The sequence below is a fragment of the Brienomyrus brachyistius genome, unplaced genomic scaffold (genome assembly GCF_023856365.1).
Source record: "Brienomyrus brachyistius isolate T26 unplaced genomic scaffold, BBRACH_0.4 scaffold56, whole genome shotgun sequence".
Lineage (NCBI taxonomy): Eukaryota > Metazoa > Chordata > Actinopteri > Osteoglossiformes > Mormyridae > Brienomyrus > Brienomyrus brachyistius.
Genome location: NW_026042331.1, coordinates 298160 through 442338, shown reverse-complemented (window position 1 = coordinate 442338; position 144179 = coordinate 298160). Strand labels below are relative to the sequence as shown.

At 43.2% G+C, this 144179-nt stretch overlaps 4 protein-coding genes across 9 annotated transcripts; 3 read left to right on the top strand and 1 right to left on the bottom strand.

The window, feature by feature from the left end:
• Window positions 1-7309: 7309 nt before the first annotated feature.
• On the bottom strand, window positions 7310-35060 carry LOC125724455 (regulation of nuclear pre-mRNA domain-containing protein 2-like). Of its 2 annotated transcripts, none has more exons than XM_049001152.1 (14): window positions 34803-35060; window positions 34350-34645; window positions 22819-22948; window positions 22541-22662; window positions 21352-21404; window positions 21114-21240; window positions 20799-20974; window positions 20333-20648; window positions 17726-17917; window positions 16829-16993; window positions 9553-16726; window positions 8538-8641; window positions 8234-8311; window positions 7310-7867 (listed from the first exon to the last, which is right to left on the bottom strand). In XM_049001152.1, exons 2-11 carry the CDS (start codon window positions 34537-34539, stop codon window positions 15639-15641), a joined length of 2559 nt encoding a protein of 852 aa, XP_048857109.1. In that variant the 5' UTR covers window positions 34540-34645; window positions 34803-35060; the 3' UTR covers window positions 7310-7867; window positions 8234-8311; window positions 8538-8641; window positions 9553-15638. The 2 variants fall into 2 exon arrangements, with proteins under 2 accessions (XP_048857109.1, XP_048857110.1); XM_049001153.1 differs by having other exon boundaries at window positions 16076-16726.
• Window positions 35061-35970: 910 nt separating this feature from the next.
• LOC125724478 (secretory carrier-associated membrane protein 3-like) lies at window positions 35971-43648 on the top strand. 2 transcript variants are annotated; one of them, XM_049001201.1, is made up of 9 exons: window positions 35971-36618; window positions 37022-37102; window positions 37265-37378; window positions 40921-41041; window positions 41277-41405; window positions 41645-41804; window positions 42196-42297; window positions 42633-42750; window positions 42871-43648. In XM_049001201.1, the coding sequence occupies exons 1-9, from the start codon at window positions 36565-36567 to the stop codon at window positions 43018-43020; spliced, it is 1029 nt and encodes a 342-aa protein (XP_048857158.1). In that variant the 5' UTR covers window positions 35971-36564; the 3' UTR covers window positions 43021-43648. The 2 variants fall into 2 exon arrangements, with proteins under 2 accessions (XP_048857158.1, XP_048857157.1); XM_049001200.1 differs by having other exon boundaries at window positions 35972-36618; window positions 37262-37378.
• Window positions 43649-65036: 21388 nt separating this feature from the next.
• On the top strand, window positions 65037-129510 carry LOC125724447 (histone-lysine N-methyltransferase ASH1L-like). 3 transcript variants are annotated; one of them, XM_049001133.1, is made up of 26 exons: window positions 65037-66188; window positions 72481-73215; window positions 81016-85243; window positions 92896-93721; window positions 94184-94357; window positions 96302-96396; window positions 96921-96994; window positions 97109-97154; window positions 97236-97344; window positions 98853-99059; window positions 99165-99311; window positions 99830-99938; window positions 104012-104152; window positions 105101-105171; window positions 107292-107458; window positions 112520-112672; window positions 113878-113932; window positions 114069-114201; window positions 114669-114950; window positions 115166-115252; window positions 118810-118900; window positions 119143-119281; window positions 119487-119659; window positions 121760-121926; window positions 124668-125040; window positions 127685-129510. In XM_049001133.1, the coding sequence occupies exons 2-26, from the start codon at window positions 72655-72657 to the stop codon at window positions 127774-127776; spliced, it is 8700 nt and encodes a 2899-aa protein (XP_048857090.1). In that variant the 5' UTR covers window positions 65037-66188; window positions 72481-72654; the 3' UTR covers window positions 127777-129510. The 3 variants fall into 3 exon arrangements, with proteins under 3 accessions (XP_048857090.1, XP_048857089.1, XP_048857091.1); XM_049001132.1 differs by having other exon boundaries at window positions 65037-66228; XM_049001134.1 differs by lacking the exons at window positions 65037-66188; window positions 72481-73215 and having other exon boundaries at window positions 83045-83185; window positions 83271-85243.
• A 198-nt stretch (window positions 129511-129708) lies between these two features.
• On the top strand, window positions 129709-142724 carry LOC125724467 (leucine-rich repeat-containing protein 71-like). 2 transcript variants are annotated; one of them, XM_049001179.1, is made up of 18 exons: window positions 129709-129835; window positions 130165-130253; window positions 130480-130518; window positions 130848-130979; window positions 133137-133253; window positions 134198-134273; window positions 134542-134616; window positions 134792-134860; window positions 135082-135241; window positions 135346-135429; window positions 135558-135632; window positions 136059-136172; window positions 136448-136535; window positions 138626-138738; window positions 139032-139049; window positions 139483-139594; window positions 139828-139919; window positions 141531-142724. In XM_049001179.1, the coding sequence occupies exons 2-18, from the start codon at window positions 130172-130174 to the stop codon at window positions 141645-141647; spliced, it is 1563 nt and encodes a 520-aa protein (XP_048857136.1). In that variant the 5' UTR covers window positions 129709-129835; window positions 130165-130171; the 3' UTR covers window positions 141648-142724. The 2 variants fall into 2 exon arrangements, with proteins under 2 accessions (XP_048857136.1, XP_048857137.1); XM_049001180.1 differs by lacking the exon at window positions 129709-129835 and adding an exon at window positions 129857-129966.
• The last annotated feature ends 1455 nt before the right edge of the window (window positions 142725-144179 follow it).

The following is a 144179-nucleotide window of genomic DNA, read 5'->3' as shown; positions in this document are numbered from 1 at the left end:
GGCTGGTTCATTTGTGCCCATTTGTGCCGCAAAAATCACTTGTCTGCTTTTATTTAACAGATATTACTATATTAATATCCAGCTCATTCTCATATATTTTGTACCTGACGGCAACACCTTTACTCTCTTGAAAACCCACATACACTGATATTTCTTTTTGAACTAGATAGCTTCATTGATTATATAAGTCCAAGCACCAGGGCATAAGATCTCATAAAGGTGGCCTTCGATATGCTGTCCTTACAGCTGTAAGTCACGGGTTCTGGGACAATTTGTTGCCACTCAACAGGCAAAATAAGAACGTCAAATTTTTCGGTGTCCTGTTTCTCACTGCTGTGGGCCGAGCTAGAGTTGGTCTGTGTTTCATGCAAGACTTTCTGATCAGGTTCCTGTTTTATGCATACACTTTCCAAACCAAAGTGCTGTCACAAATTATGTCCATTTCTTTTCACTAATATGTAAAGAGCCTTAGAGGACATAACACCATTCAGGTTTTGGCTAAGCTCTCTCCACACCGAGTATGATGGCATAGCAATTTTATCATCCTTCACAATTTGAGACCTTTTGTCTAAAATTATTTTAACAGCCTCTTCTTTTGGAACCTTTGGTACTCTAGGCATCTGTAAAACAATATGTGTATGTTGTAAGCGATGATAAGACAAATGTAAATAAACCCTTACCAAAAAAAAGTATACTTAAAGTTAATTTTATTAAATATACTTCTTGGGGCTAAATTGGGCCACTTTTAGTTTATTAAATTATATATTTTAAGTGTATTTATTTAGTAATTTTAGTTATTTATATTTTTATACCTGAAATTGCTGCAAACAGTAGCCAAACAAACCTCCACAGAACAGCATGTAGATTACACTAATAAAAATTTTATTATTAAAAAATTACATACTTAGAGTGTTTTTTTCTCTTAGTCACTCAAAATGAACAAATATTGTTTTGAATGCCAAAATTAAAGATAAAATACATGTCAGTTTAAGCCAGGTATACTTAAGTCAGACTTCTTTAGTATATCTCTGTTAAGTACATAAGAAGTTTACTGAGAATATACTTACTATTTTTTAGTTTAGACAATATACTTTATATACTTATAGTACACTTAAATATACTTATATATTATATACCAGGTGTATATAAGATTCTAGCAGGTTTGGATGCTGTTCAACCAAATAGTTACTTCAGCATTAGTTCAAATACACGAACTCGTGGACATAGGTGGAAATTAGCGGGAGAACATTTCAAACTGGATTTAAGGAAGCACTTCTTTACACAGCGCGTAGTCAGAGTATGGAATAGTCTTCCTGATAACGTAGTGCAAGCCGAATCCTTGGGTTCCTTTAAATCAGAGCTCGATAAGATTTTAACAACTCTGAGCTATTAGTTAAGTTCTCCCCAAGCGAGCTTGATGGGCCGAATGGCCTCCTCTCGTTTGTATAGTTCTTATGTTCTTATAATATAATAATCCACAGTTGTATATAAAAGACAACATACAGTCAGGTCCATAAATATTGGAACATCGACACAATTCTAATCTTTTTGGCTCTATACACCACCTCAATGGATTTGAAATGAAATGAACAAGATGTGCTTTAACTGCAGACTTTCAGCTTTAATTTGAGGGTATTTACATACAAATCAGGTGAACGGTGTAGGAATTACAGCAGTTTGTATATCTGCCACTCACTTTTTAAGGGACCAAAAGTAATGGGACAATTGGCTGCTCAGCTGTTCCATGGCCAAGTGTGTGTCATTCCCTCATTATCTAATTTACAAGGAGCAGATAAAAGGTCTAGAATTCATTTCAAGTGTGCTATTTGCATTTGGAATCCGTTGCTGTCAACTCTCAATATGAGATGCAAAGACCTATCACTATCAGTGAAGCAAGCCGTCATTAGGCTGAAAAATAAAAACAAACCCATCAGAGAGATAGCAAATACTTTAGATGTAGCCAAATCAACTGTTTGGAACATTCTTAAAAAGAAAGATCGCACCGGTGAGCTCAGCAACACCAAAAGAGTTGCAAGACCACGGAAAACAACTGTGGTGGATGACCGAAGAAATCTTTCCCTGGTGAAGAAAAACCCCTTCAGAACAGTTGGCCAGATCAAGAACACTCTCCAGGAAGTAGGTGTATGTGTGTCAAGGTCAACAATCAAGAGAAGACTTCACCAGAGTGAATACAGAGGGTTCAACTAAAGATGTAAACCATTGGTGAGCCTCAAAAACAGGAAGGCCAGATTAGAGTTTGCCAAACAACATCTAAAAAAGCCTTTACAGTTCTGGAACAACATCCTATGGAGAGATGAGACAAAGATCAACTTGTACCAGAGTGATGGGAAGAGAAGAGTATGGAGAAGGAAAGGAACCGCTCACGATCCAAAACATACCACAATACCCATTAATATCACAGAAACTATAAAAGATAGAACAGTGATCTTTGCAGCTCAAACGCAGCACTAACAATCGAGCCTGGTGTCACGTCCGAATGCGGCCGTAAAGGCTGTGATGTCTTGTCTGGATATTAATATTGTAATATCTAGGAAATAAAAGCAGCACAAATGAGCACAAAAGCAGCACTAACAATGCGAGAAAGTGACGGTGACAGAGTGACATCGTCACTCCTTTTCCTCAATGCATAACACTGTAGGCTATACTATATTATATATTGTATTATGCACCCCATACTTCTATGCCACCCCATAAACTTCTTGTTCAGTGTTGTTCTATAGTGCAATATATGTGCATAGCAGATCAACCTCAAGAAGCTCTTTTAGCTTACTGTAGGCGATGCGGAAAATATATCAGAGTACCGTTTGTGTCACGATCGCGGACAAAGCGGGCGAACGTTGGGCTGGCGAGCGGGATACGGGGAAAACGGCTCTTTAATCGGGAAGGTTCGGGCAGGACGGGACATAGGCATCAACAACATCAATGACGGACAAGGGGAACAGGTCAGACCAGGACTTAAATACACAAAGACTAATCAAAGGAAGCGGACACAGCAGGAGACGATCAGGGAAGCACCGTGGGTAATCAGGGGGCGTGGCACACACGAGGAGCAGACGAGCCGGGCATGACAGTTTGCCAGGCAATTCGCAATTGTTTTTCCCGGACACCTGAGAGCAGGGGCGCCGCTAAGGGGGGGAAAGTTGGGACAATTCTAAGGGCCCACGCTCTTTAGGGGCCCCCAGAGATCTGAATGGGTGTGGTAGGGGGGCCCAACCTCATATTTTGTCATAGGGCCCAAAATTGCTAGCGGCGCCCCTGCCTGAGAGTGCAGACAATTAAAGAGGTGTTGCAGGTAATGCATGCGCAATAAAATTTCAGTTCTATAAAGAATTTAAAAATCACACTAATATTCTCATTAACCAGAACTCCCAAAGGTTTTGTCTGCCTTCTTATTAGCTTCAAAAGGAATGGTTTATAAATATGAAAGATTTCCTACATTTCATATACATAAAATTAACAAACACACACTTGTGCTTGTATTTGATTATGACAATTAGATAATATTGAAACATTGGAAACGTAATACTACATTCAAGTGATAAATACGATAACTAAAAACTACTTACACATTTAATTTGCCGGACATTTTTTGTCAGCCGTCTTTTCTGGTTTTTCTGGTACATATTAAATCTTTAAATTCATCATACCCCTCTAATAAAAGGTCCTGCTCGGATTGTGTGAACAACCGCGCCCTGTTCTTTGACGTTTTGTGGAAGCCAATGAGAGACTTGCCGATCAAGTTTTCTAGACTCCATATATATGGGCTTTTCAAGCAGCGCGGGCACGCGCAATCATCTCAGATGAATGGATCCAGCTAGACTAATGTACTACACAACTGCGTTTGAAAAACGACTTATCCCGGATGAGTTTCACCGGCATTAACTTAAGCGACGTACAAAAAATACCCCCATGTTCATTTTGACGGAGCTCGACATCAAACATACACATACCAACTTTTGTGAATAAATATTGTGAAAATATCAAGTAATTGTCTTCCTAATAAATAAAATGCTGTGTTTAGTTGTTATTTCTAGTAGAACTCCAGTCAATTTTGAATGTTTTTCTAACGTTTTATTTAGAAACTTATAATAAATAGGCCTAAATTATAAAATAAAATTTTTTTCCCAGACGGGTAGCGTGTGGATCATTGTGGAAACTATCTGCTTTGTTTTCTTTGTTTTGTATTCTAATGTGAATAATATCTACGTTTAATGGATTATTAGGAGTGCTTTTTCATGAAAAATATTTTAAAATATATACCTCATTTCACACAGGATTACTTTGGAGTCTGGAATATTTTAATGCACAAAATTGCAACTTGGATGACGGGATCAAGTAAGTTTTCTCAATTGCAAAGGCATGCAATTCATGTCTGTGAGTTATACCTATCCAAAGTTACGAGCCTGAGATGAATGAGTGCCTAAAACAACACATTTTGCATTTGTCAGGTTCTAAAGGTCAATAAAGAGATGAATATTGCCGTTGTTATAAATATTGAGGCATTTTAATAGTCTTGACTGGTTTTGAAATAAAACCTTGAGTCCACTACGTCTGAGACTGAGACAAGGCCAAGTCAAAATAAAGTAGATTCCAAGACAAGACTAAGACTGTAAAAAAAAGTGTCCCCGAGTTCACTGTCAAGACCAAGACTCGAGTCCTACAACACTAGTGTCAACAAGGCATCATGCTGCCATTTTTCAGTTTTCTCACATGCAGTTTTTGAAACATTTATAAGGTGGGATAATGATGCATGAGAGCAGAAGTGGACTAGTAGGTGGGGCACCTGCTCCAGGCCCCCTCAGCGACGTTGAGGGCCCCCCTCCAACTGCAAATCTCACAAGTATGCAAAGCATTCGTCATGCATATTATATGAAATTGTGACATGGTACTCTTCTCTCTCTCATTTTTATGTATACAGTCTCATTATGGGAATCATAACACAAAACATATTTGATCCAAAGAAATAATAATTTTGAAATGTAATACTTGTAGTAATGTAGTCAACCTCTGTTGTCGTTAGCAACTAATACATTTGGAACCATGCAGCTGAACTGTTGCTGACAGGAGCTTTTGTGCGCCAGTTTAGCAGTAAAATATGAATGTATTTAGTAAAATTTTTATATATATATATATATATATATATATATATATATATATATATATATATATATATATATATATATATATATATATATATATATATATATATATATATATATATATATATATAGGGGCGGCATGGTGGTGCAGTGGTTAGCACTGTCGCCTCACACCTCTGGGACCCGGGTTCGAGTCTCCGCCTGGGTCACATGTGTGCGGAGTTTGCATGTTCTCCCCGTGTCGTCGTGGGGTTTCCTCCGGGTACTCCGGTTTCCCCCCACAGTCCAAAAACATGCTGAGGCTAATTGGAGTTGCTGCATTGCCCATAGGTGTGCATGTGTGAGTGAATGGTGTGTGAGTGTGCCCTGCGATGGGCTGGCCCCCCATCCTGGGTTGTTCCCTGCCTCGTGCCCATTGATTCCGGGATAGGCTCCGGACCCCCCGCGACCCAATAGGATAAGCGGTTTGGAAAATGGATGGATGGATGGATATATATATATATATATATCTAAATATACACACACACACAAAACCCCTTAGAAAGCTTGTAATGATCAGGCCTGACAATTTATTCTTCTAATATTCATTTACTGTTTTGTATTATTCCAGTAATATAATGTAATTGCAAGTTTTATTCATCAATCAACATTTAAGCCACTGCATGTTATAGACTGTAAAATGGCTATTACGGTCTCTTCTTTTTATTAAAATTCACTGACTTTCCAAACTGATGGGGGGGGGGGTAGTGCCAATGACATTCCAGACTGATGAACCATTGACAGTATGCAAACTATTACAGGTGTATTGGCGCCTCATCTTATAAACCAAATGAAATTTCTGAATGCTTCAATTACCTACATGTCGCCAACACCTATGTTTACAAGCTCCAGAGCTCAAAAGTCTTGACCAGAAATGAATGAATTTTTTACAATACCTCAGCACCTCTGAAAATAAGATTTAGAAAAGTATATGTTTAGTCGATGTTCTGTGTTAGCTTCCTGGTCCTATTTCTTATGTTATATGGGTCGGTGCTGACCCGTGTCTTAAATCAGCCATAAAATACACTCAAAACAATTATTTATCATTCATTTTGTTTCTTATCTCTTGGTTACCTTACCTTGTTAGGCTTCCTTATCTATGAAAAGATTGGTTTTAATATTTTTGGTGTGGCTTTCAGGACCTCTCTTTTGACAGCATACCTCTCGTTTTCAATAAAAAAACAATGGTAAAATAAACCTCAAGAGAATTATATAAATAAACTGAATTCATCTTATCTTGCCTTACATGTATGGACATGCCTTGCCTTGATTTTGTTTTAATTTATTTCGTTTCTGTGCTGGTGTTAACAGCAGCCTACGCCTGGGACAGTGAACCTGTTGTCCGGATGATGCCATTCAAGACACGGTGCAGGATGACATGGGGTGTTGTACAGAGTCCAATACCTGTCTCCAAATGGCAGGTGCCGATGTCATGGGGTTCTGTAATGCTTGGAGCACAATATCACGATCCTCCCTTTGTATGGCCTGTCTTGGGCGACCAGGACCTTCATGACGTGTGTAGGTGCCCTCATGTGCCCATTGGTTCCAATATCGAGTGACTGACATCTGCGTGGCCCACATGCCGGGCAACTGCACAATATGACCACCCAACCTTATGCAACTCTACAATGTGATCCCTATCAAACTCCATAAAATGCTGCTAATGCTGTCTAATGTGTCTACGAGGCATTATCTGTGTTTAATGACTAGACATGCCAGCTCCTTGCAAATCAAATCATTTACATACCCATCGCACGTGTACAAAATTCAAAATCAGACCATTATTTCTAGGTCCTTATTTTTTTTGTCACTGAGTGTATGTACTGAGCACTCATCAGCCACTTTTCCTTCACTCTCTGGTCAAACTCCTCCAAAACCATTTATACTGTGTTCGGGTCAGGTGGTCAGGTGATGTGACATGACGCTATCACTCACTCCTTTGTAGATGGCTTGGAATGTGCAAACTTTTGACTTGTACTGTATATGATAATTTGCAGAATCTTTCCCCACCAGTTAGATGGTTATTTGCAGTGTAAGTTTTAATGTCCATGTTTGAAAATGTCATTTATATATTCTTATTTGTTTAAAAACACATACACAATGAAATAAAGTTAACCAGCTAGTTATACTTATATGTCAGGACTAGGACATTCAGGTAAAAACACATTTATTGGTTTTCATATTTCCAGTTGATCCATCCAGTAATTCAAGAAAATTGTAGTTGAGGTTGGGGGTGTGGGAGAAGTAGTAAATGGGGGGAGGAGGCAATGCACAGTACACAAAAATGGAACGATCAAATGTTTTCATTAAAAGGTTTTTAAAAACTGCAACTGCTCAGGGCTGCTCCCTCCCTAGTATCATACAGGACAGTATGGCTTTTGAGTCTTTAAGTCTTGCAACATTGTGCACATAAAACCAAAATGTTAGTCCTGTCTATCCAGAAGGAGCAGGCCCAGGCTTGTGAGGTTCCACTCAGGTGCTGTGGTCCCTGAGTAAAGGACACGCTGGCCTCCTCTACCAGCTCTTTACCATACTGACTTCACACATGACCTCCTGGCTCTCATTTTGCAGTCAGGTGCTGATAAGGCTGAGAACACAACATAGTGTGGTTGCCTTCAGAGAGTGGAACATGAAGCCTGACGTCCATCTGCCTCGGCTCCAAGCGAAACATTGCAAGCAGCAGCTACCATGTGGCTTCAGGGAGAACCCTGCATGTTATAAACAATAGCTGCAGTCAGCCCGGTCAGGTTATGGCATGTGATACAGTTTGGTTAGATGGTGAACTGAAATCACCCTTTAATTAAACATACTTGTTTAGCAGACATTTTTAACACAAAGTGGCATACAATTCAGGAACAATGAGCAGGGTCAGATAGTGTCTCTGGAGCATCTGCAGCCTTTCTCAAGAGCCCAACAGTGAAATCATTCTGCCAGTGAAGAAGTTTGGACCAGTGACCCTGATCACTAATGCGAAGAACTACATATGTCCCTAATGTCTCTCTAATGTGCATGTAAAATTGCTAATAAACATCTTGTCATCTGCAGAAGCAATTGATATTTAAAGAAATACATACCTGTTTTCAAACTGGTTTCCCCTGGAGTTAATTGGTGCTTTTAAAACCAGTGTGTATCCAAACCCCAGCACGCACCTCCTAGTTAAAACAGGCCAGGGAGAAGTTTGTTTGTGATTGTCAAAATCCACACCATAATCCATCATTGGAGGAACTACATGTAAAACCAGAGTGTATTCTCGCACCTTTGAGCAAGAAGTTTAGCCCTAAATACCTTTTAGAATCAAATTTTGTGTATTCATTAAACAGGCTAGTAAACTATGCAGTCATAATAATACCAGTCAATCAAGCTTGGTAATGGTCTTACCAAGACGTATCCTGAAGTCCTTTCAGGTTCGGCAGTATGCCTGTCTGTAGAGGACACCATTGCTCCCACTTCCCAACCTTGTCATTGCCCTGGAACCTGCAGTCCTATCAACACACAAAGACAAGAAAATCAACAGTCAGTCTCCACAGTACACTGCACACAATGATTTAAACAAGTATTATTCAAATATTGACTCACTAACACCACCAAGGTTAATAAGGACCAAAAAAATACAACAGTAATGGAAAATCATAATATACCAACATAAGTCTGTTCTGACAGCCTCATTTACCCTTGGAATTTGTTTCACCTCTACAATATTTACAGTAATGATTAACATCAAAGAATGATTACACTTTCTGGCTATTTATTCAAACCAGTTAGTATTAGACTTTTATGACATTTAAAAAGTTAGTAATTGTCAATTTCTGACAAAATTCAACTTTACTACAAACAAGAAACCTCTCTTAATTATATATTTTAACACAGCTCTGTGGCACTTGGGTACAATACAGAGGTGTCACTGAACTAAAAGGGGGCCTGTTTGGAAAGGCTGCTGGCCTTCGAAAACACTCGTGACATCCCAGTCTGTGTCTGGATTTCTGTGTCTTTCACTTAAACACAGAGGAAGAATCACCTGATAGAAAATTGATACAAATGAGAAACTATTTAGAGTCAATTTATTCAGTAGAGAGATATTCAATTGTAAGCATGACCTCCATTGTGATAAACATCCATCCATCCATTTTCCAAACCGCTTATCCTACTGGGTCGCGGGGTCGTGATAAACAGATTTGCTTTAATGATTATAATGGAGAAACAATTAGATTTTTAAAAAAATTTTTTTTTTTAAATGGTAAAAAAACAATCCCATATAGGGCTTGGGGAGATTTTTCTTCTAAATATAGCAGGAGAATTACAATTCCATATCTAGGTGTCATAGAATTGCTACATTATTCCCGAAATCAAATGGCAATTCAAGTTTTAAGATTAATAGAGAAAAGCATATATTGACCTATAATTCTGAGAAGAGTCATTGCTTTTCAAGTCCTGTGGGTGGCAGAAGTGCCTTTATACCGTCGTCACTGAGCTTGCTTTTAGCGGATATTGTCAAAAAGAGAAACTGTAAAACAAAAAAAATAAATCTTACACTACCGTAACAAAGTCATTAACACACTGCCTCTACACTCACAATAAATGACAGTGATTAATGCAGTGCCTCTACTGTTACCATACCCGACACTGTCATTTACTCAGTACCATCTTCACTTTTGAGAACCATGTGAGACTATTTCAATGACACTTTAACAATAATAGGTGTTTCAGTCACATTAGCATTACTACATATTTCCAGCTGTGGTTACAGCTTTGTTTATAATTAATGCAATTAGGTCTCAGTAATAAAGCATTTTTGACTAGACGTATAAAGAAAGTAACGGATAGCACTTTGTGAGTTTGTTAGATATTAATGTATTAATTTATATAAAATATAAATACCAGCTTAGTATCATTACTTATTACCTGTGGGAATGGGGCGCACTTTCACACCTCTAAGAATAAGTTTAAATAAGGCTTTGTGGTGCAGCAGTGATGAATGCGCAGATACTGCAGTTGCCTGTAATTCAGTAGGGGCCAGAAGAGAAATGAGAAAAATGCTACAGAACAAGAGGTCTAAGTAAAGTGGAGAACAGGAAGAAGAGGAATTAAAGGACATGTAGGAATGCAGTGCCTACATGCAGTGCTGTTTCAATACAAATCAAATGACAGACCACAATTGTAAGGTGAAGAGCTTCCTATAAAGCCCAAGGACTTCTGCTAAGTTACTTGACCTAAACTTAGAACCATTTATTATGGAGAACAAGTAATTGGTGCGAGCAATATTCAGGGCATCACTATACTTGTGGATGTGCTCAGTACAGAGTTAATTGTAAAGCCAGTTTGAAACACTTGCCAGTGGTTTTCATTACGAGTACAGGGGTGAATCACAGACTAGACGAAGTGGCTGAGACTGACCTGTTCTTTAAAGAAGCTAAATCATTAAGTAATGTAGAGATCATTATATAGACAAACCATACTGTAGGGGAAGGAAAACTGTGGAAGTCAGAAAGGGGTGAGGGCTGTAGTTCATTCTAAGGTAAAAAGAATTTTTTTAAATGCCCTGTGTTTCACATATTCCGATTCAACCAGAAATCCACAGGTCAGGAGCTCCTAGTCAGAATCCTAATGAAATAAAACAATAGACTTCATGTCAAATATCCATCCATCTTCCACACTCCTCATGCAGTACAGAGCCTCGAGCTTATGAGAGGAAACACAGGACACACTACCTCACTCACACACTTTTGAACATTTAGAGATACCTAGCCATCTTTCTGGTCCATACACAGGAATGAAGTCCCAAACGCTCCAGGTGTGAGGAGACAGGGCTACTCACTGAGCCACTATCCAACATCATTTCATTTTGGGAGTATTTTTAAGAGACGTATTTTTAAAAATATTGCCGCTTTCGAAAATGTCTTCCTAACATATCTAAAGACAGAAATATTTGATTTAAACTGTAATGAGGTAGGAAATTAAGGACTGGTACAGTGTGACTATCAATTCACAGACAGAACAAAAAGTTGCATAAAGTTACCAAAGAACAGCAACGACCTCTATCGTTTGACTAAGCAAACAACACATTTTACATTTGTGACCCATCACCACGAAATGAGTCTTAAGTTGCACTGGTAGAATTACACCCATAAGACTCATTTCGTGGTGATGGGTCACATATATGTAAAATGCACACCTTATTAAAACCAGCTGTACAATGCTAGCTGAAAATGACAATCCTCTTCACTTTATTAGCACAGTTAAGGGAAACTTAACTGTGCTAATGATGTGGGTGCATTTTCCTTGGTTACAGTTTCAATAGGTTTACTGTAAATATTTGTAATAATAAACAGACTAAAAACTGTTCTACATATTTTAGGATCTCGCTTTCTATTACAGTGAACCAAGTTTGCTTCTTAGTGAAAAGTAAAGAGAGAATTCTGGATAAGAGTTACAATGAGGCATCTTCTAGGCACAGCTCATAGCTGGGCCTCAGCCCATCGTGTCCTATTTACACACCTTTGTGTCCTTTCACAGTCGTCTTGTTAAAGAATTTAGAATTAGAATTTGAGAATTTAGTGATCATTCTTGACAAACCACAGCACATAACAATAAAATGTGTCCTCTGCATTTAACCCATGTCACATTGTGACATAGCCAGGGGCAGCTAATTCAGCACCCGGGGAGCAGTGCTTGGGGGTGGTACCTTGCTGGTCGGGGTTTCGAACCTGCAACCTTTCAATTACAATCAATCAAGTGCGCTTCCCTAACCATCAAAACACCACTGCCCACAAACGATCTATGAAAAGAAAAAGCTCCGAATGACAGAATTATTCCCAGACACCACAGACATACAAGGAGGATGCTGAAAATGCTATTCATCCAGCCGTGGCCAAATCAGCTCAACATTTAAAGGAGGGCACAGATAAACCCCAATGGCTGTGATTCAAGGTAGGGTATGAAGGGCAGTAACGGAAAGAATTAGGATCACTGAATGGCTGAAGAAATGTAAATGAGCCAAACATTTATTACAACTTATTTAACATATATACTACATGAACAACAGTACTGAAATATACCTCCGAATAACTGGATTCAGGTGTATAAAATCAAGTACTTAGCCATGCAGGCAGGTTTACATACATCTGTAAAAGAATGGGTTGTTCTGAATAGTTCAAGAGAATTCAAGCCTAGTACTGTCACAGAATAGCATCGCAATAAAAGTTTGTGAAACGTCTTCCCTCCTAGATCTTCCACGGTCAAATGTTAAGTGGTATTATTGCAAAGTGGAAGTGTTGAAGAACAAAAAAAAAAAAAAAACTCAGACCATGTAAGGTAACAGTGTGGGGTCACATTGTGCGTAAAAGTCTCCAACGCTCTGCTGACTCAATAACTGTAGAGTTCTCAACTTTCTCCACAAAGCTGTGCGGCAGGAGCTTCATGGAATGTGCTTCCATGGCCAATCACATCACTAAGTGCAATGCCAAGCATTGGATGGAGTAGTGTAAAGCATGGCGCTACTAGACTCTGGAACAGGGGAAACATCTTCTGTGAAGTGAAGAATCAATGCTTCTCTGTCTGGTAGTCTGATGGACAAGATTGGATTTGGAGGATGCCTAGAGAATGTTATCTGCCCGACTGCATTGTGCCTACTTTAAAGTTTGCTGGGAGGGATAATGGTATGGGGTTGTTTTTCAGGTTCTGAACTAGGCCTTTTAGTTCCAGTTAAGGGAATTCAAAATGCTTCATCAAACCAAGACATTTTGGACAATTCTATGCTTCCAACTTTGTGGGAAGAGTTGGAGGAAGGCCCTATTCTTTTCCAGTATGATTGGGCCCCAGTGCACAAAGTAAGGGCAATAAAGACACATTTTGATGAGTTTGCTGTGGAAGAACCTGATCTCACATATGTTCTTCTGGATGAATGGGAAAACAATTCCCAGACACACTCCAAAATCTTGTGGAAAGCCTTCCTAGAAGAGTGGCAGCTGTTAACTGCAAAGGGGGTAACTCCATATTTATACCTATTATTACACATGCATGCGTAGGATAATGCCACAAGAACAAAATGCGGCATACTGTTGCAGCATGTGTGAAACATAGGGCACATGCAGCAACAGATCAGGCAGTGACAGTGTGAATTAAACGCTAATCTTTTTAATACTTCAAAAAGGAGGCATCTCCTCATTTCTCTACTGCTCAGCTTCCACACCGATAAGCCCTTATACGGTATCTCTGCTTCTGGAGTTTACCGTAGCCTACATGACTTACGTGTTTTTTTATTTATAGTTATATACCGTATACTGGGTAACGTCTAGAAGGTATGATGGTATGATGGTATAAAAAACAGACACTTCCCAAGCCTAGTTCTGGCACACCTTCACCTAAGAATATAAAAGGTCCTACTGCTCCTGCAGAACACATCCTCCACACCATGATGCTTCCCCCTCTGAAATTTACTGTCTTCTTCACACTTTCATTGAAATCTTTCCCCAGTTCGACACTTTCAATGCTGCCATGAATTTTGGAGCAGTACTTTTGTCTACCAAATGAACTCCCAGCAAAGGTTAGTCTAGTCTTTTAATTCTTCTTGCCGAGTGGCTTGGTCACTGTGAGCTTTCAGTCCAAATTCCCTCTGGCAATGAGACCCTGTCGAGACAAATTCTTGCCCTGTCCAGCTTTGAATCAGCAAGCAATTCCAGCTGTGGTGTTGAACAGACCCCTCACCAAGAATCTCCATATTATCCTGTACTCTCACAGGTCCATCTTACGTGGGCGACGTGCCTTTTTCAAGACTTGAATGACTTGATTTCTTTGTACAGCTTCAATATCGGAGAATGAGTAAGTTCTCTTCCGGTGGGCAAGAGGATCACCTATCAGCCTTCAGAATCTGATGTTGCAGGGTGTCAGTCACCTTGGAGAGGCCAGTCATCTTGTAAAATGCCTACTAATGTTGTCAATAGATTAGGATTGGCAGATAGTTCACATTACAACCAAAGTAGAAGCAAAGAAATTGTTTTCTAATTTTGATCATAAGCAGCCTTCAAATTTCTTGTTTAAACCATTTATGTTGTGATCTCAAATAGTGTTCACTGAAGTACAATTAAAATACATTTCCTCTATTCATGTTAAGATAACAGCAAATTTGCATAAGCAATCACTTTGTAAACTACAAGAATGTCATTCAATTTTGATCAGTGCTGTATATAAGTTGCGCAGACAAAAGCACACGGTGCTTAACACATGTGGCTGTAAGAACCCTCACACGGAAAAACTGTTGACCTCAAACAGTGACAGGTTCTGAGGGAGATGTAAACAGAACTGGCCGGGAGCGACACAAGCAGTGTGTGTATGTTTGTGACAAAGATGTGTGCAAACAATGAAGGGAACAAAAGGAAGACAGATGAAAAACATGAAAAGTGGACACATTTGATCCAGCACGTTTTTTACAGCTTCCAGATTTTTGTTAGTGTTTATATTAAAAAAAAAAGCCTAAAGAGTTTGAAGCCACAGGTTGTCAAGGGTCCTTTTTATTGTAGTACTGTAAATGTGCTCTGTGCAGGGAAAAAGCAACCACTCTGGAAAGCTACTCAGTATACAGCATGATGGTGTCAGATATTTACATTGTCTGGGGCTCATACTAGAATAGGGCCACTTTAATTGTACCGTGAACCAATCAGCGACTCTGCAAAATGCCTAAGTCAACTAACGCAGGGAGTAAGAGGCTTGTTTCAGCATTTCACTGTACTTTCCTACCAATTTGTCACTTTCAGTAATGACACCAGCTTAAAGGCATGCAGATGCCAGCTGGAGCATGAATGTGGATGGCAAGAAAAATACTTATGAAATTGCTGAAAAGGCACGACTGAGAATCAATAAATTTAAAATGCAATTATATATTGCAATAACAATTTTTAGAGAGACTATAAAAGTGAATGATTCTTTTCATAAAAATCAGAGAAACAGGTGTGCAAATTCACCATGTCTGACGTGAACACGCAAGTACTGCACATTCTGTCTCAGTTTCTTTCAAAGTCAGGAGATCGCCCTGACGGGAAGGGCATAGACAAAGGGGCCAAACTGGATAAGGCTGAATCACACATGTTTGGCTAGTAAGTGATGAACTTTATATTAGCCTGGTGCTGCCAACACATGCAGGTGTGGCAGCGCAACATCAGAGCACCTCAGAGCTGCAGACACACAAACAGCATTGGAAAAGATGCAATGAAGCCTCTGTTTGTGGGTGTGACTAAGCGAGTTTAAACACCCCCCCCCCCCCAATTGACCAAGATAAACATGTATCTAAAAAGTGCCAAGCTTTTCAACTCGAAATTTTTAATGGCACTGTGGGAGGACATTTCCATTGGCTGTCCAGCATAACAGGAACTAAATGTGTGCAGTACTCATTCTTAAGTGAGGCTTCCTGAGCTAAACCTGCAACTCTGCTCACTCCACCCAAATATATCTTTTTAATTATCCATTTACTCAGAGGTTTCACCGAAAGTATCAGTGCTGATGGGGTAAGAAAGGTCGCCTGGGGGTGTCAGGTGGCCCCCTTTTGGGGGGGGCACTAAAATAAGAGCGCATGGGTGGGAGTAAAGTAGGCCCAGAATGTGTTCCATAGGGAGGGTGAAGGGGCCCGGGGGACCGGGCAGGTAACTGGGAAGGGGGGACCCTAGGCCAGGAGAGGGCAGTGGGAGGGGGGGGGCACCCCTGACCACTTTCCATACCGCTGCCTATCCAGGGAGGAGGGCCTCCATGAACCACACTGCTTCTACCCCCCACATAGGCTCTCTGCTCTGTTCTAGGGGGAGTAGGTCTGCCGTACTTCTGGCCCTGGGCAGGACGGGAAAGGAATTGTAGGGGTGGTGGGGGCAGTGTGGGAATCGGAGGCAGTGGCTTGCTGAAAAAAGCAGATGGTGGATGCTGAGGTGGGGCTTCACCTGTGCATGCTGCAGACTGCCTTCCCTCACAGGGGGGCTTTGGGACAGGTAGGGGAGCACCCCGTCCCGTGTGCGCAGCCAGTGAGGACAGACCCTTCGCAGAGCAGCCGCTGCTCCAAATGCCCACCTGTCTGCATTCAGCTTCTGCCCCCACGCTAGGAGCAGAGGTAACCCACGTCTCAATGCTCTGGCTATGCTGCTGGGACTCTGCCCGCCAGGCAGGGGCGCCACTACCTCCTCGCCCGGCCAGCCCTGCGGCAGGCTGCTCCATCTCCTCGTCCTGCGTGGGCGTTCCTCCCTCTTCGTCACGCAGGGGGGTGCCTTCTGCGTTCTCAGCGATAGGCAATGGGCTCCCCCCACGCAAGGCTGACCCATTCAGAGCAAAGCCAGGGTTTCCTTGAAGGAACTTTTGTATTTTGGCTTCCAGATTTGAGGGAGGGGATGACCCATCGGGGCTGGGCTCCTGCTCCTTGCCTTGGTCACCCGGGGCTCCGGGTTCTAGGCCAAGTGGCCTGGCACAGTCCCGACCTGATGGGGAACACAAATCCTTAGGGGAAGTGTGGCTGCTGCTGACTGGGGGTGACACAGACCCAGAGCTTGGGGCCACAGGGGAGGAGCCCACAGCTGGAACCTGCTGAAGGGACGGCACATCTGAGGAGAGACAAGGTGGAAGACATGTTGCTCATCAACAAAGCCACAAAGCAAAGTGTGGAAAAGACCCCTCCTGAAAGGACAGGAGAGGCATGCACTCACCCTGCAGCTCGGCACCACGGCCCTGTGTCCTGGAGAGGGCGCTCAGGAGGCCCTGGGGGCTGGTGTCCACGCGGGACAGCAGGCTGGCCAGGGAGCCACCTGCTGCAGGGGCGGGGGCAGGGCCACGAGCAGAATGGGGGCTCTGGAGAGGGACAGAACCCATTCCTGAAAGAGAATGACAGCATATCTTTAAAGAAATTAATAGCAAGACACACATACACCCCTTCACATTCATAGACTTGACATTCACGGATTCACTTATTCGAGATTGTCTATGAACAATTAAACAGGAGTATTTTTGGAGCCTGCTGAAAGGTCACAGAAACAGGACCATGATACATAAATCAAAAACAATATTGAAAACAACTTAAGATCACACGAAATCATATAATATTCCCTAATTTGTTAGTGTAAATACATACTGTATATTTTAACATTAAAGGATTGGCTTGGCACTTCTTTGTCTCAGCAACCAGCCTTACTCATGTGTTAGCCATCTTTGTAACCGTGGAATATTGCATTTCTCGCAATAACTTAAACTTTTCAGTGCCACTAATTTTGCATTTTTAAAAATGGATCCAAAATGTCATGCTGCCAATGAGCACGGTAGTAACTTTGTACATACAGGGGCATAACTTTGATGATTTGTGTATTATATAATGAGGTCTAGATATAACAAAAAAAAAGTAAAATAATTTCTATTATATATATATATATATATATATATATATATATATATATATATATATATATATATATATATATATATATATATATATATATATATATATATATATATTCTAAAACATGCATGTTTAGAAATTGGTCATAAACAGAAGTTTATTCAGGCTAGCAGACTATGGAGGGGGGGGCACGAGGAAGAGAGCGAGATCTCACCAGCACCCTTCATGGCAGAGGTGAGGCTGCTGAGGATGGAGCTGATCTTGCCCAGGTCCACGTTGGCTAGGCTGAGGGGCGCTGTCAGTGCAGGGGCACTGGGAGGCAGAGCTTCATGTGTGCTTTTAGCCGCCCTGGCTGGCAGTAACATCTGAGCACTCATGGGGAGTGGCTTCTCCATATGCCGCTCAACTATGGACATATCAAAGCAGCTTCAATCTAAGGCTCACATTTTGGCCTTGTTCTATCACACTGTAGACGCAGCCCTGAACCACGGCAAGTTATGGATCGCGCCAGTGGAGCCTGTGTCAGGATATAAGGCACAGGGTAATCACCAGGGCCCTGGGGTCCTTTATACATACAATGAGAGTGAACTGACAGGGGCCGTTGACGCTGCCCTCCCCCCCCGCATACACATTGTGAACTGACCACCCGGGGCACCAAAACGTACTGTCCAAACTTGAAAGGAGGATACTTCAGCAGTTAAGTTGTGGGGGCTTTGGCCAATCGACATGCGCAGTGGTGTAGGATTCACATCATGGTCATTGGCCCCCACCCTCAATATGCTGATTGGCATTTTACAGTATACCTTCATAAGAATGTAAATTCAGAATAGAAAGGAACATTGAAGGACATTAATCTGCCTATATCCTGGCTACCATTACTCTACAACATGTGGTCATTCAAAAGCTTACATTAATTTCGTGTACTTGTATCCAAGACAAATTTTTAGTAAAATGACATCCCTCTGTCACTTACACACAGGCCAATTATACTAGCTAGTTCAAGACCTGACAAATGAAAACATAGCAAGCTAGCAAAAACACAACTAGTGATGATTTAAATCCCTTGGCACGAGTGTAACCATGACATGTAATGTTGGGCGCTTCTTTATTCACAGTTTATAAATTAAAGATTACAGTATGTTAGCATACATGTTAATGTATTGTTAGCAAGCAGTGGTGGCTGTGGTTATCATCCCAGCTAGACAGTTACTAGTGATAAACAAAAGACAAGCCACAACACAGCAAGCTAGCTAAAACGTAAAGCCTTAGTAATGGAACATAATCCAGACTCTTCATGCGATATGTGCATTGTACCTGCAGGTGCACACCCCGATAGGCAGGTGCACAGAGGCCTCACAGGACCATGATCCGACCGTGCCCTAGAGAAGGGAATCCGATTTGGAACCGGTTCTTATTGTTGCGAAGAACCGGAATCGCACGCCTCCGATTCTTCTAATGATTTATCCGGACTTTTCGCGTCACACGAAATGACGTCACATGCCTCGACTTGGAGTCCACATGACGGAGCGTGTGAAGCGGTCCAGGGCATGGCTACATTTTACAAAGAAGGACAACAATTGCGCAGTGTGCAACCAAGGCAAAGCTGTTGTCACTGCTAAGGGTGGTAACACTTGCTTATGCAATTAAGCTGTCAACATAACATTACATTTAAAAATTGTCATGTTTTCGCCACTCCGCCGATTGCAAGCTCCGTGGTCTCCGTGATCACGGGTAACTAACTACAGCGCCTTATCCTACAGGCACGTTTTCTGAAACATAAACGAATTATGTATACACGTGTTTCATCCATTTTAGAAGATGACATGCAGGGCGGCAACGATAACTCCTCTGAGGCAGCAATTGAGTCATGCACGGAAAAACAAAACCCGTTCACGCTAGCTTTCCAGGCAGCAAAATGTAATGAGAAGTGCCACCAGGCTGAGAGAGTTTGTGGTGAAAGGTTTGCATCCTTTCACCACAGCAGAGCAAAAAACTTTTCGGTAGGAACTGGTAGTCAAATGCTTTCATCAGTAAGTTTAAGTGCGTTTAACATGATAACCCCTTTATAAGGGTAGCCTTATCGTACCAAAATATTTTTATTTTAATTTATTGTTCATATCACACTACAGCTAACACAACAGCTGCTTATGGTGCTGAAAACTTTTTTTTTTATATGTAGCTAACCAGGTCTAATTACCTGCCCACAAAATTACAATCAGTGATAAATTAATATTTGATTATTTTACAGTGATTAGGAATTGATAAGGGAATTGATAAAGAACCAGATGGATAAGAAGAATCGATGACGGCACCGACATCAATTTAACGATTCCCATCCCCACCTTGCCGTGAACTCTATCTGTGCAGCTCCTGTAGGATGGCTCCACAGTATACAACCCCAAACCAGGAAAAGTTGTTTTGAGAATTTTGAAACAGAAAATGACAACCCCTTATTATTCAACACCTTAAGATGCATTTTCAGGAAGAATGGGACAAATTAACACCTGAAACGCTTCATTGCTTGGTATCCTCCGTGCCAAAGCATCTTTTAATTGCAACATTACAAAGTGGCAAATGCTTTACTGTCACAACTTTTTTTGGAATGTGTTGCAGGCCTGAAATGTAGAAATGTATGTACATTAACAAATGAAGTTACTGACAAAACCTTACGGTGCTACTGTCTGCAATGAAACAAAAGTCAGTTTCAGAATCTCTGCTTTTTATCTGCATTTTCCATATGGTCCCAACTTTTTCTGCTTGGGGGTGCATTTCTCCTTGTATACCTAAGCTGCCCTAGGAGCGGAGTGCTCCAGCCACTCACCTATGATAGATGTACCCTCTGGTTCCTCTCCCTCACACAGCTCCATGTCTTCCACATCCCTATTGTCCCACTGCCCATGTGCAAGGCCAACCGCTGACAGGGCGCCTCCCAGGACACAGCGGCTCCCACGATCCCTGGGCACTGGCTCTGGCACTGCCTCACCGTTGCCATGGGAAGGTGACTCAGAGTCAGCGGGGGATGGCGCATCTTCCAAGGGTGAGGGCACAGGCGAGCTGTCTAAATTCGGAAGTGTTGACTTGAGAGCATCCAGCTTCTGCTTCAGGTTTGAAACACGGCTGGCAAAGGAAGTGTAGGCCTGTTGGGAAGATTCAGCTTAGACAATGTGTGCAAAGTTGGCCATTCAGAACACCTCGCATTGCATTTACTACTTTTAGCTGGTCTCCAGCTAATGTTAAATGTCACTCATCTACTCAAATAAGCACTGGGGGGGGGGGGGGAAACTTACTTTTGCGATGATCTTGACCTCCCTGTACTGCATTTCATAGAATACATCTGCATTGTTCATCCACTCCAGCAGGTGGTGCCCTTCCTTCACTTGCTGTTCGAGGAAGCCCACAAACTCCTGTACTTTTCTATTATCATTCTCAAAGTCCCTGGAAAACTTCTTACCACCTTCCTTGTCTGAAGGACAACACATGGCAAAAAAGACAGCTTACTCAAACAGACTGAACTGTAAAGAAAGATCACAGCTTGCGGTGGCAATTTAATGTGCGATAAACATCTCTGCTGTCACATGAACGAAAGAGAGAAAAGGCCCCACCCTTTAGCCTCTTAAAGGCGTTGGTGCTGCAGATGTCCATTTTCAGGGCAGCCAGCTGCTTCTCCTTCAGCTCGGCCACCTGCTGTGAGCTCCTGTATGCTGAAAGCTGCTGCCTGAAGGCCTGTGGCTGCAACAGGTACATAAGGCACAATTACAGTGGGGGATAAACTGCAGGGGGCACAGGCACGATAAGGCAGGGCTAAGATATGCAACCTTCATTTAAAAGAAAGAACCTTACCACAAATTCTGCTACAATCTTGGCCTTTAGAGGGGCTTTGGGGTTGACTGGCACTGTAGGACAAGAAGCAGGAGGCAATACGCAGTATAGTTTAAGAAGAAGGAAAAAAAAAAAAAAAAAAAAAAAAAAAAATCGGTCTCAAGTTTACTGCCACTGCTTTTGCATGAGCACAGCACGCAATCTGCAAGACAACCTTATCATTTTTGTCCTTTCTGTTGGACTGATTCATAGACTGGGGGCGGCATGGTGGTGCAGTGGTTAGCACTGTTGCCTCACACCTCTGGGCCCCGGGTTCGAGTCTCTGCTGGGGTCACATGTATGTGGAGTTTGCATGTTCTCCCCATGTCGTCGTGGGGTTTCCTCCGGGTGCTCCGGTTTCCCCCCACAGTCCAAAAACATGCTGAGGCTAATTGGAGTTACTAAATTGCCCGTAGGTGTGCGTGTGAGAGTGAATGGTGTGTGATCCATTGAAAAATGGATGGATGGATGATTCATAGACTGTATGGAGTATTTGAGAGAAATTAAGCAAAAAATGAGGGAAGAAGAGATATCACGAAAAGCCATTCATATTCCGTTGTAATATTTTGTATTTTAAAATGAAAATGAGCCAAAGCAAGTGATTTGTTTGTGGCCACAACTCGCGGCAACACTAAGTTATTTGACAGACTGTTGGTAGATAAGTTAAAGGTAGATAAGTTCTACATTTGGCTAACTTGAATGTCTTCCATCCAACCATTTTCCAAACCGCTTAACCTACTGGGTCGCGGGGGGTCTGGAGCCTATCCCAGAAGCAATGGGCACAAGGCAGGGATGGGGGGCCAGCCAATCGCAGGGCACACTCACATACCAGTCACTCACATGGGGAGAACATGCAAACTCCACACACATGACCCTGGCAGAGACTCGAACCCAGGGCCCAGAGGTGTGAGGCAACAGTGCTAACCACTGCACCACCATGCCGCCCCAACTTGAATGTCTTCTAAGATGTATTTGCTTTGCAGTCGTGTTGTGGTGATATTCAAGTTCTGCTTTGCAGTACTGACAGACAACTGCAGTAATCGAGTTTAGTCAAGTAATTGTGACAGCTGTAGTTTGTAGTGATATTAGTCTTTTCAACAGTTAAGCTGATTTGTATAACTGAGCAGCCTAAATATAAACAGGACTTCTTTTTTGCTGTTGTCACACCAACCTGCAGGGGTCCCTTTGTTAGCCAGGCTGGCTCTAAGGTCCGAGATCAGCTCCTGGGGGTAGATGTTCCTCTCGGACCAGATAGTCAGGATCCTCTCCACAGACCTGCGCACCTTTGACTCCCTGCCATTAACAAGTCGACGTTGTACACAGTGAGCTACAGGACATTCCCAGTACACATGGTACTCCATGTTTCTATACATTTAATATGTCTTCGACTTTATGTTAGCCGGGGATGTGCAGCAAGGCAGCAGTGGAAGCAGCAAGTGAAGCACTTACCGCACCAGTAGAGCTGCCTGCGGAAGCACCTCAGCAAAGGATGTGCGGTACACAATGGCGTTTTTCCTCTTGCAGTTCTGGATCACATCGTTGGCAAGGTAGAACAGGTTTAACCTGTGGGCAGCCGCCGCTGAGAAGGGATTGTGGAGACTGTTAGACAACAATGGCACCGCGTGGCCGAGGGCGGGCTGGATCCTCACAAACATGACTGTGTGCTCAAATGTGAGCCATTAAGAAAGCAGCAAAATGTTGAGCAGTTTGGTCTGTTTTTTTTAATACGAGTAAAGACAATATGGAAAACATGACAGAACAGTGTTTTTCCAGCACAAATAGGGGTTAAAGGGGTTCAACGTAAATTTGAGGTTGCTGTAGTCAATTAGAAGCGGTACTGACTGCATCTGGAAGTTCAAGATGTGTCAACCTTAAGATCAAGCCAGAAACAGCAAACTCAGCTCAGTCATAGGTGCAAGTGAAGTAAGCACTGAATCCCCAAGGACAGCAAAGTCTGCAGCAGGAGCGTATCCATTTTTCCAGCATGCAGGAGGAGAGCAAGTAGCCACAGAAACAGCAGTGGCAGGAAAGATATGAGTAATATAGTTTACATTTATTCTGAGGCAGACAACCTAAATGCAGACATGCATCACCTACTGACCAGGTTCTGTTCCTACTACAGATGTCCATTTAGATTTTTTGTCACCGATAATTACTATGTGTTAATCGACTATTAACCATTAAAAAATAAGACAAAAAAGTGTACTACACTGAATGGAAGTGAGTCTGTCATCAAATTCCAAAATACCTAAACAAAAGTCTTTTAAAAATGAGAAGTGCTTTATTTTTAAGTACAAATACTTCGTGATTTATGTAAATAATCAAAAAAAAAAAATAATTAAGATTATCCAAACATTTAATCCTCCAGCACAAAGTGTAGGAAAATATTGTAAAACTCGAATGAACTGAAAGTAGCTAGAACTTTTTAACGTATAGCATGGAGAGTGCTGTAAAAAAAAAAAAAAAAAAATCAGCTTCATATTGGATATACTTAATCTAGCCTAATTAATGATCAAATCCAGCATTTTAACAAAAGGGAAAGTCATCATGTTCACATCATAATATAAAAAAAAGAAACAGCACAACATAGCAATACATATAATCTCGTTTTCCAATGCATTCACCACTGGCTTGTTTAATTTTTTTCCTCAAACTGCCTTCACACGCAACTTCAGAGATCATACAACCTGCTTGCACTTACAGCTCACAATATATTTTTCAATTCCATTCATCTGCTGTTCCACTTTCAATACCAGCACCCAAATGACAGAAGGGAATGTACCATGATTACTATTCTGTTCCCTGACTGCAACACCCTCTGTATATCGAAATACAGTATTTTAAAATGTCAATCTTTGATTTAAAGAGTTTAAAAAAAGTGTAATGACAAACAAGAAACATTATGGGATAAAATATTCCATTTATAGTTAGAAATAAACAGTATCGTTTGAAAATTATCGGTTACACCAAAAGAGCAAACATGAAGTGAAACTTATTGCTTCATTGAAGAAATCCTCTATATGTATAAGGGTGACAAGGATTGCTTACTACCTCTACAGTGCTACCTTTATAAGTAACCAAATTAGTTGTGTGTTGAAAACTAATATGGTGACAAAGGGAAACTTGATAAGCATCAGCAACCATGCAAGAGAATGTGTATTCCAAATCCAAATAAATTAATTTTCAGCTCTTGTAATCTTAAGTAGGGTTATCACTATCGATTATATCAATAATCGAGTAATCTAGCAATTAATCAAGAAGTGTCTGAGTGTAGATCTCATCTGTGAGGCTAATTATCCAGTGACACCTGGCTGAGGAGAAAGGGAAGAGGTGGCACTATGTCCATTATTCTACTGTTCTGCGGTGGTATTGCAAAAAAAAAACACGTACATCACAAAATTGACACTGCAATGTCCAGGGTGATCAATTATTTTCTCTTGTCTTTATATAAATCACCATCCTTCCACTGAAGACACTGGAGGGTTTCAACAGACATGATACAGAAAGAGTTTCTGTGAACCACGTGACCACTGAATAACTGAAATCTGAATGTTAATAAAGACAATAACAATAAAAATCCATTATTTTTATTTATTTCATCTTCCGCTGTTTGGCAATATCTTGTATTCCAAACACGATACCGAGTAAAAATAAATGATTTGTTGGCACAACTCACGGCAAGACCAACTTAGACAGAATCTTTTGGTAGATAACTATATAGCCAAATAGAATTTAATTTTCAATTCCTAAACATTGCAAAAACAGATATCGCACTGTGAATCTTTTTAGCTCTGATACAAAATACATAAACAAAAAAATAAAGAATTATTAGTTAATATGGTACATAATCACCATATGTAACTCCATAAAAGATGATGTTGCTAAATCATGGGACTAACCTTTGGTTTAACAGCAATTACTTTGCCATACAGAAATCATGGAAAGGAAATTCAGCAAAATAATTTAAGTGAACGTGATGACACAGACAGGGTAGGCTACTCCAAGAGGCTGAATGGCACATATCTATGGCTAACCTTGCATTACTGGGTGAGTCTATCATACCCAAGTGTCTCCTTTGAAGAGGTATTTGCATTGCCGTCATCCTGTGATTATATTTAAGTTATGCTTTGCAATACTGACAGTCAAATGCATTTACCTTAACTTTTAATGAGAAGTACTTCCACGCAACTGAGGTTTTTGCTCTTTATTTCGACCCTCATCCATTAAGCACTGTCTTCCTTCTGCCATATTGCTATGCTAGCAAGAAGGTAAATTTTAACTGATGTATTTTAATAATTGAGTAATCTCATTTAAATCGATTAATCATGACAGCTCTACTTGTAAGCCACCTAGGTAAACAGAGAAATCATACGGCTATGCATCAAATAATCAGTTAAGCTGCAGCAGAGATATTTAGGAAATCTTATGATATAGAGCAATTTACAGACCACTAGGGGTACCAAATGGGATTACTGGCTTAGTGAGGTTCCTTGAAGTTATATTTTAAATTGATGCGTTGTTTGTTTTTTATTATTTTAATGAAATTACCATTATGGATTTCTGAAACGCTACAAGAAATGTTTTCCTTTAATATCACTACGTAATTATGGAAGTAGTTCAAATTATCACAAAACAGAAAGGTGGTTTTACACCATGCGAAGTTTCTATGGCATACCACAGCGCCAGCTAAAGTTAAAGACGAAATTCACAGGTGCTATTCTGGATGATGGACTGCCAGAAAAGGCAAAGCCATAAATTTGTCTGTCTGATACCTTAGAACCTCCTTTGAAAAAGTGTTTGAGAAAATGTTTTGACTAGAATGGGCTTAATAGGTGATTAAAAATGTTAATTAAAAATCGATTAGATTAATTGACCAATTGATAAGATAGCTGATAGATAAAATCATAGAAAAACAATTGTTAGTGGCAACCCTATTAATTGCAGATCACTTTTAAATTGGATATATTGTCATGGTAATTTACGCTGCACAGCTAACCTGCTCCAAGCAGGTCCACAGGGTTTTGGATTAAAACGGGTCTATTCCCCATCATTTCACCAATAATGTAATAATGTAAATCTCCCTTTCAATAAAACTGAAGCCTTTAAGAGCCGCCCTTTGACTAAAAAGTATGGACTGGTCATAACACAGATTTTTTTTTTTTCCAATTTCAATCCAATTCAGTTCTGACAATAAGTGCAGGTATTACCTACCTCCTGCCTACCAAAGTGTGGCTCTTACTTTGCATTCTTAATTTTCAATGCCAATACCCCCAGCCCACAGCCCTTCACAGCCTGCAGCTCCCCCGAGCGCACGCACAGACAAATGAGAAAATTTACCAAGCTGATAACCACTGAGGTAGTACGATTTAATGCTGATCAGGGCAATCAGGGTTAGATTAACTCACTAGAGCTGAGTTAAGTGCCTTATGCAAAATTCGATTTGTAGGCAGCCCGTGCCTCCATAAAATGCCACAGCAGAATAAGTAATGCTTAGCATGCCAAAAAAGGCCTATCACAACAAACGAACTTCAAGAGTAGCATCTTGCTAAATGTAGTTTATCTGCTAAAAGAGAGAAGGTATTTCACCACTGTATCAGTGTTTAATATGTGTCACTCGGTTACACTCAAGTTCCTGCATCACCATTTTTGATTTTGATCAAAAAAATCCCCCAATACAATGGTAGGGAAACACTGGAATCTACACTGCTTTTTCTCGTATTACCCTTTACGAGGGCTGCCACTAATGACTAACTTTTTTTCCATCAATGAATCTGTCAAGCATTTTATCAATTGGTCAATTAGATTAATGTTCCTCCAGGAAATCAAACTGAACATTTCTTTAAGCTAATTTTATTTTGACAACAGCATACTGTATGCGACTGTTGGACTTTAGATAATGGACACCAGCTTTAAGACACTATACAGTAGGGCTGTCACTTAACTGATATTTGAACATTCATTCAAACATGATGTGAAAAATTCATATTTGAACGAGCCCATTCAAATTTTAAAATGTCACTAGCTTATAACACTGCTTGCTGTAATTTTGTAGTTTTCCGTCTATGGAGCCACTAAAAGGTCAGGGTGGGAAAATATTTTTTGAAAGCTTTGCATTCTGCTGCAATACCTTTGCAATCCCACTACACTTGCCCACTTGCTATTTGCTGCGACATCACAGCAAGGATACACCTAAATAATATAGACATGTCCTTTAAAAAAAGAGTGTTTTAAGCATTAAACTATGTGGGACAATGCACACCATGTAACTTAAATATGTATAAAAACACATAAATAATATTAACTGCAATTGGCATGTGCATGCGCGCGCACACACACACCGAAACACAAAAAGTTAAGCACCCAGACAGAGTTGTGGAAATGAAATGAATCTGCATGTGGTGAAAGGTCATGTGACTATATCGCAATGAATATATCATCAGATCAACCAGACAACAGAGTTGGCAGTATGGGCACACTGCTGGTCCCATGTCAGTAGAGTGTGGCATCCTACCGGGCCTGGATACATGCGACGATACAGTGCAGAAGGGAGTCATACAGTCGTCGTATCCTGTTCTGTGGCAAGTCAGCCCACGGCTGTTGTAACTGGCTCTTGAGATCCTGCAGATTAGCACTGGATCTGAGTTGACGTCCGAGCTGATCACACACGTTTGATTGGGGAAAGATCGGGGGACCTGGCTGGCCACAGGAGGACCTCAAGATGACGCAGGCAGCCCATAGATACACGTGCCCTGTATGGACAGGCACTGTCTTGTTGAAAGACAGTACCAGGGTGCTGTCTCAGGAGGGGTAAGACATGCAGACGCAGGATGTCATTCACATAGCGCTGTGCTGTCAAGGTCTCCCGAATCACTACCAGAGATGGACCTGAAGTCATACCCTATGGCTCCTCCCACCATGATGCCAGGAGTAATTACATTACAGTTACATTAGCAGGATTGGTCCTCTCCCCTTGGCGCCGCCATACATGCACACGACGGTCATTCACTGTAATGCAGAACAGATTTATCACTGAACATGGTACAACGTCACTCATCATCAGTCCATGCCTTCCAGTTAGGGCACCACTCCAAATGCAGTCGTGTCTGTGCTGATGTTAACGGAGAACTCATTGTCTGGCTGATGCCAGTCATCGAGACACGGTGTGGGATGACACAGGGGGTTGCACAGAGTTCAATATCTTAGTCCAGATAGCAGGCACAGATGTCATGGACTTCTGTAATGCTTGGCACAAAATACCACGATCACATCTGTATGCCCCACATGCTGGGCAATTGAACGATACAACTACTCGGCCTCATGTAAACCCACAATGCGACCCCTATAAAACTGCATCAGTTGCTGGTAATACTGTCTAACGCGTCTATGAGGCATCCTCTGTGTCTGGTGACTTGCCAGCTCCTTGCAAATACAATCATTTACAAACCCATTGCTGGTCTGCGCAGGTCCGAAATGACATCCAAACTGAAACATTACTTTGGGGTGCTTAACCTTTTTTTCCACTGAGTGTATATTACAAACATTGAGTGGTATTAGAGCAGGAAAACTGCATTCAGAGCTTCAAAATCAAACCCACTTTCCTAAATATTTTAGTGTAGATATGCATATTCCCACATACATCAACAAGCAAGAATACCTGAGAAGTATACCAGAAAGTGATTTCGGGTTTAAACCTTAACTATAACAACAAGGTTAACGTCACATTCAGTTTTCTAGCCGTAATATCCTTCAACATAAGCAAGCAACAAACCTTGGTTTTCCAGATTTCTTTATGGGCAAATTTTAACTAATATTCCAATGTTTGTATGTGCACCTCACGTTCAATGACAACATAAAAAATTTATAAACAAGAGGAGGCCATTCAGCCCATCAAACTTGTCTGGGGAGAACTCCGTTAATAACTCAGAGTTGTTAAAATTTTATCTAGCTCAGATTTAAAGGAACCCAGGGTTTTAGCTTGCACACCGACAGGAAGTATATCCCATACTCTAACTACATGCTGCATAAAGAAGTGCTTTCTCAAAGCCAGTTCCAAATGTTCTCCCACTAATTTCCATCAATGGCCACGAATTTCTGTATTTAAACTAATATTGAAGTAACTATTTGGTTGAACAGCATCCAGACCTATACCTGGATCATGTTGAACAGGTTGAACAGATTCAGCTCAGCTAACCTCTGCTCATGAAACATTCCTCTAAGTCCTGGAATCATTCTTGTAGCCCTACATTGAACCGTTTCTAAGGCAGCAATGTCTTTTTTAAGGCAAGGTCACCAAAACTGCACATAAAATTCTAGGTGGGGTCTTACCAAGGAATTATATAATCTTAGCATCACATTCCTTGACTTAAACTCCAGCCCAGCTGTCTTGTTCACAGTCATTGGTGGTGAATGGACACAGTGCAATTATCAATAAATACACATACAAAGCAAAAACACACATAAAATATACATGGGGGGGAGACAGGTATTCAAATACAGACACTCCTCTACTTACGAAAGAGATCGGCTGTTCGTAACTTTAAATGTCCGCAAGTCGTTATTCAACATCATTTTATGGCTATTCAAATCTACATGCATAAGTTTGGGTCATGCCCTGCTCGTGTGAATCCTCCTGTGTGCCACACCCCCCTCACTATCTCATGTGGAATCCCTGTGTAATCAGCTTTTTCTAGTTGTGTTAATTAGTCTTGTGTATTTAAGTCAGTGTGAGAGTATGTTTCCCGAGTCCGATCAGTCTATCACGCATTTGGCATGGGGAAGCAGCACAGGAGCCAGCGAAATCAAGTTAACACAGGGTTTATTTCAGGGAAACACTGAGGAACATGAAGATGACGTCAAGACGTTAATGACTGGACTGGGGAAACATACTCTAACGCAGACTTAAATACACAGCAACAATAAACATGACTTGAAACAATTAACTACACAGGGATTCCAGACAAGGTAAATGAGGGGGCATGGCACACGGGAGGATCGGATGACCAGGGCATGACAGTATGATATAGAGTTAATACATGTTTTCTTATCCTAAATCACATTACTAATGATACATAAAACAAAAATGGATAATGGACAGACAGAATACTTCACAATAAAAATGAAGTAAACTTCTCGGTAAACATCTTACCGATACACAAGTACAAAAAACTGGAATGCCTGAAGTATGCTCACTACGTTGCTGCGCGGCGGGAGTAGCGGCCAGTATTTGTGCTAGGAGGAATTGGTGTGCAGAACAAACCTTGATGTTGCAGACAGGAAACAGGAGCCAAATGAACACAATTTGGACTTACAGTCCTCTTAGTTCATATGTCTGAAAGTTTGTAAGTTGAAGGTTCGTAAGTAGAGGAGCGTCTGTATATTCAAACAAATTATGAGACACCTGAAATCATTCAAACTCGATTTTCGATAAAGACAGCCCTACTATACAAACATTAACTTACGCCCACAACTTGATAAGCAGATTAGTACTACAAGTAAAATACTGAGAGACATATTGTGATGCTTAAAAGATAGCAGTATGTATAAATTTAGCATCTTCATGTTTATTAAATTGAGTTAGCTTTTTCGTGTATCATAAAAGCGATGAGCCTTGAAGTTGTGGTGAAGAGAGGGACAGCTCAGCAGCCAGAACATCTTTTAAGAGGGGAAATTGTCTATAAATAAGGTTTAAAGGTGTCAATGGTGTGGCGGTACTTTTTGGAGTTTAAAGTGCAACATGTTTTTTTTCATAAATATTAGTTTTCATTTCAGTTAATTTAATTATTTTCCATTTTTGTTTCAGTTTAAGATAAAAACACTGGTCCCAGCAAGCCGAATGTGCAAAAACATATACACACTGGCAGTCAATCAACAAAGAATAAGATCAGATTCTAGCCTAAACAGTTTCTCGACCTAAGGTCATTTATTTATGCCCAATATTTGGTAAACATAGTAGTAGTACAGCTAAAATATTAATGAAGCATTTTATGATGCCCAAAAGTTAGCAAATTCGGCATATCCGATAAAAAACGTGTCAGTCTTTAAACTGCAAAAAGTACCACCACACCAGCGATGTCTTTTTACCTTGAGATCCGTACGATCTCCTCTTTTAAAAGATATCACGACTGCACCACCATGCCGCCCCCAGATATATATAGATATATAGATAGGAAGCGACACAGACACACACACAGAATATATATAGATAGGAAGCGACAGACAGAGACAGACAGACACACGTGCAGTGGTTAGCACTGTTGCCTCACACCTCTGGGACCTGGGTTCGAGGCTCTCCCTGGGTTACGTGTGTGGAGTTTGCATATTCTCCCCATGTCGTCATGGAGTTTCCTCTGGTTTCCCCCCATGGTCCAAAGACATGCTGAGCCTAATTGGAGTTACTAAATAGGTGTGCATGTGTGAGTGAATGGTGTGTGAGTGTGCCCTGTGATGGGCAGGCCCTCCGTCCTGGGTTGTTCTCATACCTTCCAGGATACGCTCCAGACCCAACACAACCCAAAAGGATAAGCAGCTTGGAAAATGGATGGATGGATACATACACATATACACGCAAATGTATATAAAACCATAAATGCTATTTAGCCTAGTAAATCAGTAGCCTAGCCTATCTTTGTCATCACATTGACTTACATTATTTTATATCTATTTGCTTATTTTATATGATTCTTGCATGTCAAAATAAATAACTGCAAAAATGAAGATTAGCCCTGACACTTAGCCGCATCATCTTATAATATGGTAAATAATTTCAATGTAATATTCACCAGTGTACGTTGTCAATGGCCATCCTGGGTTTTGACTAATGAAAAGTTTCCAACTTATGAAAATGTTACCCTTAAAATATGAAAGCCCAAATTTTCCATTTCTAATTCATTCCCTGGCCTAGATATAACACGTTGTAGTATAAAAATGTGCCTAGCAAAACAATACCAAACCTTTAATGCACAGGATTAACCTGCTAGCTAGTTAGCTAGCAGTAAGCAAACGAATAAGATGGGTCATTCCATTACAAATCATCACACTTTTGGACCTCATCGTCATGGATTTGCTCACAAGTAACTCATGAAACTGAAATTGGCCGTGTCTGGAATCAATATTAAAATTTTAAATTATTCAAAATGAATAAAAAGACAATATTGCCAAAGTAACTGAAAAAAAGAGAATTATAGTAAAATCCCGTTATAAAATATAGATTATTTTGTTATTGAATTTTTAATACTTTAATTGGTTATTATATAGAAATTATTCATATGGGGATGGCATATTTGTTCAATTTATAGAGCTGGACAATAGCTTTAAAACAATATAAGAACCCACTATTGTGCATCTTGTAACTTGTAATATGCTGGTGTACTGCTACTGGAAACTAGAATTTCCCAGAGGAACCTTCCCGAGGGATTAATAAAGTTCTATCTATCTATCTTAAAATTAAGGGAAATATAGCCAAACTCGTACCCCACCCCCCCACAAAAAAAAAAACAATTGGTTAAAACTTTGTTCGCTTAAATCTCCTTCAATATTGGTCCCAGACACGGCCAATTTCATTTTCATGAGTTACTCATGTGACCAAATCAGCATGCCAAGTTTCGTCAAAATCCGTTACGGTGAGGTCTGAAAGTGTGATGATTTGACATGGAATCACCCAGATTTATTATTTAAATGTGACTGGGTCATCATTCAGCTATTTACTTTAGATATTTACAGAGTAATATTCAAATTTAAATACACAGACCAACATCATCATCAATGGTCTTTCTTTGCTGCTCATGACATTGTGCATTTGAGATATACCCAGGGTGTAGCCACGATAACAAATACTGACAAACATACACACTATTTATGTTGTGCCGGTTTCCTCAGGACATTCAAGTTTGCTCCCACATTATAAATACATGCAGTCAGGTGACTTGGTGTCTTTACATTGCCCAAAGTAAGTAGGAGCGTGTGTATGAATGCCCTGTGATGAGCTGGCATCCTCTCCAGGATGTTCACCTGTCTCATGCTCTATGCGACCTGGTACAGGATCCAGGCCCCCTCTAGGGACCCTGTATTGGATAAAGTTTGCAAGATGGATGGATGGATGAATAAATGACCTTAAACACATGCAAATGAAGGTCAGCTTGTTACTTGCGTGTTGTAAAATAGCATGAGGCATTGGCGACATATGAATGTCACAAATCTTAGGTCAATGTTTTTACACATAAAGTAAAGATACTTTGACTCCAGCTACAGACTGCCGTTGCGAGTATCATATATCATATATTCCCCCACAAAGGTGAACAGCCATACTGGGTAATCAGTCAAAGTTAACAGCACTGGCAACAACTTTGACAATCATGCCAACTAACTAAACACATTTTACACAGTTTGCACTAAACTGAATTATCCTGTACGTTGCCAGTCATACAACATACAACTACTGTATACCAGCAGCAACACTGCACTGAACATACATGCATCTCTAGAAAACAAACAAGACCCTCCTGAGACTTCAGTAATACCTTATCCGTACTGTATTTATCTACAGGATGAGTGAATGACGTCTCCCCCACAGGGCCGACTCGTCAAAAATGTAAAAGGGTTAAAGGGTTTTCAAAACAGTAGTACGAAAGCTATCCCAACCGCCAACTCGGAGAAGCCGGAGCTGAATACGACCGGCCCTCACTCGATCCCGGAGGCCGAAGCCCGATTTCCGCACCAGGGAATGCCGCGCTCCTTCTGTCTCAGGTTACCGCCGGTAAAGCCCGAGCGGTACCACCGGCGGATCATTCACCGAAACCACACACACCTGCTTAAGCTTAAAGCCTTTCATTCACAGGAAATACCACAAGAACTCAGAAATAAATGATACACCACACACGGCCATTTAAACTAATCATATGAAGTTTTTCGTATCTATTAACCAGTACAAACTACTGGTTACCTTAGCATTGCTAAATGGCTAGCGAGCGGTACGTGGAACTCACATTTCTTCAGCCACTTCATCCAGTGCCGCACGATTAGGCTGTAGTGCTTCTTGTTCTCTATACACCAAGCAGACAACCCCTGAATGGAGTCGGCGGTGTTTGACACTGCTTGGAAGCGGCGGTCCAGAGAGGATTTGAAGGTGGCGGACGAAGCGCTAGTACAGCTCTCCGCTGCACTCTCGGCCGCCATTTTGGCCGCGCAAGCCAGCCACGCTGCGACTGGATTCCGAGGTGCAGTGCGCCTCAGAGCACATCGCCACCGGATGTGCTCAACCGTTAACGTAATACCTCAGCACCTGCCAAATAATTATTATGAGGTTCACAGGTTATTAAAGCTTTTCTTAAACACATTTTCATCTATTTTACTTACGTAAACACATCAACAGGAAATAAAACATATTAGACTGTCGTACTTGTTTGAAGTCTAATATTACATGAGAAGGAAGCACTAACCATTAAAGCTGCATCCTCGAATTACTCATGTATTACTATCATCAGTTGTACGCCACATTAGACAAAAGTGTATGCCAAATAAATGAATGTTAATACTGTAATGACCAGATTAAAGAAAATAAGATCTCCGAGGGTTACTGCAGAACGTGGATTTATTAACAGTGAGCGGCTGCGGTTTTATTCATACACACTAGTTCAACGGTAAAAAAAAAAAAAATCAATAATCTCCACATCCAAACGAATTAGACTCCTCGTCTCCTGCTCCCCGAACCTCCGCAATTCCAGCACTCTCTCTCCCTCACGTCCTACGTCACACGCAATTCCATAACCACACCCTCATAAGCACAGAACCTAATTTAGCAGGATAACATGGAACACATAATACCTGAAGGTATTACAATACAATGTAAATCATGTTATAGGTCGCAGGGGGCAGAACATTGCATACAGCTGGGGTACACCCTGAGCCAGATGGTAGTCCATACACACATATTCACAATCATACACTGTATGTTGCTATTTTTATTCATTCCAACACTAGAATTGCAATAAAACAACAATCACGCAGGCCATATGCATAGTGGTTCATCAGGTATGACTATAGATTCACGTCTCTAGGATTGTATGGTTGATTCTTGGTCTCTGACTCTGTGTGCTTGAAGTTTGAACATTCTCCTCATGTACGTATTGGCTTCCTGCCACAATCCAAAAACATGCCATCGGCAGAACTGGTGTCTAAATGGCCCATGGTGTGAGGGTGTTTGTGTTTCCTGGGATAAGCACCAGGCTCACCGCAACACAGGAGAATATGAAAAATATATAAGTAAAATACAAGTATCTAAGTAGTTTATGTGTGTGGTGTGTTGCTTCACACTTTGATTTTCTCCAACAGTTCTTTATTTACATTATCATTCCATCCATCCATACACGAAAAAGATAAAGTTTTGTGGTAATCATGCAATTTCCCCTTTCAAGTTTCCGTACACGGGTGGGAAGTCAAGTCGGTTTGCATCGATTATACTAAATTTGGGGACTGCAGTAATAAAAACTGTTGACTCCAAATGGTACCGAAAATGCCGGCTCTGTTTTGTTTTGTATGTTGTGATATAAAGATGTAATGAGATAGCGGCAGCACGAGGACACACCCCTTCCATTCCCAGACGCCTCACGAGATTTTTTTCTGCTGTAGTCATATGACATTTCTTCCGGGATCCTGGGCTTCGTCTAAAAAGAAACGCGAGTTAGCAAAAGAAGCAAAAAAAGCTTGAAATTATCAAATATCATATATAAAATATTTAAACGGAGGAAAGGAAAATATTTGCTAACAGTCAAGATTTGGCTCGCTTTGGTAAAATACTGCGGCGCTAGATTTCTTTGTTAACTAGTTGCTGTATATTGTTTTTGATAACTAAAAAGTATGGATTGTATTTGAATTATAAATAACGTTTAGCCGATTAGTGCTAGAGAACCAAATACCGATTTGTCATAATCATTTGTATGCGCTACATTGAGTAGGCGACACAATCGTAAAAATACGAGCCTATACTGCGAAAATCTGCCATATTGCTGGTCAAAAGGGAAATGGCGAACCGCTAATCGTTGTTTACTTATATATACATTTATCGGTAGCTGTCTTGAGACTTTTCTTTTTAATTTTGCATTTGAGTAAAGACCGGGGTATTGTATATCTGCGTCAGACTGTCTCTGGGCTTAGAACCATTTTCATCATTCATTTGGCACTTATAATTCAGATGTGGGAATTATGTCGCAGTATACCAGTTTTCCAGAACCGATGGATGATCACAATCCTTTTCAGGTAAGTATATTATATATCCAGGAAGCTATATCTAAAAGCTGTTTTAGTTTGCAACATACATCATTTGATACAGGCATCTTATGTTTTGCTTTTATTTTTATGTTATGAAGATATCTGTTTTTGAGATCTGTTTTTAAGCTTTGTGCCAGGAAATTATTTTTGATCTGCATTATAAGAAGTCCCATGTTTTAGTCTTTCTATTTTATTTACTCAGTTCCTGTAGATTAACTGAAAATGAATCTTTTGCTGTTTCGTTTGTTATAATGCTGTACAATACACAGGAACTTAATTAGTCTTAACATTAGTTTGATTAGGTGCTAATGTTGAAATTTTTGAAATGTTTTTTCAAAGACTTAGCATGTTGGATAATGGGATGGTGTCATGTGTTGTCCATGCTTCCCAGGACCCTGCATTGACCCAGCATGGCAGCAACACAGAGTATGCGACGCTGGACCTCTACAATCCTTTTGAGGACAAGCCGATGGTGAGACGGTGCCTCAGTGCATCTTTGGCATGCATTGCCGTCTGAGAGACACTGCGAACACCACAGGGTTTATACAATTCTGCAGGTGTATTGCAGAGAGTATGAAAGCAACCCCTCTTTGCTTGTATAGTGACCCACTGCTCCTCATTGTCTCTGCAGCAGCCTCCACCTCCCTACTCTGCTACAGTCCCCACTGCTCCTCCTGTTCCAAGCCAGGCTCCGCCCACCCGGATCACGCCCACCGAGTCCCGCAACTATGGCTCATACACCACTCAGGTGCGCTCCCTGTAGAGCTGTCCGCTGCCATTGTTTGTTCAATCAACAAACATTGTTTGGACCAGTGTTTCTCAACTCGGGAGTCCCCAGACAGTCCACATTTTTGCTGCCTTCCAGCTTCTGGCAAAAACATGGACTGTCTGGGGGTCCCCAAGGACTGGTTTGAGAAGTACTGATTTACAGGGATCGTGTGGACAGGCTTTCGACCCCAGCCAGGGTGGATCCAGTTGTCATGGTGCATGTTGGCACCAATGACATAGGCAAGGGGAGGAGGGCTGTTCTGCAGGAAAAATTTATAGAAGTCGCAGATAAGCTTAAGAGCAGAACATCCACGGTGGTATTCTCTGGAATACGTCCTGTGCCACGTGCAAGCCAGGCTAAGTTAGCTGAGATAAGGAGATTAAATGTGGCTGAAAGGGTGGCATAGGAAAGAGGGGTTTAGGGTTATGGGGCACTGGAGGACCTTCTGGAACAGGTGGGACCTGTTCAAGCTGGACAGGTTGCATCTGAACCAGAAGGGACCCACTGTATTGGGGAGACGTATGTGTAGAGTAGTTGAGGAATGTTTAAACTAGGGACTGGGGGGCAGGGAGGTTAGTTAAGAATATAGGTGGGGGGAGACGGAAAGCCTTAAATAATAATGAAAGTGGGCACTGTAAAAGGCCTACCCTTTGCAGTCTATACTTAAACGCTTGGAGTATTAGAATCAGATTCTTACAACATTATAGGAATAACAGAAACATGGTTGAGTGACAATGATGGAGAAGAATACAATATGGATGGTTGCATGTTCCATAGGAACAGGATAGGTAAGAAGGAAGGTGGTGTTGCAGTATATGTAAAAGAAAACTTGTAGGCAAGGGAGCTCACTGATAAAAATAAAAGTACAGAAGCTATATGGGTAGAACTAGATGCTAAAAATGTAAATGGCCTAATTGTGTTTGTAAAAGAGCACCTAATGTAGCTGCAGAAGAAAGCAGAATGTTATATGACGATATCAGGATTATGAGTAACAAAAATGATCTGGTGGTTATGGGTGATTTTAATTTACTTGGGATACAGTGGGACACAGTCTCTGGCTCTTCTGTAAATGAACTTGAGATGGTGGAATTAGTACAGGATTGTTTGTTAATACCCCTACCAGGGGAGAAGCCCTTCTTGATATTGTTTTTCTCTATTAACCAGGATAATTAGAGGTTTTAGAACCACTTGACAGTAGTGATCATGACATGGTTAAATTTGAAGTTAATTTGAATGTCCGAAGAGCGAAGTCCAAAACAAAAATATACACTGTTAGGAATGCTAACTTTAATGATATGAGACTAGAAACTAGAAATTGTAAACTGGATGGAGTTAAATAGCAAAACTGTTGAAGAGGCATGTGAATTTTTTAAGAGCACATTGTTGCAAGTGCAAGAGGACTTCATACCTGTTTCCAACAAAACTAAATCTAGGAATCTGCAACCAATGTGTTTTACTAGTGAAATTAAGAATAAAATCAGGAGGAAAAGGGCTTTGTTCTACATATAGAAAGTAACTAGTGATGTCGGAATAAAGCAGGAGTTTCTAAGCCTACAGGTTGAGTTAAAAAAAATAACATTAGACTCGTTAAGAGGAATGTAGAAAGGAAGACTACATTGGAGGCTAAGGATGACATTAAAGGTTTCTTCCAATATTTAATCCCTAAAAGAGATCTAAAAGCTGAAATCACTAATCTGCAGGATAGTAAGGGCCTTATAATTGAAAATGAAATTGGTATAATGGTTGTTTTGCAGGAGTATTCACTATAGATGACACAAGCAACATATTGACTTTTATTACTAAACCAGCGTATTTTATTACTAAACCAGATATGTATGACTGAGGCTGATGTGCTACAAAGCTCAAAATAAATAAATCCCGGGACCATGATGTTATCTTGCCTGTAGTTCTAAAAGACATAAGAGATTTTATTTGCGGACCTTTAACTTTACTATTGCAGAAATCCTTATCTGCTGGTGTGGTACCTTCTGATTGGAAGCATGCTAATATAATGCCCATATTCAAAAAAGGGGATAGAAGTAATCTTGTAAACTATAGGCCGATCAGTTTAACTTGCACAAATGGAAAAGTAATGGAAGCTATAATCCAAGTGAAAATGGTAGATTACCTGGATGCAAATAACATTCTGAGGGATAGCCAACATGGATTTAGGAGAGGTAGATCCTATTTAACTAATCTACTTGAGTTCTTTGAGGCCTACAATGTGATTTACTTAGATTTCCAGAAGGCCTGATGCTGTCCCCCACAAAAAGGCTCCTGCTTAATTTCAAAGCAGCAGGGAGTTTAGGACCTGTAGCAGGTTGGATTGAAAATTGGTTAACAGACAGGAAGCAGTGGGTAGTGATTAGATGTCACAGTGGGCTTACGTTCATAGTGGGGTATCTCAGGGTTCAAATTTAGGGCCACTGTTATTCCTGATTCCTGATTAATGATATTGATAACAACATATACAGTAACCTGGTTAAAATTGCAGACGACACCAAGGTGGGTGGTGTAGCAGATACTAGCAGCACAGAGGCTACAACGGGATCTGGATTTAATTAGTGACTGGGCTGATACCTGGCAGATGAAATTTTGTATGGACAATTGTAAGGTAATCTATGCAGGGAACAGAGATAAAAAGTACAGATATTTTATGGGTTCCACTGAAATAAAGGTAGTTGATTATGAGAAAGACCTCGGTGTGTATGTTGATACTTCCACGTCCCACTCTTGCCAGTGTGGGGTAGCAATTAAAAAGGCCATTGGGATATTCGGTTACATCTCTAGGTGTGTGGAGTTCAAGGGAGGTTATGCTACGATTATATAATTCCTTGGTAATACCCCACCTAGAAAATTGTGTGCTGATTTGGTCACCATACCTTAAGAAGGGCATTGCTGCCATGGAAAGGGTTCAACGTAGGGTTACAAGAATGAATCCTGGTCTTAGAGGAATGTCTTATGATGAGAGGTTAGCTGGGCTGAATCTGTTCAGGCTCAAGCAAAGGAGACTAGGGGGGGACATGATCCAGGTGTATAAGATTCTAATAGGTCTGTATGCTGTTCAGCCAAATACTTCAATATTAGTTCAAATACAAGAACCCATGACCATAGGTGGAAGTTGATTTGAAACTGGATTTGAAAAAGCAGTTCTTTACGCAGAGTGTAGTTAGAGTATGGAATAGTCTTCCTGTTAGTGTAGTGTAAGCTCAAACCTTGTGTTCCTTTAAATCTGAGCTAGGTAAGTTTTTAACAATTCTGAGCTACTAATTGAGATCTCCCTAAATGAGTTTGATGGGCCAAATGGCCTCTTCTGATTTATAAATTTATGTTCTTATGTTCTGTTTGCGATTATGTCTTATATAAACATGATTGTTTTGGTTCATTCTCAGTATTGTTGCATGCATTCCATTTGGCTGTCATGGGTATAAGTTTTGCTATTATTGAGTTTGGCAGGATTTTTATTATTTTTTTTATCCCTTTCTTCCTTTCCTCCTGCTTCACACTCCTTTGGCCGGCAGCCGTCAGTAAATGCAACCACGGCTGAGCTGCTGAGAAGACAGGAGGAGCTGGAGAGGAAGGCCCGCGATCTGGAACGGAGGGAGCGGGAGCTGGGCTCCCATGCCCTTGGGCCTGGAGCAAGTGAGTGACACAGGCCATATAGATCTGGGTGTCTTGTGCCATCTAATGGAAAGGGATATGGAGACATAAGCCAGTTTTGGGATGTATTTTGGAGTTTTCTGCATAGGGTTACGATTGGTCCTCAAATAATTAATTTAGTTTCATCAGCCAATCACATTTTGAGTCAGTCAGCTCAGGCAATTGAACCTGATGTCCCTGGATGGGTCTTCACGCTTTCTTTTTTACGTGCCTTCAGCTCGGCAGAATAACTGGCCTCCCCTGCCCTCCTTTTGCCCCGTGGGGCCGTGTTTCTACCAGGACATCACAATTGAGATCAGCCAGCAGTTCCAGCGCACTGTCACCATCATGTACTACTACTGGATCTGTGAGTGCTGATCTGATCAAGGTTGGGCCAAGGCGAGCTCCAAATGTGCTTTGTCGAGTTCCAAATGTGTTTTGGAAACAAATTTTGTTGCTTATTTCAGACACTGGATAAGGACTGGGGATTAACTCAGAAGTATTCGATCTGAGTCCCGCACCTGTGCACGCCATAGTTTTTGCCTTGTCCTCACTCCTCAGTCTGCTGTAGCCTGTCATTCTTCCTTGTATCTCCATCTGTCACAGTCACGGCCTGTATCCTGCTCTTCAACCTCATCTGCTGCCTGGCCCAGTTCTGTGTTGACACGACGACTGGTGTGGGGCTAGGCCTGGCCATCCTCTGGGTGATCCTCTTCACTCCCTGCTCATTTGTCTGTTGGTACAGGCCTGTATACAAAGCCTTCAGGTATAGGGCCATTAAACCTGCACAAATCACAAATGGGGGGGGGGGGGGGTAGGTGTTATGCATGTAATAGCAAGGATGGGCACAATATAAAGAATTAAGTTTAATTTTATTGACCCCAGGGGAAAATACTGAATCCATGAGCATTGCATTGGTAGCACAGTGCTATAGCTGTTGAGATGCATGAGAGCTGAGACAATTTGCTGTGCTTCACCAATAAATGGGACGGATGGTGTAAAATCTATGAATTAATGAATCTGAATTGCATGTATAAATTTATCAGGTATATATAAAATAGTTCAATGTAATATTGAGCATTGCATGGTGCTTTAACATTACATTACTATAAAATACTATGATAATTCCTTACACTCATATTATCCTTCTTTTGTAGGAGTGACAGCTCCTTCAATTTCTTTGCGTTCTTCTTCGTCTTTTTTGCGCAAATTGTTCTGTATGTCTTGATGACTATTGGCATTCCAAATTGGGGATTCAGGTATGCATACACAGTTGCCCCTCTCATTCCCATTCTCACCCAGGTCCTCTCTCCCAGGCTTTGCGCACTCTGCCCTTTGCCATTCTGACCTGGTAACCCCCCCCCCTTTTCCTGTTCCCATTTTCATCTAGCTCCCTTCTACCTGGCTTTGTAAGCCTGCATTCCCTTTCTGACCCGGTTTCCCTTTCGATGGCTGTTCTTCCCTCCTTTTTTGCCATTCTGTTCATGTTCTGCTCATTCCTGATTTCCTTCTCCCTGATTTCCATTGTACCCCAAGTTCCTATCATCATTGTCACCCAGCTCACCTCTCCCTGTTTGTGCTCCCCTCCCCACAGTGGCTGGATCGTCAGCCTGGCTACCCTGAGGAAGAACGTGGCTGTGGGTGTGATCATGCTTTTGGGCGCTGCCAACTTCACTGCCCAGGCTGTCATTGGCGGCGTCCTGCTGAAGAAGGTAATAGTGCCAGAGTGCTGATCTGCCTTTGCATTCACATACCAGTGGGTGAAAGCTGTCCTTCCCTCCTTCTGACCTCCCTTTGCCCTGTATCCTTTCTGCTCTCTCTCTCTGCTACAGGTCCACTCTCTGTACCGGCAGACGGGTGCCAGTTTCCAGAAGGCACAGGCAGAGTTTGCTACAGGGGTGATGTCCAACCAGGCAGTACGACAGGCCACCGCCACTGCCGCTGCCTCTGCTGCCCAGGGGGCCTTTACGGGGGCGCGATAAGGAAAAGTGACATCAGAGGGGAGTGGCAGTTAGGGTACATTGGAGATGTTAATTACCCTGGTCACAGGAATTTGGGGTGTTCTGGGGTAATTACACAGAGGAACATCTGTGGCACGTATTTTTACAGAAATAATTTTGCATCACTCACAGTTACATATACTAAATTTAAAAAGTAAAAGTGAAAAAAAAAGTGAAAGAAAAAAAGTAAAGGAAAAAAAAAGTTAATAAATAATAATAAAGCACTGGGAACAGAAAGTGAGAGTAATAGCCTTAGGGTGATTGATTTCATTACAGTATTACAGAGAATAACCTACTACATGTTTCAGACTGATAAATAGAGGGTGATTAGATCGGAACAGAGAAACTGTTGTGTTTGGAGTGATTTCTCTGCATCATCTACAGATGTGGTATAGGAATTAACGGCACCGCTCCAAATCTACTTAACTGTACTCTAAATGTTGCTAGTGAATCAACTGTGTCATTTTGTAACCAACTGCAAATGTGAATTTAAAACTGTGCCAAATACCAAACTTTGTAACAGTGCCATTGCTAATCTGATTTCACATTTTTACTTTGGTGTTCAAAATTATTGGTGGTATTCTTATTAAATGCATTCATGTGCCTTGCACCATTTTAATTTATTTATTTCAGCTGTCATACATGCCTTTCAGATGCATAATAAAACTTTAGAAACTTTTGCCATTTCTCTATTGCCCTGGAAGTGAGGGTGAAAGAGCTCATCTTCATAATTCAAGAGCTAATATTCAGTCCTTTAATTTTCGCTTAGCCAAAATTTCAGTGGTTTTAAAATACGGTCCAAAATTCAACTTTCTACATCTGGGACCAGCAGGATAAGCAGTTGAGTGCTGATAGAGTTCTTGTCTAGATCCAGAGTCAACAGTGAGCACACAGTAGCTCAAGTTTTGTTGCACCGATTGACAGAACGGTAGACGAGTGTCCCAAAGTTTGCACTGACCTGTCTTTTCAATACAGCTAGTTACATAAAAAAACGGCAAAAATGACCTGGACAAAATTATTGGCGCCCTCAACTTAATACTTGGTAGCACACCCTTTAGAAGAAATAACTGATTTTAATTGATTTCTGTAACAACCAATGATTCTTTTATATCTCTCTACTGTAATTTTGGAACACACTTCCTTTGCCAGCTGCTCCAGGTCTCCGATTTGAACGGTTCCTCCCAACTGCTATTTTTAGATCTCTCCACAGGTGCTCTGTATGGGATTTAAACCTGGATTCATTACTGGCCACCTCAGAACTCTCCAGCGCTTTGTCTTAAACCATTTTTGGGTGCTTTTTGAAGTGTGCTTTAGGTCATTGTTCTGCTGTAGGGACCATGTTCTTTTCTTTGAAGGATCCTTTTTGTTTTTCCGGTAAACAGTGGAATGAAGTGCTTTACAGAAAAGCTCTATTTTTGACTCGTCTGTCCAGAGGACATTGTCCAAGAAGGATTGTGGCTTCCACAGGTAAGCTTTAGCAGACTCCAATCTGGCTTTTTTATGTTTCTGTGTCAGCAGTGAGGTCTTCCTGGGTCTCCTGCCATAGCGTCCCTTTTCATTCAGATAGTGACGGATAATGTGAGTTGACACTGTTGTTGACCTTGTGCCTCCAGCTTGAATTTGGAAGTTCTTTATCCACATTCAGACAATTCTTCATTGTAACATTTCATCAATCTTTCTCTTTCACGCACGTCCAGAAGGATTAGCTACAGTGCCATATGCTGTAAACTTCTTTACTACGTTGCGCACATTGGACCCAGGAACATTAACATCTCTGGAGATGGAATTTTAGCCTTGGGATTGTCTATGCTTTTCTATAATTTAAGTCTCAGACAATTCTTTGCTTTTTTTTGTTCATGCTCAATCACTCAAAAACAAGATTAACTCAATATTTCTTTATTTGAACTGGTTTCAAGTGGGAATTTCCATATTGCTAGCACCTGTTAATTGCTACAGGTTAGTTGAAAGGAAAATCACATGCTTGAAATACAATTATTTCTTACAATTCTGATAAGGTGCCAATAATTTTGTCCAGGCCATTTTTGACGTTTTGTGTGGAATGTCTCAAAATAGTTTTTTTTTCTCTGCTTATTTGTTTTCTTCCAGTGCCAACAAAAGAAATAAACATGACAATATGAAGGAGTGCCAATATTTTTGGCCAAGACTGTATTCCATGGGCATTATAATAGGAATTTCTTTCAACATATAGGAAGCTCCCCTTTTAGAAGTAGATAATGACCCACCGGTGCCACAGAATTTCATAACAATATTGTTCTCAGCTACTGTGCTTACAAGCTTTTTCACTATTGAATTATTTATATTTATTTATATTTATATAATCCACATTTATATAATTATTTATATTATACTTCATAAGAATTCTTTTAATAGAATCAAACATGAAAGATTGTGATAACTGACACATCTGATTCAGCTGATGCATGATTTCTTGGACAGTTGTCTCTAGGAAAAGATGTGCTACATTTTGCTCCAGATCACTGGCTAGATCTTCTAAATGCTTTGTAGAATCTTGGGTGTATTCTAGTTCAACAATTCAACTGAAGAGCATTTTGAATACATACTTGTTTGAAAACCACAATCTGCAAAAAATCTTGCATTGCAAAGGTCTGAAAAGTGACACAGCTGACAACTAAATGTCAGCTTAGTAGTACTGCTTTGTTCATTATGGGATGTGGAGTTTATTGAAATGCACCTGAAGTGCACTGATGGATTTAAATGTGCACACGTATGCTTCAAGGAAAGGGGACAGTTTTTGTGCTGACCCCATGTTTTAAACGGTAATGTCTCAGTAACTGTGCCCTTTTGTCAGTACTGAAGCAGCAGTACTTAAACTTCCAACACATGCTTTCTTGCAACCTGCAATATTAAATATTCAATTGTTTGGTTTATCAAAAGCACATCGTTACGTTTTCTAGTGAAAGGTGGACAAAAACTTTATACAACACAAATGAATACTAAATATGGACATGAAGTAGCCAAACGCCCGCATAACGTGAACGTTAGTTTTAGCACAATATTAAGTAAACAGCCACATATAAAATATTGAACATGACGCAAAACATAATCATTACAACTTTACTAAGGTTACTTCATTTTAACACCACAGCTAGGCACAGGTGAGTCTTATTCAGAATTTCAGCAAAGCAATCAGTGCTTATCAATGAAAACCTGTCTAAACTCAATATAGCTTTTGTGAAAGTGACAGCTTTACTTGGAAAAGTTGAGTTGCTAAGTCAGGCTAGAGTTAAAGTTTACATTACAAATCAAATCATCCATCACAGCTTCCTGATATCGAATTCATTACGTAATAATATCGTACACATTAATCGTATTTATTTTTAATGCAAAATAAATTTTAAAAATGTACGTACCATTTGAGTTTTTTTTTTGATTAAATAGTTTTTCTTCTTCATTTCAGCTTGACATGCTCACTCCTAGTGTGTGGGTTTCCTCTGGGTACCTTGGTGTCCTCCCACAGTCAAAAGATGTGCAATTAGGCAGATTTGCATCCCTAAACTGTGGCCCAGTGGCCTAACTAATGTGCAGGCCTCCTAAGTTAGGGATCCTGGCTTCAGGCCCTATTTGGGGTGCCACTTCTTCTTTTGGTTGGGCAGTGTGTGGGTTAGGACTCTGTGCCTGTCTTCACAAAGCTGCCATGTTGAGCCCTGTCTCATGTTGAGGCCACGTCTCTATTGGGCACTTTATCAAGTGCCTTAACCCTCAAAATGCTCTAGCACACCGGATAAATAGCTCACCTTGCTCTTGGACCTCAAGCTGTGCTGTCAATTTTATATAATGTGTATATCTCTCAGAAAGGAGAGCAAGAAGGTCAGGTCTGGTCAGGTTGGGGAGTATGCGCTGATGCAGCACGTTGCCGCACCCACCACATAGCGAAACTCCATGGGATCCCAGCCAGCGATCCCCTAGGCAAATACATGGTCCAGTCCCACCCTCTGGAAATGTTCATCTATCTGCCACAGCCAGGAGTCATGTGGGCGTCCCTTTGGCCTAGTCCATCCGCTTGGGGCCTGAACAATCTGGATCATGCAAACTGAATCACCCTCAGAGAAACACGCCACATGGTGCTCCCTCACAATGCAGGTAATGTGCCTCATTCAGGATTTCTCTAGCAACCACTCATTCGACACAAAGTCAAACCAGCAGTACCCAAGGATTCTCTGAACAGACACAGAACTGAAAGAGTCCAGTCTTCGTCTCAGCTCACTGGATAGACTCCATGCCTCACAGCCATACAGCAAGACAGGGAGCACCAGGACTCTAAAGACTTGGACCTTTGTCCTCTTGCAAAGATATTGGGAGCGTCACACACCCCTTTCCAGCGACCTCATGACCCCCCATGTTCTTCCAATCTGTCTGCTGACTTCATGGGAAGAATCACATGAATGTCACTGCCGAGGTAGGTAATCTCTCGACAAGGTCGATATTCTCCCCACAGACACACTACTGATGGCTGTGCCTAAGAAGTCATTAAATGCCTGGATCTTAGTCTTTATCCAGGACACCAGCGCAATCCCAGACACTCTGACCCCTTTCTCAGTCTCTTGAGAGCCCTGATCATCCTTATTGATTCCCCTAAAATCTGAATATCATCAGCAAGATCAGTAAAGCTTTCTTCACCAACAGACACCCCACAGCTGCTGGACCCCACGACCCTGCCCAACATCCAGTCCATACAAGCAAGAACACACCCTTGGTGAACCCCAGAATCAACAGGGAAGAACACAGAGGTTCTCCCTCCACTCTGTACAGCACTCACAGTACCAGTGTACAGGACATCCATGACGTCCAGAAAATTCAGTCTTATGATGTCCTACAGGGCATCTCGATAAACTGAGTCGAATGCTTTATGAAAATCGACAAAGAATGCAAAGAATGTCTGCAGATATTCGCACTTGTGCTCGATGAAAACCCTCAGTGCAAAGATATGGTCGATGATGGACTTCTTAGGCATAAAACCAGACTGCTTCGGTTGCTGACAGGCAAGAAAGTGATCACGGATCCTGTTAAGGATGACCCTAGCAAGGACCTTACTCGACACTGAAAGCAGTGTTATACCCCTGTAGTTGCCGCAATCCAGGCGATCACACTTCCCTTTCCAGATAGGAACTACAAATCAGTCAGCTGAGATGAAGCCTGAATCCCAAATGGAAGCAAAGATTGCCTGCAATGCCAGGATTACAGCCTTACCACCAGCCTGGAGAAGTACACTCCGGATAATATAGATCCCAGCGGCCTTCCCTAGCCCCAGCTGATTCACCACCTATGCAATCTCAGTGAGATTGGGTGGTTCACAGCTGATTAGAGGGTCAGCTTCAAGAACTATGGACCCAGAGATGTCCAACATCCTAGCTGAAGGGTCAGCTTTAAACAATGGCCCAGTGGGTCACAACTGCAGTGTCATCCATAAGGAGCATTCCATCACTTACTCTGACTGCAAGTCTCTGAGGAACAGATTCAGATATGCATAATGCTTCAATTTCTCTGTAAGCAAGACTTAGGTCACTAGACCACAGATGGTGTGTCACCTGCTCACAGATTTGTCTACCAAACGCCTCCTTATCTGCCCTCACAGCCGTCTTTGTCAGTTCTCGGTACAAACTGGAGTTGCCACCAAGTAGTGCCTTCCGACATCTCTTGGTAATATCTAGGGTGCCCTGCGAGGTGAAATACCACCTTCTGGGAACACTGGCAACACCAACACAACCCTCTGCAACCTTAAGGGTCTTATCACGGAAGGTCTCCCACATCACATTAGAGTCAGCAGTCGCACCCAAATCTGCAAGTTCCTCACAAAAATTGCGTGTAAACTCATCAGAAACAGCTTGATCTTGGAGTCTGACTAAGTCCAGCCTCATTCTCCTAGCAGGTGGTAGCCTACTAGATCTAAGCTGAATACTCAGAGTAGCAACAACAAGTCTGTGGTCAGAATTCACAAATTGGGCACTTCTGTAGACCCTGCAGTATTGCAGGAGCCTCCAGCCCACGAGGATATAATTGATCTCCTTTGCCGCACCACCAATATTGGAGTACCAAGTCCAGTGATGCGGCTCAGGGCATTGGAACCAGGACCTAGCCACCCACAGCCCCTGACCTTTCGCAAAGTCAAGGAACATGGAGCCATTTTCACCACGGTCTCCAGACCTATGGGGAGCAACACAATTGTCACAGCGAGCCCTGTCAGTGCCAGTGGTCACACTGAAGTCACCCATGACCAGAGGAGTGTCACCTCATGGGCACCCTTCAACCACCAAGTGAAATTGCGAGTAAAATGTCTCCCTCAATGAGACATCAGAGCCAACAGAGACATATACTGCATACACTGAGACAACAGACAAGATACCCATAATACACTTGTTGAAAGGAGTGACATCAGACACCATCAGAAGAAGCCGATCCGCAACAGCAACAGCTACTTCCTGAGTATCGCAACCATCAGACCAACAAGACCAAAAGTAGGTATACCCACCTACAGAGATCGGGCCACTCCCCCGTCTGCATACCTCAGAGAGTGTTGTCACCGAAATGTGGAGTTTACGAAGCTCCCCCAACAGCAGAGAAAGATGGTCATTTTGCTGGAGAGACAAGACGTTCCATGCGCCTATGCAGATGGATCACCTCAAACTTGGACCCAAGTGCCGCCATGCAGCAGGCGACGCCTCAGCACCACACCAGCCCTGATCGCCAACAGGCCTGACCCTATTAGCTCTCCGACAGTTTAGACTTTTCCAGGGATGGGGCTCCTGAAGGCTTTCCCCCATCCCCTTCATGGTGCGTGCAGCATACTGTATCTGTGGGCAGCTGCAGCAGAGCTATCGTGCTTGTTTAAATTGAGCAATTGTTAGTTGTTTTATGGTGACTGGACTACCAATCCCGATACCAACCGCCAAAAATTGCTTCCCTTCAAGATGGAGGACCGCTTGCAGGGCCCGATGCACTTTAATGTCATACCCATGATATTTGAAAATAATCGTAATGATACATTTTATTTATATAGTATTGTCAAAAACTGAAAGATGCTTGCAAAGGACATAACAAAGTAAACATATCTGACAAACAACAAAAAACATTCTATGGATAGGGAAGGTTATAGGCTTGAGCAAGCAAAAAATTTTAAGTGTGGTTTTGAAATTCGAGACTGTGTTCAACTGACAAATGACAGTAAGGCGGGAGTTCCAAAGCCGGGGAGCTAAATGGGAAAAGGCATGATCATCAAAGCTGTGGAGTTTGTATGGGAGGATGGGGAAGGAACCAGAGGAGGGGGATCTAAGGCGACAGGAAAGGTGGTAGGGGAGAAGGAAGTCAGAGAGATATGGTGTGGCTTGGTTGTTAAGAGTTTTGAATGTTAGAAGAAGTATTTTAAAGTGAATGTGTTCTTTTAAAGTGAAGGCTCTGAAGTATGGACATGATGTGCTGGCACAAACAAGTGTTATTCGGGGGGTAGGGGGATGGCAAAGTTCTGGACGGTCAGGGGCCTGTACTACGAAGCGAGGTTACTTGCTTATCGGGGTAACTTGTCGGAATTAAGGTATCTCAGTTTAAATAGACTTCATATTTGTTCACTTACATTTTACCCAGACTACCTTAAATCCGACAAGTTACCCTGAAAAGCCAGCAACCCCGCTTCTTAGTGCAGGCCACTGGTCTTTATAGAGAGATTCAACAGTAATACCAGGAAGTAGTAAGTTGCAGTAGTCAAGATGGCTAGAGATGAAGTTGTGAATGAAACACAAATGAAGTATTCCATCCATCCATCCATCCATCCATTTTCCAAACCGCTTATCCTTCTGGGTCGTGGGGTATCCGGAGTCTATCCCGGAATCTCCAGACACGAGGCGGGGAACAACACAGGATGGGGGGCCAGCCCAACACAGTGAAGTCTTCCATTGTACTTGTACTTGTGCAAATAACAGATAAAGCATTATTTCATTTAAAATTGCCAAAATTGTGCTGTCATGTGTGTGATTACATGTGCATGTATAGCCAGCAAATCCCTGCAGGATGTTTCCCAGTCATGTGTACTGTGCTGCCTGCGGCAGACCTCAGGTTCCCCATAACCTTGTCCTGGACAAACAGCTGGAAGATGGATGAATTATGTCTAACGTGGAAGAAAGCCCTTCATTATGAAGCAAGCGTCAATGAGTAAATGCATGATTTAGAGAGTTTAATTAACAAATGTAATCAATTCACTAACACAACTGCTTCAAAATATTCAGCATTTGGGGCAAAACATCAAGAATATCAATGATAAGTCACGAATCTGCTGGATGTTTCTGGAGTCCAGTGAAACGCTTTCAATATTTTGCATTCAAACAAATTAATAGACTCATCACCACATAAAGTTAAGCACATTTGTTGATTACTTGATAAATGGGTCAGCAACTTCAATTAAAAGAAATAGTTTGTGTTCTCTTCACTTCAATTAGAGAATTATGCTGACTCAGTGTTACAATTCACTTGGGTGTCTTTACAGACAGGATGAAATACTTCTAATTTAGAAGAGTGCCATCTGTGTTTGGTTTGTGGGAAGCTGTTTTTAACACCCTAGTGTTCTCATTATAAAAGGGCCGTTGTTTTTATTTTCAAATATTCTGTAATTTCCTGATGCAGGGTGACACGGCATTCATTGCAAGTATGTTTAGCAAATGCAGAGAATAACCTAGCAAAACAAAAACACAAAAGTTGCTTAAGGCAGAATCTACAGTGAGATGATGACAATAAGTAGGACCTACTGCATGCATTTTCATCCCATACCGGATCACAGGGCCTGGAGCCAATCCCAGTCATTAAAGGATGCACATATCCATTTACACTATGGGTAATTTAGAACCTCTAATTCACTTCACTATATGTCTTTAGATGGTGGAAGCTGCCCATCGTAGAGAAAACTGCACACACACACACACACTGACACCTTTCTATTCATATCTTCGTGGGGACTGTCCATTCATTTCTATGAGATAAAATCTAACCTTCATCATAAGTAAGCAAATGAAATACAAGACTTCTGAAAAATTTTGTTTTTTATTGCATTTAAAGATTTTTATAAAATTTCCTTCTGGGTATTCACAGAAATGTTCCCACATGGTGGGGAAGTCTGGTCCTCACAATGTAACAATCAAAAAAACACACAGACACAGGCATAGCTGGACTCAGGTTCTCATCCCTGAGGCGATTTGTTGTGTGGTGAGTGCAGCAACAGGCTGTAATCAGTGCATGCTGCTTACCTGAATATTAAATCTTCTGTTACCATAATCTCATCAGTGTTGACAAGAAAATCAGGGAGAAAGTCACTAAATTCACAGATAAAGCAGCATATGAGCTTGGAGGCCTGATAAAAGCAGCAAGCAGAAAAATGAAAGAGAGCAAAATGTTGTTACTGCCAGGGGTAATAAATGATTCAGTGGCAGACACCTGGAGCATCTGTTGCCCAGCCGTCTCTGTGAGTCTGGGGTTGGGATAATTTAGGATTTTGAGGCTATAATGAAATTTCTAGAAGACTGAGAAACACCATGTTGTGAAAGACAAGTAGATGAAGACAAGGCTTCTCCAAAATTTTGCCATTAGTTTGTAAACTTCACAGAATGACTAAAAGTCACATTCAACAGGGTCTCATTTTGATCTATGAGGATATAATGGCCAATGAACAAAATTTATAGTTGTCTACTGTATGGCAGGAGAACCTGTTAGAAACATTAACTTGGGACTGAGAATATATCATGTGCAGGCCCAGACTGACCATCGGGAGTACTGGGAGATCTCCTGGTGGCCTGGCCTGCCATCCATAGCAGGCCTTTTAATAATTACTGTAGATGGCGAAGCAAACCAGATATTTTTGTGCTAAATGCACATGCAGTATATTGCTAATGAACCAAATAGGTTTTAGATTTTGTTATTTTATTCACAAACATACACCTTCAGTTTTGAGAGCAATATCATCAACTGAGAAAATAAGAGTGGTGTTGGACATAGAGGAGTGAAACCTTATTTGAGTCATGCTTAAAAGAAATTACTTTCTTCGGCAGTGTAATTGAATTAAAATACAGTAGTACCTTGGTTTGTGAGCATAATTCGTTCCGGAAACATGCTCGTAATCCAAAGCATTCGTATATCAAAGCGAATTTAACCATAATAATGGAAACTCAGATGATTCGTTCCACAACCCAAAAATATTCATATAAAAATGATTAATACAAAATATGAAGTAAAAATACATAAAACAAATTAACCTGCACTTTACCTTTGAAATGAATCGTGGATGGTGTGCGGGAGATGAGAGAGGAGAAGAGGAGGGTTATTTTGTAGGATGACATTCACTATAACTAACGGAATCACTACTGTCTGTTGGTTCGATGGAATATTTTTCTTTTCGTGCGACTTTAACAAGGAACATATCCAATGACAGTTGCTTTTGCCTCCTTTTTCGATTTTGCGGGAATGTGGACATTGCATTGTCGCTCGCACTGCCACACCCTTATTCAGGTGGGCTTTTCTACAAAATTTTTAATATATGAGAGAGGCACGCCGACTGAGACCGAACATGGGAGATGATTACCCACAATCCCGCAGAGAGAGAGACAGAGAGAACCATCGGCTCAGTTGTAATCACGTAATGCTAGGTAGACAAAGCGTATATGTAATACTCATATTTCAAGACCTCACTCGTTTATAAAGTTAAAATTAATTTAAAAATTTTGCTCATCTTGCAAAACACTCGCAGACCAAGTTACTCGCTGTTATGCTCGACTCGTCCAATCCTCGTGTGTGCCACGCCCCCTGATTATCCATTTTTGAGTCCACGTCCTGCCTTGGTTTTTGTCCGTCATTGATGTTAGATGATGCTAGTCTATGGCCGATGTTTCCTGGTCCCCATACCTGCTATTAAATTCCCGTTTACCCCGACTTCGCCTGCTTCCCTGCCCATTCTTCTTACCCGCTTAACCAGCGAATCTTGACAGAATGACCTACGAAAGAAAGCATCTTCTGTGACCGAGGAGGATTACCTCGTCGTATCTCGTCGATCAGGTGCTATTTTGGATTGCCCAGCCCGGCATCCGGGAAGATCCCCCAGCATGGGATCTCGTAAGCCGGAGTTGGTATATCTCGAGGAGGACATTCGACAGCTGGCCGAGCTCAGGACGGAGCGGTGGGTAGCGCCGCACGTTGCAGAGACTATCCTCCCGCCGTCCGCCCTGTCGGACATAACGCAGCCTCCAGCGACCACCGTGATCCGAAGGCGAAGGAGGAGAAAGCAGGCGATCGTCCTGGGGGCGTGCGCGCTCGTCCCCGCTTCCTTCCCTGCCGGTGAGCGGGAGGACTCCCCGGCCGAGCCTGATGTCACCACCGCTGCTAAGCTGCTCGCCTTGGCTGGGGCTTGGGCGCCTACGGGTCCTGGGACTCCAGGTCGTCGGTCGCCTGTGGGTTCCCCCGCTGCAGTTCCTCCGTTGCCTGCGGGTCCCCCTACTCCGGCGCGTTGGTGGACGTCGCCTGGGCCAGCTATGGCTTCGCTGGCACCTGCTGCAGTTCCCCCTCCCAACTTCCCTTCCCAGGTGTCCCCTCCAGCTCCCGCTTCACCTTCCCTGGTGCCCCCTCCGAGTTCCTCCTCGTCCCCTCCTGCTCCGGCCTCCCGGTCGCCTGCGGCCCCTCTGGCTGCTTCCCGTCACCTGCTGCGGCTCCCTCTGACTCCCCTTTGTCCCCCATCCTTCGCTCCTTGGCCTCCTGTCTCTGCCCCTCCTTTGTTCCCTCCTCGTCCCTTTGTTCCTCCGATGTTCACTCCCGGCCCTTTTGTTCCACCTGTTCCCTCCGTGTCTCCCTTCCTCATCTTTCTGTCTGCGTTCCCTGTCCTATGTCTGCTCCTGTCCTTGTCCCTGTTCTGAGTTTCAGTTTTGTTCCCAATGCCCTGTTAATGGTTCTGTTCTTGTTTTCCAGGTCCCGTATTCCTCGTCCCGTCCGTCGCCTCCCCTGAGGCGCACCCGGAGAGCGTGCCTTTGGGGGGGGGGGTTGGTTCTGTCATGCCCGGCTCGTCCGATCCTCGTGTGTGCCATGCCCCCTGATTATCCACGTGTGCTTCCCTGATCTTGCCCAGCTGTCTCCGAATATATTCACCCAGTCTTGCCTATTTGAGTCCACGTCCTGCCTTGGTTTTTGTCCGTCATTGATGTTAGGTGATGTTAGTCTTTGTCCGATGTTTCCTGGTCCCCATACCTGCTATTAAATTCCCGTTTACCCCAACTTCGCCTGCTTCCTGCCCGTTTGTCTTATCCACTTAACCTGTGAATCCTCACACTCGCAATCCAATGTTTTACTGTAAATTTATATTAATATTAGCAATTGTTGCTGTCATTGCAGAATGCATACAAGAGAAACAATACCATAACCTGTGTGTGTGTGGGGTGGACAAACATGCTTGCCTGGACACAGGGGGGCCTTGGATAAAAGAAGGTTGACATCCAATTCACTAATAGGCATGATTTTGCTAATTGAGTGTTAGTTTACTTTCTCTATTGCTTTCCATACAATTTTTGACATAAATTGATCTTAACTCTGTAAGATATGGGATCGTCCTATATTTAAAAATAAACTTTTTTCTCTCAAGAAAGACTTCCTTTTGATGTCAACAGAGAAGATTTTAATGGGACATGACATTGAAGGTAACACTGACAACCTGACAGAGAATAACAAATTATTGTGCTGACAACTAACCTTCTAACGTAGGACAAAATGTAATGGACAAGCTATGTAATGATTTTGAAATTATTTTTGAGGTGTAAAATGAGTTAGTGTATGTGTGCACAATAAATTTGACATGTCTAGGCCTAGTTAGGTATGAGTCTGGTCTTGGGTGTGTCTGTTTCTACATTTCCCACAAACCAAGTCAATCTACATAGAACAGACGACAGTTGCTATCATATATGTGCACCCACCCAGTTCAATGCTACACCCCAGGCAGAGCAGTATGGTTGAAGAATAGGTTCAATAAAATGTGGCAGAGTAGCAGATGAGACAGACATCATTTGCCAAAGGCAATCCTTAATCATCTGTTCTTGATGTTTAGAAGTGGAATACGAAATGAGTCTGGAGACACATTTATTGTAATAAAAATGAAGCTGAATTTGTCTGGTTTGAGAAAATACATGAAAAATAATATCAATGGTTTGCTTGGATTAAGATGAGTTTTGTGTTGAAATAACTGTTTCACACTTCAGGATATAAGCATATGACAGCTGTGAGCAGTGAGCAGAAGCCACCTCTGAATTTGTTCACATATTTAAGGAACAGAAAACCCTCAATGATTTCCTAGCCTCATGCACCTCAGAAACAGTATTTTGTGGTCTTATTGAATGCATCTGTACTTTCACTGCCATCAGAACCCCACCTACCACCATCCTGACCTGCCCCCATTACCTTTCACTGGAGTTCCCAGTGAGAATCAAGCCATCAAACCGGTGCCTTGCAGACAGAGGTGGGACAGGGACAGGTGGTGATATGTGGTGCTATTTCATACACAAGGGGGAGTGAGGAAATGGAATACAGACTGGAAAGATGAGTGGGAATAATGTATTTTGTTGGCTGCAGTTTAGCTGTACAGTAGTTACTGTACTAAGTAAACTAAATAGAAACATTTTAGAAACGTTAAGATACAAGACCTGCCATTAAATGTGTTGTGCACTGAGTAGGAAGAAGAATATGAGAAAGCAGCGATGGCCACTGGCCACCCCCCCATGATGATAATGTCCATCAAAGCTGGATAAGTCCAGTTAATACTTAATTACATAAAGTCAATTATGATCTTTAAACTTGATTAGGTATATACCATGTTCCAATGGATATTAAACATGGGATTTTCAGCTTACATACCTTTATTAAACCCCCTTATTAGCTGAACAACTTTGTCTGATTGTGAATCCATTCCGAAATATAATAATAATAATAATAATAATAATCGATACTTTATTCATCCCCGTAGCAAAATTGTCTTTACGCCTCCCACAACTTGCTCTTTTTCATAGAGTAAGTTGTCTGCGAAGGGCTGCCACCTGTAGTGGCACCCAGGGAGCTGGGGGTTAAGGGCCTCGCTCAAGGATCTGCAGTCTGAGGCTGGGTTTGAACCTGCGACCTTCTGATTACAGGCACACAGGTTTAGCCCACAGAGCCACACGCTGCCCCAAAAATATGTCTTCTACACTAATAAAGAGATGAAATAAATGCTCCAAATAGTCATGTATAGAGAATGAGCTGGCCTTATGGAAATGGTGACTGCTTTCTCTGACAGCCGGCATCTCTCTGGCATGATGACTGGCATGTTCCCAGTACATGAGAGTAACTCGAATCAATGTCACTGGCACATGCTGATTCAGCAAAAACTCACAAGTTGTCTGCACTAAATTTAGTTAGCTGACACAGTAAAAAATCAAGCATAATAAGGTCAGGATGTGGCCCTGTAGAGTGGTGTACACTATTCAATATTTGGAATATAATAAGATCTAAATGAGGCCCCATAAAATGAACCACACCACTCACTGCATAACAAGGTCAGAATAGCCCTGTAGAGTGGTATACACTATTCACAGCATAACAAGGTCAGAATGAGGCCCTGTAGAATGACCCACACCAATCACAGCATACCAAGGTCAGAATGAGGCATGGTGGAGTGGTATACACTATTTACAGCATAACAAGGTCAGAATAGCCCTGTAGAGTGGTATACACTATTTACAGCATAACAAGGTCAGAATGAGGCCCTGTAGAATGACCCACACCAATCACAGCATACCAAGGTCAGAATGAGGCATGGTGGAGTGGTATGCACTATTCACAGCATAACAAGGTCAGAATGAGGCCCTGTAGAATGACCCACACCAATCACAGCATACCAAGGTCAGAATGAGGCATGGTGCGGTGGTATACACTATTCACAGCATAACAAGGTCAGAATGAGGCCCTGTAGAATGACCCACACCATTTGGAATAATACTTTTTTTACAATGTAAAGCAACTAGGGTAGAACATAATTTTGGTCAAGGTATAGTCTTAATTTCATTACTCGTGGTCTGAAATGCACCAAAAAATCAATACTTGGATAGTAGACTAATGCATGTTTACACAGCTTGTACTAGTTAATTACATTAATCTCATTTCACTGACAACGTACTGTACACTTCAACAAGTAGTAATATATGCCTTGACTGATCTTTTGCGTCTGAATGGCTTTTATAAAACCCCAACATGTGTCTGCATTACATATGATGTTACTGACATCTCTGATTCGGCGTGACATGGACAAGACCTCTGGTGACTTAAAAATATGTGACTCTTTAATGTGAAGGGATTCAGCATATGATACCACATTTTCCTTCTTCTTACTCTTCCTGTAACTCAATAATCCACTCTCAGCTAATGACACATTATATTGAGTACAAACATCCATGTGATGTTGGGATTAAAATTATGTGTTTAGGGATTTTATTCAGAGCTTAACTTTAACAGCAGGGAACACGACCAAATGCACTTCAAAAAATTGTTCTTCCAAAGAAGCAAAGGGAGTTGATTTTACACCTTTCACACATCTAAAATGACAGGAATGGGCAATTAATCGTTTTCAGTGATTTAACAAGTCAATCTGTGTACTGCACCTAAATGGAGCATCAGGAGGAGAGATTAAAGGTGCATTTCATGAACATGCACACCCCACCCCGCAATACAGAAACATGGAAGCCCAAAGTAGTCAGTGTGAGGCTACTCACAGAGCCATCCCATCATGTTGACATTCATCAATGTCCTTTGTTTTCCTAGTAATATTTTAATTCTGGATTAAATTTTCATAGTCTTGGTTCAGTGTTACAATACCTATATGCCATACCTTTCGACTACATGCCTATCCTGTCTATTTTTTAAGGGAATGAAGCTACTGTAATGTTTTATGTTTTCAGCCTTACAATCGCCCTTATGCACACTGGCACATTAATGTGAGAAAATCAGAAGGCTTACAACAATAATAAAAAAAAAGATCGTGATAATCTGTCCAAGAACCAAAGTATTCCGATTCATTTCAATGAAAATGTCTAAGATCCCTCATCCGTCCCCAGAGTATTCAAATGGGGAACACCAAATGGAAACACCCGTGGCCTGTACTACGAAGCGGGGTTACTGGCTTATCGGGGTAACTTGTCGGATGTAAGGTAGTCTGGGCAAAATGTTAGTGAACAAATATGAAGTCCATTTAAACTGTGGTACTGTCACGATCATAGCGGGCAGCAGTGCGATCGTGCGGGTAGGCGGGTCAGGAACAGGCAAGGCAAGCAGAAATCGGGGCAAACGACGGGTTTGAGGGCTAGGGAGCAGGAGACACTTAACCACACCATAACCACAATGACGGACCAGGGGAACAGGTAAGACCAGGACTTAAATAGGACGGGACTAATCAAAGTAAGTGGACACAGATGGAGACGATCAGGGAAGTACACGTGGGTAATCAGGGGGGTGTGGCACACACGAGGAGCGGACAAGCCGGGCATCACAGAACCCCCCCCTAAAGGCACGCTTCACCGGGCGCGCCTAGGAAGGGGCGATGGATGGGACGAGAGAAAACTGGACCTGGAAAAGAGGAACAGAATAATTAACGCAGGACAGGAAACAAGACCGAGGTACAAAACAGAGCTAGAGACAGGACGTAGGACAAGATCTGACAGAGGACAGGAAAGGCGGAAAGACAGATCAGGAAGGGAGAAAGAGCAGGGACATGCGGGACACAAGGAACAGGAGTGCCAGAAGGAAACATCGGGGAACAAGGAGCATGAAAGGGCAGAACAGAGGGGCGAAGAGCAAAAGAAGGCGGGACAAAGACAGGAGGAGGAGGAGGAGAGGAGAACGCCGGGACAAAGGCAGGAGCGTAGGGTGATAAGGAGGGGGAATAAAGGTTAGTCCGAGGGAGCCCCTGCGGGCGACGGAAGGCAGCTGGAGGGGCCACAGGCGGCTGGGAGGCCGGAGCCAGAGGGGACCTCGGAGCGGCCGAGGAGGCAGGGCGAGGGACTGACTCCGGGGACAAGGAGGGAGCCGAAGGGAAAACCAGGACAGGGGACGAGGGAGTACTAAGGGAACCAGGCGAGGGCAAGGAGAGGGGGGGAGCCGCAGCAGGCAGCGACGTCCTCCGCCGCGCTAGAGTGGGGGGAACCGCAGGCGACTGAGGAGTCGGGACTGGGAGACCCGCAGGCGATCGTCGCGGAGCCAGCAAGGCAGGCGGACGAGGTAGAGGAGGGGGACCCTCAGGCGATTGCCGACCCGGAGAACCAGGACCTGGAGGCGCTGACCGAGCCGAGGGAGGACGAGCCAGGGGGCAGGGTGGGAGGGACCCCAGTCCGTCGTCTGTGTCCCCTCCCTTTACGGGACACAGACACAAATTACCCCTGATCGGGGTCAAGTTCGCTGGGGTGATGGTGCGGGAGATCTCAGGCGAGTCACCAAGGGGTCCCACTCTAGTTCCCCCATCTCTGAAGAGGAAGGAGTTATGATGGGGTCCCTAGGGATCTCCCTGGGGACAAGGACAGACAGGGCTGACACAGGACCAGGAGTCTCTAAAAGCGTCTCGGGAGTGGGCGTGGGAACTGCAGGTAGCGAGAGTGCCTCAAGTGTGGGCGCTGGAACTGCAGACGGGAGGAGCGCCTCGGGCGTGGGCGCTGGAGCTGCAGACAGAAGGAGCGCCTTCGGCGTGGGCGCTGGTGCTGCAGGCAGGAGGAGCGCCTGGTCGGGAGCCGGGTCCTCAGGCAGGGGAAGCGCCTGCTCGGGAGCTGCAGGCGGAGGCGGCTGCGCGGGTGCTGGAGCCGTAAGCAGAGGCTGCACCGGCGCTTGAGCCGAGAACACTGGTGGCTGGACTGGTGCCGGAGCTGCAGGCAGAGGCGGCTGCACGAGCGCTGGAGTCGCGTGCAGTGTCGGCTGCACGTGCATGGAGACCGCAGGTACTGGCGGCGGCACGTGCTCGAAAGCCGCAGGCAGAGGAAGCTGCGCAGACTTGGCGGACAGCGAAGATGGCTGCTCCGGCTGCGCAGGTTGCAGAGGCGGTAGCTGCGCTGATAGCGCAGGCGGCAGTGATGGCGACTGCTCGGGAGCGGGGTCTGCCGGTGGAGGCGGTAGCTCTGGCGTGGGGTCCACCGGTAGAGGCGGTAGCTCCGGTGCAGGGTCCGAAGCCCTCCGGAGCTGGAGTAGCTTCTGCAGGTCCATGGCGAGGCTTTCGAAGGCCGCTCGACCAGACGAGGGAGCGAAGATCGCGAAGCCTCTCTTTAGCCGTGCAACCAGCTGCTCGGCTTCAGGTCCTTCTGGCGTCGCTGGTTCGTCCATCACCCTCACAAATAGCCCTTGGAGGGTGAAGAACTGGTTTGCCAAAGTGGCTATTTCCTTTGGCAGAGGCGATGCCATGGCCTCAGGGGTGACCAGACGAGGGAGCGAAGATCGCGAAGCCTCTCTTTAACCGTGCAACCAGCTGCTCGGCTTCAGGTCCTTCTGGCGTCGCTGGTTCGTCCATCACCCTCACAAATAGCCCTTGGAGGGTGAAGAACTGGTTTGCCAAAGTGGCTATTTCCTTTGGCAGAGGCGATGCCATGGCCTCAAGGGTGACTGCCGCTGGTGGCGGGACAGGCAAGTCCCGTGAGAGGGAGACGGGCGTGGTCCTCTTCGGGACTCGGGGCATTCGTGGGATCGGGTCCCTTACCGCCCTGATACCTCCCCAATTACTCAGTCTCTCTGGCCGGTAATCGCACCGGTCAAGGGGCGGTAGCTGCTCTGGAGAGATTGGCTCCTGGCCTGGGAACGCAAAGGGTTCCTCTTCCTCATCCTCACTGGGAGCCCAGAGCCTCGCCAGGGAGCAGGCTCCCAGACGGAGCGGTTCTGGGTCGCAGCCCAGGACGAGCTCCTCTCTCGCCCTCCACGAGAAGCCAGGGGTTGGCGAGGGAGCAGGCGTCCAGACTGATCGGCTCCTCCGGGAGCTTCCTCCTCCTCTGCTTCCTCTTCTTCTTCGTAGGGTCAGTCATTCTGTCACGATCACAGCGGGCAGCAGTGCGATCGTGCGGGTAGGCGGGTCAGGAACAGGCAAGGCAAGCGGAAATCGGGGCAAACGACGGGTTTATTGATGGCTAGGGAGCAGGAGACACTTAACCACACCATAACCACAATGACGGACCAGGGGAACAGGTAAGACCAGGACTTAAATAGGACGAGACTAATCAAAGTAAGTGGACACAGATGGAGACGATCAGGGAAGTACACGTGGGTAATCAGGGGGGCGTGGCACACACGACGAGCGGACGAGCCGGGCATCACAGATACCTTAAATCCGAAAAGTTACCCCGATAAGCCAGTAACCTCGCTTCGTAGTACAGGCCATCGGTAGCTGAAAATATCAGTCTTCGTAAAGAGAGAAAATAAAACACAGGTCGTTGTCGACTTAAAACTGCAATCTGATCTGTTCCGACTGACCGATCCGAAAGTCGATTATATGCAAGTCGGCTCTTTACCCTAATATTTTAAAATGTTATGCAAAAATGATCACATGTATAGTATACTGTGTAATAAAATTATATCGTCTTTAAGTCATATTTTCTGGTGTTTTTTTAAACGTTTTTATCACCATTTTCTTAGTTCGTTATTATTATAACATTATTATCACCAGTTAAGCTGCTAAAACACATACGGATACTCTGTACTGCACTGTGAGCGCTGCGAACAGCCTGAGCACGAGATGAATGAATGGGCGTCTCGCGGGGATGCTCGCTCCGCTGGTGTTATGACGAGTTGAGCTACCTATCGAGACTTACTATCGAGCCTTTTTGCGCATGTGCAGTTCTACCTATTGGGGGTTAGGGTTAGGGCTATAGATTAGCACTACGGTAGCCTAACTCGACAAAGTAGTTCAACTCGACAGAACACCGGCAGTAGGGGCGGAAACTCATATACTCACGCTGGGCGACACTCGTGACCACATACCTGTGGTCTCGGAACGGTAGTAAGTTGCATAGTTCGTAAGTTGACGACGAGCTGTAGTATTTTTCAACGGTGTAGCGTTTATCCACGTTACATCGATTTTTTTAAGTTACTGGAAAAGCTACAACGTTTTAAAAGTAGCTGCACTACTGATAAGCTACTGAAAAAAAGTAAAGTTAGTAGCCGAGCTAATTGTAATAAGATACTCCCCAACACTGCTCGCATTCAGTATGATTAAATCCAAAGCTGTGAATCATGACTTCCCAGTAAGAGCATACTTCAGAGCATACGTGTTCCACAAATTATAATATACATATAATAGTGAACAATAATGTTGAAAACCAAGGACAGATTTAGAAGGCAATAATTGCACATAATTCATCTGTCTACCTTAAGATCAGTTTCATACGAAAATCAATATTGTTTAAAGCCAATTATAGTTTTGAAAGGGACTTACGTGTCCCTCACATGCTCTTCGGGTAATTTAATGTGTCAGCTTATCTGGATGTGATAGCATGTTCTTGTCAGAGTGTGCGGTGCAAAGCCAGTGCGCCACCTGGAGGGGACTTTGGCTGACTTCATGATGAACTCCAGATCGCTGCAATTCTGATTAAAGAAGTAGGTGTGTTTTACGGGGACAGATGGAAACGGAGATCACTGTATGAAGCCAGAAGACTGTACAGTGCTGAATTACTGTACAGCTATAACCGCTGCTGGTCGCTCGTTATAGCAGATGGAGGCTATATGGGGGAAGGGGGGGGGGGGGGGGGGTGTCAGTGGAAATTGCAGTAAGGTTCTGCCAAGTGGATCAAGACTGAGATTCTAGTGCAGGAAGGAATCAGTAATGAGTTAAAGGGTTTCGCAGGGACTTATTATGGGATGTTATAAAATAGAGATTTGGTTTTTTAATTATTTGTATTTCCATTGCTCTTGAAAGACAGCTAATTTGTTTCTCACCTGAAGGAAAGTGGAGCGGGTTAATGAAATATGGAAAAACCTGAACATGCAAGCTGGCAAATGAAACCAGTGTGAACTTGGCTATATTTAAGCATTTAAATACTGTTAAGAAAGTAATACAACAGACTACAGAGGACATTGTGAAAACAACCACAGGACACAGGAAAAAAATAGCTGTAGAAAAAATTAGCATGGGGTCGGGCTAATTGTTCTTTAAATGATGTAGTAATAGATGGACTCTGGGATTTACATACTGCCTTTGATTAGTTAATCTATTCTCATGTTCTTAGGTGGCTATATTCCTCAAAGGTGGCATGAAGATTCTCAGTATGGAAAAGCCAAATGGTATAGCTGTTTGAAATAATCACCATATCTCAAGACATCTCCAGAGGTAATCATTTCTGAAAATCTGTACCTCAGTTTTTATGTGGGTAATCAGTCATGGAGAAATAAAGGTGTTTCTGCTTTTCTTATTAGTACCAAAGTGTTGATGATGGCTTGTGCATCATGGTGGCCAATTTAAAGATCAACAACAAAAGTTGTTCTGATTGTAATGAGTGTAATCATAATAAAACTAGCTAGATGGCTCTTTTTCTGAGTGACATATTTAGAAATAAATGTTAGGTTACCATTTATATATTTAGCTTTACTTCCTGAGAATATCTTATTGCTGAATTACATATTGATTGGAGAATTATTATTATTATTATTATTATAAAGGAGTGTTGGTCAGCAGGGGTAAGAAATACCTCATGGGCATGTACATTTACAGGCAAGATTATTATTATTAATAATTAATAATAGTAATGACAATAATAATTTCCACTGTAATAATAACTGTTATGTTTTTTTTCGGGAACACAAAGCAACACCGTTAAGATATTTAACATTTTCCGAGTAGAACAAAACCAATAAGTCTAATAATTAAATCAAGTAGAATGAAAGGAAGAAAGTGAAAAAGTCGTATGAGGCTTTTCCAGCCCTCCCCTCCTCCTTCGCCCGGCTGGCCTCCCTCCCTCCCTGTTCCTGGGAGAATGCCATAGGTTTGCTGACAGAATTTATACGGGCTCAGCAGAGAGGAGGCCAGGATTTGTGAAGGAGGCCCGCTCCGCTTCGACTCGGTTCGGCTAAGGTACAATGCGTGTCCCGAGAGAGATCGGTGACATGGGAGATTGGACGAGCGACAATCGATGTGAGAACGACAAGGCGTGAAAGAGAAGAAATTGACGAGATCCATTTCGGGGCACAGTTGATTTAACACAGCCGCCATTTTGTTGTCACTTCATGTTTTTTTTTTCCTTTTTCAAAATGTAAAATTTTCTTGCTCGAAAGCTAATTTATCAAGGAAATCGCCACCGGTTTGTGCTACTTTAATTGTATTTAATTGTTGACTTTCCCAAAGTGGACAGCTCTTGAACTTCCACCATCACAGCACAGTGCCTATATATATGATAGAAGGAAGGGTAGCTAGCTAGCTTGATTTATTAAAAAAAGATGTAACTACTTAAACGCCTGACAAGAGAGATGGCATAGATACAGCTTGCACTAGCACACCAAAGCTCACATGTTGCAGCATTGCCGATTAGACGTGAGATGCTGTCATTGTGTATTATACTGGCACTCGGATTAAGAAATAAACATTATCTCAGCGCTCTGAATGAACTGTTGGAACAGAGGACAGCTGCGAGGAAACCACTTACAGTATCGACCTACCTTTGGGGGGAGAAGAATCAACAATCATCTGGTTGATCGGACGAAATTTCTACGGATGATTGGTGCAAACATTTAGCGCGTATTATTTTCTAATTTCTGATCTGTGTGGTGGTGGTCAGGGGATATATTTCCCCTGTCACAATGTCTACTGGGACGTGAGAGCTGCATGGCCGAATCCCTAGTTGGTCACCTACAACTACCATTTTTTTCAATTTTTATCATTAAAAACCTTTTACCTCGATGACACACTGAGGTCTTTGCATTATGGCAAGGATGAGGACCCTTCGACAAAGCGTTATTCATACCTACCAGTTCTGATGGACACGTCAGTTTATTTTTGTCAGTCGCATCATTTAGGATGTTTGTCTAATCTCTTTGAAGAGACATTTTTGGCATTATTTGGACAAAACGGCAGTTGCAGAAAACACGACTACTATGTTGATGCACAGTAACGGGATTTCACTCAAAACGATGTGAGCATTGCATTTTATTTATTTTTTGGGACTCCTCAAGGTGAGCAAAACCCTACTTCGTCATTATGAATGTAACGGTTCAATTGTTTTTAAAGTCTCCGTGAATGCAGCTTTGCTTACAGAACTATAGTCAGCGTCTTTTTTGGAAAGCGAACTAATTTAACAAATATTACTAGGCAGGTCGATGGCTGGGTAATCTACCACCTTCCACAAATCAATCTGCGCAGTTAGCTGCACTGTATCCTGCTGGTTCTAGACCGTATCAAAATAAATGGTGTAATGACGATCATGCTCCGTTATTTAATTTTATGGTTATATAGATGTTGGGTTGGCTATTGAAACAGTGCATATGTGACATTTGGCATGCAGTTCATAGACTGCCTTGCATTTTCCCCGCTGTGGTTGACCCCAGGGGTGCGACAGCGCGCGCATTTGGGGCGCCCCGCAGCACTGCACGGGGACGCCGACGATGACGCTGCCGGTAAAAGCGCTGCGCGCATTCCTTACCTGCGAGTCGCAGAGGTGATCACGTGGCCGCGGGTGCGCGCGCTGCCGGCGGCGGATTACGGGGGAGCCTCAAGTCCTAGCATCCGTGTAACATCGCACCCATATCTCATGTGCATCATTCACAAATGGCTAACGGGGTTCGGATATTATCCAGTTATTGATGATGATTTCTCTTAGGAGTTATTAATTACATCAACAAGATTTACGCAGTCTTAATAATAATATTAATTATTATAAGCAGCAATAGTGGTGGTCTTAATATTTGTATTAATGATACATGAAAACATTTTTACTCAGTTCATACTTATTTAGACGATCATGTGAGTAGCGTGCTCTTTTTCCGCTGTCATCCTCATTTAACCTTTTTTCCAGTCTGGTTCATTGGATGCTTTTTCAGCACTTGTGTTGGAAGTGTTCTGTGGAACAAGGCTTTCAATTTAAATTGATTTTTAATTCATTTAGATTTTATCAAGGGGTTTTGGAGTATGACATATGTTTCTTTTATTTCTTTATCTTTATTAGTAAAGCTAACTGAGTAATTGACTAACTGGAAGTATTTAATTGATTAACACAGCACTTTTCAACCCAGTCCTTGGCAACCCCCCCCCCCCCCCCCCCCAGTCCACATTTGTCCTCTTCAAGCTCCCAGGACACCTGTTCCAGATATCAGTTGGTGCTGATGACTGGTTTGAGGACCACTGGATTAAGTTTATTATGATTGCATAATTGCCATTTAACATTTACTATTACACATTTTAGGAAAAAAATATGATTAATGATTCTGATCTCCATAAGGATTGAAAAAAATCATAGTAATGCCCGGACTTTGACAGTAGTACATTGTCATGGGGAGCCTGTTGCCATGAAGCCTAAGTTGAAGCCACTCCAGTTAACCCAGTTCACAACATGGCACACACTCACACATCTTAGTGCAATTCAGAGACACCAGTGAAACTATAGTCATGGAGTTTGATTAATTCTAAATCGCCCATTATATGTCTGTGTGCCCTGTAGTGGGCTGGCATCCTGGGTGCACTTCAGCCTTGTGCCCTTTGCTCCTGGGATCCATTAGAGACCCCAATTTTCCTGACCAGCATTAGTGGTTATAGGGTGATACAGCTATACTGTGTGTGCTCAGATTTAGAACTGGAATGTAAATGGCCACAAATGGGACTCGCTGGCTGCTTGTGTGAAGTGCTATTGTTCAAAGGTTTATGATTATATGAGTCTTTCAGCTTTCTCCCCATGTCATCGTGGGGTTTCCTCCGGGTACTCCAGTTTCCCCCCACAGTCCAAAAACATGCTGAGGCTAATTGGAGTTGCTAAATTGCCCGTAGGTGTGCATGTGAGAGCGCATGGTGTGTGTGTGTGTGTGTGCCCTACGATGGGCTGGCCCCCCATCCTGGGTTGTTCCCTGCCTCGTGCCCATTGCTTCCGGGATCCCCCGCGACCCAGTAGGATGAGGGGTTTGGAAAATGGATGGATGGAGTCTTTCAGCTGTAAGGTAGTTTGTCTGTCAGTCTGCCTGCTGACGCATGGTTTACAGTTAATACTCTCATCAGCGTTTGGTCCTTTAATGGCTTGTCCCAGCAGGAGAACAAGTCACCGTCTGTCACACTGCCAGTTCAGTCCCTACAGGATTTCGCTGCTTTTTTTTTGTTTTGTGATTGTTGCAGCCAAAAGTGCTTCATTTTGCAGCAACTTTTCTCAAAATTTGCAGCATAGCTTGTGGAGTTTCTGTGAATGCGAATAAAAAACAAAAAATTCCAAAAGTCTTGTATTTTGTTTGGTTACTTTATGATTAAGGTTAGGGCTGGGTAAGGGTAAGGTTGGGGCTAGAGTTATGCCCATCGAAGTTAATGGAGAGTACACATAAACATATAGATTCTTAATCTGTATGTGTGTGTGTGTGTTTGCCCTGTGATGGTCGGGCTTGTGCTGCAGTTTCCCCCTAATACTGTATTGGGTAAGCGAAAGATAAATGTATAATTTGTAGGATTTTAATGAGAAAAGAGCCTCATGTTTTCCTGGGGATGATTTCCCATAATGCGATACTTATCCTATTTGCGATTATTGTAAGAGATTTTAACACTTGAGGCAAATTTGGTTGCTTGGTGCTATTTTTTAATATGTAAAGCAACATCTTTCCTTTGACGTGCAGCGAAAGCAGTGGAGCTTTAGAAGGGCGTGCTTTGGTGAAAAGGAGGATAAAGGGAGCATTTCCATCTTGACAGCGATGTGCCTGGAGAGTGAGGGAAGAAATACTGAAATGCAATATTATGAAATGCAGCGACTCAACCACAATGTCTGCGTAACCTCACTGCAGCTTCACTGTAAGGCAGAGCCAACAAAAAGCTTGAATCTCTGAAGGTAGAAGAGGACTGTCCTCATCTTCTTTAAGCATTAAGCACTCCCTCCTGGCTTGTATATTTTTAGCCTCCACTTCAGTTTGACCTACCACAACAGCTAATATTTTTATCCAGCAGCAAATTGGAGTAAATGGTATAAATGTGCTCATAATAACACTAAGTGTGGTGGGAATTAAATGGATGGAATAAGTGAATGAGTTTGATGGAAGAATGGGATGGAAAGAGCATATGTGAAAGAGAGTGGGGTGGGGGGGCAAATATGCGTTCAGTTTTATGGAACACAGTTCCTCTAGTCTTACTGTTCTGCCTGGAGTCCAAAGAAGTGGGGAGGCAGGGAGCGGATGGGGAGAGGAGGGGCAGTGGAGGCGGAGCAAGTGAACGAATAGCAGGCAGTAGTACATGTGAGGGAGATGAGCGGTGAGGGCTGGGAGATAGCAGAGTGAGTCACATCCTGCCAATTAAGGTCTTGTGAGCGGCAAGGTGTCAGCCGCTGGGGGGCACATACGTCATGCTTCAGACAGACTCAGGGAAACTTCATCTGAGTCATGACAGGCCAAGGGGACATCGCTAAACAGGGGCACATGTGAAGCCATTTCAGGCGGAGAGCACAGGGGTGGACAGTATCCCCCTCAGTGCCGCCCAAAGGTATTTACTTACTGACTGACTGAGTCCTTTGCAAAACTCAACTAAAACTCATTATTAAGAAGGGGAATATGAATTTTTGATTCAAGTGCAATTAAAGGGGTCCTGATATGCTTTTCTGTTTTTTTCCTTTCTTTTAGTTTGTTATATAGCTTTATGTGCATGTAAATGGTCTGCAAATTCTTAAGGCCCAAAGTACAGGCCAAACGGAGTAACTCCCACCACAGAAACCCCTCTCCACTAATCTGCCTGATACACGTTGTTGGAATTCCAGCCCTTACTTCCATGGCATGGTGAGGTCACCATGTAACACAATCCTTATTGGCTGCCTACTTACAAGGATCTGTCTGCCGGCTGCAAGATAAAGGCAGAACGTGTAGGACAAGTTTACCAATCAGGGCACACTGGGCTCATCGGGGCTGGGGTTAAAGCTCTAAAAGAACGTTTCAGACAGAATGAATAGAAATGTCCAGTATGAGAAAATGAATGTGTTTTAGGAACAACGAAGCATGTAAACCTATTCTTTTAGGCCCCAAAATAGAATTGTGAACAGTGAAAATGAGCATAATAGGGCCCCTTTAATTACGTGAAAACTTGTTTTCCTTTTTGTATTTCATGAGTTTTGAAATGCCTTGTGCTGTACAAGTTACATTATGGGATGGCTATCAAATGTTTTTTTTTTTTTTTTTTTATGTAAAAGGTATTTTAGCACAGGTGGTGACCTAAAATGCAAAACTTAAACCTCAAATTGATACTGAAATGTAAATATTTTTTGTAAGTTTTGGTAACTACTTCAGCATAGCTTGTTTTCAGATACATACATTATATTCTAGTCTTGACTTTTGATTATGCCCTGTTGCAATTTTTTACTACGTAATTAAGTTTTTTTTTGTTTATTAAACATTTGTTTTGTGATCCTCTCAGCTTGTGACCAGTATGAAGGTCATCAGCGGTGGTAATCTCAGCTCACTTCCTTATTCATGATGCATACAGTTCTTGGATTAAGGGAGACTGCAGTCAGTGACCAGAACAGATGATGTCCTGTATTATCTTTTTAGATCAGGCCATTGCTATGTTGAGCCAGATAGTAAGAGAGGCTGTGAGGATGGTCTCAGGTACTGTGGTGTATGACAGAACTAGTATAGGTTTGGGAAGACTGAATTTCCCGTGCTGCTGCAGGAAGATCATTTTTTGCTGCCTTTTTATGATGATGTTTGAAAGATGTCCTTCCCATTTCATGGTTTTGTTAACAGACTGAATGACTTTTAATACAAGGTTTGAAACAGCTGATTTCTCACAACACCAAGAAATGGCTCTAAATGTATTATCTATACCTGACTGTCCAAAAATCACCATGGCCCGGCATCTTGACTGTTTTCGTGTGACTTCCCAAGGAAGGCCTCTGGCTTGGATGGTAATATGCCTCTGGCTTGGATGGTAATTTGCCTCTGGCTTGGATGGTAATATGCCTCTGGCTTGGATGGTATTAGGCCTCTGGCTCGGATGGTATTAGGCCCCTGACTCGGATGGTATTAGGCCTCTGGCTCAGATGGTATTAGGCCTCTGGCTTGGGCAGTTCCTCTTGAAATCATGCAGTGAAGAGATGGCAGAGGCCTGATGCTCCATCTACCAGAAATCTTTGGACACACATGCTGTTCTTTTCTCCTGGAAAAACGCCATTATTATTCTTGTTCTTAAAAAAGCACGCTGTAAGCAAAATAACTGCTATTGATGCTTTGACTTCAGTAGTTATGAAGTATTTTGAGAAAATTATTATGAACCTATTGAATAAAGAAATGAAATGTTCACTAGACCCCTTTTCAGATTGCTTACAGGTGTAATAACTGATGATTACGTCACAGCCATGGTACATTTTATAACTAAATATAATTTACATCTTGGGATATACAAGTTTTTCAGTGTCCAAAATCATCTGTATTTGTATAGCATGTTTAAATGACAGCAGGTGTCAACCAAAGTGCTGCGCAATTAACTAAGCTAAGACACATTTAAACAATCAAATGTGACACTTTACTTGACGGGGCATAAATACTTAATAATAAATCAGTTAGTACTGAACTACAACTTATGAACAAATCACGAACGAATATAGTTTCTACTTGAGATCAAAGATGCGTCACGACATCAGTATTTCACTTGTTATTTATTACTTGTTCTTTTCAGCAATTCCTTACTAGTGTCCTAAGTAGTTTACATTGATTTACAGAATTAAGAGATATAGTAACAAATATAGTGATTGCTTGGGATGAAAGATGCATCATTATTCATTAATGATGAATTAATGTGAGATCAGTATTTAACGTGCTATGCATGACTTGTTCCTTCAGCCACCCATTCAGTTGGCTGAGCAAATCGGGGTCTTTATTTTAGCTTGTTGAGTTTTTAATTTTATAATTTGGCTTGTTGTAGACCTCTCCACACAGAGATGTAATTGTTAGAAAAAACCTATTCTTGAAGTCTATTGTATATTGCCTTTTGGTATCTCTGCTCTGTGCTTTTCACCAATTTGTATAAATCCCAGCTATCACTTCTAAAGGCGTCCTCCTCATTAAGCAGGTGTCTGACGTTTGCTCAGGTGGATGTTGAGGTGACTCATGTTATGCAACTCACTCAAGGGTACAGCTGCACTTCTCGTGAATCCTGGTTCAAGATCCAGGCACTAAGTTTGTGGAGCTGAGTTTCCTTGTTGAAATTCACTAGGACTGTTTCTCTGTCACAAAGATGACTGATCAATACCTTTCATCTCTCTCCAGTTTGAATGACAGTGGAAGAAGACTGTTCCTTTGGAAGACATGTGTCTCCAGTGAAGGAGGATTGCTGCTTCATCACTGATCATCACCTCCAGCCTCCCAATCGTTTCTTTCACAGTTTTCCTTAGAACGCATAAACGTTCAAAACCCTTTAATAGTTTTCCCCTCAAATCATTCATGGATCATAGGACTCCGGGGGGGCCTGAAGCTGTGCCCCCCCTCCCACTTACAGCTCCTTCAGGAGTGGGAGCGGAAGGAGAACTGTGTGGGAAGATGGAGGTGGAGAAGCAAGAGGAAGAAAAAGGGACGGCCCTACCAGATGCCAGCAAATCGAGGAATGGCCCCAATGACCAGAAACCCCTACAGCCTCAGTTCTCTGTTAAGGAGACCACCCTTTCAGAAGGGGGGGTCCGGCTCAAAATTGGGCTCCAAGCCAAACGCACAAAGAAACCTCCCAAGATCTTGGAGAACTATGTATGCAGACCGGCCATCAGGACGTGTGTGAGGCCTAGTCCTGGGCGCGGAGGTGGGGGTGGGGTCAGTGGTGGTCGGGGTGGCAGCATCGGAATGGGCATCAAGCACGCATACAGCCCTCTGCAGAACCTCACCTACAGCCCAAGTACCAGCCAGCCTCCCCTTCCTTCCTCATCTCTGTCTGCTGCCACCCCTGCTCCTCCTCCTCTTGCTCCACCTGCTACCCCACCAACTCCAGTCCATGGGGAGGCTCCAGGAAAAAGGGTAAGTTGAAAGAAGCACCTTGATGCATTGTCACAGATTCTGCCTGACTGTCGTGTTTTTAGACGCAACCTAATATCCAGCCTTCTGGGGTCAGTCGGTGAAAAACAGATCACTTTTAATGTGTTGTATTCTTTAATTTAGTTATCTGGAATAATTTAGTTATCTGGAATAGATCCTGCCAGTTTATGTCTACATATTTTAAAACTACTAATTGCAATTTATTAAAGACCCCGATGAAAGATACCAAGAGAAACCATTGTATCTGGAATAGAGTCAGAATTATTCCTGAATCTGGTGAGGACCAGGTGACTGAGCCACCCAGGGAACGCCTCAGCCAGTGTAGTTGATAGAAAGGTATTCACTGTAGCTGGCCTTACCTTTGGGCTCTGGAACCAAAGGTCTTCATTGAGCCCCAGGATGTGGGTGTACAGAGTAGCCTTTGCTCATTGTGTGTGTAGTGGAGCTCTTCATGTTTTGCATGAGTTTGCCCTGGCTGCTCCATGTATTTCTCTGGTGCTTAGATTTGCTGTGGGTATGCTCTGGTTCTACCTGGGCTTTTTCCAGGCATTCACAGATACTTTCCAGTGCTTGCCAGTTTTCCCTGAGGTGATATCCATTTTCTCCTGGGTAGAGCTGAATAATTTGGGAAAATATTGAATTGCAATTCTTCTGACAGATATTGCGATTGCAGTTTGATTTATTTTTTTTAAGTCAGTAATCAGCGTGTAGTATATTTAGAACATATGACGCAGCATTGCCAATTGGTCTATATTTTAATGCTTCAACATGTGAATTGCTTCCAGAATGTTTTTCTACATGTTTTTAAGCCCTTATTTACATACCTTGAGTCTTAAATAATCCGATATATATATATTTAAAAAGTAACTTAAATTACCAGAGAACAGTCAAACATAAACATCTATCACATAAGCCCTGACTGTGTTAAGTTAAATAAAGTACAGTAATAATAATAAAAATAAAACAATTCCACTAAGAAAAAACTAAATTCTGTAATGAACCCTAATAATTATGGAGTGATTATTATGATAGAATTCTGTGGTTGTGTAAAACATATTTGCGTACTTGTAATTTAGTTTCGTACACCTGTGCAGAGATTTGTGCATTTGTAATTTAGTTTTGTGTATTCGTGCAGAAATATACATCCATCCATCCATCCATTTTCCAAACCGCTTATCCTATTGGGTCGCGGGGGAGTCCGGAGCCTATCCCGGAAGCAATGGGCATAAGGCAGGGAACAACCCAGGATGGGGGGCCAGCCCATCGCAGGGCCTGTCACGGGACGAGGTGAGCGATCGCGAGCAGAGCGGCGATCGTGCGGGAAAGGAGCAGGCAGGCAACAGTATACGGGAAAACGGGGGTTTATTCTGGCTTCGGGGAGCCGGGAACCCTGGACGCAGACTGACTTCAACTGACATTAATGACAGACAAAGCAAACTGGGGAGACCAGGACTTAAATACACAGAACAAGGCAGCAGGAAACAAGACACGACTGGGCAGGATCAGGAAATCACACGTGGGTAATTAGGGGGCGTGGCACACACGAGGAGCGGACGAGCCGGGCATGACAGAACCCCCCCCCAAAGGCGCGCTACACCGGGCGCGCCAAGGAAGGGGGCGACGGACGGGACGAGGCAGGACAGGACCTGGAAAACAAGAACAGAATCAACGCTGGACAGGGAACAGGACTGAGGTACAAAACACAGCGAGGGACAAGACGAAGGACAAAACCTGACAGAGGGTCGGGAAAGCGGAGAGACAGACCAGAAAGGGAGACACAGAGGGAACAGGCGGGACAAAAGGACCGGGAGTGAACGGAGGGAAGCCAGAGGGAGAAGGAGGAACACAAGGAGCAGAGACGGGAGGAACAAAGGAACGAGGAATGGAGAAAGGAGGAGCAAACAAAGGAGGGACCAGGGCAGGAGAGAAGGGAGAGAAGGCGGGGGAACAAAGGGGAGCCCGTGGGAGCCCCAGCGGGCGACGGGCGGCAGCCGGAGGGGCCGCAGGCGGCCGGGAGGCCGGAGCCGGAGGGGACCGAGAAGGGGCTGAGGAGCCAGGGCGAGGGACCCGCGGAGGGGCCAGGGAGGGAGCAGGAGGGAGCACCAGGGAAGGGGACGAGGGAGCTGGAAGGGGCCAGGGCGAAGGCACGGAGGAGGGGGGAGCCGCAGCAGGCGGCGATGTCCGGGGGAGGGCCGGAGGTAGGGGCCCCGCAGGCGACCGAGGAGCCGCCGTCGGGGAACCCCCAGGCGACCGACCAGGACCCGGAGAGGGGAGCGAGGCAGGGCGACGAGGCACCGGAGAGGGACCCGCAGGCGACAGCCGACCCGGAGGGCCAGGACCCGCAGGCGCCAACCGAGCCCCAGCGCAGGCGAGGCAGGGCGAGCCAGGGGGCAGGGCGGGCGGGACCTCAGCCCTGCGTCTGTGTCCCCTCCCTTTACGGGACACAGACATGACCCCAGGTTGGGGTCGAGTTCGCCGGGGCGAGGGAGAAACTGTCACTGGGGGCGCCTCGGGAGCTGCTGCAGCGCGGTCAGGAACTGGAGCGCTGACAGGAGCTGCAGGTGGCTGCAGTGGGGGCGCCTGCCCGGGAGCTGCAGCAGGTGGCTGCAGTGGGGGCGCCTGCCCGGGAGCTGCAGCAGGCGGCTGCAGTGGGGGCGCCTGCCCGGGAGCTGCAGCAGGCGGCTGCAGAGGGGGCGCCTGCCCGGGAGCTGCAGCAGGCGGCTGCAGAGGGGGCGCCTGCCCGGGAGCTGCAGCAGGCGGCTGCAGAGGGGGCGCCTCTGCAGGAACTGGAGCGCGGTCAGGAACAGGAGGTGGCTGCAGTGGGGGCGCCTGCCCGGGAGCTGCAGCAGGCGGCTGCAGAGGGGGCGCCTCTGCAGGAACTGGAGCGCGGTCAGGAACAGGAGCGCAGTCAGGAACAGGAGCTGGCTGCAGTGGGGGCGCCGGCCCGGGAGCTGCAGCAGGCGGCTGCAGAGGGGGCGCCGGCCCGGGAGCTGCAGCAGGCGGCTGCAGAGGGGGCGCCGGCCTGGGAGCTGCAGCAGGCGGAGGGAGCGCCGGGACAGGAACAGGAGCGCGGTCAGGAACAGGAGGTGGCTGCAGTGGGGGCGCCGGCCCGGGAGCTGCAGCAGGCGACTGCAGTGGGGGCGCCTGCCCGGGAGCTGCAGCACGGTCAGGAACTGGAGGTGGCTGCAGTGGGGGCGCCGGCCCGGGAGCTGCAGCAGGCGGCTGCAGAGGGGGCGCCTGCCCTGGAGCTGCAGGTGGCTGCAGTGGGGGCGCCTGCCCGGGAGCTGCAGGTGGCTGCAGTGGGGGCGCCTGCCCGGGAGCTGCAGCAGGCGGCTGCAGAGGGGGTGCCTCTGCAGGAACTGGAGCGCGGTCAGGAACTGGAGCGCGGTCAGGAACTGGAGCGCGGTCAGGAACTGGAGGTGGCTGCAGTGGGGGCGCCGGCCCGGGAGCTGCAGCAGGCGGCTGCAGAGGGGGCGCCTGCCCTGGAGCTGCAGGTGGCTGCAGTGGGGGCGCCTGCCCTGGAGCTGCAGCAGGTGGCTGCAGTGGGGGCGCCTGCCCGGGAGCTGCAGCAGGCGGCTGCAGAGGGGGTGCCTCTGCAGGAACTGGAGCGCGGTCAGGAACTGGAGGTGGCTGCAGTGGAGGCGCCGGCCCGGGAGCTGCAGCAGGCGACTGCAGTGGGGGCGCCTGCCCTGGAGCTGCAGCAGGCGGCTGCAGAGGGGGCGCCTGCCCGGGAACTGCAGCAGGCAGCGAAGGCGGCTGCGCAGGCGGCGGCTGCGCAGGCGGCGGCCGCACGGGAGCGGGGTCCGCCGGCAACGGCGGCCGCACGGGAGCGGGGTCCGCCGGAAACGGCGGCCGCACGGGAGCGGGGTCCGCCGGCAGCAACGGAGGGAGGTCCTCCGTACTGGCGATCGCCGTTCTCCTCCGTCTCCCTCGCTGGCGCCTGGCGGTTGCGGGAGGCGGCGCGATGTCCGTGAAAACGGACGGTGGAAGAATCGGCTCCGGCTCCGGGTAAGGGTAGAGGAAGGGCTCCTCGTCCTCATCCTCACTGGAGAGCCAGTACTTCCACACGGGATCGGGGTAGTGTGTGGTCAGCTTCCTGGCTGGAGGTAGAGCGGGTACTTCCCTCTCATTCTCCTCCGAAGCGATCCATAGCCGGGAGAGCGAACAGGCTCCCAGGCGGATCGTCTCCTCCGGTCCTCTCCTTCTCCGGGGGCCTTTCCTTTTGTGGTCTGTCATTCTGTCACGATATCCGTCGGCGGTAGCGGCGCACGGGTAAGGTGATGAGCGGAGAGGCAAGCAAGCAGGCAGACTTAGGGCAAACGGGGATTTATTGGGAGGACGAGGACTCGGGAACATGGCACGCCGACTAACATCATCTGTCACGGGACGAGGTGAGCGATCGCGAGCAGAGCGGCGATCGTGCGGGAAAGGAGCAGGCAGGCAACAGTATACGGGAAAACGGGGGTTTATTCTGGCTTCGGGGAGCCGGGAACCCTGGACGCAGACTGACTTCAACTGACATTAATGACAGACAAAGCAAACTGGGGAGACCAGGACTTAAATACACAGAACAAGGCAGCAGGAAACAAGACACGACTGGGCAGGATCAGGAAATCACACGTGGGTAATTAGGGGGCGTGGCACACACGAGGAGCGGACGAGCCGGGCATGACAGGGCCATTATGAAAATGCCCTGTATAAATAAAATGTAATATCCTGTACAGTACTGTACTGTATTATAGTGTATTTGTATTACGCACAGTACAATTTGTACAGTACTTCAAATTGAAAAGCATTTGAACAGCTATACTGTATTTTAAAATCATCAATAAAATTATGTAGTGACGCTGTTTGTTTTATTATTATATATTCATGGTATAAATATACAAATGTCAATTACATACTGTAGTAATTGTAGTCATAAAGAAGAAAAAAAATCAGTTATAATAATCATCTTAGTATAGCGATGAATTTCACTGATCACTATAAGCGGTTTTCCAGTATTTCAATTTTGTACACCTATACAGTTTGTGTTTACAAAAAAGTTTTTTATACTTGTGTTTTCAAAATCACGGGTTTGCTACTTCACATTTGCACATATTTTCAGAAACCACATTACAACTACGAATCGGGATTACACGTGCACAAACTAAATGTGATCAGAATGCTGGGATTTCTGGCAGCTTTGCCATGCACCCAAAGTTTTGTAAACCCGTAACTGCCAGACATGGAGCATGAAGTGGGTGGGATCTGTGCGCCTCAGACCATGACAGCCAGTCAAAAAGTGTTTGATTTTTTTGGGATATTATTGACTGGATTTGCCTGACTATCAATATGCTGCTCTATACACACAGGAATAAATCTAAATACAGGGTTTCCTTCCCTGTTTGTGAAATCCAAATTTGTAGTTGTAAAGTGGCTTCTGAAAAATTGTATTAATGTTTGCAAATCTGTAACTCTGAAAACATAAGTGTGGAAAACTTTTTTGTAAACACAAACTTTGCTGCATGGATGTACAAAACTAAATTGCAAGTGTGCAAATCTATTTTAAACAACCACAGAATTCTGTCATAATAATCACTACATAAATATTAGGGTCTTTCTGTAAACAGTGTCTGCCCATGAAATCAGTAGGTAATTCACTTTTAGATTAGAAGTGGAATCAATATTTTTCGTACTGCAAATATAATCTTTTCCTTGGATTTTACGTGCTTGTTGTTCGTGGAAGTACAGAAAGTCACCTTGGGTCACTTCTGTTTGGTGAGCATGACAAGCATGCTAGGAGCATGACATTTCTAATTGTTGAGAATGACTGTCACACAAGGAGAACTATATGAATTTGTGAAAATAGTTTTAAACCCTGGGTCCGACGTGCTGAAAAATGCATTACCTAAATTGCAATCTTTGTGATTTCCTTATCACGTTGTTTCAAATCGTGATTTTGATTTGAAATCGATATGTTGTTCAGCCCTACTTCTGGGTGTTTTCTGGTTTTCCCTGGATGCTCAGCTTTCCTCCAATAATCCAAAATCATTTTGTTGAAAGGAAGTTTAGTGGCTCTAGGTGACTGAGGGGTTAGTTATCTGCAAAGTGGGTCAGCATGCTATCACTGCATGTGAAGCTGGATGAGGGACAACTCAACACAGATGCAGTACTGAGAGTACATGTTGTGAATATATTTACTTCATTAGCTTAGCAATTTTAACATAAATATGGGTTACCAAAATGTACCATAATGTAAAGGTCCATTTAGACAAAAAAAATGCTGCAAAAAGATTTTAATAATCCAATTTTAATAATCTTTTTTAATAATCCAAAATCCATTTAACCTACTCCTATCATATCTTAGCTAATACGATGCAAACAAGATGCAGCTGCATAACATATTATTAATCAGTGTATGGTCCTATTTGATAATGCCTGGGCAATTTTTCTCTATAGAGGCCCAGATACGAGATTCACCGTGTCAGCAAGGCCATTTTTAAATGATTATTTTCACGTTCCCAGACAGCTACAACAGGAGCCATCTTTTGGTAGACACTCAATTTTATGTGCCAGTATGCAGTACTTAATGAGGTGCCAGAGTGCATGAACACCATGATGATGTCATACACAGAACTTAGTCTTTAACAATGATAATGCCCTATTAATTACTTAAGCATGTGACAATGCAACATTTTCTATTGAAACCTATGTACATCAAACTTTTTATATGCACTTTTCTTGCTCCTTTTTGTGGTCCTTCTCATTAGCATGAGCATCCATAAATAGTATTCCTCTCTGAGTTGTCCTCTGCTTGTTCTTCTGCCAGAGTTTCTGGTTCATTTCTGCTCTGCTTGGGTTCCCATTGGCTTTGCTGCTTTGCCAAAAAAAATTCAAAATACAGACGCTCCTCTACTTACGAATGAGATATGTTCCCAACGGCCGTTCATAACTTTGCAGGTCATTATTCAACATAATTTTAAGGGTATACGCAAGTACAAAGAACTAGAATGATGGTAGTACACATGCTACGCTGCGTGGCGGGAGTAGCGGCCAGAAGTCGTGCTAGGTGGAATTGGGATGCAGAAAAAAAATTGATGTCGCGGACAGGAAACGGGAGCCCAAGGAACACAGTTTGGACTTACAGTCCTCTTCATTCGTATGTGTGAAAGTTCGTAAGTAGAGGAGTGTCCATATTACTCTTTCTTTTCAGCATTTTCTTTTAATTATTTTGCTGTATCAACCTGGTGTGAAACATCAGCTATTTTGCGAATACATTTGTTTTTCTCGAATGTTTGTTACTGTTTGCTGTGGTTGCTGTGATTGCTTTATATGTTGTGGTTGCTGGTTAACTTATATGTTCTAGGGATATACAATTATTTTTCTTAATAAAGCTAAGATTTGGTATTTTAAAAACTTTTTTCTGAATATAGTTGCCAAGAAGTGTGTGTGCGTGTGTGTGGGGGGGTGTCGTCATGTGATTGGGGTTGTCTTATATTCCAGCTAATACAGTATATTGTGTGTATCATTTGAGGTGGTGGAGCGCAGACTGCTCTCAGCCAGAGGTCCTGGAGCTGAGCTCCAACAGAAATAAGCACTGCCGCCAGTATGGAATTTGCAGTTGTATTTGTGACTATTCATGGCAATTAAACATAAAACTTTACCCCTGTTTTCATTATAATAAAGAAATAGCTTTACTGGGCGAATATGGCCCAGGTCCATATTAGATGAATGAGATACATCTCAATGTATGATACTTGTTGCCATGACAGCAACTATAATGTTTACTTACCTCAACAGGGTCCCCTGAAGCTCACCCACAAATTTGAGATGAAGTCTGACGTCTGTACAGAGAGACCCATGAATCTCCACCGTCCTGCTGCTGATTCTGAGCCCCCCTTCCCTGGGAAGAAAAGCCCTATTCTCCAAATGACCCACCTGAGCTCTTCGATTCCAGCACCCTCCTCGTCCAGTTCGCAGATGCCTGACTCTAAAAGTGAAGTGACCCACATAAAACCCCAGTTGAGCCATGAGAATGACAGGGACAAGGGGAAAGCTGTGTTAAATGGAGGAACTCCCACTGTCACTGAAAAATTGGCCCAGCTCATTGCCACTTGCCCACCCTCCAAGTCCAGTAAGACTAAGGTTTGTAAAATCACTTCCTCCACTGCTCTCATTGCAAACACAGCTGTTAACAGTCTGCCATCTGGCACACAATGGTTAGATCCTTCTGCACTAATCAGAGCAGGAAAGTCTTCCCCTGTGAGTAACTCCCAACAACTCCACTTGCCACCTCCCGTCTTGCACTCTCCAGGCCGCCTATCCCGTCACAAGGACAGCATTTTGGAAAAGTTTTCAGGAACATCTCGGAAAATGGAAGCCAATGGGCTTGGAAGGGTGGGAAATGACGAAAGTAGTTCTACAGGTGTTAATGGTGACAGCACTGTTATGGCTGTAAAAACCAGCCAGAGTAGCAGTAGCAACAGCAATAAGTCACAGGGACACACCCCTGTCCCGTCATTGTTATCGTTCTCATTAGATCGGAGAGGAGAAGGTGCAGCAGAATATCGGCAAGGGAGTACTCCTATCTTCAGCACCATTTCCCGAGGTGGTCCCTTGCAGGCAACTGAAAATCATGCAAGAACAGATGAAGAGGACAGAGATGGATCCAGAGAGTATCAGCTACAACTCTTGAGCAAACGTTCCTCTTCTTTGGGAGCTCAGAAAAATGATTGTAGCACCATTGGGGAGATATTAGCTTCTGGACATGAAAACAGAAAGAATGCAGCTCCTGTCAAACCTAAAAGTCCAATCAGGGACAAAAACACTAGTGGAGCAACCATTTCTGAATCCACAAGACCCATGGCCTTTCCTGTGAACTCTTCTTCTACAAGCAGCCCATCCCTGTGTTCAGAGGATACCCTCAGTGTGTTTCCTGGCTCCCCCTCAGAGCAGGATTGCAAACCCCTGAAGAAGCGGAAGGGCAGGCGTCCACGCTGGACTCGGGTTGTGAATCGCACCCACAGGTTGGTGCAGACTAGTGTTGCTGATCAGGACCCACCAAGTTTGCATACGTCCACATCCCTTTCCTCACTGCCGCATAAACCCAGGCCAGTCGGTCGGCCCCCTAATTCAAACAGGACTTCACCTTCTATTTCCCAGCTCTTTACTGCTCCACCCAGAAAGAGAGGACGACCAAGGTCAAAAATGCCTAGACTGGATATTCCTCGCCCTGGTCACACACTTAAAATGCCCTCTTCCAAAGTATACTCTCTGTTAAAGTCCAAGGAGGAGCAGGATCCTCCCATTTTGCATCCAGAGGTGGACCTGAACCCTCCAAAAGTGATGCCCAGAAAACGTGGGCGGCCAAAGCGCTTGCCTCCAACCCTGCCACAAGAGCCTCAACCCCCAACTCTGGCTCCCGAGGAGAGAGGAGGAATGGGGCGGGGGATGGAAGCAGAGACTTCCCTATGCAGGAGGAGCAGTGGGCAGCATATAATGAGAACAATCATTGGCAAAATTAATAAGATGAGGTCCATGAAACGAAAGCGCCTCCTCAAACAGATTCTACTGGGTCCTGGGGCTGAATCGGAGGAGGAATCCTCTACGGTGACCCCTGGAGGGGTCACTGGATCTGTAACGGCAGCCACACACTCCTTATCATCCCTAGCAGCTTCTTTTGGAGGGAGATTAGGTTCCCAAATTAATGTTAGCAAGAAGGGGACAATATACATGGGAAAAAGGAGAGGACGCAAGCCAAAAGTATTAATTCACACTTCTGTTAGTGCCCCTTCTCTCCCTGCTGAACCTTTACTGCCTGCAACTTCTGCTTTGCCTTTGCAGCACCATCAGTTGAAGTCTCAACAACCTCAACAACAAATGTCATCCTCTGATATGTTTCCCTCACCATCTCTCTCACAATCCAGTGGAGGGCAAAGTCCCAGTAGTGACATCGGCTTTGCGGGCTCAGGTACTGTTCACCTCTCATCACACACATCTTGTAGCTATGTTCGCCATTCCCTCTCCCAATTACCCTCATCTTCAACCTCTTCCAGTCGGCTCCTATCAAGCTTGGGTTCCTCCAGCACCTCTCTAAAAAAGCCCATGTGTCGGAGCTATTACCATCATGATTACCGGCAGCAGCACCTTTATCACAAGCTCTCTCCCACCCCACCCCTTCTACCTGCGTCTCCAGCACACCTGAGTGAGCTAAAAGAAGCAACACCTTCACCTGTCAGTGAGTCTCACAGTGATGAGACTGTACCCAGCGATAGTGGCATAGGAACAGACAACAACAGCACTTCTGACCGGGGAGAGAAAGGGGGAGGAGTTGGTAGACTGGGAAGCATAAGCATATCCCAGGGAATGTCAGGAGGACTTGTCATGCCTGAAGCAATAGGGTCATTGGTTGGGATCGTGGCTGAAGGAAATCCCAGAGAAAGACGCAAACATTGTTCTTCAGTGTTGCTGGACCATCCATCAACTGCTTTCTCCTCCTTAAGCCATGGGGATTCTCCAGACATCTGTCGGACTCACTTGACCCCACCTTCCTCAGCATTGACCCTTGGTCATAAAGAGAAACACAGGCACAAGTGCAAGCGACGGGCCCATAGCTGCCAGGGGCATGACAAACTGAAAAGACAGAAACGCAAACGCAAGAAGAAATACCTGCAGCTTAGGTCTTGCAGACAAGATCCAGATTTCTTGGCTGAACTCGAGGACATAGTTGTGAGACTGAGTGAGATTCGGATAGTTCACCGCAGCACATCTGTAGGGTTAAAGAATGGTTCAGATATAGGAACAGGCATCGGAGGTCATGGAGGAGGAAGTGGCAGCAAAGGTCTTCCATCTCATCACTATGTACATAGAGATCTTCTCCCAACCATTTTTAGAATAAACTTCAGTGGATTCTATTCTCCACACCCTGCTTATCCATGTGACACTCTGCACTATGTCCGTAAGCCTGACCTCAAGAAGAAGCGAGGTCGTCCACCAAAACTGCGTCAAGCTATGGCTGAGGTACCATTTGTTCATGGGATGGGGTTCCCTCTCTCTGGGGCTGGGTTCTATCACCCCTCCTACAGTGTTCCCTATTCATCATCCTCTTTAGGATTGGGTTATTACAGGGGGTACTCTCCAGCAGCAGCTCTCTATCCACATCCACATGCTTCTCCACACCAAGCCCACCATTCTGCATCATTCCCTCCCCCGCCTCCATCTCCATATATACACCACCACCCATCACACCTCCTGCTGAACCAAACTAAATTTCACAAGAAGAAACATAAACTCCTGCGACAGGAGTTTTTGGGAGGGGGCCGGTCCCCCATGTTGTACTCTTCTGTGCCCCCAGAACTTTCCTGTGGCTGGCTTCATAAACATAAGCGAAGACATAAGCATCGGGATTGGCGCGGTGAAGATGCCATGGTAGACATAGGTGATGGAACCACCGGAAGCACGGGGAGGCATAGTACGAGTGCCAGGGAATTTGCACAGTCTCGCCAGTGCTACCAGTATGGCAAGGATTCCAATGCTTCTGCCAGCAATGATAGTTTAGCAACTACACCCTTAGTTAATTCCCCTTCCTCCTCCTCCTCATCATCATCAGCAGCAGAAAGATACAAGCATAAGGAAAGTCCTCTTTCCTGCCTGAGCTCCTCTTGTTTATCCACTGGAGGAAGAGGTAGGGGCCACTATCACCAGGAGCTATGGCAGAGGAATGGTGGCTCTGATGTTGATTGCACTAACTTGTCTAGGAGCTCCAGGTTCAACCAGGAATCTTTCCCCGGGGGACAGCCATTGAATCTCACCGGTGACTCCGACAGTGAGGAAGAGGAGCCCTTGCGTCGACCAAAATCTCTGCAGCCGTGCACTCCTGCACAGCATACAAACTTGTTCTCTGCCCTGAGTCGCACTGCTTTGAGTGGGGGAGATGGCAAGAGTGGAGCAGGGAGCACACTAACCTTTTCTGGACTGCACAGGGTGCTCAGGAAAGACCGACACTTATCGACTGAGAGGCGAGACGCAGGTAAAGATGTGGCTTATGTACATTTGATCTGTAGTATTAGGAATCTCTTTTATGTAGTACACATAGCAGTAATCTTACGGAAAATCTCTGTCACTTGATTTAGGGACACTTTTTATTTGTACAATGTGATGCCTGGATGCATGGAATTGGGCGCTACCCTGGCCATGAAAAATGCATTTTAGGGTTAGGATTTTGAACTTTTAATTGCTAAAACTAAATGTCCAGTAACTGGCATTTTTACCACTGAACAGTGAATAAGAAACACTTTGCAAAGTGTTCTTATGACCTTCTAGTAAAGCCTTTTACGTACAACCCACCAAAACAACAAACAAGGTCACAGCTAATCATTGATCACAGATTGTTCTTTCTGTTTGTTCTTTTGTTCTTATTGAAAATCAAATGCAAGTAAATGTTATAACTTAAGAACAGGCTTTATGTTTATGTAATTTCTCTCCAGTTCAGCTTCTCTGTACTTGTATAATGCTGTGTAATGTAAAGCTGCCCGTTGGTAGCCCAGTGTGAAGCTTGTGAATGTCTGCTGCTCACAGACGGTGGCATGTCGGGGGAAAGACAGCTAAGAGCTGGGTCATACTTCGTGTGGACGTGCACGGCTGTGGTGACATAATTTTTGTGATGAGCTGGCGTGGAGACCACATAGGGTGGCCACACTCTAGGGTGCTTGCCACTAGAAAATTGGAACAATGTGGATGGTCCATTCAATGATTCAGTGAGCCTAGATCATTCATTGGCTAGGGGGAAAATAGCAGATAGTCAGAAGATTTGACGAAAGATTGCATATAAACATCTTTTCTACCCTCTCTGCTAGCTAGCAGAATCAAAAAAAGCTTGGCTGAGGAAGTCTGGGAATGCCAGCGTTTATATGATTTCTTGCTACCAGAGTATAAAGACTCCCAGGTGCCTGCAGACTAAATTTAGTTTTATATATTATTTTCAAAACGACTTCTGGATGGTTTTGAGGAGATTCTGGTCCACCATCCAGCAGCTCAGGGTGGGAAAGCGGTGCAGCATCAACATTGTTTATGGTGGGGATGGGGTGCTGCTGACCTGAACTCGGGATGTCTTGGGTCGGTGGAGGGAGTACTTCGAAGACCTCCTCAATCCCACCGACATGCCTTCCAAATAGGAAGCAGAGTCTAGGGACTTAGGGGTGGACTCCCCTATCTCTGGGGCGGAGGTTGCTGAGGTGGTTTAAAAGCTCCTCAGTGGCCAGGTCCTGGGGGTGGATGAGATCCGCCCGGAGTTCCTTAAGGCTCTGGATGCTGTGGGGCTGTCCTGGTTGACGCGCATCTGCAGCATCACATGGACATCGGGGGCAGTACCTCTGGACTGGCAGACCGGGGTGGTGGTCCCCCTCTTTAAGAAGGAGGACCGAAGGGTGTGCTCCAACTATAGAGGGATCGCACTCCTCAGCCTCCCTAGTAAGGTCTATTTAGGGGTTCTACAGAGGAGAGTCTGTTGGATTCTCAAACCTCCGATTCAGGAGAAGCAGTGTGGTTTTCGCCTTGGAGCAGCTCTATACTCTCAGCAGGGTCTTGGAGGGTTCATGGGAATTTGCCCAACCAGTCTACATGTGTTTGGACTTGGAGAAGACATTCGACCATGTCCCTCAGGTAGTCCTGTGGGGAGTGCCCTGGAAGTATGGGGTGCCGGGCTTCCTAATAAGAGCTGTTCAGTCCCTGTATGACCGGTGCCAGAGCTTGGTCCGAATGGGTGGCAATAAGTTGGACTCGTTTCCGGTCATACAGGGACTGTATGAGTCTCTTTATGGTTTCTGAGGGTTGGACCTCGTCAGGGCTGCCCCTTGTCACCGATTCTGTTCACAGCTTTTATGGACAGAATTTCTAGGCGCAGCCAGGGTTTTGAGGGTGTCCGGTTTGGTGACCTCAGGATTAGGTCTCTGCTTTTTGCAGATGATATGGTTCTGTTAGCTTCATCGGACCATGACCTTCAGCTCTCACTGGGACACTTCACAGCCGAGTGTGAAGCGGCTGGAATGAGATTCAGCACCTCCAATTCCGAGACCATGGTTCTCAGCTGGAAAAGGGTGGAATGCTCTCTCCGGGTTGGGGTGGGGGTCCTCCCCCAAGTGGAGGAGTTTAAGTATCTCGTGGTCTTGTTCACGAGTGAAGGAAGGATTGAATGGGGGATCGACAGGCGTGATGCGGGCGATGCATCGGTTTGTCATGGTGAAGAAGGAACTGAGCCAAAAGGCAAAGCTCTGAATTTACCAGTCGATCTACGTTTCTACCCTCGCCTGTGATCATGAGCTATGGGTAGTGGCCAAAAGAACGAGATCGCGAGTGCAAGTGGCCGAAATGTGTTTCCTCCGCAGGGTGGCTGGGCTCTCCCTTAGAGATAGGGTGAGGAACTCGGTCATTCGGGAAGGACTCAAATTAGAGCCGCTGCTCCTCCGCATTGAGAAGAGCCAGATGAGGTGGCTCGGGCATCTGCTTAGGAAGCCTCCTGGACACCTCCCACGTGAGGTGTTCTGGGCACGTCCCACTGGGAGGAGGCCCCGGGTAAGACCCAGGACACGCTGGAGGGACTATGTCTCTCTGGCTGGCCTGGGAACGCCTTGGGATTCCCCCAGAGGAGCTGGATGAAGTGACAGGGAAGTCTGGGTTTCTCTGCTGAGACTGCTGCCTCTGCGACCTGACCTTGCATAAGCGGGAGATAATGGATGGATGGATTATTTTCAATTTTCATATGAAATCCAGTTTAGTTTATGTTTTCCTCAAACAACCAAAGGCAGCATTTAAACAATGCAAAACAACTTCAAATACAGCAGTATAAATTTTTATTTAAAATTAGAAGTTAACAAAAAGCTACATTTGCTGCTGTTATGGCATAAACTACACTAAGCTTTTATGCTTCTCCGCTACCTTGTCTCTATCAGGATACAATATGTGCGTATATGTTCATCGTATTACGAAAATACTTATCTTTTGCAGGACAAAGTTTGCATATAGCATGTCTCATGTCAAACTCCTCTTTACCTTTTAAGTTTTGAAATCGATTTTTTTCCCTCATCTACATCTCTGGGATCACGGTTCGAGTCTCCACCATGGCTCCATGTGTGTGGAGTTTACATATTCTTCCCATCTCAGGGTCCTCCGGTCCCTCCCACCCATTACAGTTCAAAAACACTGTGAAGTTAATTCGAGTTACCAAATTGTGCCCTGCAATGGGTTGGCACCCCACCCTAGGTTGTGCCCTGGGATGTGCCCTGCCTTGCACCCTTAGCCTTCAGGATAGGCTCTGACCCCCACATGACCGTGAATAGGACTAATGGTTGCAGAAAATGGATGAATGGATATGTATATCTATTTAGTTTTCTATATGATTTAGTTTCAGTTTAAGTTTTGGTAATTTTTTTTCCATGGATAGATGGTGTTAGGATTGCGCGGTTAAGCGGGTAAGTGGGCAGGAAGAAGCAGGCAGGCGAAATACGGGGTAAACTGGGGATTTATTAAAGGGAAAGCCAGGGAAACAGCGAGGAACATCGGACATCGACTAACATCAATGACGGACAAAAACCAAGGCAAGACATGGACTGAAATAGAGAAGACTGGGCGAAAATAATCGGCAACAGCTGGGCAAGATCAGAGAAGCACACGTGGATAATCAGGGGGTGTGGCACACACGAGGATTGGATGAGCCGGGCATGACGATTCAACTGCATTGCATGAAAGAGGCCCAAAGATAAACAATTTATTAGTTTAGTGAAATAGTATTTAAAAATAGTACTGGAAAGTTAAATTTGTTATTTTATTTCAGTTAGTTCTGAAAACAATATAGTTTCCATTTAGATTGTTTATTTATTTATTATATTTTTTATTTCAGTTTACAAAAAAATGTTTGTTAGCCATAATAACCCTGCTTTGCATACTAGAAGTACATAGTGTATGGTTAGTAGGACTGAAAGATTTGGGGAAAATATCTAATTGCGATTTTTCTGACAGACATTGTGATTACGATTTGATTTGTGATGTAATTTTTTATGTCAAGTTTCAGTTCAATATTCAATATGTAGTAAATTTTAAACATATGATGCAGCATTACCACATGAGATACCATCAAAATATTTACTGGTCCATATTCTAATGCAAGGATGAGAATTTAAAGATGTGGTGTGTTAAGTTAAAGTAATAATGAAAAAATTTGCAGAAAAAAGAGAAACAATAGTGATCTTGCAGGTAACGCTGATTACCCCCCTAATAACACTAGAACTCCCTTTCCCCACACCAGTGAACAAGCAAGATCTACTTCGGTGTCTGCAGCCACTTTGTTTGCGCTAATGTGTTATTAATGTTAGTAACAGCGCTGTAGTGTTCATAACAGAGTGACTGTTCAGTCCTAAACCATAAAGCTGGAAATTTTTAAATGTAGTATGCATTTTATAAAATGTCAAATAAAAGCATGAGAACATGAGAAATTTACAAATGAGAGGAGGGCATTTGGCCCATCAAGCTTGTTTGGGGAGAACTTAACTAATAGCTCAGAGTTGTTACAATCTTATCTAATAATAATAATTGATACTTTTATTGTCCCCGTAGGGAAATTGTCTTTATGCCTCCCTTGCTCTTTTTTCATACTTGCTCTTGCTCTTTTTTCATAGAGGATGTTGTCTGCGAAGGGCTGTCACCTGTAGCGGCGCCCAGGGAGCTGGGAGTTAAGGGCCTTGCTCAAGGACCCACAGTCTGAGGCGGGGTTTGAACCTGCGACCTTCTGATTACAGGAACACAGGCTTAGCCCACTGAGCCACACGCTGCTTCCCCCTAGCTGTGATTTAAAGGAACCCAGGGTTTTAGCTTGCGCTACACTAGCAGGAAGACTATTCCATACTACACGCTGTGTAAAGAAGTGCTTCCTCAAAACCATTTTAAAATGTTCTCCCGCTAATTTCTACTTATGGCCATTTGGCTGAACAGCATCCAGACCTGTTAGAATCTTATATACCTGGATCATGTCCCCCCTTAATCTCTTTTGCTCAAGGCTAAACAGATTCAGCTCAGCTAATCTCTCTTCATAAGACATTCCTCTAAGACCAGGAATTATTCTCATAGCCCTATGTTGCACCGTTTCCAAGGCAATGTCCTTCTTAAGGTATGGTGATCAAACCTGCACACAATATTCTAGCAGGGGTCTTACCTAAGAATTATATAATCGTAGCATCACTTCCCTTGTCTTAAACTACACACACCTAGAGATGTAACCCAACATTCTATTGACCTTTTTTATTGCTTCCCCACACTGGCGAGAGTGGGACATGGAAGCATCAACATACACACGAAGGTCTTTCTTGTAATCAGCTACCTTTATTTCAGTGGAACCCATAAAATATCTGTACTTTATATTTCTGCTCCCTGCATGAATTACCTTACATTTATCTATGTTGAATTTCATCTGCCCGGTATCAGCCCAGTCACTAATTAAATCCAGGTCCCGTTGTAGCCTCTCCGCTGCTAGATCAGTATCTGCTACCTCCCCCCCCCCCCCCCCCCCACCTTGCTGTCGTCTTCAAATTTAACCAGTTTACTGTATGTATTGGTGTCAATATTATTAATGTAAATTAGGAACAATAGTGGTCCTAAAATTGAACCTTGCAGTACCCCACTATGAACGCAGGCCCACTGTGACATTGTGTCTCTAATAACTACTCGCTGCTTCCTGTCAGTTAACCATAAATAAATAGAAGTAGTTTATAGGTGATGTCATGTTGGTCGAAGTTTCCGCTTTTTATGAACTGTTATATGGTTATTTTCTATACAAATCAATTCAGGTGAAACAGAAAAAATGTACGTGTTGCAGGGTTGTATTCCATTCTGAACTTAAAATTAGCTGCATGAAAAACATTAGGGCAGTTTGCAAACCCTACAGACTATTTACAAGGTAATAAAACTTATACATACATGTAAATGTGTGTGCAGAACAGAGAACAGAAAATCTCATTCCATGCAGCAACCCTGCATTTTATTTCAAATGAGAAGTAAAATGCAGTTTTCGATTGAAGCAGCTTATCATTCCTTTGCTTTAATTGTTACTCGGACAAATACAAAACAAATGAATAAACATTATATGTGTCTCTTTTTGTATCTTTTCTAAATAATATAACCGCGTGCCCATACCCAAATGTAATAGTGATTAAAGCAATCTATTCTTTTAATATTTTTGTTAAATCAAGGCTTTAATTTCACGAGGTTAGTCTTTGGAAATAGTTAAATTAATAAGCACAAAAACATATGACATAAACACGACTGTATTATGGGTTTTACAGCTTTTTTGGGGGTCACCTACTCCACTGTTGTGAGAATTACTGTCTGTCTCATTGGTGTTTTGAAGCGGTATGCAAATACCATTGCCCATTAACAAAAACAAAAGGTATGATATGCTGAGGTATGTCGCTGCTGGTGTTTAAAAGGAGGTCGCCGGTTCTATTGATGACAGGACTTTTCTGAAATAATCTCGGACCATGAAATAGGAAGATTATTCACTTATAGCTCAGTAGCCGAATCAGTATTTTTTCCACACCACAAATGCAACATTTTTCTTGGGTTTCACTTCTTTGCTGTTTGTGGGTCTATACGCAGTATTCTTGGGCCACATCTGATTGGTGAGCATGACTGGCACACGGGAAGCACAACGCTTGTGATTGGTGAAAGTGACTGTCACACAAGGAAGCACGGCATGAATTTGTAGAACTATTCTTGCAATAGTTTTAAACCCTGGGTCCAATGTGCTGTGTAATTTAAATCACAGCCTCTGCGATTTGATAATCGCGTTGTTTCAAATCAAAATTTCGATTTGAAATCGATAAATCGTCCAGCAGTAATGGGTAGTTTCAGTAAAATTCATATTTTTTAATATAACATTCATTCAACATTAATGTGACTTAAGATTTGCTCTGCAGCGTTACCCCAGGTCTGGCCTGGCATGTTGGCTTTAAGGTCTTGGTCTTAAGGTCTTGGTCTTGGTCTTAGTCTCGCCCCCATCAAAGTCTTGGTCTTGAATCAGACTACATTTTGCTGGTCTCATCCACATCACTAGTGATAACTATGAACATTCTGAACTGTGGGTGGTCCAGCACTACTTGTGTGCATCGTGGTTTAGCTGTGTTTGCCTTTGTATTTTACCTTTTGGTAAAATATTTTGCTGCCTTAGGTACCCTTAGACTTGTCTTTCAGTGTAATGTTATTTTGCTCATGCCTTCCCATTCACTGCTGACAGTCTCAGGTGATTGTAGTGATCTTGCTATTAAATGACAGTGAACCACATCTTAACATGGACGTTGTTTAATCTAGGGTTTAAGGATGCTCCCTTTAAAATCAGATTCCAGTGCTCTGACAGCTGTATAAACCTCATAACACACTAACATGTGACCCTTGTGTACAGTGTTCTGGTGTGTTCTGGCACACTCACTTATCTGCCTTTGCTCTCTAGAGAGAAATTATTTTTGAATTAAGTCTAAAAAACAACTGAATTTCAGCTTCTATATAATGATGAAATATGTAAGATATTATTAGTTATTAGTCTAGCCATTTGTGACTCATTAATATGAGTCATTCGGGGCTTTCCTTGTGATGATGATGTAATCAGCTGAATGTTCTGGGTTTTCCTTTGTCCCTCTGCAGAATCTGTGCCAGGTGGCCAAACCTGTGGGTGTCACTCTACTACCCCTGAATGTCCAGGAGGGGTATTGCACACCTGTTGCAGCACTAGTCCCCCAGTGAGCCAGCTGTGTGCCCCCTCCCCCGCATGCTGCTCTGCCTGTCATCCCTGCTGCACCTCTGAAGTGCCCAGCAGTGGAGAGGGCCATGGCCCTGGGAGGCCGTCGAGTCATGAGAGGGGGAGCAGTGGAAGTCGGCAAGCGAGCCCCTCTCTGCACTCCCCCCAGCCGGCTTACTCTGACCCTGCTTTTCATGGGACGGGTCGTATTAGTGGTGGAGAGTCCATCACCTCATCTCCACACCCAAACCAGCTGCCAACCTCGTTGTACCCCTACCCCCGGTCCCCCGGCCTGGCCAGCGACAGCATCCTCTCCACCAAGCGCAGCCTGACCCATGTCAACAAAATCCTCCGGGCCAAGAAGCTGCAACGACAGGCGCGCACTGGCAACAACATGGTGAAGAAGCGGCGCCCAGGGCGCCCCAGGAAGCACCCCCTGCCTTGCCAGCCACCAGAGTCTGTGACCCCTCTACCTGGCCTCGGGGTGGCCGGGCAAGCTGCAGACGACACTGTCTCAAATGTGATAGAGGCGGTGGTGCAGGGCCAGCGTGGAAAAGGTCAAAAGAGGAAACGTTCAGGAAGAGACAGAGATGAAGATGAGGGAGAGGGTGAGGAGCAGCAGGAGGATGAACCACCTGAGCAAGAGGGGGACTCTGAGCAGAGGGGTGAATCGTCTGAGAAGGGCTCTGCAGAAGGGTGGCCCCCCCAGGAGGAGGTGCAACACTTGCACAGGTAAGAGCCACCTCAGGGACTCCATTCTGACACGCATCTTGCACATCACTTTACTGCTTTGTGCCCTTGTAATGGAAAACTGCACTGTTTTATCTATATTGTCATTTTTAAACATTCTCTCACCATCAAACCTTGGATATTTTGTGAACCATTAAAATATTTCACAGCATCTCACTTTCTTTTTTGGATTCAAATTACACCGATTTCCAAGAAAATGTTCTGGGTCTACTAGCCATAATGTTTATACCTTATAGATCTGGTTTAGTTGATAGACCAAGATGTTTAAAACAGAAATACAGTCATTTGCATAATTTAAGTATAGCGTAAGACAAGGATTTAATAGCAGAATTTACATATAATTAAAACTGCTGACTTTCAGAGAAGTATCACAAGCACCGTGGTCACTCCGGAGTGTACATCAGGAACCTCTTTGGAGACTGAGCATGTTTCCATCCCTCTCAGAGCTCTGGGCACCAGTCTCCAAGGCTGTGCCTCCTCAGAAAGCACAGATCTGCCGGCACTCAAGCAGGCCCCGCCCACAACCCTGCCCAGTCAACGGGAAAAGAGGGCACCCAGGCCACCCAAAAAGAAATTTCAGAAGGCGGGGCTCTTTTCGGATGTCTACAAAAACGCTGAGTGAGTTTGGGTGCCTGCTCTCAGACATCCCTGCTTGAAGGTCTGATGAGGCGTGTGAGCAGGCATCCCTGATTTTATGGTCTGGTGTGGCCTGCTAGCAGACATCCCTGATTGTATGGTCTGATGTGGCCTGCTAGCAAACATCCCTGATTGTATGGTCTGATGTGGCCTGCTAGCAGACATCCCTGATTGTTTGTTCTGATGTGGCCAGCTAGCAGACATCCCTGATTGTATGGTTTGATGTGGCCAGCTAGCAGACATCCCTGATTGTATGGTTTAATGTGGCCAGCTAGCAGACATCCCTGATTGTATGTTCTGATGAGGCCAGCTAGCAGACATCCCTGATTGAATGGTTTGATGTGGCCTGCTAGCAGACATCCCTTGATTGTTTGTTCTGATGTGGCCAGCTAGCAGACATCCCTGATTGTATGGTTTGATGTGGCCAGCTAGCAGACATCCCTGATTGTATGGTTTAATGTGGCCAGCTAGCAGACATCCCTGATTGTATGTTCTGATGAGGCCAGCTAGCAGACATCCCTGATTGAATGGTTTGATGTGGCCTGCTAGCAGACATCCCTGATTGTATGGTTTGATGTGGCCTGTTAGCAGACATCCCTAATTGTATGATCTGGTGTGGCCTGCTAGCAAACATCCCTGATTGTATGATCTGATGTGGCCTGCTAGCAGACATCCCTGATTGTATGGTCTGATGTGGCCTGTTAGCAGACATCCCTGATTGTATGATCTTGTGTGGCCTGCTAGCAGACATCCCTGATTGTATGGTATGATGTGGCCAGCTAGCAGACATCCCTGATTGTATGGTTTGATGTGGCCTGTTAGCAGACATCCCTGATTGTATGGTTTGATGTGGCCAGCTAACAGACATCCATGATTGTATGGTCTGATGTGGCCTGTTAGCAGACATCCCTGATTGTATGGTCTGATGTGGCCTGTTAGCAGACATCCCTGATTGAATGGTCTGATGTGGCCTGCTAGCAGACATCCCTGATTGAATGGTCTGATGTGGCCTGCTAGCAGACATCCCTGATTGTATGATCTTGTGTGGCCTGCTAGCAGACATCCCTGATTGTATGGTCTGATGTGGCCAGCTAGCAGACATCCCTGATTGTATGGTTTGATGTGGCCTGTTAGCAGACATCCCTAATTGAATGGTCTGATGTGGCCAGCTAGCAGACATCCCTGATTGTATGATCTTGTGTGGCCTGCTAGCAGACATCCCTGATTGTATGATCTTGTGTGGCCTGCTAGCAGACATCCCTGATTGTATCATCTGGTGTGGCCTGCTAGCAAAAATCCCTGATTGTATGGTTTGATGTGGCCAGCTAGCAGACATCCCTGATTGTATGGTCTGATGTGGCCTGCTAGCAGACATCCCTGATTGTATGGTCTAATGTGGCCTGCTAGCCAACATCCCTGATTGTATGGTCTGGTGTGGCCTGTTAGCAGACATCCCTGATTGAATGGTCTGATGTGGCCTGCTAGCAGACATCCCTGATTGTATGATCTGATGTGGCCTGCTAGCAGACATCCCTGATTGTATGGTCTGGTGTGGCCTGTTAGCAGACATCCCTGATTGAATGGTCTGATGTGGCCTGCTAGCAGACATCCCTGATTATATGATCTGATGTGGCCTGCTAGCAGACATCCCTGATTGTATGATCTGATGTGGCCTGCTAGGAAACATCCCTGATTGTATGATCTGATGGGGCCTGCTAGCAGACATCCCTGATTGTATGGTTTGATGTGGTCTGTTAGCAGACATCCCTGATTGAATGGTTTGATGTGGTCTGTTAGCAGACATTCCTGATTGAATGATCTGATGTGGCCTGCTAGCAGAAATCCCTGTAGATGTCTTTGTTTGCTCCTCCCCGATCCCTCTCCACACAGCTGAACCTTGCCTCTTATTCTCCCTGCCCCCCCCAGCCCCCGCAGCCAGATCCTGCAGCTAAAGAAGGAAAGACTCGTGTATATACCTGAGGAGCATCCATACGGCCTCCTCCCAGCGCCTATCCACGTCGGTCAGTCTCCTTTTCCCTGTCTCTCTCTGTCAGTCTGTGGCTTTCTTTGTGTTTGTATTGGTATGTCACTGCTTTTCTGCTACTTGTCTGTCTGTCTGTCTTATCAGAATGCTTGTTTAGCTGAAAAAGTGATTTCATGTCTTTGTTAATATGCTTTATTTTTTTGTCACTTGACGTATCTTTTCTGTATGAATTTCAGCCTGCCTTTTATCAGTCTATGTGTGTGTCTGTCCGCTTTAGGCTCTGAGTATCTTTTTTTCAGTCAGTCTTTCTGCCTGTCTGTCAACCTGTTGTCTGTCATTATGAGGAAAAGGAACAAGTCCTGCAGGCGGGATGTTTTACCATCAGATCTGAATTCACATAGTTTTATTTTTATGCATGGATTGCAAACAGACGTTTTAAGCTTTGTAGGAAAGGGTGACAGGAGACGCGTTGTCTTCTTGCCTGTCATGGTCATAGCCAAACCTAGCTGAAAGGAGCTGCTCACAGCTTCATCTGACGAAGTCTTTTAATGTGTCTGGTAGGGAAACACCTGAGACTGAAACGGAGGGACTTCCAGCTGCCTTATGACATCCTGTGGTTGTGGAAGCATGATCAGGTATGGGACTGGGGTGGAGTGTCTGACTCCTGCCTTTGAGGCCTGGGGAACGGCAGCTAGCATCATCGTCATCATATGTAGGCGACGGTGTCATTGTGTCCATGTCTCTTCCAGCTGTATAAGAAGCCTGATGTTCCACTGTACAAGAAGATCCGCTCCAGTGAGTACTAAACCTGCTCCCCCAACACCATGTTGTCCAAACACCATCTGTTGCATTCATGTGTGTGTGTCTTACCTGCAGATGTGTATGTGGATGTGAAGCCGCTATCTGGGTATGAAGCCACTACCTGTAACTGCAAGCTGCCCCAGGACCCCAGTGAAAAGGGCTGTACAGAAGACTGCCTGAACAGGTGAGCACCATACCCTCTTAAACACCATACCCTCCTCACCTGAACAGGTAAACACAGCCATACCCTCCTCACCTGAACAGGTAAACACAGCTATACCCTCCTCACCTGAACAGGTAAACACAGCCATACCCTCCTCACCTGATCAGGTAAACACAGCTGTACCCTCCTCACCTGAACAGGTAAACACAGCCATACCTTCCTCACCTGAACAGGTAAACACAGCCATACCCTCCTCACCTGAACAGGTAAAAACAGCCATACCCTCCTCACCTGAACAGGTAAACACAGCCATACCCTCCTCACCTGATCAGGTAAACTCAGCTATACCCTCCTCACCTGATCAGGTAAACACAGCCATACCCTCCTCACCTGGTCAGGTAAACACAGCTATACCCTCCTCACCTGAACAGGTAAACACAGCCATACCCTCCTCACCTGATCAGGTAAACACAGCTGTACCCTCCTCACCTGAACAGGTAAACACAGCCATACCTTCCTCACCTGAACAGGTAAACACAGCCATACCCTCCTCACCTGAACAGGTAAAAACAGCCATACCCTCCTCACCTGAACAGGTAAACACAGCCATACCCTCCTCACCTGATCAGGTAAACACAGCCATACCCTCCTCACCTGAAGAGGTAAACACAGCTATACCCTCCTCACCTGAACAGGTAAACACAGCCATACCCTCCTCACTTGATCAGGTAAACACAGCCATACCCTCCTCACCTGATCAGGTAAACACAGCCATACCCTCCTCACGTGATCAGGTAAACACAGCTATACCCTCCTCACCTGATCAGGTAAACACAGCCATACCCTCCTCACTTGATCAGGTAAACACAGCCATACCCTCCTCACTTGATCAGGTAAACACAGCCATACCCTCCTCACTTGATCAGGTAAACACAGCCATACCCTCCTCACCTGAACAGGTAAACACTAGGGATGTAATGGTATGCAAAAATCATGGTTCGGTATATACCTTGATTTTGATGTAATGTTTCGGTACAGTGGAGGTAAAAGAAACAAAACATAAATTGCTTTTTTTCGTTATTAAAAAGTGGTTTGCCAAACAGTATAACTGTCTTTCTTAAATAAAATGTGAATACTGATGCAACCTACTAATAAAAAGCTAAAATGACTTAGAAGTAAATCTAAATATTCTCTCAAGGAAATAAAAATAAAATACATATCCATTAAGGTGCACATTTAGAAAATTAATCTATACTGTAACAAATACAGTACAAAACAAATACTTACTTGCATCAAATTTCTGATTTTAATTTTTTTATAACGGTTACATGGCTGTCTTGGGAATACAATGTTGCCCTTTCAACAGCTTCTTTTGTAGTCTGTATCTGACCTTTGACCTTGTGTAAGCACACATCATATTAAATAATTGCTATATGAACCGTCCGGTTTATGTCCCTGCATGATGCTCTACGACCGTTTAGTCTTCCTGCTATTTCTCCACCTCCACGTCCCCACCCCCAATCTCTCAGGATGATATTTGCAGAGTGCTCCCCAAGTACATGCCCTTGTGAAGAGCACTGCGAAAATCAGCGCGTCCAGCGGCACGAATGGGTGCAGTGCCTGGAGCGCTTTCGCGCCGAGGGCAAGGGCTGGGGCATCCGCACCAAGGAGCCGCTGCGGTCCGGCCAGTTCATCATCGAGTACCTGGGTGAGGTGGTCAGCGAGCAGGAGTTCAGGTGAGAGCCTAGCTGAATGAGCAAGTGAGCTTAGCCACCCCCCTTGGTAAATCCATTAAGAACATCCTGAAGTTTAACCAGCTGTGCTTGTCTTCTGGACCACAGGAACCGCATGATAGAACAGTACTCGTCACATAACGACCACTATTGCCTGAACCTGGACAGTGGTATGGTGATCGACAGCTACCGTATGGGCAATGAGGCTCGATTCATCAACCACAGCTGTGAGCCCAACTGCGAGATGCAGAAGTGGTAAGGAGGCGGAGCCTGGGGGAGCATGGCCTGGGACATGATATGGATCCATCTGCTTTCTGAGCATGGTCTCAGCAACAGGGCTCAAAGTTCAGGGCCAGGCTTGATTAATCAGCACCACCCATCTGGAATGCCTGTTATTCCAATTTTGTATGGGATGTGCACTTTGGAAACATTTACATTTCTTCATTTAGCAGCTGCTTTTGTCCAAAGCAACATACATTTTTAAGAAAGCAGGGTCAGACAGTGTCATAGAAGCTCACAGACCCAGAGATGAAATCACTCTGCCAGCCATGGGAACCTTCCAAAACACGATTAGTTCCCTTTGACCTTGTTCACTGTTGAGGCATATTGTCCCTGTAGACTGACACAGAGTTGTACTGAAGGATTTATATGAATTCATGTACTGGCAGAAAGGCTTCTAGAAATCCAGGGGCCTCATTTTTTTCATTGCAAAGTGAAAGCACCCTTTGAGTTTAATGAGAGTGACTCTCACTTGACTGGCCTGCCCTCTACAGGTCGGTCAATGGGGTCTACCGGATCGGCCTCTTCGCCCTGAAGGATATGAGCAGCGGCACGGAGCTCACCTACGACTACAACTTCCACTCCTTCAACACGGAGGATCAGGTGAAACTCCTGTGCAAACCTCTGCCCTCCTATCTCTAATCCTTGGGAACATCATGCATTTCTTTAAATTCATTATGAGGTATTCTCTGTCTCCCATCCATCATCCAGCCAATAGGACAGGGTCAGTCATGTAAAACATGGTTATTTATGAATGAAAGTTGCATCAATATGCATCATATTGCATCTTTATAGAACCAGTGGAGAACCATTTCAACTACCACCTTCACCGTGTAGCACCCACCTGGATGATGCAACGGCAGCCTTTCTGTGCCAATATGCTCACAACGCAGTAGTTAAGGCGCAGGAGGTCATTTTTACCAGTTAAATATAGGCGATGATTAGGAGGCCAAATTTGAAAGGGCTACAGTAGACAGTTTTACCCTGGGTATTGGGGTACCACCAGTACTCTTTCCAAAGATGGCCAAGGATATTTTAGGATCTCAGGGAGTCTAGGCATTGGCTTTACATCTCACGCGAAGAATGACACTGGGGTGGGTCTACACAGGATGGGCTAACCAACTTTCCCACACCAACACATCTTCCAGCAGCACCAAAGCTTTTCCTATTTGGTCTCCAATCCAAGTACAGGCCAGGCCCAAACCTACTTAGCTTCAGGTGGATTACCTAGTCTGAACTGCAGGTGGTATGGCTGCAGATAAGGTGTGACATTTATAATAATAATAATAATAATAATACATTTTATTTAAAAGCGCCTTTCAAGACACTCAAGGGCACTGTACACAACAAATGATAAAACAAACATAAAAGGAGATAATTAACATAATCCTTAAAAAACAATCCAAAATAAGAAGACAGATTCAAAAAATGGTTATATGGAATAAGCAGTTTTAAACAAGTGAGTTTTGAGTCTAGATTTAAACAGAGGAAGAGAAGTAATGTTAGTAATGTCGGGAGGAAGCGAATTCCAGAGCCGGGGAGCAGAGCAGCAGAAAGCCCTGCTCCCCATAGTGGCAAGACGGTGGGAAGGGACAGAGAGAAGAAGAGAGGAAGAGGATCTGAGGCAGCGAGATGGAATGGCGACCTGAACCAAATCAGACAAATATGGAGGGGAGAGGTGGTGTATGGCCTTAAATGTATACAGGAGGATTTTGAAATTGATGCGATATTTAACTGGTAGCCAGTGAAGCTGCTGCAGAACAGGAGTGATGTGGTGGATAGAAGGGGTCCTGGTGATAATGCGAGCAGCAGAGTTCTGGACAAGTTGGAGCTTATTGATGGATTTTTGAGTAAGACCAAATAAAAGTGAATTACAGTAATCGATACGGGAAGTGACAAGACTATGGACAAGAATGGCGGTGGCGTGTGGGGTGAGAGAGGAACGGAGACGATTAATGTTGCGCAGATGAAAATATGCAGACCGAGTGATATTATTGATATGTGAATTAAAAGATAAAGTGCTATCTAGTATGACACCAAGGCTTTTCACATATGGGGATGGGGAAACCAAAGAGTCATCTATGGCAATGGGAAAACAATTAGTTTTGGATATTGTTGATTTGGAGCCTACTAGAAGAAACTCTGTTTTAGTACTATTAAGTTTAAGAAAGTTTGAAGAAAACCATGATTTAAGTTCAGCTAAACAGAGGCTAAGGGAAGGTGGAGGAAGAGTGGAATCAGGTTTAGTAGACAAATAAAGCTGGGTGTCGTCGGCATAGCAGTGAAAATGAATATTATATTTACGGAAGATATGACCAAGAGGAAGAAGGTAAATAATGAAGAGGAGGGGCCCCAGAACAGATCCCTGGGGGACACCAGTGGCAACAGGGGAAGGCTGAGAAGTGAAAGATTTAAGCTGAATAAACTGAGTGCGGTCAGACAAATATGATTTAAACCAATCTAATGGTGTATGGGAGAGACCAATGGAGATTAACCTACTAAGAAGAACAGAGTGAGAGATAGTGTCAAAGGCTGCGCTCAGATCAAGGAGAATAAGAATGGTAAGAAACCCAGAGTCAGCTGCCATAAGAAGGTCATTGGTTATTTTTATGAGTGCTGTTTCAGTGCTATGGAGAGGGCGAAAACCGGACTGAAACTGTTCATATAAATTGTTATTAGTTAAGTGAGAATGAATCTGGGTTGCAACTATTTTTTCAAGAATTTTTGAAAGGAATGGTAAATTTGAGATAGGGCGGAAATTATCAAAATGATTAGGATCAAGACCTGTTTTTTTCAATACTGGGGTGATAGCAGAAGTTTTGAAAGAAACAGGAACGGTTCCAGTGGTTAGTGAAGAATGAATGATTGCAAAAATAATGGGAAGCAGAGAGGGTAGACAGGCTTTGACTAGAGGTGTAGGAATGGGGTCTAACTGACAGGTGGAGGATTTTGACTTACAGATAAGATCTGAAATATCAGAAACAGAGGGAAGCTGAAAAGCAGAAAAACAATGTAATGGCAACATAATTTCAGGAGAGGTACTACAAAAAACATCAGGAACCAAGTCTTGATGGATTTTGTGAATTTTGTTAATGAAAAATAACATTAGAGAGTCACAAAAGGAAGATGAATAGAGGTGAATAGGTAGAGAATCTGGTGGCTTGAAAGTAGAGTTAAGCAGTGAAAACAGTGATTTAGTAGAATCTTCATTTGAACAGACAATGTTAGTAAAATAAGTAGATTTGGTTTGATTAATGCATTCCTTATAATATGAAATATGATTATTATACATTTCTTTATGGATTGTGAGACCAGTTCTTTTATACAGACGTTCAAGCTGTCGAACCTTTGCTTTCATAAGCCTGAGTTCAGCTGTATACCAGGGTGCTGACTGAGAAAATAATACAGATTTGATTTTTATAGGAGCAACAGAATTTAAAATACTATTAAGACTACTGTTATAATGAGAAACCAGATCATCTAAAGTGAGCAAGTTATTGAAATGCAAAATACTTGAAAAAGCAACAGAAAGGGTGTCAGAATTAATTTGTTTGATGTTACGGTAAGAAATGGTGCGAGGATTCTTTAATACAGAAAGGGTCATTTTAACATTAAAAGAGAGTAACAGATGATCAGTGATTGGCAGTTCGTCAGCCTTACAGTTGAAAGGAGTTAATCCAGAGCAGCAAACTAAGTCCAAAGTATGGCCCTTAGTATGAGTGGGAAAGTTTATATATTGATTGAAACCAAAACTGTCGAGGCAGGATGAAAAGTTTATGGTGAGAGGATGATTACTGTTGTCCATATGTATGTTGAAATCACCCAGGAGTATTATATTAGGAGAAATAGTAGCCAAGTGGGTCAACAGATCGGCAAAGTCACTTATGAAATCAGAATTTGGCTTTGGAGGACGGTAGATAGCAACTACAACAGTTGGAACAGGTCCCGAGAGTTGACAAACAACGGATTCAAAAGAACTAAAGATAGGTACCGACAACGACCGAACTTTCCAATTCTCACGATAGATTACCGCAAGACCTCCACCACGGCCGGACTCCCGAGGTTGACAGGTGTAAACAAACCCCGGGGGAGTGGAGTCGTTGAGCTGGGAGAAATCTTTGGGCTGCTGCCACGTTTCAGTCAAACAGAAAAAATCAAACTTACGGTCGGTGAGGAGGTCTTGAACGAGATGTCCCTTGCTCGTAAGCGAGCGGATGTTAAGCAGACCGAAGTTGACACAGGTGCTATCAGATTTGGCGAAAGTGTTAGCCGACCTGGCCAGGCTGGCTAATACACTGTGGTTAACAGCCCGGTCAGAGTTCAGTGGAGAACAACGAGAAGTGGACCAGAAAGATTGTATTGGCTTGGCGTTGTCATAATGAAAGTTCCGGCGAGAGCCCCGATGAATATACTTTCGGCGAGGGAAAAATGCGATGTCCGTGTAAGGATGAAGCACAGCCGGCGGTAGAGCAGCCAGGTGAAAGCGAAGTCGGAGGAGCGCATCAGCTGTATACTGGTAAAGGCCAAAACCAGGTCGGTTTAGTATATATAGCTGTGAAGGTGGCCCCCGTACCTGCTAGATCATGATAAAATGTGGTTAATATGTTTCATACACAGATTCTTAGTGCCCTTATCTCTCTCTCTCTCTCTCTCTCCCCCCCACACTTCCTATGCAGCAAGTGTGCCGGTGTGGCTCGGAACATTGCCGGGGCATTATTGGGGGCAAGAGCCAGCGGGTCAGCGCCCTGCCAGGCAAGACAGGAAGGGGGTTGACCCTCAAAGAGAAGAGGAAGCCGAAACAGCAGCTAAAGAAACGGGTGAGGAAGAGAGAGGCTCAGGCCGGCGTGGCATGTTGGGTTTGTTCCACACTCACACTCCACCAGCTGTCCCTCCCCCTGTCAGACAAACTGCAGACAGCAAGGCAGTTCGCAAGCCACTGAGCTTTGATGGGGCACACCATTTTAGGCTTAGAAGACAGATTCTGTGAAATTCCGTGCTATTTTTGGAATCTGGAATCAAAGGAAAGTCCGAATTTTCCAGTTGACGTATTGGCATTATACGGGCCCTAAAGCTGTGCTGTCTCCATAGCAACAGAGTGCCGTTGCCTTGCCAACCTAGTGAGCCAGCAGCTTGCTGCCATGGAGAAGTGGAACACCCCCAACTGAGCTGTCTGTAATGCTGCAGCTTCCCCCCGTGTAGCCTAAGCGGCAGTGTACCAGGGGTCTGAAACATAAAGGCCTGTTTGTCACTTTGTCACATGACCTCTGTATAAATGTTTATATATGCAATGTCACTAGCTGGTCTTGGGATCTGGGCCTATAAGTGAATGATCAGATGCTGCTAAAAGAATGATAGGCATCTTCAGCCTGAACCCCTAAGGGATACTCAGTTCAATTTCAATTCAGTTTTACTGGTATAGCGCATTTTCACAACATTATCCCTGCCCAAAGCCCCCCCTAAGCAAGCCAGAGGCAGCAGTGGCAAGGAAATACTCCCTCGAAGGAAGAAACCTTGGGAGGGACCACACTCAAGACTGAAACACCACTGTATGAATCGCAAACTGTTTTACTATCGAGTCAGGATGCCATAAATCACCCTGTGTAAGAATTAGGATGCTCATGAGCTGAGTGATCTGCAATTGGTCCCTTACAAATTAAACCCACACTATGAGACAGAGGCCTATTATAATTATAATCCCTATTTTATGCCTAATTATTTTAAATTTAATTATGATTTGATGCTTAAACTCCCTCTTTGACTGACAGGAGGAAGAGGCCAGCGAGAGTGGGAAGTTCAGCTCTCACATGCTCATGAAGCCGATGTCTAACAGGGAGAGGTACAGTATCACTTTAAGAGTACATAACATACTCATAAAACAAGTAACAAAAGGCACAAGTACAGTGTCACTTTAACAGTACACAACCTGCTCATATACCATTACCAACAGGGAGAGGTACAGCATCACTTTAAGAGTACATAACATTCTCATAAAACAAGTAACAAACAGGAAAAGTACAGTGTCACTTTAACAGTACACAACCTGCTCATATACCATTACCAACAGGGAGAGGTACAGCATCACTTTAAGAGTACATAACATACTCATAAAAACATAAAGAAAAAGAAGTACAACACCAGCTTAACCAGAATACCTCTCTCACCTGCTCATTATGTGTAAGGGAGAGGTACAGAAAGAGGCACGGGCTAAGCTGGGGAGATACAGTATGTGGCTCATCTCTAAGAGGTGATTTTGCGATTGAAGATCACTAAGAACAGACAGCCTGGTAACAGGGCAGTGATAATACTGGGCAGTGTTGGTCTCTGAATGTTCGGTTGGCTGAAAATATGCACTGAGCCTGCTTTGACTAATCTCACAGGATCAGAGATAAGTAATCACAATGAAAAACAGAAATATATATCAGACTGATTATTCTTCTGCCCCGAGTCTTTACTTTAGAGGCAGTCACCAGGTTATGAACAAGATCCATTCCTTAAGTTTCTCTATAAGTTGGTAAGTTGTAAAAATAATACTACAGTACATGATAATAATAATAATAATAATAATAATAATAATAATAATAATAATAAAGTAATAATAAAAGTAACTGCTTAAAGTACTGTGCTGTATGTACTACCCATTGTATTTAACCTGAACTCTTAATATAATAGGCTTTATGGCAGTCCCTTCGTAAGTATGAGTTATCCATAGGGCTGTCGCAGTGAAGGGATTTCCCCTGTGAGTATTTAAGGTGGCTCATTATTGCCTTTTTTGTTGTTATTTTGCAAAGTTATGTCAATTTTAAGTACTTAATTGTTAGAATAATTAGTTGATTTGTAAATATGAGTTTTCTATGGCCTGTCTGCAGTTCCAAAAGTTGGCCATAAATATAACAAAAATATTGTTATTTCGAAATAATAAAGAGAAGTCTGAAAATTATTAAATTATCAAAATTAAAAAGTTCCAATCATTCTTAAGTCTTTTAAATATAATTAAAAGAAATATTTATAATATTTCAAAATGGTCAGTTGAATTGTGCATTTCTAGTTTGTTTACATGAATAACAAAGCACCCACCACTCAAATTATGCTGAAATCGGCGTTGGTACCTCCGTAAGGACCCAATGATTGATATCTATCGTAATCCTTTACTCAAAAATAAACTAAATTGGGTATACCTAGAAAAAAACAACCCCTGCTTACTCCTGGTCAGTGAAGTCTTCCGTGTTTACATGGATTTCAGTATGTAAACTTCATCTACATATGAGTCACACCTTTCAAATTTAAGGTTATATCTTTGAAATCACCATGCCAGGGTAAGCAAAATATCTCAAATGCCAAAAAACACATAATCATTTTGGGCAGCGACCTTACAGTTTAAGTATTTTTTTTATCCACATAAGTAAAAGTATGATTCTGTGGTTTGTGAACTTTGTGTTTGTGGTGGTTGTTTGCCATCCCATGCACTTGGCTTATCAATATCATGGTATTGCAATATTGCGGTTATCATGAGAGCCCTAGTGGTCCATAAGTTGGGAATTCTTAACCCAGAGACTGCTATATTACCTTTTATTTTTAACTCACATCAACAATTGCATTTCTTTAATAACAGACATTTTGATGCACATATCCATTTTTCCATGTTTTTTTTTCTGGATTGTTGTACATAAACAGAGATAGTACAGATAAGCAACCCCATCCAGCACATTCTTTTCTCATTTAATTTCCCGTAAAACATTTTGGGTTTGTTTGACCTGCTCCTCTCTGTTCCACAATTACACTGTCTGAATCGCCCTCCTTTTTTTAGTTACTGATGCTGTGTTGATGATTAGCTGCCTGGCTCCACATCGATGCCCATATACCAATGCCAGCATCGAGGAACCCACTACTCAGCTCACCGGCCGTCATCTCAGGCACATGATGAGTGCTTTAATGAACATGCTGTTCTTATCCTGACAGGAATTTTGTGCTGAAGCACGGGGTGTTTCTTGTGCGGAACTGGGAGCGGGTTCGAGAGAAACAGGAGATGTTGAAGAGGGAGGCGGAAGGTGACAGGGAAGGCTGTGGCCTGTCACTGTACTCCCGCTGGGGAGGGGTCATCCGGGATGATGGGAATATCAAGTCAGGTGTGTATCTCCACTGCATGGCAATGTCCATGTGTTGTGTGTGTGTGTGTAGGTGGGTTTGTGTAGATCACATTTTGGAACCAAAATGTCCCCAAAGTGCGGTAAAACCTGAAACTTTCTTACTTTTGAGGACATTTTTCAGGTCCCCATTTGGATAACCTCAGGATTATAAATATCCGTGAATGCAATCAAAAAAGTAAAAGTGGCAAAAGTCTTGTTAACCAAAAGTAACCAAACAAAATACATTACGGCTGGGTAGGGGTTCAGGGTGTCATAATTGGGATTAGGGTTTTTCCCATATAAATGAATGAAAGGTCCCCATTTAGATAGGTACGTCAACATGCATGTGTGTGTGGGTTATGTAAACATTACATTATTAGGACCAAATATCCCCACAATGTGATAAAACACCTGTTATTTTGTTATTTTGACGTTGTGGGCTATGGAGTCTGTCCCCGCAAGGGAAAACTCAATCTTATAAAAATCTATGACTGCAATCAAAAAACTACAAATGCCAAAAATCTTTTGTTTGGTTACTTATGGTAAAGGTTATGGCTCGGTAGGGGTTAAGGTTGTCATTGTTGGTATTAGGGTTTTTCTCATAGAAATGACTGGAGAGTCCCCTCAAAGATATGAATACAAATGCGAGTGTGTGTGCGTGTGTCTGTGTGTATGTGTGTGTGTGTGTATTTATATGCTGAAATATATGTGAGCCATGATTGAAGAGCAAGTTTCCAAAACTCATTCAGTCCATGGGATACGCTAAACTGAGTGAGTCTTGGTTCCCAACAGGGCCGCTGATGGGGGAGAAACCAGGTCAGTGGTCCCCAGCCCCTGGGTGAAGAGGGACCCCAAAAGGGCCCTCTAATATTTAAATAATCTGATGGAATAATTTGTCAAAAATCCATATTTGAAACTTGTGAATCACGCAAAAGCTTGTTATTTTTCATATTCCTGATTTTCCCTGACACATTCTAACTTGGAAATCATGTACTGGAGAACAGAGATAAGTAGCAGAGCAAAAGTTGAACAGATGGAACTATTTTGTACTTCAATAACATTTAGTGCATCAGTGAATATCTTTTTGCTTATGTATCCATATTTCTGTATTGGAAAATTAAATCTATAACCAATATTCTTCTGTCTAATATTGCCGTGCCAGCACTTATTAGCAGAATATCGTTTTTTATTCTGTGGAAAATGAAAGATTGATATCCTGGCTGGATTTAATAATGAATTTTAAACATATCGTGGGTCGTATAAATAAAATATAAATAATAATCTGTAACTCATTTTGACAGCACTCAATCCCCCTATAACTAATATATGAACTTGTTCGTCCTCCATTATTTTGTTGTAGTGTTGTAGTTAAATTATGGATTAAGTTTATCCTTCCAGCTTTTTACAACTTTCATAATTATTTTGCATAATGGTCCCAGTTCCTGTTGTGCGGTGTGAAAACAACACACGAAAGTGGCCAGGAGCTACAAAAGTCCCCGGTTGAGATGTTCCAGGAGCTTTGGTGTGAAAGCAGTGACTATTCGACCACCACCCTAGTCTGGAGTAGAGATTAAAAAAGGGTTCTGGAACAACCTCTGAGGAACTACGAGTACAATCAGGCCAAGTTCTTGTGGTGTAAACACAACAAAAAGGTTGGAAAAAGGTTCTGGTTCTTAAAAAAAGTTCATGTAGTGTGGAAGTTTATGAGAACTTTTTTGTTGTGTGCAAGTAGAATGTGTTGTGTGTGCATTATAGCCAATCGGTAACCTGTGCTCAGTTGATAAATGGTGGGCGAGCGGGTGGGTAACTTGGAGATCTTGTCTTTTATGCACTTACTATATTTTATCATGATTTGTACTTGATCACATGCTCAGCAGATAGAGTGGTGGCTCTGAGGCTAGGGATCTGTCCCAGCAGTCAGATGGTTGCTGGATCGAATTTTGTGAAGGCTAGGAGTGATCCTACTCTGTTGGACTCTTGAACAAGGCCCTTAACTTGCAATTGCTTTGTCCTGAGTATGATATCTCTACATCCAACCCTATAAGGAAATTTGGGGATTGGTGGTAGGATTGGCAGAAATTCACATGGGTCCCTTCAGACTAGTGTGGTACTGAGGTATCACCCACTGCCTGGCTGCACTCAGGCTGTCATCCCTGAAGTGGTTTATTGTGTGGTGGGTGTGGCAACATGCTGTAATTGGCATGTTTCTTACCCTCTCATGCACAGTGAGGAGGGTGGTTTGAGTGGCCAAGACATCGCCAAGAATCACAGCTCGAACACTGGAGATGGTAGTTGGGCTTAGAAAATCTCCAGACTGTGATGAATGGCAGTGGATTTGTTGTGAGGCTGTATTTCTGCTAAATACCCGGGGCAAATTGTTATGGTACTTGGTATCTTGGATTCCATTAAATACCAGCATTTCATCCACAGGAACTTTTAAATCCATAGCGATCATTATGGAGTTGGTCCCCCCTTTGCCTCTATAAAAACTACCACACTTCTGGGAAGGCATTCCACAAAAATTTGGAGTGCATCCGTAGGAATGCATTTGTCAGGTCATGCATTGATGTTGAACATGAAGGCCTGGCTTGCAATTCCTGTATTAGTTCATCCCGAAGGTGTTCATTGGGGTGGAGGTCAGGGCTCTGTGTGGGCCAGTCAAGTTCTTCCACACCAAACTCACCCAGTCATGTGTTTATAGCCTAGAATTGCCCAAAATATCTTGGTATGCACTTTGGCTGTATGAGTCACTGCTGCTTCGCTGAGAAGCCTAAAGTGCGTAAATGGCCTAAGTACACATAAACCCCAGACTTAAGTTGATGGTGAAAATGTGAAAAAAGCGAACAGCTATGTATATTTTTGACTTACGCATGGGAGATATGACCCCTATAGGCAGAGATACATCAGAATATGAGTATGTCCCATGTAAATGATCTTTACGTGTATTCTGCCAGTGACTTAAGCACTTTTAATTACATTTTTTCACCACCCACTCTGTGGGCTGTTTTAAGTCACGCCCTTCTACATGGCCAAGCACAGTGTTGCAATGTTCAGAAAGTCAAACATTTAATAAAACTTTACTTTTACATATATTACACATTTAGAAATGTGTTTCAATCAAAAATGCATGTGAATAATGATGTGTGTTATATAGCACAATAGTTTATAGAAATATATTAGTATATACAAATATTACATTACACATATTACCATTAGCCTCGATTCAGGACGTACACACTTGGCCTGGATGTCCTGTATCATGTCTGAGCACAATAGTCTCCCCAGTCCCCCACTGGTCTGCGGTCACATTGTGTTTAATGATTCTGGCCTGAGCACGCTTTCATCATTACCATGTGACTTTTTGTGTTGAAGAAAACAGAAAGAAAAGTGCTGCGCCCAGCACAATGGAGTTCGTGTTAATATCCTTATTTTGTGTCTTATTTGAATTGTTTTTGGAACAATGACGCACAGCCCTCTTACAGATTTATTGAGTTTGCAATGCAGCAATTTTCATTTAATTATGTTGCATGTATAAGAAGATATTCCTGTATTTTACCAAATATTTTTTGTGTATTGCGTCCAGTTGTTCCTGGATACTCACCCAAAATCTGAACCTCTGCTGTAGACCAAAGTGATCTCTTTTCTGCTATGTTTGTTAAATATTCAGCCTTTATCCTGAAACCCTTAAACCAGCAGATGGTGAATGGGCGGATCATGTAACGCTAATCTTTGTGTGCCAACAAATTCTACACATTGTTTCATATTGTTTCATACATATGCGAGGTCAGGGGTCCCAGACGAGACTTTCTGACCAGGACACTCGTCTAATTGGTAACCTTTCTGTGCTTAACCGTGTTGATATGTGGATTTTTAGTGGCAGTTACTAGCAATTGGTTTAAATTAATACATCGCAGCATATGCGATAAAGTATAAGCTTGTTTGGGCTATGCAGTTAACTGCATTTTTTTTCAGTCCATGCTACTAATATAACATTTACACTTTATCTACTGGTTAGGCATATTTGCTTGATTACAGAATTGTTATGAATGAAAAGGGAAAAAATCTGAAGGATATGGATTTGTTCTTAAACAAATCAATCATCAAGCTTCGACGTAGGGCTTTCTGGTGCCAGGTGCCATGAACACCCTTATGCTTGAACATACTGTTTGTCATGGACAAACTGTGGCCAGCATAAAAGTTCAGTAACAGCTCTGCTCAGGTTCCGATTGAATAGCTTCCACCTAATCACATCCTTCCAGCTTTTACTCTTGTTACCTGCGTGACTGTTATAGTCCCCCAGTAAAGTCCCCAGAGGGGGTGCCTTCCAGCACCCTGTCCAGTGTCTCCCAGAAGGCTGGATACTCTGAGCTGGTGTTTGAAGCTTGAGCAAAGACAAGAGTCAAATCCTGACCCCCGACTCAGAGTCGAAATGAGGCAACCCACTCGTTCACCACAGAGAACTCCAATGTACAAGGAAGGAACAAGGGGTTATGAATAAACCCACATTTACTGGGTACCTCTCACCCAAGGCGACTCCAGAGTGGAATAAGGTCCAGCCTATGGTGACCAAGCGTCCTCTTTTTCTCAGACTTGTCCTATTTTTTTGGGAACTAAAATGTATTTCGCTTTTTGTCATGTTGACATTTGCTTTCTACAGTCAGAGTACTTTCAGTCTGCATTAGTGCAGCGCCTCTCTTTGCGCCCTGTTTCTGGTGTCTTCTTATGGTCACTCTAGTTTGGCCCTTATCCAGGAGTTTGGCTTCTGAGCCCATGCTCTCTGTGTTGAGGTGAGGTCAGCTATATCTAGATGGTACCTCTCTACTTCCTTGATAAAACGATTTATCAAGACATTGGAGCTATGTTTTTACAGACTGCTGAGTACTATATATATATACACTGTATATGCGTGTGCTTATGTGTTTGGGTGCGTGCAGGGTGTGAAGATGTGTCATCTGTGCTGCTATATATGTAGGATAGGTATTTGACACTATTAGTTGTATATAGCTGTGCATGTGCTGTCATCTGTGCATATGTGTTCACCGGCTGCACTGTGCATTGCAGATGTGTTCCTGACGCAGTTTTCAGCATTGCAAACGTCACGGTCGGTGCGCACGCGGAGGCTGGCTGCCGCTGAGGAAAACACAGAAGTGACACGCACTGCCCGCTTGGCGCACATCCTCAAGGAGATCTCTGACATGATCATCAGCTACAAGGGTGCGTGCCCCGCCTGCCCCTGCAGCTTCTCCTGCCCCCTGTGCGCTTTCTCGCTTGTCCTGGGAGACGGGGCCACGCGAGACTATGTGCAGCTGCTAATACCCGCCTGTGCATCCCCATGCATTTTTTTATTTGACAGGCCCATGTTAGTCAGCTTGCCTGAAGTCCTGATTGTGTATAGCTGTCAGATTGCAGTCAGGGGTGTTTTAGGTACTATCGTGAGAAATATTTTGCCAACAATTTTTAAATGTATGGATTTTTACACGAATAGCCTATAAAATGTGATTTCATCGAAACCATAACATTTCTCATTCATTTATTCATTCTCTCATTCATTCATTTACCCAAAGCTATATGCATTTTTCAGAAAGCTGAGTCAACCAATCCCTGGAGCAGTTATGATTAAGGGCCTTACTTTGGGACCCGATGTTGAAATCCCAAAACTGACCCTTGAACTTGAACCAGCAAACTTCCCGTCACAGTCCTAGCCCACATCATTTAAAGCCATATCTTTATTTAAAAATAGGTTAAACAATAAGGTAACTGATGCGGAAAAGTATGTTTAGTAACTCATGGAACCTTTATTGACAATATCCTCATCCGGACTCTTTCTGTAGCTGTTGATCAGGCCAGAGCTGGTTAGGAGGCATTTTCGCTATACGGTACGAAATTGTTTCATTTCAATTATATTTTCAGGAGGTCTTGCTTGAACAGCCTGATTCACATCACACTACAGCTTTTTAATGGGATTGGTCTTTACAGTACTGTGCATTTAGCAAAAAGCTCACCTTGTCTGTATGTATGACATTGCTGTAGCAGTGCAGTGGAATTTCAAGGTTGTCTTCAGCAAACTTGAGATGGGCAGCAGTGTGTATTTGGAGGCTGTAGTTTCCCTGATGCTAACCTTTCATTAGCACTGCTTTTGGTCAGTGATTTGTGTGTGTTTTATTTTGTAGGAAAAGTTTAATTCAGACCTGACTTGACAGGAACACCTGAAATCCAGTCACCTTCATTTGAAGAGGACTGTGTAATATTCTGTTTCTGTTAGCGACCATATTCTCTATGAAGATGTATAAAGATATGACAAGATTTGTACATGTTTTGTAGCTTGTTACATAACATTGGCTTTATTATTATTTATTATTATGATTTAATGACGATCAAGGATTCCTGCCCTGACTGATGGACTTTCGCTCTCTCTCTAGACTCGACCAGTCAGATGCTTGCTGCTCCATTGCTTACTCTGCCCTCTAGGAAACGGTGAGTTACATTTCTGAGTATGTCTGTAAATGTAATATATCTGGGCTTTCCTGTGATGTAGAATTAGACTATGGGGTTGGCGTCTCTGGTATTGGTTGTGTATCATAATGTTCTGGGTGCATTTTATGTGTTTTAGGAACACACAGTACTACGAGAAGGTGTCAGACCCGCTGGACCTTAATACCATTGAGAAGCAAATCCTCACAGGACACTACAAAACTGTAGAAGCCTTTGACACTGACATGCTCAAAGTGTTTCGAAATGCAGAGGTCAGTTTTCACACTGATAATGTTTTTCTGAGAGCCTACACTCCTTTATTTGGATGTGAGTTTGATGAGTGAGTTTCACTGTGGTTTGGAATGAATTTACACTTGCTTGCAAGTGAGGGCCTTTGTAAATTTAATGCTCATCACCAGCTTCTCACAAAGGGCCCAAAGCACTTGTCAGCACTTTTGGAAATTGAGGACAAATGTTGTAGCGCAGGCCTGGTCAAAAATTGCAGTATAGAAGTCTGAATAGACTTATAGAAGCTTAAAACGTGGCTTAATCAAGCTCTGGTGCAACCAGCCATTATTGAAAGATCCCCCTGTGTCCACCCTGCTGATGTGTTCAAATGTCATAATGTCATCCAGACTGGCAGGTGGATTTAACTTCGGTCATTATCTACTGTTGGGAGGCGGGTGAGCATGAAACCAGTCTGGTTCGTAATTCACTTATTTCGGACTTCGTCTTGCAGAAGTTTTATGGGCGAAAGTCGGCCATTGGCCGGGATGTGTGCCGACTGCGTAAGGCTTATTATGGGGCGCGGCACGAGGCTGCTGTGCAGATTGACGAGATCATGGGCGAGACGGCCAGTGAGGCTGACAGCTCCGACTCTCTGGACCGGGACCATGGCAACACCAGCAACCAGCATGGGGGCGGGGCATCAGGCCCCCACGACAAGGACGAAGATGTCATCCGCTGCATCTGCGGGATGTACAAAGATGAGGGCCTTATGATCCAGTGTGAGAAATGCTTGGTAAGGCGCCTACATCATACACACTAGATATGATGCCTCTGTGACCATAGCCTGGGTTTAGATTGAAAAGAAACATAGCACTGGCAACGTCAGCACATCCAAGCCTAATTAGGGGATTTTGCTTTAACTGAATTAGCTTTACCCTATCCAGGATAAAGACAGAGCTTGTGGCTGAGGTGGTGCAGAGTAACCATCTACTGGTGTCCCCATTGCAGGTATGGCAGCACTGCGACTGCATGCGCGTGGAGGCCGAGGTGGAGCACTATCTATGTGAGCAGTGTGACCCACGGCCAATGGACAGGGTAAGCAGCAGCCCCATTGAGGCCTGGCTAAAAGATTCAGACACACGATGGGAATCTGTGATGTAACCTGGGGTCTCATTTATCAGCTTAGAACAGTTCCTAAAAGTGTGCGGCAAACAACCATACAAAGTGAACATTGCTGAATCTCACAAACCCTAAATCTGGCTGACCTGACAACTTCTGAGTTGTTCCCCTGTCAGTGTATAACAATGGAACAGCAGGTTAGCACAGCTACACGAGTCATCATATATATAATAAGTATTACGCAGTACCAGAACTTCTATATTTTCATCTTTATTGTACCGCCACTTCTCACAAGTTGCCAGTACTCTGCTGCGAGAGTGGCAGAGCAGCCCGCGCAGTACCGACAGCGTTGTTGAGGCACTTCTGTTGTTCCCAACACCCCCACCGCACCCCCGCCGCCGTTCTCACGGTCAACACAGTAGCGACACTTTTATTTCTCCACTTCGAGCACTGCTTATACAGATCACCATATTAAACGCCAGTTTAACTGATGCTCCCGGGTATTAGCACAGTACACAGAGAGCGCTGTAGACATGCAGCAGAGCAGAAGCACAGCATTTCAAATCCACTTTATAATTTTACGTTTAAACCGGTACAGGGGGATGTGTATCGATGCATGTTAGAAATTAATACTAACTTCTGCCTCATTTCGGTGAGATGAATATTTTAAAAGATATTTAGCATCAACACTGCTAGAGAGCCACATGAAATGAACAAGCGAGCCATTACTTAAACGAAACTACAGTAGAAGTAAAATTCATGTCTCTAGCTACTTTTGGGTTAGTTTACCATATTAAAATAAACTAGCAGTGCCAGAAATCGTTCATTTAACCACATATTCTACCATATTAACCAGACCTACCATTAATGTTTATGCTATCGCTTGTGTACATAAAGCTTATTCTCATATGTGTCATAGAGTAATGATAAACCTGCGAATCCCGCATTTGCTCTTGCGACACCCCGGCACACACTTCCACTTCGACCTGCAGAACTGCCGTAAACGTGGAAATAAGTTGCGTTGTGAACCTGCGGTGGGTTACTTTTCCTTAAGGACCCAGATTGTGTGTCTTAATAAATTGAAATTGAATTGGGAGAAGTGAATTTGTAAGTATAGAGCATCACATTTTCCAGGTAGGATAAATGCGGTTTCAAGTTCATTGGAATTCAGATTCAGTTTTTTAATGCAACAACTGCAGATTCAAATATACACTATTCATATTCATTTTCCAGTGGCACAAATATCAGCCCATAGAGAAAGACCTAGCATGGGGAAAATGCTGTGTAGTATACACACAGTACTCTACATCAAATAATACAAAGAGATTTCACTTATATTTCGCAAAGAAATAAGACACGAATTGTACTCTGAAAAACGATGGGTGCTGAGAAAGAAGCCGGTGCCTGAAGATGTGGTAAAACATTTTATTGTACAGTACAGTGAGCTTCTTTTTATGTGAAGAAGCATTTAGCACAGTACAGCTGCAGTATCTGTGTCATGTCTGCCTATTGTAGGTGTCACATCACATATACTTTACATTACTGTATGCATACTGTATTACAAATTGGATATGGACAGTGGGCCATTATACACTGGCAGTGCTGCCCATTCTCCTGCACCTGTTACACTAAGCGATACACCCACTATTGTTCTACTATATCCACTTACAGGCATCTCGCAATCAGTGTACATTATTTACTATAGACCTCAGACATAAATACAATCGGATGTGATTTGATCAGGTTTATCTTGCCACTAGAGGTGTGTGCATAGTTGGAAGTGTTCGTAAACATATGCATTTTTCTAAGCACAGGAAGAAACTGATAAGTACCATTCTATGCGAAAAAAATATGCGTATGCTCAGTTTACGCACAAAACTGTTTATATACACTGTTGATAAATGAGATCCCTCATCTGATTTCACTGTGTAATTCTCTACATAGTAGTCTGCATAGATTTTTCTATATAGGGAACAGTGACTGAGTGAACAATTTCAATAACAGCCACAGCTTAAATATGTTGAACTTAAGCGTGTCACTATGACAGTGGAAACCACAAACATTGAAATAAGAGCAGGAAGTAATTTTCCTGTCACTGACGAATGTCCCACATGCTCATTGTAAAAGTAGTGTTTCCCCAGCTAAAGTTTGTGCCTGACCGTTTCTGTTAGCTTTCAGCCCTGATAGCCTGCTGATTAGGCCTGATTAAGCCACACACTAAATGAGTTGCTTAAATTTTAAAGATTTTAATTGAAGTTCCCTTAAAACCATATTTGTTAACTGGCTTCCTTTAATGTTCCAGTCATGTTAAATAAAACTGCTGTTATTAATAATTGAAATATTAAAAAATGACTTAAAAAGTGGTCTTTCAGATTTACTTAATTTTGCTATTTCAAGTTAATAAAATTTTCATAATGATTTCTTAGAATCTCCTATAGCCCTTGAACAATTAATGAAACATATTTTAATAACCTGACCAAGGGTTCCCATCTATGGAGTCATGAAGTGTCTTAAAAAGAATAAATCTTTAGAAGAATAAGAAAATAAATGTTGAGTAAGAAAGTAAAATATATCTAAAAATTAAAGAATAAGAAAATAAATGCTTTTCTGTGTTGCTTTTTCCCTATTACTTTTGCTTTTTTAGAAGGGCCAAGCTGTCAATCAGCTGCCTCTGGGGGGCTTCCTGCCCAGACTGAGTAGTGAATCGTGGGTATGCACATGATGTCACAGTAGGCAGAATATGCCCACTGAGGAGCAAAAAACTGTGGCAGAATTAGCTTTCAGCTTGAATTCCCGAAAACATCTAAAATGGGAAGGATCTGTTGTGAGATTGATTGTACAGAAGGATTTCACAAGAAATTGCACCTTTTTTGCAGACTGCTGCTAACTAAAGAAAAGTAGCAAATGGATTTCTGCAATCCGCAGAAACAACTGGAGTCTGAGCTTCGAAAAGTGGATTTGCAGTCATTTTGTGTCAATTATATTGAATGTTTGGGTAAAATCATACCTCAGGTTATATGCTGTATTGGCTACTCATCAATTAGATATTTTGCATCATTCATTTATATTCTGTGTAGCTGTAAAATTTTTGTCAGAATTTATAATTTAATTATTTATTTATAATATTCATGTTCATGGCCCACCGATCCTTTGGGAAGTCCCTATTGAGTCGAGCTGCCTTTAATTTGAGCAGAGAATTGTTTGTTACGCAGTTTACCCCAGTAAAATTGGCTATGTTGTGGTATGTTTGCCTCTCAGTCCATTTCAGGGGGTGTGTCCTGGTGGGATGGCCCACCCAAAGCCAATTGTTTGACAAAAGCAAATGCAAAAACAATATTGAAAAAGCAATAAAGAAAAGCATTTATTTTCTTATTCTTTTATTTTTGTTTGTTTTACTTTCCTGTCCAAGTTTGTTCTTCTTATTTATAATTATTATTATTACTATCATGGCAGCCCTATCACTCCATACCCACCAGCGTTCTTGAGGCAGTCTCCGAACAACTTCCATCAAAATGCCACCTGCTTTGTTACAGGAAGTACCCATGGTGCCACAGCCAAGCTACGCCCAGTCTGGATCCATCTACTACATCTGCTTGCTGCGCGATGACCTGCTGCTGCACCAAGGTGGGCGGGGCAGGATGCTGCTCTCTATGTGTCTTTGTATCTGTTTGTCTTTCTCTGTGTCTGTCTCCTGTGTGTCTGCGTGTGTGTCTGTTTGTCTTTGCGTCTGTGTTTGCGTCTCTTTGTCAGTGTGTGTCTCTGTGTTTGTGTGTGTGTCTCTGTGCCTGTTTGTGTATGTGTTTGTCTCTGTGTCTGTGTGAGTGTGTCAGTGACGATGCTAATTCCCAAGCCTGACGCCTTCATAGGTGATTGTGTGTACCTGATGAGGGACAGTCGACGCACTCAGGATGGTCAGCCGGTCAGACAGTCCTACCGCCTCCTGTCTCACATAAACAGGGACAAGCTGGATATCTTTCGCATCGAGAAGCTCTGGAAGAATGAGAAGTAAGAGAAAAGTGTGCCAGTTGAGTTGGTATTGGTCTAATGTTTCCAAGAGTAACTGCCAGTTAGCAGGCAAAACAGTTCATGTGTCACTGCAGAATGGGGCCTGTCAGCAATTTAAGACGTAGCACAGCATGATGAAAATGATGCTTGAAATATGCCCCTTTGCCCTCCCCTTCCCTCTCCACTCTTCTTTCTTGACCACTAGTGGTGAGCGCTTTGCGTTTGGCCACCACTACTTCCGGCCTCATGAGACGCACCACTCACCCTCACGCCGCTTCTACCACAATGAGCTCTTCCGGGTGCCGCTGTATGAGATCATCCCACTGGAGGCAGTGGTGGGCACCTGCTGTGTCCTTGACCTCTACACCTACTGCAAGGGTGAGGCCCAGCTGCGGAGCTCTGCCACTAGCAGTATATGTACACTCATTGGCCACTTGATTAGGTACACCTGTTCACTGACGCAAATATCTAATCAGCCAATCATATATAAGAAGCACAACGTATGAAATCATTCATATACAGGTCAGGACAGGTCAGGACCTTCATCACATCAAACGCCAAAATGGGGAGGAAAGGTGATTAAGATGACTGTGAATGTAGCATGATTGTTGGTGCCAGACGGGTTAGTATGAGTATTTCAGAAATTGAAAACATGCTGGAATCTACTGGAATTCTCACGCACAACCATCTCTAGGGTTTAGAGAGAATGGGCAGAAAAAGAAAATAACATCCAGTGAGCAATGTTTCTCTCGGGGTAAAAATGCCTTGTTGATAGCAGAGGTCAGAGAAGAATGGCTAGACTGGTTCAGGCTGATAGAAAGGCAACATTAATTCAGATGACCCCTAGTTACAACTAGGGTATGCAGAAAAGCATCTCTGAATGCACAACACATTGAACTTTAAAGCAGATGGGCTTCAGCAGCAGAAGACCATACTGGGTGCCATTCCTGTCAGCTAAAAACAGGAAATTGAAGCTACAGTGGCCACAGGCTCACAAAATTAGACAATGAAAGATTGGGAGAATGTTGCCTGGTCAGATGAGTCCCGGTTTCTGCTGTGACATTCAGGTGGTAGGGTCAGAATTTGATGTAAACAACATGAAAGCATAAATCCATCCTGCCTTGTATCAACAGTTCAGGCTGGGAGTGGTGGTGTAATGGCTTGGGAGATATTTTCTTGGCACACTTCGGCCCCTTAGTACCACTTGAGCATTGTTTGAATGCCACAGCCTACCTGAGTATTGCTGCTGACCATGTCCATCCCTTTATGACCAGTGTATCCAGCTTCTAATGGCCGGTTCCAGCAGTATAATGTCCACAAAGCTCATATCATCTCAGACTGGTTTCTTAAACATGATGCTGTACTCATATGCCTTCCACGGTCACCAGATCTCAATCCAATAGCGCAGTGGTTCTCAACGTCTTTTATTACAAGAAGCCCCTGCATCCACCAATACTTTTTTTTCTCAGTTTATGACATTGCTGTCAAATTAGAAGGTGAATGTTTATGAATAAAATAACTAAATCTAAAACCTGTTTGGCAAATGGCTCTAACATCAGAAGCCTGACAGCCAGAAAACATGAACTTAATAACTGAAAAGTTCCTGATTTAAGGCATTTGTAAAACAAACATTGCAAGTTATTATTTACATTGTTTTAATATGAAATGGCCATCTGTCAATGATTCCACTCTTTTCCTCTCCATCAGTGTCCCTGTGAGACACTGCTAAGGAAATGGTCTGTTTTTAGCTGTAAATTCTGGGATTCTGTGTAATGTCACAACCAAAGCTCTCATGCTGTTTACAACCAGGAAGAAATACTATTAAGTTTCTATTTTAAAAAATCCTTAATAAAGCCCTCATTTTAATGCATTATATGTGTATTGATATAAATGGCAGTGTCATTCTGCATTTCATTTTGAAAATATATCAATTACAATTATAATACTTTTTTCTATGCTTTTGAAGTATATTATGTGCCCCCCCTCTCCTTGCTGAGGCCCCCTAGTGGCCTTCAACCCCCCCGGGTTGAGAACTACTGCAATGCAGCACCTATGGGAGGTGATGGAATGGGAGATTTGCATCATGAGGGGGCAGACAACAAATCTGCAGTAACTCTGTGATGCTGTCATGTCAACATGGACCAAAGTCTATGAATGTTTCAAGCACCAAGCTGAATCTACGCCATGAAGAATTAAGGCAATCCTGAAGGCAAAAAGGAGTTAAACTCGGTACTAGCAATGTGTACCTAATAAAATGGCCAATGAATGTATATACATACACACACCTCTGAATCTCCCCCCCCATAGAAATCAAATGTATTATTGATCTTGTAATCTGCACTGAGGATTACAAGGTGAGTGTTAAGAGTATGTCGTAATCTTTACTGCTTTCTCTGCTGGTCACACCCCACAAGAATGCAGAATACCGTTAATGCAGGAAAGCGTACATGCTCCAACACACAGCTGCCTCCTCTGCAGGGCGACCCAAGGGTGTGAAGGAGCAGGACGTTTATATCTGCGACTACCGGCTGGACAAGTCAGCTCACCTCTTCTACAAGATCCACCGCAATCGCTACCCCGTGTGCACCAAGCCGTATGCCTTCAGCCACTTTCCCAAGCGGCTAGCCCCCAAGAGGGATTTCTCAGTAAGGAATGCGGGGAAGGGGTGACATGCTGATGCGAGTAAATGACCGTGCCTGGCAGTGCTAATTATATTACCGGGATTTTGAAGATTACATGTTGTTTTTGGACTGTACCACCATCACCACTGCCACAGACCATTTGATTATTAAGATGATAACTTAAGAACCATTTGCTGGATCTTTTTAAATCTATGCAGATGCATGCTATGGGTGACTAGCTGGAACAGATTAAATTTTGAGACAGATTGAAGCAGCGCTGCAAAGTGGTAACAAAATAAAGGCACTTGGTTTTTTGACACTTGATGCCATTAAGATGGTAATTCAAAACATTTTTGTTTTGTTTTTTCAAACTGTTTCAAACCCTACTTAGTGGACATTTAACTTTGTGAATGTGAAAAAGTAGTCAAAAAGTATTTGAAGGGTCTTGTTACTGCTTGACAAAAACATTATATGGATGAAGATCTAGTTTAATTTTAAAAGATTTTACGCAGCTTTTTCAAACTTTTCAGGCATATCGTATGGTTGACAAATTGGAAATGATAAAATTTTGAGATGGATCTCCCCAAAAATTTAAAGTTTATGTGAATTTTTTGTTGCTAGCCCCTCCATTCGGCAATTTTTATCCGTGGCACTTCGGTAGCTGTTCAGTGAAATGCATTGTGGGGAACTTGGCAAAATTTATTATGGGAGAATTTAGTCTTATGTTTGTTGGAGAGGTGGGGAGAATGCATGAGGTAGGCTTGTGTTAGTAATATTGTTGCTTGACTACGGTATTTTCATGGCAAAATGTATCATCGGTGACCCCCCCGGCTTGGTCTAGTCAGTGATGGCATATGAAAGAATATGCATAAATGCAGTGGACCTAATTACATTAACACTAGTAACAGGAACTGCTGTGTGTGCGTGCGTGTGTGTGTGCACATGTGTGTGTGTGCGAGTGTGTGTGCCTGCGTGCGCATGTGTGTGCGTGTGTGTGTGTGTGCGTGCGAGCGGGTATACCTATCCTTATGGGGACACAATGTCCCCATAACGTGATAAATATCCGTTTTATAAAAAATACTATATAAAAATTGTTGACTTATGAAAAAACTAAAAATGCAAAAACTTGGTTACTTATGGTTGTGGTTAGGGCAGGGTGGGGGTTAAGGTTGTCATAGTTAGCATTGTCCCATAGAAGTGAATGAGCGGGCCCCATAAGGATAGGTATACCCTACATGTGTGTGTGTGTGTGTGTGTGTGTGTGTGTGTGTGTGTGTGTGTGTGTGCCCACTTTAGACACAATGACGTGGAAAAACCATGAGATTCTGAAAATGCTGATTGAGGTCAAGTTAATTATTTAACTAATTGGGAACTGGCAATTAGAGGATGATGAGGTTGAAAACTCTGACAGCAAAGGAATCTATGGGTGTGTTTTCCTGCTTTGATGATGTTCTGGCTTTTGTTGTGTGTTTGGGTTGCAATGTAATTTACAGCAAAACAGTACATCTGTGTAATCTACTCATTAAAGGCAAATTCATAACAAAATACCTGACACATACTGTAAACAAGTAAGTGGTATCTAAATGACTACAAAGCATAGATTTTGTCCATTAGAAAAATATATAGGAGAATAAGTTGGCAATGGGAGATATTTTATGTATTATTATAAAGATATAGATTCAGAGGGGTTGACTGCAAGATCTGAAACATATTTTCATACAGTATATTCATGCACTTCACTCCATAATCCAGTTAGAATTTCTATAGACAAGAATATGAATAACCAAAATGAAAAAATAAGTAAAGGATTCAAAAAAGGAAATTGGGAACACAAAAAATAAATGATCATGTACACAACTTTTGTTGAGCTCAGTTTAGTATTTTGTGTTTATGGAAACAATTGAAAAGAAGAAAAACTATAGAGCTTCATATGTGCCACTACTGTGTTATTACAGTTCTAATTATTATATCATGGAATATGCTGACGTAAATGAGGAAAATACAAAATGTCATATACAGTCCACCCTCTATATCTATGGAGCATTCGTTCCAGGACCCACTGCAGATATCAAAATCCATGGATGCTCAAGTCCTTTGTATAAAATGTCGTAATATTTGCATATAACCAACGCACATACGGCCATATACTTTAAATCATCTCTAGATTACTTGTAATACCCAATACAATGTAATGCTGCATACAGAGCCCCATTTTTTAGGGAATAATGACAAGCAAAAAAATCACCATAGTATAACAGAAAGCTCTCTCTTCATTCTCACTTCATTCATGTGTCTTCAGTGTAATGCTCAGCTCATGGCACCTTTATCATTCTAAAGATAGTGTCATGAGAGGGATAGTGGCCCTGGACAGGGGGGGTTTATTTTATTCACCTATGAAAGATGAAAATCTACACCTGAAAATCTACGCCCCCCCCCCCCACCCCCACCCTACACGCCTTCATTCTCACTGTCAGGGGCCATCCAGTCTTACAGCCAAGTTTCAGTGAAGCAGGAGTCATCTTAAATGTTTAATGGAAACCCAGTTATGCAGTTGCAAAGCAGATGTTAAGAAATTGTGTATATAATAAAAATTGATCATCATTTTTGCTGATAGGCTTCAGCCTAAAAGCAGTCAGTTGGCTCTTCCCAGGGTCCTTTGCCAGAATGACCCCATTAAAATACCCCCTGTGTAAATGGGTTTACTCCATGTGCTGTGTAGCTGGAAGGCACTGTAAAGTCACCTGACACAGTGTTTGTGTCCCCAGCCGCACCATGTGCCTGACAGCTACAGGAGGAACGGAGGACGACCTTCTTGGAAGAGCGAGCGGCCCAAGCTGGCCTCAGCAGGCGTGGTGGGTCACCCATCCTCAGGTGACACAGGCGGGGGGCCACGCTTCAGCGGCGAGGAGGGTGACTCAGACACTCCCAGCGACATCCCCCCGCGGTCCCATTCCACCATGATGTCTCCGGCCCCTCCTGTGCAGGAGTGTGGTGCCGACGAGGAAGGGGAGCAGGGCGAGAGACTGAGTTTCTCCTCTGCTTCCCTTACCCTCCCTGAGTCGGAAAGGAGGGAGGTACAGAGGCAGCGTCTGAACAAGATCCTGCTGAATCTGCTGCATCAAGCGCCTAGCAAGACCGGTGAGTAGCGTGGAAGCTCTGCCTGCAGCCACTCTCCAAGGCTTGAACGAGTGTGAACATCTCAGACAAACATGAAACAGTGGCTTGATTAATGTCACATTTTACAAGAGCACCAGTTTTATATTTATTTGTTTGTCTTCCAAGCACTTATTCTGGTGTGCACAGGGCACGATGCTGGTGTACACCCTTGCTAGGATGCTAGCCCGTGACACGGGGCACACATGCATATACCCACGTGCAGTTTAGGAATACCACTTAGCCAAACTGCATATCCTTGAACTCCTGGAGGAAAGAGGGCTGTGAGGAGCCATTGGGCATCACACTCATGCACAGGGCTGTCACAATCATGAAATCTTTGTTGACAATTAATTGTCAAACAAATAATTGCGAGTAATGATTTAATTCTCTTTTTTGTTCATTTTATAACATTATCAACCTTATAATGAATTGAATATTGAATACTGGAACATATAAATAAAAAATTCATTTTGGCTTGGTAACATTTTCAAAAAATGCACTTTGAAATCCATGTTATTTTGTTCTATGTGCCAAATTTGACAGGGCATTTCTCAAAGATTTTCTATAATGTATACAGAAGCATAGGGTTTTTTGCAGTTGCTGCAATAGGGCAAGGATTTGATATGACCTCAAATGCAGCGGACAGAATGTTGTGAGGGTGTGGGACGAAAGACACAGCAACCAAAATGAGGGCAAAGCAAGATGGGTTTATTCCACTGGCAATGGGAGGAAAATAAAGGGATTGCAGGGGAGCACAACACTGGGATCAACAACAAGACAGGCGGGACTAACAACATCAGTGTCAAGACTGGGGAACACTGGACTGGGAGGCACCATTACACAAAGACTAGAACACGATGCAGCGGGAGAGCATGACACAAGGGTAGGAACGAGAGGTAAGACTGATGCTTAACAGGTGTGGCTTGTTAGAGCCACACTAGGGAGAAACAGGAGGGGCAGATTGGTAGGCCAGTCTACTCTGTCCCATTGCAGAGACGCCTGTACAGCTCCTAGACCTGCTGTTTCAGCCTAGTCAGTGGCACAAACTGAAATTCTCACACTCTTTTTTTCTACTGTTAAAAGAACTCTTACAACCTCCCAATAATACCGATCCTGCCTCATTTGATAATTGCAACTTCTTTTGCTTTTTCCAGGATAAAATTTCCACTTTTTACAGCTCTTTGGCTGCCGGTACTTCATATCTGCCTTTTACCCTGATCTCATTGCCTATCGCTATCCACCTTCCTCCCAAAGTTGGCTCTCAATCTTCATTCCCCTTGATTGGGCTGGGCGATTTGTGACATCGCATGTTATGTGCGTGTCATTCTCACATCGCAAGGCCCATAATATAAGAGATCAGGACTTTTCATATTATACAGTATACAGTATACAGATTTTTTTAAAATAATGTTATTTTGCAATACAGTTCCTTTTTTTTTTTTTTTAAATCGTGGTGATAATGTTCACAGAGCGCATGCGAGAGGGGAGATAGGGGTCATGTTTCACTAAAACATTTTTACTTTGTTGTAGGAAACAAAACTTAGTTATCTGTGCAATTTTAATGATTGATCCTTTTCAAGATCGTCTAGCACAGGCGACCGCTCTAAGACTACACAGGAAGCTTGGCTTACCCCATAAAATTGCCATCCATCCATTTTCTGAAACTGCTTGTCCTATTCAGGGTCACGGGGGGTCCAGAGCCGATCGTAGAGGCTCTGGGCGCAAGGTGAGGAGCAACCCAAGATGGGGTGCCGATCCGTTGCAGGGCACACTCACACACCAGTCACCCACACACACACACACACACACACACGCACTTAATGGCAATTTGATAACTCCAGTTAGCGTCAGCATATTTTGGACTGAGGGGGGAAACTGGAGTACCTGGAGGAAACCCCAGCACAACACAGGGAGAACATGCAAACTCCACTCACATGGAGACCTGGTCGAGACTCAAGCCCTAACCCAATGGGTGTGAGACAACAGTGCAAAACACTGCACCACCAAGTCGCCCCCTCAGATTGTCAAAAGATTAAAATTGTAATCTATTTTACTAATTGAACCACAGCACTGATTTTTCCATGGGAGTTACTTTTGACAACATGAATGTTAATTTTCCTTTTGAAGCTACGATAAATATAGCTCCTACTGTACATGCCCAAAAATATTATTTCTGAGGAGTTCTGCTCCTGAAAATGGATATACCAGATATACAGTGATCCTTCCACGAAAATTATTGGAAAATACTTCTTAGACAACAAAATTATTGTCTTTATGTACATAATTATGAAAATGATCAAACCAGCACTATAGTATGTGACTCTATAGTTTGCTTTTTAGTGCTTATAAAAACAGTTGATAACTTGACCAACATAACTTTGGCGAAGCATTGCAAGTATCTGGAGAGCTTAAACTGAACATAGCTTTTCCTTTGTGTATTCATACAATTGTATGAATTAACTGGATGAATTAAGCATGTAGAATGTTTTATTTGACTATACTTAGGTTCACCTAAGTATAATGTGTGATTGCATATTTATTGGATTTAGCCAGTATCGATATAGCATCAATCAGTGTTATCCTCCTTACTTACTGGCTTTTTCTTACTGTCTTTTTCTGTTTTTAGCTATAGATGTGACCTACCTCCTGGAGGAGGGACCAGGGCGCCGCCTACGTAGACGGACACTAGGATTAGCTGACTTCGGCGGCAGGAAATGATGCCGCCACATGCACTTATAGCTTGGGGAAGAAACAGCAGGGGGAAAACTTTGCACTGTCACCTCCTCAAGTCTGTCTTCTCTGTTTTCTCCAAAGGAGATGAAAATACATAGAAGGACATTATGGGTAGCTGGAAGACAGAATGTAGCCTGAGAGAACCTTAGAGATGGAAGGGCTGAGGGCAAGGACTCAGGCACACAGAGCGATGTATTACAGACAGTGAAATCTATCGGAAATGTGTAACAAAAACCCCAGCTGCAGCAGAAGATCCTCGATAAAAACTTGAAATAAAGTGGTAACACTATAAAGCAGGAAGTAAACACAGAAAAACGGGCAAAGCCTCAGCACAGTCATAGAAAAACTCGGAGGGTGGGAGATGTCACAGGGTGATATGGTGACCTGTAGTTCCACACAGGGACCTGTGTCATAATCTGAGAATGGCCACTAAGTTGATGAATCCTCAGATATATTTAGCAGAGTTATGATGACTGAGAAGATGAAGGGCTTGTGCTTGAATGGCATGAATTCAAAGGACTGACGTGTAGCTGAAGTAGCACAGGTTGGCGCTCTCTCTCTCTCTCTCTTCTCTCTCACTTGAGCAGTCGGCTCATGGGGAGAACATTCATCTCTGCATGCTCATTTGGCATGACTTCATAGACTCTTAGGGGTGTAGGAGTTCATAAATGTCACATGCCAAAATGAAAGAAGATATGTGAGACTAACACAGGTTTTAAGTACGCGAGCATGGGCAGGGACGTTTGTGAAAGATTGCTCATAAGGCTGTTTTTTCCCAGAGAGTCTTTTTTTTTGTTTTCATGGTAAAATTTATGTTTTCATTTTAACGTTTAATAAGGTTATGGATGGCCTGGGACAAGACTGTAGGAAATCCACTGGACTGATCCATTCTGTCCAATTTGGACTGTCAGAATAAGGCTGGCTTAAAAATTGTTGCAAGCTAAGTTGGTCAGTGTTGCTGATGTAGGCTACAATGGAGTCTGAAATAGCAATATCATATAATAGATTTGGTTTTTCATGTATTGTACAGGATCCGGACAATGGAGCCTACTTGTATTATTATTAATATTACTATTATTGTTATTAATAATTTTGCTGCGGTTGCTAGTATTGTTGTCAAATGTAAGCTTGATGCAGCAAGAAGGTGTTTATCTCGTGACATACAATTTTACAGCGTTTTTTTTTTTTGCATATATATTAATTGTATGTAAATGCTGAGGAAGGGGGGGGGGCAAAGAGAAGGCAAATTTCGTACAAGATGGAAGATGTAGAGGCAGTAACCTACTGCCCGGTTCATGATTCCTGAGGAGGACATTAACCCCTGATTTGCTGCAAAGTGTTGAACACTAAAAAAGCAACCCAACATGGTTACGTATTGATATTTAAAAGAGGCAACAAAAAAAAATCTGTTAACTCGATATCTATCTTTTTAATGAAAAGCTATTCTAATTTTGTGAAAGCTGTAATAAATGTGTTGCTTGTATTTCTGTGTGCATTTGTGTAATTTTATTTTTGTTAATTTTTTAGACAATCGCAAAAAACTAATGCTAATTTAAATGGACAGACTGATGGACATTGTGTGGGATTCAAAAGTTTGTCCCGAGTTCTTCCACTCTGGTTAAAAGTTTGTAATTATGATTCTAAAGTCTTGACAATGCTCTTTGTTTTTACTTTTTATATTTTATTCATTTTTTAAAATAAACACTACATTACAGTAAACAGACGATAATTGTTGTCATTACAATACGTTTACTTATCCTTTTTCCATTTCTTACTTCCAGTCATTTATTTGTGAACAATTCGTATATAGGTCTCTCTTTCTAAACAAAACTGCACTGGCGCAATGTCCGCATGCTTACAAGACTGGGGATTCCATTCCTGCCTTCGTTCTGTTTGAGCGGGTTTCCTCCTGAAATCCAAAGTCATAGACTAATGTTTCTAAATTATTCTGGGGTTTGAAGTAAAGAGTTAACAGCAGATCACGTGATCTCCGCCGACATTGCTATGGAAACATCAAAGACGCTGTCCGGTGAGCATATTTGAGGTATGTATAACTGTATAACTACATAGGTTACCAACGCACCCCATGCCAAATATATATGGTGTTTGCTGAGCGAAATAAGTTTTTATACACGAACGTATAATTGTTTTTGTACCTAGAACAGGTCCCCCTCGGTAAATTTTGCCGAACGGGCTCGGGTTGCAGCTTTATGACCCCGCAATTTAACAAATACAATGAATACTGGTGTCTCGTTGTGTAGTTTAAACATGCTATTTACCAGAAACGTTGAAAATATTAGAAACGATCGCTTTCGGTGATAGAAATTCTGTCTATGACCTGCTGCTTTGAGATCTCTGCTGATGTCACCGCAGGATCTGTATGAATATGAAAAGGAGAGGGGAGAAGCCCCCTAAAGAAAAGACAGACAGGGGGTTGCCGGCAGCTGAAGAAGAAACAGCGGGTACAGACCTTGTTAAAGAGACATCTGTGTTTAATTAGCTAACTGTGCATTATTTATGGGCTATTAGATTTGGCTTTTCCCTCTCTGACTCTATCTGTGTCTGCCAGCTGTCTGTCCTTCAAGCGTGTTTCTGTGCGTTGTTTCCAACTGTCTATGGTCAAGGTGCCAACTTGAACTTGAATATCATTCTTTTTTCTTTTCCTCACTCCATGCATTATTCCACAAGCACTGAATATTCAAGAAGAACCCTCAGCCCAAAGTATTGGTAAGGCTGCATTCATTTGACCTTTTTTATTTTTAATTATTATTTTATTATTTCATTGTGCCGATTACCTCTGGATAATCTGGTTTCTTCCCATATTCTGATAACTTGCCATTATATGAATTAGAGTCTCAGATTCCCCTCTTGCATGTGATTGTGTTTGAGTGTATAGCTTGCAGTGGCTTGGCCTCCTGTCCAGCATGTGTCCTGCTCTCGCCACAATCCTGTAGATTGAGAGTCTATGGGTAATGGATTGATTTGGCATTTTAATACAACACATTGTAAAACTTGCAATGTTAGCTTTAACACCATGCCTTTATATGCATCTGCAGATGAGTACCAGTGCTGTGGTAGCCTGGAGGTTGATTTTCCTGAGGTTTGTGCTCTGTTGGGAATGAACAGGATTCCTATGGTGACCACACAACCTAAGGCCTCATCGCCGACTGCTGAGTCCAGCCCCACTGGTAGGTGCAGATCTCAAAAACAGTGCAGGTACACCAATAAAGTTCTGTTTATATACTATAGCAAATGTTGCTCTTAGATTATATTAATTGTGCACAACACAATACTGTGAAAATATGGTTATTACCAATTTGCTGCCATCAACTAGCACTCTAGACAACCATATAGGATGCAGGGGACAGCTAATTCAGTACCTGGGAGTAATGCCTTCCTCAGAGTACATCAGTGGTACCTTGCTGGTTGGGGATTCAAACCAGCAATCTTTCAATAGCAAAGGCACGTTCCTACCCATTAGGCCACCACTGCCCCACCACTACTGCTGTCCCATGGTGAAATGCCCAAAATGTTCAATCTGGTCATTTTGGCTTCAAGTGAATGTTTAGGCTTGAAATGATCAAAAACCCACGTTTGTTTTCCTTTTGGTCCGTCGCATTTTAAAAGTCTTAGCAATCACCATCTTTTGAAGGCATCATTACCATTATTACTTAGAAATGTGTTGCTATGTGTTACTCTTATCAAGGAGGTATTTCTCACTGATTTGACTGATCATGGCCACAGCTTTTCCAAATCCTTGCATTAGCAGATGAAACTCAACTGCAGAAGGTTCACTAAGGGGGAAAGCCGGCTGGTACTAATGCCTGTTTTCATAATATTCCATATCATGTATGACTTAGATCAGTGTTACAGAGGTGAGCTGAAGCAGGATGCAATCCTCAAGCTAATAAATACCTTTATTAGCCAGTATCCAGAGAAAGCATTAATTAGGCAGTTTCTATCTATCAGGGACACTGCTCTGTTTAAGAAGACTCCTTCCATTGTGGTAACACAGTATGTTATACAAACCACCCCCCCCCCCCCCCCCCACTTTTACTTATTGATTATTAAAGGGCAGACAGAAACCAGAGAAGAAAGGTGGTACTAATTTGTAAAAATAATAAATTATTCATTCATTTTACTTTTGTTACTCAGATATCCATATTGAAACTATTTTTTTTTTCAGTTGACAGATATTTAAAGAAGTTTTAATAGTTTAACATCCTCATTTAAATAAAATCTTAGCCAAAACACAACACCCAGATCCAAATTAGTTTGGAGGAAATGGGGTGTAAGTTTCTTTACTCAAACTACATCAAGGTCAAATGCATGGCATGATGTGGTGTGTGAACTCACTCTTGGGTACAAAGGACTTATTCTGGAATCCTTAAACCTTGATGCAAATAAGTAAGTAGCAAGGTGTGAATGTGGGTTTGGCCAGTTCCCTTCATTGGCACTGATGGAAGTGCAGATGTGAATGAATAACATATACAGCCTTAAACAAAACGAAGGTGCTTTATTTGCCATTTGCACGAGTACAGGTATATTGGAATGCTTCTCTTCACTGACTCCATCTTGCTCTCCCTGGCTTGGCAGAGGGGGGTCACAGGACCGGGTCAGCTAACATGCAGCACCCCTGGAGCGGGGGTTAAGGGCCATGCTCACGGGCCCACGGACTTGAGACTTTCTGCCAAGGCCTGCTAAGACTTAGCCCACTGAGCCACTCAGCACCCCACATATGGCCTCATGTTGAATTGCTCCTGATTGAGTCATGTTTGATGAGTTGATTGCCTCCCAGGTCCATAGTACATATATACACTGACCCACTGACTGAGAGATGCCTGTAAGCAGATGGAATAGAACATTAGTGGATGTATTGCTTAGTGCAAGACGTGCAGGAGAATGGGCAGCACTGCCAACTGTATAATGGCTCACTGTCCATATCTAACTTGTAACACAGTATGCATACAGTAATGTATGTGTGACAGCTACAATAAGCAGATATGATTCGGATACAGTTCCTGTACTGTGCTATTTTGTTACATTAAAACATATTTCCTTTATTTTGGTTTTGTAGGTTTTGTTATTGACATTTATGTTTACCACTGCAGACCACTGTAAACGGCAGTATTTTTTGCTGGCACGAATATAGCATATATACCATAAAGTCCCCAAATCCCACCATGTTAAAAAATATGATTTCCAGTAAGTGCTACACTGTGAAATGTAACCACAAATTTGTATGAAACTTGAGCTACATGCACCCAGGGCCAACATTATAAAGTACTTATTTAAATACTGATATTCGAAAACTAAGAAGCATAAATCTCTTCTTTATGTTGCAGAGGACAGTCTGGCAAAAGTCTGTGATGAAGCCACCACTCAGTGGTCTCCTGAGCCCCGTCTGCAGGCAGAGCTGGAGGCAGAGGATCCCCACAGCGTGAGGGAGCTCAGGATCTTTGGTGAGCACCTCAATTAGCACCACCTGCTGAATGTGTCAACACGTTGTCTGCGCTCAGCTAGTTTGCTGCTGCCATCTCTATTTAGTCATGTTGATTCAAGATGAGGGAAATGGGGAGGAGAGGGTTGCTGACTTGGCTGGGGTGTTATTGGTATTTTGGGTATTCTGCTGTATTTTGTTTCAATACCCCCCTGTGACAACACAATATGTAGTAACACTGCATTATGTAATAACTCGACAGATTGCAATGAACTGAATGATGATAATAATAATGATGATGATGATATTAATTGGGTAATGTTGCAATATAAAATTATAATGTAGTCTATGAATTTGTGACATTTTATCAAATTACATAATGTGGTGTTCACGGTGTGTGACAATGCATAATGTAGTAACCTCACATTATGTGATGAAAAATTGTTACATTTTGTGGAGTTATTACATAATGTGGCATCATTACATAATGCGTTGTAACTAATTTTTAAAATAACATCAAAATACGATATACCATAGTATAATGTCTTGTACGGTATAGCACTATTCAAAATGAGATACTACACCAGCGTAATGCTAGCTGGGGTGGGGTGTTGCAAGACTTGTTGACTTGGGAGGGGGCGCTGGTGGTAAGATTTGCCAGCTGCGGCTAAAAGGTGATTGTATTCAATTTACTGACCAGATGCAGCAGGGTTGCAGCAATAAACCATCTTGCTAGTTAATTTTAACTCTACTGAATAGCAGAACAACAGATTTCTGTGACTTTGACTGTCATTTGCTTTGTCTTCTGGGAGAGGTGGGCAGTCTTATGTTTAATAAAGACTCTTTTTTGAATACTTCTTGTGGTGTTAGAGATCCGGGTTGAGTCAAGTAATAACAATAGAGCTCACGCTCAGTACAGAGTACTGATCCAAAGGCTCCGGTATTAACATGAGTTCCTCAAATCAGGCTGGAAGGCTGACGAGTTGACCATGCAGGCCCTGAGCAAGATACTGCCATCCCTGGGCAACCTACAAAGGCTGCAGTGAGTTTTGAGGAGATGGGGCACAAAAAAGGGGAGTGGGAGCAGCCAGTGAGGCATGTGCTGTGGAATAGAGGTAAATTTTGAAGGACAAAGTCAGCCAGGAGGTGAAGATGAGAAGTAGCAGTGAGTGAAAAAAGCCTTAATCTTTGTTAGTGCGGGATATGTTGCTTTTAACTGAAGTTTTAAATACGTGTGTTACTTATAACTATTAATAAGCTGTTAATTGTTTTAAGTGATCTGACAATATGCATATATGTCATTCATACAGTCTATGGAGAGCAGGCTTGACTGAGCAAACTCTAACTTCGTTAAAAACCACTGTGTCTCTCTGTCTCAGCCTCAGGTAATTGGCCCCCGGGAGCAGTGTGTCCATTAGCCTGGATCTCATTAAGCCTCCAAGCCTCTTTGGCTCTAACTGTAGCACTTTTCCTGTAGATGAATTAAGATGTAACCGAAAATCGGTGCCACAAGGACTGTCTGCCCTCCACTCAGGCTGCACTCCCCCATCTCTCTGACAGGACTGTGGTTTTAGAAGGAAATCCCCTTCCAGATCAAGCTTTCCACATCCTCATCGCGGAAGACAGCCCGTGGGTCTTTATCAGTCTCTCACAAATGCTCCACACGCATGAATGCAGACACACAGAAATACACACCACATATACAGATGTACAGATAGATACACACACTACACTGACACACATGCACAGGCACATGGAAAGCAGGTTCAGGTACCTCATTTACTGGTCCTTTCTGATCTCTCCGAACATTGGCCCTTGTGCCAATGATCATCATCCTGCCCTATTCCTAGGCTGACCCACCTGTCCCTGCGGAATAACTGCTTAGGGGAGAGAGGAGCTCATCTCATTGGTGCTGCACTGTCCACAGCAAGAGTGGCTAACAGGAGCTTGCAGTACCTCAGCCTGGCCTTCAATTCAATTGGGGATGTAGGAGCCAAACACATCGCCCAGGTATAGCATTAAAAGCCAAAAAACAGTTAGACTGAGATGCACTTTGCAGTTTAATGTGAATAGCTGAAGAAACCATCAAAATTCCATCTTCCTGTAACTTGCAGGGACTGCGGCTAAATCGGACCTTGTTGTGTCTCTCCTTGGCCTACAATTGCATTGGGGATGCTGGTGCTGCATATCTGGCAGAGGTATGTACCGTCTGAGGCTTCTTGCTCTGTAAATTCATGCTGTGATAGGTCTGTATGCAGACTGTGTGCCGTATATTCTGCTGACCCCTGTTTCTTCAGTTTGGAGCTCCTCTCTGCTTTCTCCACAGGTGCTGGGGCCCTTTGCACTCACTCATGAGGAGATCGTAGAAAGGAGAAGGCAGATGAGCAAGTGGAATTCCTTGGTGAGAGGGACATACCTACCGATAGGGACATGTCCACTGATGCAAACATATGTACCGAATGAAGCACATGTACATGATACCATGTACATGAAGGACATGATTATTTTTCTTAAGATTCCTCTCCATATAAATACCATTGATAATTTGTACTCTGTCTGCATTGTGTTGCATTGTGTTGCTTTGTTGTTTGTCTCGTTTATTGTCCTTTATTCACATTACTTTGTTGGGAACGTCTGTGTTAACCCCAATGTTATCTACATTGTACCTTCAGTATACAGAACTGGTGGGGTTGGAATGGAGCGGTAATGTTTGACATATAGAGACAGAAACAGGCCACAGGGAAATGGGGGGTTGGAGTAGAACTGAGAATAAACTGAAAGGACAGAGAAAAGGGTGCTTCTCAGAGCCATGTGCCCCATTTTCCAGCCCAGCCAGATCCAGATAGCAGACTCCAAAAATGAGAGCTGGCTGTCGATCGGCAGCAGCTCTTCGCTGGAGCTCAGCATGAGCAGCGCCAATAGGAGCTCCACCAAGAAGAAGGTATCCCTACAGCAGTAGATCTCTGCCAACTTCACCTTCATGCTCCGCCAGGTTCCCTGCACTCTGCCATGCTCTACAGTGAACAGATGTGAAAACAGGCAAATTAGATGAGGTTATTACAATGATGGGTGGCAGAGGGGGGCAGGCTTTAAACAGAACACGTCAGCTGGGCAGTTCATGTAATGAAGATGGCTGGGTTTATAATTGTAGTGCTGAGGGTGCCATTCCAGATGGCTCATGTGTGTAGCGTGTTTTAGTCCACTCTCTGCATGCAGGACATGCCCAAGAGGGAGGAGAAACAGACAGGCAGCGAGGGAAATTTGACTCCTGGAAGGAAGGAGGAGACCAAGCTAACTGGCAAAGGTAAAGGAGCAGTACTGCAGGGATGTCAGCTTAGTGTACGTGGTGCTGTCCGAGTTCACTGGGGAGTGGATGAACTCCAGCTGCCTCCACCAAGGTGTGTGAGAGTCTCAGGCCAGGCTGGAGCCCCATCAGCCCACCCCGAACTGGGTATAAACCCTTCCAAAATGAGCAGAGAGGCAATACATTTTACTCTGACAATCCGTATGTGTTTGGATGAGCTACTACTAGAATTTGAAGACATGCGTCAGTCATAGAACAGCGGAGCCTGCTATGACCTAGTGTAGTGGATGTAGTCGATTTTTCCTGAAACTTTGCTGTACGGCACTGAAACCACCAGAGGGCAGGATTTTTTCTATTTTTGATGCAAAGGCAAATATGATGAATACAGTAACATATTTATACTGCATAGAATGTTGTGTAAACAGAAAGTGAAATGCATGAAAAAACAATCATGAAGTGATGCTTTCAGGCCTTAGGAAAAACTCTTCACACTCTGCAGAGTGTCAGCAGGGGGTGCTCCTGCTCCACTCTCCACCCAAATCTACCTATCAGTGAGTGATGTGCTGCTAATACCCTCGGTAGTTTAAAGGCACTTCCAGACAAACTGCTTTATCTGAGGATGTCAAACTCAGAGCTAAGCTAACGGGTACAGATACAGATGTGATCTCAGGTGTGTGTTTTGTGTTTTGGTTGAAGGACTGATGTAGTGTGCTGTCTCCTTTACCCAGGGATTCTTTTCAAGTTTTTGAATTCACCTTTACTTCTTTGTGCCTCTCATTAAATGTGGTGTTGTCCCCAGTCTGTGTTTTTTTTGGGGATGGGCGGTGGGGGGCATAAGCCCTGCTTTGTTGAATATTTCTGTCTTGGAGGCTGCCCCTGCCATTTGGCAGACCACAGCCCTACAGCCTACAGCCCACAGAAGTCACATGGCAGGTATGCAGCACTCTGATTAGTGATTGGCTGCTTCAAGGGGGATAGCCGTGTTGATGGTGACCTCCTTAAAGGGAAACAGATGTCGTCTCGGGGAAAATGCTTGCAAGAAGAACATGTTTTCCTTTGTAATCTGCGGCAGGGGAGGCCATTTTAATATGAATAGAAAACATTTAAGCAGGGGACTAAATTACCCCAGACCTGTCTTTTCCGTGCAATTTCCACATCTACTCTGTAGTTGCCCAAACAGCACCTGTATTATCCGACGTGTCATATGAGCTGTGCTACCACTGGAGTGGGATTAATTCTGTAAATTTACCTCTGGGTGTCATAATTTAACTGTGAGCTTTACGTATATGCAACAAAGAGGGCAGCCTAATAAACTGTTTGCTCACAGTGATAAAGAATCCAGCTCCTTCTGAAAGTGAATACAGTATGACTTTAATTGAACATGATGGAAACCAAACAGAAAGTGGTCTCTTTCTGCAGACAGGGAGAACAATTATCAGGAAATCTGCTGGAGTGCTGTGAACATACAGTGAATGGCAAATCAATGCCTGTTCAGTTACGGTGCCTCCTGATTCATCCTCATTACTCACATGCTTGAGCTGTAGGAAAAAACTGAAGAGATAACACATTGGCGATGGGCCAAATTCTGGAAATTTCTCTGATTTTTCAATGAGTGGCACCGGCTTCATACACTTTGGAAGCAGTTTAAGTTGTATACTTTTTTTGTACACGTTAAATGAAAATGTCACCTTTGTATCGGTAATTCTGGGGAGTTATTAACCACCATTATATCACAACGCTGTTGAATTCTCAAATATGATTGGTTAAAAAGGTGTTTATTATTTTTTTCACAATGACACATGTAGTGCCAGTCAAATCACAGTAGTAATCAATACACAATTATATTTAATCTTTAATTCTTACTTAAAATTCCAAATGTAAAACAATGTAAAATTAATAGTAATACATGGAAATTTAGCCAATGGCAGAAAAAAGTAGTTCTACTTATAGATTTGAAATAATGTCTTGGGTACCAACCTGCAAGCCAAATGTGTATTAACCATGGTATAAACAGGTTAATGCACGGCAAGCCATGCCTGAAACCTTATTTATTGTCATGCATTAACCTTACTTATCTTCCTGTCACTCAGGTCCTGACACCAAGTTGGCTCAGGGAAAAGGGGTCAAACCTGCTGCCAAAGAAAAGAATCTTTCTGTGTTTAAACAAGAGGTAGCAGATCAGGGGAGCAGATTCACGCACACGGTACTGAACACAGCGCCTTCTCAAATATGGATCATCATCGCCCATCTGCCTCCTTACTGCACCAAGCCAAGCCTGTTTTTCGCAAATCTGTTGTTTTCATTTCAGGCCAGAATCATGGAGCAGCATTTTTAAATGAAATGTAAACTACAAAAATGTGTGCCTAGACCTGAAACTGAAACTAAAAATTCTACCATATCTCTACACATCTTTATGAAGTATTAATTATTAGCTGTAGAAAACACTTCCATATATCTGCTGTAGTCACACAGGCTTCTGTCTTGTTTCATCCTCAGGACAAGACTGCGATCCCTGTGAGTATGGTACAATGTTACTGCTCCACCTATCCCTTCACCCTTTCATGGTTGCGTGCATGAAATTCTGTTACCAATTTTTCTTTGTCATATTCCATTCCATGCAGTTTAATTCAACTGCTACAGCAACAGTATCATCAAGTACACCTACTACATATACGTATAAACCTGCAAATACACACCATCAACCTCACATCGTGACATTAACTGATGTAAACCATAAGTCATCTAACATAAACCTCCAGAAGTATGGTGTAACCTCCAAACACACCACAAGAACCTCGAATCAGATGACGTAAGCCGCCAGACATATGATGTAACCCCCAAACACAACCTAAACTTAAAAGCACGCAAAATCTGCAAAACAGTAGAATAACAGCAGTATGAAGTGGGCTGTGGCCTTTGTTAGATTTTCTGAAGCTGTTTTCCTCAGGTAGCCGAGACCTCGGAGCCGGCAATCCCTGTGCTGGAGATAGAAGTACAATACCGTGAGGGGAAGGTCATTGTGCTTGGGAACGATGTCCTGACATCCCTGAACCTTTCAGGTCTCTCCCTTCAGTATGACAGTTCAGCAGGACACCATTCCAATAGCATTGCCTTAGCTCAGCCTTAACACAACCTTAGCACAGCCTTAGCTCAGCCTTAACACTACCTTAGCGCAGCTTTGGCTCAGCTATAGCACAGCCTTAGCCACTTGTGCATGTGCAGGCAAGCAGTGCTCTAGCTTTACCCCTGAGTGATGTTTCTCTGGGGGTGCCTGCTCCCCTTCTGCTCTCAGGTAACAGGCTGACGGAGCAGTCGCTGAGCTCCTTCCTCTCATCTGTCAGTCAGCAGCCAGCGGGTGGAGGGCTGCTTCGCCTCTCTCTCTCTGTGAGTGTCTCTCTCTTAAGACCCCTTTGCTCTCCCTCCTGTTCTTTTCACAACATGTTTACATTTTATAAAATGGGCAGAGATAAAGATCTGAATGACTTTAACAAGGGAAAAATCATCATGACAATCAGCTATGGTCAGCTGTGGTGAGTTCCTACTGAGAGCGGTGCAAGGACGGAAAAGCCACAAACTGCTGACAGGGTGTTTGGTAGCCAGGACTTGTCGATTCTTAGTGGCAGATTATTTTGATCATGGTCACATGAGCATTGTGTCACAAAACACGGCATCGAGCACATGCATGTATACAGGGATACACATAACTGGTACTCAAGTATGCATTTGCTGTGTAAAGTGATAGACACTACAGTTTCTTGCCGTAACGGCGCCAGTGTGTAATTATGCTCTTACTACAAGAAATTATCATTCATCAGAGCTAGATGGTTCAGGTCCAGAATATAAGAATCCAGACCAAGATTTGGTTTCAACCAACCAGTTAAACATAAAGAGTTACAATCACAAAGTACTGAACTATCCATATATATATATATATATATATATATATATACACACACACACACACACACACACACACACACACACAAGCCAGTATCAGGATTGTTTCCTGTCCTGCCCCAGTCCATGTGTCATCTCCCCATTTGGCCCAGCGGATGTCCTGTATTTCCCCAGGTTATTTGCCATGGCTCAGCCCATTGAGCTGCACTGCACCCTGGGCAACAAGACCACAAACTAGGAACTAAAATAAACCTGGGAAATGACAGGAAATGGGATGACCAGCAACACCTGCTGGCCAAATGAAGAAACAATACATGGACCAGTGCAAGACAAGGAGAAATCCTGACATATATGTCTATGTACAGTACTGTGCAAAAGTCTTAGGAAATCAATAGAAATGTTTAAAGCTATTTAGGTAGGAGGTGAACTTTGCAAACAAACACAATTTAACATTAGAATATATACAAATTAAGAATAACAATAAAAACTAGTAAGAATATTCTCCAAAACATTACTGATATCTAGTTGGATGGCTAGATGAACACCCCAAACAGTTCCCAAAACTCTTCAGGAGCACTTCAGCCAGTATTTATTAAATTTCACCACCAGCTCCTTTAATTAATTAATTTGATTACATTTTTTAAAGTATTTTTTTTATAGATTAGCTGTAGAAGGTGTGCTAGTGGTTGAGTAAAAAAATACATGGGTGGACTGGATGGTTGCTGCAAATACTAGGGTGATGTTAGCAGATGTTTTGAAATGGCTAAGTTAACACACTTTGCTAGACATAATAACATAGTGTTACAACAACACGAAGCTCATTTAAACATCATTTGCTTTGACTGCCTAAGACTTCTGCACAGTACTGTATGTATCTATGTTTCTCTTACTTGACTGCCTCCCTGCCTTCTCTGCAATGATTTATTTGTCCTCTTGTTGCCTATACATGTACTACTCAGTCCAGTACCCCACTCTGTTCCTGTGTTTTTCCTGTATTTATCCACTTTCCTGTTGCATCTGTTACTCTTGTCTGCCCCCCCATTCAGTTGTGCTTTTGTCATGATTTCTGTCATTTTGTATCTTTTTTTTCTCTTGCAGAGAAATTGTTTCCAAGAGGACTGTGACACTTTTCTAAAGTTACAGGAATTGATGACACTCAGAGATCCTCTTAGCAAAACTGTTCCAGGAGACGAGGAGCATGAACAGGCGGTGTAGCATTTTGTGTAGACACACATATACACAGTCATACACTCGCACACACATGCAATCATAGGCGACTCTCCCAGAGGGTGCAAGGTAAAAGAGCCCAACCAGTCATTCATCCTAATAGATACATTTGTAGAATAATAAATAACAAATGTATTTACAATAAATTATTATTACGCATTTTCAAATATAAATTTATAACATAATATAATTTTTTTAAATTTATATGTTCAAATAGCATTTTCACGTGAGGAGTAGGGGGTGCAATTGCATCCGCTGTACCGTGGGTAAAATTTGCAATGTACGCAATCACAATGTAATTGTGTACGCAATTACATAGCATAATTTTACTGGTGAATGAAAGAATGCACAGTAGACGTCTCTACAGTACAGATTCAGCCCACAAAAACGTTGTAAACAGCAAGTGAAGCAGGACTTTCTTCCTGAGAATCTGTAGTAGCTACTTTTTGCGGGACGGGTGAGGCACGTCGAAAGAACATCAAAATAAAATCGCCAAATTAGGTACTCAGGGTACTGGGTATTGATAACACACCTAAATGCAAAAATCGGGTGTCGTGTTTCCCCACACAGCCCCTTTGCAGCATGCATGTGCAGGTCTGTTATGGGCACGAGGATCAATGACAGGCATGCAAACTCTTGGCCTGGGAATACCAGGAAATACCAAATGAAGATGACAGAAAAGCATTTGAAGTAAGAATGTACTAAGAATAGGTTTTAACGCTGGGAATGGAGCAGATTAATTTAACATCCTCTTCATGGATGCAGGATTCAAACTGAGCCACCTGTTAGCACCTTCAAGCTGTTGTCTTCTGTCCCAGACAACAGGATGACATTTTTCATGTGATATATATGGCGGCTGGTGCCAAAGCTAAAAGTGGCTACCTACAGAGTTTCTACGAGGAAGTCTGGGCTGACTTCTCAGGCTGTTCCGCTAACGTTGATTCTTATGTTTTTATAAAAACACGAATGGGACATGGTCTTTTCTGTTCACTGGATACTTCACAAAAACAAAAAAAATTAAATAAGAGAACTCAGCTTCCTGTTGTACAGAAACCATCCACTGCGCCCCCCCCCCCCCCCCCCCCATGTTTTTTACTGTATGATTTGGGAGGTGCTTACTATACTTATCTGACAACCACACATTACATTCAGTAGGATAAATATTATAATTGTCAAGAGACTGTATTAAATTGGAGGGGAATTAATCCAATGGTATGTGAATATACTGAGTAATCTCTCAAATTTCAAACTATATTGAGCAGAGGTTTGTGTATGAAAACATGAAGTAACACTGGGATACAAGCATTCCCCTGAACTCCCAGCATTTGGTGCAAGAGGAAAAATTATATAAAACCTATAAGTACCCAGAAAGATAATTTAGCTTCCAGAAAGCATTGGAATTATTCATGTGTAAAAAGCTAGGATATTGTTGTGAATTGGGGCAAAAATAAATCTGAACCATTCAGAAATGACTCTTCTGTCAATCTGTTCAGTAGTCAGGACACCAGCCCATCACGGTGCACAAGCACAAACATCCTGACACACTCTGGGAAATGCGGAGATGCTACTTCACTGTGTTCACTGTGGTTTTGGTCTGCAGGTGAATGCCTGCATAATGCAGGAAGAACAAACACTACGTATCAGAGAGAAGCGCAAACTTCCAACCCTGAAGGTGTAAGGCTGTACCACCCACTGGGCCACAGTGTGAGCCTTTCTATCATTGGTTTATTTCATTGTATGGCTCAGAAGATGGTGGTGACAATGTGCTGCAAACACTGGTGACACCTTTGTGCCAGCCCCAGACACATCATAGCAGGGTAGCAATACGTATGTGATGTTCCCATGGAGCTCAGTACCTGTTCCTTATGCTGTGTCCCTGTCTGTACATCATTTCTGCTCATTAAGGTCCATTTATTTCCAGCAGTCAGTTACATGTATTGTTCCTTTTTCATGCAAAATTATAACACTTGCCTTGCATCTACTGATTTGCTAAAAGTAGATTTCTGTCATTACTTACTGGCTTGAGAGGGCCCATTCAGAAAGGTTTTTCCATCAGTTGTAGCATGCGTGTGATTTGTTTTGACTGGACTGTGAGGTTGGGTTGATTTAGTTTTCCTTTTTCAAGGACATCAGAGATGCCAAATTACAACAATGTGTTTTCCTTCAGCATAAGCCGAGGAGTGAGTCTCATTTTGAACAAGCCTTGGAGTAATGGACACCTTTAGGTACCTCTGTGACCAGTCAGATCTCAACAGTATGGGGTGGGGGGTGGAGGCAAGTGAAGCCAAGTGTAGGTGATAATAGGTAGACTGATGAGAAGACATGGCATACCCAGCTGGCTGCTGTAGGCCTGTGTCATATCGCATTAGTGTGCCTGAAGGGGAAGGAATGTGTGTCTTCTGTGTGTGTGTGTGTGTGTGTGTGTGTGTGTGTGTGTGTGTGTGTGTGTGTGTGTGTGTGTGTGTGTGTGTGAAAGAGAGAGAGAGTGTGTGCGAGTGTGTGCGCGCGCACAGGGTTCTG

Bases quoted from the DNA above. Each gene is read 5' to 3' on its own strand.
- LOC125724455 (XM_049001152.1), bottom strand. From the start codon at position 34,539: ATGGCGGCCGAGAGTGCAGCGGAGAGCTGTACTAGCGCTTCGTCCGCC. The intron at 21,405-22,540 runs GTTGGTGTGACA...CTTGTCCTACAG, and splicing joins TAACAAAGGGACCCCTGCAG to TGCCAGTCAACCCCAAAGCC. The intron at 20,649-20,798 runs GTAAGTTTCCCC...TCTTCCCAACAG, and splicing joins AGGTCAAGATCATCGCAAAA to GCCTACACTTCCTTTGCCAG.
- LOC125724478 (XM_049001200.1), top strand. From the start codon at position 36,565: ATGTCGCAGTATACCAGTTTTCCAGAACCGATGGATGATCACAATCCT. The intron at 36,619-37,021 runs GTAAGTATATTA...CATGCTTCCCAG, and splicing joins ATGATCACAATCCTTTTCAG to GACCCTGCATTGACCCAGCA. The intron at 37,379-40,920 runs GTGCGCTCCCTG...TTTGGCCGGCAG, and splicing joins ATGGCTCATACACCACTCAG to CCGTCAGTAAATGCAACCAC.
- LOC125724447 (XM_049001133.1), top strand. From the start codon at position 72,655: ATGGATCATAGGACTCCGGGGGGGCCTGAAGCTGTGCCCCCCCTCCCA. The intron at 73,216-81,015 runs GTAAGTTGAAAG...TTACCTCAACAG, and splicing joins GGGAGGCTCCAGGAAAAAGG to GGTCCCCTGAAGCTCACCCA. The intron at 96,995-97,108 runs GTATGGGACTGG...TGTCTCTTCCAG, and splicing joins GGTTGTGGAAGCATGATCAG to CTGTATAAGAAGCCTGATGT.
- LOC125724467 (XM_049001179.1), top strand. From the start codon at position 130,172: ATGAATATGAAAAGGAGAGGGGAGAAGCCCCCTAAAGAAAAGACAGAC. The intron at 135,242-135,345 runs GTATAGCATTAA...TGTAACTTGCAG, and splicing joins GAGCCAAACACATCGCCCAG to GGACTGCGGCTAAATCGGAC. The intron at 139,595-139,827 runs GTCTCTCCCTTC...TTCTGCTCTCAG, and splicing joins GACATCCCTGAACCTTTCAG to GTAACAGGCTGACGGAGCAG.